The 143538-nt window shown below is 40.0% G+C and overlaps 9 protein-coding genes, 1 long non-coding RNA gene and 2 pseudogenes across 13 annotated transcripts; 9 read left to right on the top strand and 3 right to left on the bottom strand.

The window, feature by feature from the left end:
* The first annotated feature begins 927 nt into the window (after positions 1-927).
* LOC144635415 (phosphatidylinositol 3,4,5-trisphosphate 3-phosphatase and dual-specificity protein phosphatase PTEN-like) lies at positions 928-17859 on the top strand. Its single transcript, XM_078494526.1, has 6 exons — positions 928-955; positions 11645-11775; positions 12245-12494; positions 15976-16037; positions 17608-17712; positions 17794-17859. Exons 3-6 carry the CDS (start codon positions 12260-12262, stop codon positions 17857-17859), a joined length of 468 nt encoding a protein of 155 aa, XP_078350652.1. The 5' UTR covers positions 928-955; positions 11645-11775; positions 12245-12259.
* A 7149-nt stretch (positions 17860-25008) lies between these two features.
* LOC144634751 (uncharacterized) lies at positions 25009-32391 on the top strand. Of its 2 annotated transcripts, none has more exons than XM_078493770.1 (5): positions 25009-27396; positions 27537-27573; positions 27837-28079; positions 28730-28807; positions 29518-32391. In XM_078493770.1, exons 1-5 carry the CDS (start codon positions 25105-25107, stop codon positions 29709-29711), a joined length of 2844 nt encoding a protein of 947 aa, XP_078349896.1. In that variant the 5' UTR covers positions 25009-25104; the 3' UTR covers positions 29712-32391. The 2 variants fall into 2 exon arrangements, with proteins under 2 accessions (XP_078349896.1, XP_078349895.1); XM_078493769.1 differs by having other exon boundaries at positions 27834-28079.
* A 1632-nt stretch (positions 32392-34023) lies between these two features.
* On the top strand, positions 34024-40995 carry LOC144636733 (uncharacterized). The gene is made up of 5 exons (XR_013567596.1): positions 34024-34564; positions 38661-38763; positions 39561-39614; positions 40101-40135; positions 40838-40995. It is a non-coding gene; the product is annotated as an uncharacterized LOC144636733 (long non-coding RNA).
* Positions 40996-47665: 6670 nt separating this feature from the next.
* LOC144635279 (uncharacterized) lies at positions 47666-49391 on the top strand. Its single transcript, XM_078494380.1, has 2 exons — positions 47666-47778; positions 48205-49391. The coding sequence occupies exons 1-2, from the start codon at positions 47738-47740 to the stop codon at positions 48938-48940; spliced, it is 777 nt and encodes a 258-aa protein (XP_078350506.1). The 5' UTR covers positions 47666-47737; the 3' UTR covers positions 48941-49391.
* Positions 49392-49957: 566 nt separating this feature from the next.
* LOC144637233 (trace amine-associated receptor 8a-like) lies at positions 49958-51558 on the top strand (annotated as a pseudogene).
* Positions 51559-52780: 1222 nt separating this feature from the next.
* Positions 52781-68006, bottom strand: LOC144636710 (tyrosinase-like). 2 transcript variants are annotated; one of them, XM_078495901.1, is made up of 3 exons: positions 67921-68006; positions 55187-56606; positions 52781-54888 (listed from the first exon to the last, which is right to left on the bottom strand). In XM_078495901.1, exons 2-3 carry the CDS (start codon positions 56595-56597, stop codon positions 54731-54733), a joined length of 1569 nt encoding a protein of 522 aa, XP_078352027.1. In that variant the 5' UTR covers positions 56598-56606; positions 67921-68006; the 3' UTR covers positions 52781-54730. The 2 variants fall into 2 exon arrangements, with proteins under 2 accessions (XP_078352027.1, XP_078352026.1); XM_078495900.1 differs by lacking the exon at positions 67921-68006 and adding an exon at positions 64374-64469.
* Positions 68007-79755: 11749 nt separating this feature from the next.
* On the bottom strand, positions 79756-123382 carry LOC144636708 (tyrosinase-like; annotated as a pseudogene). Its single transcript, XR_013567593.1, has 3 exons — positions 123232-123382; positions 82910-84332; positions 79756-82211 (listed from the first exon to the last, which is right to left on the bottom strand). The product of XR_013567593.1 is annotated as a tyrosinase-like (transcript).
* On the top strand, positions 114681-115942 carry LOC144635728 (uncharacterized). Its single transcript, XM_078494809.1, has 2 exons — positions 114681-114783; positions 115126-115942. Exons 1-2 carry the CDS (start codon positions 114743-114745, stop codon positions 115859-115861), a joined length of 777 nt encoding a protein of 258 aa, XP_078350935.1. The 5' UTR covers positions 114681-114742; the 3' UTR covers positions 115862-115942.
* LOC144635413 (uncharacterized) lies at positions 116043-116733 on the top strand. The gene is made up of 2 exons (XM_078494523.1): positions 116043-116096; positions 116140-116733. The coding sequence occupies exons 1-2, from the start codon at positions 116043-116045 to the stop codon at positions 116731-116733; spliced, it is 648 nt and encodes a 215-aa protein (XP_078350649.1).
* LOC144636709 (tyrosinase-like) lies at positions 116995-127846 on the bottom strand. The gene is made up of 3 exons (XM_078495899.1): positions 127742-127846; positions 119347-120766; positions 116995-118664 (listed from the first exon to the last, which is right to left on the bottom strand). The coding sequence occupies exons 2-3, from the start codon at positions 120758-120760 to the stop codon at positions 118507-118509; spliced, it is 1572 nt and encodes a 523-aa protein (XP_078352025.1). The 5' UTR covers positions 120761-120766; positions 127742-127846; the 3' UTR covers positions 116995-118506.
* A 3949-nt stretch (positions 127847-131795) lies between these two features.
* On the top strand, positions 131796-135952 carry LOC144635412 (tyrosinase-like). The gene is given in 3 exon segments (XM_078494522.1): positions 131796-131872; positions 134943-135536; positions 135539-135952. Coding segments are annotated over 2 exon segments (1008 nt in total). The 5' UTR covers positions 131796-131872.
* A 263-nt stretch (positions 135953-136215) lies between these two features.
* LOC144636730 (tyrosinase-like) lies at positions 136216-139891 on the top strand. Its single transcript, XM_078495930.1, has 2 exons — positions 136216-136639; positions 139660-139891. Exons 1-2 carry the CDS (start codon positions 136393-136395, stop codon positions 139884-139886), a joined length of 474 nt encoding a protein of 157 aa, XP_078352056.1. The 5' UTR covers positions 136216-136392; the 3' UTR covers positions 139887-139891.
* The last annotated feature ends 3647 nt before the right edge of the window (positions 139892-143538 follow it).

Genomic DNA, 143538 nt, shown 5'->3' with positions numbered 1-143538 from the left:
AATTTCCTATAATAAGGTAGTAGCCGTTAACAATAGTAACCTAAAGGTAGCTTCCCCCTGGTTTGCCCCCGGTTAACTTATACAATTTTCCAACGATTTTGCTCTCAAAATGCAGGAAATGACATCTTAGAGGCCTATATTTTGCAATTTTTTCCATTGGGCATGTCCCCAGACCCCCCCTAGAGGCTCGCGTCTTTAACACTCGTGAATCTTTGACTAATTACCAGTTAAAGGTTAGTCCTTCTTTACAATTATAAGGGATTGTACTTAACCTGTTACCAGATCATCAAATGACTAGCAGTCTCACTACACCCTCAGATGGATGCTTGTCCATGCATCACTCTGGGTAAAACCACAGCATTTGCTGGTACCTGTTTCTGGGTTAAGGGAGACTGTGCAAGTGTCTTGTTCAAGAACACAACACAGTGACTCCAACCCACACTCAAGCACAGACTGACCAATTCAACACACTAATGGCTTATGGTTGGCCAGGGTTGTTGCCATTTTCAATAATTATATATAGACTGAAAGTAATTTCTGTTTGCAGTTTTGTAGAGCTACGGCATGCAGGTCATTATAAAGTATACAACTTGTGAGTACTGTTAGTCAGATTGTTAGTTATGATCAAATAAACTGACAGTAATAATAATTTAACTTATAACAATAATTAGCTTAGAAGGGTCTGGCAGATAAAACCATTGCTTTTTCAATATGTGCTCCTTCTTTAAACACGCAAAAAATTAAAGTTTCAATAACTTGTAAAATGAAAATGGATCCTCACAAACTTCCAAATTTCAAACTGGGACAGGTAGAAGGTCGCCAGTTATACTTCAGTATGAGTGCCTGTCTGCACACCCAAATACAGGTAATTAAAAAGTTTATTATCTGTTTGTTTTGTGTACTTTCAAATGTAGGTGCAGTGACATTTATGATCCTGCAATATTTAACAACAGAGGTGAGTGCATGGGAACTTGATTTTTAAAGTATTTTAACAGGCTTACCATCCTATGTTTTTCAGGTCACAGCATGCCCATATGAATATTCAAATTTATTCACTTATTGCTATTCAATACAAATATTTACACAAGGCATGCAACTTTGACATCGAAAAATCGGGTACTGCCTCTGCATTGTAGAGGAAAAACATTTTTTTCTCAACTCGCTTTCTTCGGAGTTCTGGGTCCTCGAAAGAACAGTCTTTGAATTATATTCTGGTCTTATTTGAGTGCAATCAGTTGGTACCGTTGTTCTTTTAAACTAGGTTGAATATCAAATTAGGTTGTAAATTTGCCGATTTACGATGATCTGTACCACCTACTTGGACAAAAATTCCATTTTAACCAACCATGTAGTGGATGTGCGGATTTAACCGTGGATGATCCGGATTTAACCAACAGTAAAAGAGAACGACGCCATTACACTCGTGTACATTTAATCATCACATCTCCAGTGTCATGCTGGGTAATATATACATGGGGGGTGGGGAGGGTAAGGCTTAAGTAACAAACACTACATTCCTCCCTTCTTCGAATAACTCGTTGTGTTGGAAGGCAACAAAAACAGAATAAAACCTAACCAACTTTATAGGCATGCAAATGTCTCTGAATGTCTTTTCCTGAACTAACAAAGGCTCAACATTTTAAAACTGGCATAAGTACAAATGTAACACAACAACTAATAGTTCCAGTTCAGTTCAAAGTTCCAGTTCACATCTGGATCTAAAAGTTCTACCCTGGGACCAACTGAACGCAGCCTAGAACATAATCTTGAAATTTAGAGGGTACTCTCTTGACTCTTGACCGGCGTAGGGTAGTAGCATCACTTTGTTCCATGACATGTTTGTATTCCACTGGTTTGTCTTCGCTTGTTGTTCCAGAAGGAACAGGTTCACTAAACTCTCGGCTTGGTGAAGTTTGTGTTGCTCTCTGAGCCTCCGAAACATCCGATGACTTACTGGTGGCTGGTAATACATCATCATCACGCCTGAGATACTTTTTCACATGGGTCACATTCCGACGGTCCTGTACACCATCAGCCTCGACAAGAACACTATTGCCATTCTTCTGAACAACTCTAAAGGGAGACTGTTTGAATGGTGTTGACAGTTTGTTTTCTTTCTCCTGTCTCAGTAACACCTTATCACCTTCTTGAATCTCGCTTTCACATGCATTTCTTCTGCTGTCTGCATACAACTTCCCTTTCTCTTTCCGCTCACTGTCACGATCTCTGACTTCATCTTCAATACTGAACTCTTGGAGTTGGGGTAGTTTGGTTCTGAAGCGTCTTCCAAACAACAATTCTGCTGGGCTAACCCCCGTTGTAGAATGTGGTGTACTACGATACATCACTAAGAAGTTGTCCATCTCTGATTTCCAGTTGCGACCCTCTGCTTGAGCAATACGCAGGCGCTTCAGGATACTGCGGTTTTGTCTTTCGATTTCACCGTTGGCCTGTGGCCATAAGGGCGTGGTTTTCCTGTGTTCAATTCCGTTCTCCTCCAAGTATTTCTCGAAATAGTCACTGACAAACTGCGGTCCATTGTCAGTCCTTAGGGACAAAGGAAGACCGTGAGTGACGAAAATCTTGGACAGCATTGATACAATCTTCTCAGAGGTAGTCGATTTGGTAAATTCCATCTCAAAGAATCGGCTGTAGTAATCCACCACGACAAAGACATAATCACCGGAAGGCAGTGGACCCAACAAGTCAGCCGCTAGGTGTTGCCACGGTGCAGAAGGCAACTCTGTACGTGACATCGGCTCAGGTTTAGATGGTTGTGAAACTAACTGACAGCCATGACAGGTCTTACAAGCTTTCTCCGCTTCTTTGTCGATGCCTGGCCACCAGACTTTGGTTCGCAAACGTTGCTTCATTGATACAATTCCAGGATGACCTTCATGTGCCAACTTTAGTACTTGACTACGAAGTTGCTTTGGTACCACAATTCGAGTTCCACGAAGAACTAGCTTTCCAATTGCACTTAATTCGCCTCGCACAGGTAGGTACTCTTTGAATTCTATGACATGCCACTTTCCATTCAAGAGACATTCTCGTACACTTTTCAGCTCTGGGTCATGTTCTGATGCTCTCTCAATTTCACGAGTTGTCAAGGCAACAGGCGTTGATTCTTGAGCTACCCACTTCACATACTCCTCTGTTTGGTCTTCGTCTCTTGGCGGCGTCACTGGATGTAGGAGGCGTGACAAAGAATCTGCAATATTCTGGGGACCTGGGACGTATTTCACGGTAAATCTGTAAGGTTGCATTCTGAGAAGCCATCGCTCGATCCTAGCACAGGTCTTGGATTTAGGGGAGAAAATACATTCCAGAGGTTTGTGGTCAGTCATTAGTTCAAATTCAGCACCATACAAATAGGCATGAAATCTTTCGCAGGACCACACTATTGCCAAAGCCTCTTTCTCCGTTTGAGAATACCGGCGTTCTGTATCGGACAAGCTTCGGCTTGCATAGCTAATAACTCGTTGCTCTTCCCCTTGCTGTTGGACTAGTACAGCTCCTAATCCTACAGGGCTTGCGTCAGCAATCACCTTAGTCGGGGCATTCTTATCAAAGTATCCAAGTGTCTCTGCACTGGACAGTCGCTTCTTTAACTCTTCAAATGATTTCTGTTGCTCCAGTCCCCACACGAAGGGTTCACCATTCTTTGTAAGCTGGCGGAGAGGTGCAGATACCGTTGCCAGGTCAGGAATAAAACGTGCAGTAAAATTGACCAGTCCCAGGAAGCTCCTCACTTCCGCAGCACTCGTTGGTTCCCGGGCGTCAACAACTGCCTTTACTTTAACATCCGCTGGACCAATTCCACGTGCTGACAACACATGGCCCATGAATTCCAAATGCGACATCTTAAATTGACACTTGTCGCGGTTCAATGTCAACCCCTTGCTGCTCAATACTCGGACCACATTCTCAAATCTTCTGTCATGCTCCTCCTCAGTGGCTGCATGCACTATCACATCATCAAGGATGTTATGGGCGCCATCACAATCTTGCAGAACTTGCTGGAGAACCTTCTGGTACATCTCAGGCGCACAACTTATACCGAACATGAGACGCTTGTATCGGTACAGTCCCTTATGTGTGCAAAATGTAGTGATATCTCTTGATTCAGGTGACAGCTCTATCTGATGGTAGGCAGAGTTGAGATCCAATTTGCTGAAAAACTTGCTCTGATTCAAATCTTGTAAAACTTCATCGATGGTGGGTATTGGGTAACGTTCCCGCTTTACTGCCATGTTGGCTTGACGCATATCGACACACAAACGGATGTCACCTGAGGGCTTGGGTACGACTACCACTGGTGATACCCACGAACTTGGACCACTCACTTTCTCAATTATGTCTAGCTTAACAAGTTCATCCAGTTTGTCACTCAGCTTATCGCGAAGGTGGTATGGAACTCGTCTAATTGGTTGTGCAATGGGTTGTACCTCTGAATCAATTGGGACTTTTAGCTGAAAATCCTTCAATTTGCCAATACCTTCACAACATCCGGGAAATTTTTCAAAAATGCTTGGTACCCCTTCTGCTCCATCTGTAGATACCTTTAGTGAGTTAACTTGAGGACCCAGCTTCAAAACTTCTAAGGCAATGGCAGTTTCTCGCCCAAGGAGGGCGTGTCCCTCATTTTCAATAACAACAAATTCAACCCCACTCAACACTCTCTCTCCAACAGACACTTCTGCAGTAAATGTGCCTGCAACTTGTAATGGCTGATTACTACCATATGCAAATAACTTCTTGGACACCTTGCTCGACACACATTCAACCTTATTTGCTTTCAGATACTCCCACACATTACGACCTATGACATTGCAACTAGCACCCGAATCAATAATCATTGTTACTGGCAAACCTCCTATTTTCACAGAAATTTTGCCATCACTTGAAACATTACAATCGTCTGAAATGCCAAAGGCATATTCACAGTCATCACTCTGCTTATCTTCAGCTTCTACTTGCCTTACATGGTGAGGCGGACCATCCTTTCTTCTGGCATCTGGTCTTCGTGGTCCTCTAGCTCCTCCACTTCCACGACCAGTGTTTTGCTTCTTCTTAGTTTTACACACAGCTTCAAAATGTCCAGTTCCCTTACACCATCTGCACTGTTTCCCTCTCGCTGGGCATCGGTGATCATTAGCTTTATGTCCCACATTTCCACAACAAAAACATTTCACATTCCTTGTGCTCGCATCCCCTTTGTAATCAGACTTTCCACTCACACTATTCACCTCACTACTGACCTCGCCACTTGCTCCTTCGATTGAACGTGCCTGTTTCTCAGATTCTTCCATGGACCGGGCAATTTCTCTTAATTGTGGCAGTGTCAAGGCTCGACCTTTCTGAAGTAATTTTCGACGGAGTTCGTGTGACAAACACTTGCTAATCACTTGATCACGAATTTGTTCATCCACAGCAGCGCCGTCTCCAAATTCACAGGTTTGGGCTTTCTGTCTCAATCTGGTCACAAACTGTTCGATGGTTTCGTTGGCCAGTTGACTCGTCTCACGAAAACAAAGCCTTTCATACGGAACATTCGCTTGCGGTTTGAAATATTTATTCAAGGTCGCCTTTACTTTCTGATAACTATCTGTTCCTCCTTCTTCGTTCAACGTGAAATAAATATCTTGAACACTTAAACCAGCAGTATGCAGCAATAAAGCCTTCTTCTGATCGACATTCTTGACTCCTTTTCCCGCAGCATACAATTCAAAAGCTCGCAGCCATCTTTCCCAGCGTGCAGAAATACCAGCAGTTTCGGTACAGTCAAATGGCTTTAAACCTTGTGTATCGCTCAAATATACACTTGCCATCGCAGAGGAACTTTACCAACGACCGTCCTCGTCGCCAAAATGTAGTGGATGTGCGGATTTAACCGTGGATGATCCGGATTTAACCAACAGTAAAAGAGAACGACGCCATTACACTCGTGTACATTTAATCATCACATCTCCAGTGTCATGCTGGGTAATATATACATGGGGGGTGGGGAGGGTAAGGCTTAAGTAACAAACACTACAAACCAAACGCTAAAACCATCACTTATTGAGTAAAATTAAGAAAAATTTTTGCTTTCCGAGCCTTAAAGCGTGAATTACAGCAAAAAATACGAAGATTTTCGAAGGCTTCACGAAAACGTTTTTGAATGACTGCGCACTGAAATGGAAGGAATGGAACGAGTTTGTGACGTCATCATTGGTGTTTTTCAAGACGACCGCAGACCGTTTCCGCAGACCGCACCGACGCCAACGTCAACGACTACGACTGGTGCAAAATGATTTATATTTTACTTGAGAATCTCGCAGCTTTCGGGACGCATTCTGCTTATTTATCGCTTTAAGAACTAGCTCCTGTTGAATATTCAAAGAATGCGTTCAATCCCAAATAGAAAAACCAAAAATTAGCCGTCGTGGCTGACGTTGTCGAAAATACGCAGGATTTCGTCATTTCACGTTGTTGTTCGGCAGGGAACGGCTTTGAAGTGTACCAAAATTCAAAACGCACGTGCATAGTTAACGCGCATGCAGAACGGCTTTGAAGTGTACCAGAATTCAAAACGCACGTGCATAGTTAACGTGCGTGCAGATAATTCTGCTCATTAACGTTAAATGCTAATGAGAAAGAACAATAGAGATTCCTGATTTGTTTTCATACCAGCGTGCATTCTACCTATGTCTCACATGACATGCAAAACGACAGCAAACAAAACTTAAAGTTATTTCTGTGCTTTAGCTATTCTATTTAATAAAAATGAGCCTCTCTAAACAACAACCAACAATCAATCCACTGAAAATCGGCCGAACAGAACGAAATAACTGCTTGAAATGTCAGTAAACACATTTATTTAGATTTTAAGGTGCCGTCTGCGGAATCTGTCTGCGGTCGTCTTCAAAAACACCAATTATGACGTCATAACTTTTCATTTCTGACAATTTTCCGACAATTTTTCCGAGCACTCTACGATTATGACAGCCTAAAAAAAAAAAAAGCATTTTTCAACTTGCAATATCTCTGCGAGGTAATGACCGATTGCTTTGAAACTTTGGGAAATGTTTATTTGGCCCTTAATAAACACATGGGCAAAAAATAACAAAAATCGAAATTTCTGTTCATTTGACCTTTAAGGTGGCTCCGTAGTTATTCCAGGCGCACTCGTCCACTTTTTCGGCTTTGACGCGATGGCTATAAAACTTTAGAAAAACTGTCGCCTATCATTTAGTATTAATATGATTTAATTTGATTTCACTGGTAAAAAATATTTTTTAATGTTATTGGCGTTTAAATGGACCCCACTTTTTCGACAAAATCGCGCCCAGTAAAAATTTTTTTCTGACATTCTCATTTCGTATTCATAATTATATAAACAAAACTGCTCGCCTGCTATCAGTCATAGAGTAGCTTACAATCCCAACAACAATTCTCGAACTCACAGCACGGCACAGCAACAGCCCCCTTTGTCGATTTCCAGGGTATTTACATGTTTCCAAACAGGCCCCCTTTGTCAATTTCCATGTTTTTTACATGTTTCCAAACAGGCCCCTTTGTCGATTTCCAGGGTATTTACATGTTTCCAAACAGGCCCCCTTTGTCAATTTCCATGGTTTTTACATGTTTCCAAACAGGCCCCTTTTGTCAATTTCCATGTTCTTTACATGATTTAGTAAAGAAATTTACATGTTTTTTACAAAGAAAGAAACTGTAAAAATGGTTAATACATTTGACATGTTTTTTACATGTTCTTACAATTAGTGTTGTAATAAAGTACCATGTAAATCACTTTTTACAATACATTTACATGATCCGTTGAAGACTGTAAATTTCATGTAAATTTTGTTTTACAAAACTCCAACATGTAAATTTTAATTTACAAAGAATGTAAATGAGATTTACATTTTGTAAATTGTAATTTACATGTGCATGTAAATTTTCAACTTTTCCAGTGAAAAAGCAATCTACGGGTGTGGGGAGTATGAGTTAGCAGAAAACTTCAAGCATCTGCAAGTAGAGCCAAACAAGTGGAAGCGAATGTCACCGCAGAGTCGTCAAAGACATATCACCAAATTCTGGTCGGCTGAAATTGAAGATGCGCAGAACTTTGAAGTTCTTGTAGACAAGATTCTTGGCGAAACTCCCCCAGAAAGCACAAGTCACGTAATGGAGGCCTTTGAATGCTCGTCTTCTCCACCATAATCAGAAGGTCCTCGTGCACCTCTTTGCGAACAAGTTATTGTAGACAAGATTCTTGGCGAAACTCCGGCCTCAGAAAGCACATGTCACGTAATGGAGGCCTTTGAATGCTCGTCGTCTCCACCATCATTAGAAGGTCCTCATCCATCTCTTTCCCATGACGAGAATCCAACCCAAGAAAATGGAGAAGCGGAAATGCAAGATACCTCAGCAATTTCTATATCCATTACCAGCCTTAATCTGCCTACAGTACCTTCAGTGGTATTGAAAGCAATATGGCAGAAAGCTTCCGAGCTGATATCAACCGATGAAATGATCGCAAATTGTCCAGGGAACCCAAAGGCAAGAATGGTTGCCAGTAGGAGAGGAGACAGACCTCATTATGTGAAGGAATTGGCTGGAGGGAAGGTCACCTGCGACTGCTACAACTATTCTTCGATTCAAATTTGTGCCCACTCTGTAGCGGCTGCAGAGAACTTAGGCTGCCTTAAGAAGTTTCTTGAGTGGAGGGAACAATGCAGCACAAAGATCCCAAACTTTACGAAATTGGTTTTGTCAGATGCCCCGAAAGGAGCTGGTGAGAAGAACAACGCAAAACGAAGAGGGAGAGGAGTGCGCAGAACAGCTGTCTATGACCGTGAGGAAGAAAGGTCTGCCTGTCTTTCTACAGCCACCGCCTCTAGCTCTGTACCTCTTGCCCAAACCAGAATGTTCACAGATATACACCAGAACGACAACCCATTTGTCCTAACATTCTTTCTTGAAGATAAAGAGTACAAGAAGAAGAAAAAGGTGGCAGATGAGAAGGGGCGTCGAATGCAGTGTGAAACGTGCCACAATGAATTCCCATCAACGTGTATTCCACCGTACGATTTGGCCTTACGTCATTACGAACGATGGCGTTACCCAGACCCGGAGAACAAACAAGGGCCATGGAAAGTAACCCATAAGGAAAGAGCAAAGTTCTACCACGTCGATCCGGAAAATTGCATTAAACCACGACATCCACATTTCTCGGATGATGCAGTTGTCATTCCGGAGAACATTAAAGCCAAGTTACGACCCGTGCATCAAACCTTCCTGAGAATGCACCTCAAAATCTCCACATTGGACTGACTACATGTGAAACCTGTTTTGAAAAGTATAAAATAATTTTAGGATGCACATGTTAAAACGTTATTTCTTCAATGCTGCCAATAACAATGCTAAAAGAACTTTTGACTGTTGTTTATATTCGTTTGTTCAGCACAGGTTTACCAACATCTGGCGAATCCTAACTCTTATTCTTAATAATGTTTCAAAGTTTAAGAAACTTTAAGCATCGTTGACATTGAGAAGTTACTGTTACTGTTACTTTCTGGTCATTTTACGTGATAATGTCTGTTAGTGCTGGAGAAGTATAGTCCTTGTCTCCATGCTTCTTGTATCAAACTGTCGCAACTGACCGTTGTAATGAATAAGAAACACTGAGTAACGTAAATAAGATAAGATAAATACACGAAAATAATACAGTTTGGTTTCCCCTTGAACTTCAAGGCAGTTCTGTTTACATGTCTAGACTGAATTATTTCATGGTTGAAATGAAGGGAAGTGATGACTTTTGCATACTGCGTTGAAATTGCAAGGGAACATATCATTTCAATGTTTTGGCCCAGGAATATAGTGAATACTTATCACAACGCCAAATTGAACGTATTACTGAAATGTCTCAGCAACCAGGATATCTTTTTTATCTAGTACTTGCCAACTTTGTCTATCAGTATCTGCACTGGACGGCACTTGTTTATACAAAGCTTACCTTGTATCTAAGGACTTATCTAGACATCGAACGTCACTCCGTTTCTGTTCAAAGCACGTTTAAACTTTTACCGCGAAGTAGGTTCGGTTTTGATAATCCATTTCATGTGAATGTTGGAGCTCAAAGCATAACTTCATAGCCGCTGCTCGGTAGTAAATATCAGATAAACAAATCATTTTTTCCGATGTCGAAACAAAACGCCGACATTACGATGAAGAATGTTCTAGGCGTATCAGACAGCGCCCTTTTAACAGAGAGAGATTGGAATCGAAATTACCAGGTCCGTGACGGATCTCCGTGACGGAGAATTTTTGATTGCGGATTGGGATTTATCTACAAGAATAAAATTGGCAACATATAAAGATTCCATTAGAACGGTAACTGGATCGTTTAACTTTGGCTTTTATCTTCAATATCATTTCGCCATTTCGCCATTTCGCCATTTCGTCATTTCGCCATTTCGCCATTTCGTGTTTTAAACACGCCCCACTGACATTGAGCATATAAACTATCGCCTTAATCACGACCTGAGAAATGTGTACGAATGGCTGTCTGCTAACAAGCTTAGTCTAAATATGACGAAAACTGAGTTTATGCTTATTGCATCAAGGCGAAAGTTATCACAAATTAGGGGAAGTCCCTCTCTTACTATAAATGAGAACGCAATAGAACAAGTAACCTCCGCTAAATCCCTCGGAGTTTATGTTGATCAAAATATAAACTGGGAGTGTCATATTGAAAACATTTCTAAGAAGATAGCTTGTGCCATTGGTGCAATTAAACGAATTCGGCATCTCACGCCATTTAATATTCTGATCAAAGTTTATAACAGCCTTATTCAACCACAATTTGATTATTGCAACGTAGTGTGGGGAAGCTGTAACAAGGGCCTTTCTGAAAGACTGCAAAGGCTTCAAAACCGCGCAGCTCGTACCCTAATGTCTGCGAGCTATGATAGTAATTTAGATGATTTGTTCCGGACACTGGGGTGGCAAAGCCTCTATTGTCAAAGATTGGAACAGAAGTCTATCCTAATGTATAAAAAATAACATGGTATGACTCCTGATTATCTGAGATCAAGATTCGTATATCGTGACGATGTTAGTGCTTATCGTTTAAGGAATACCGAAAACAAATAAGTTCTTCCACAACCTCGAACTGATTATCTCAAGAAAAGTTTTTCGTACAGCGGAGCTCAGTTGTGGAACAACATACCTATAGACCTAAGACAAGCATCTTCACTGGCCGATTTCAAATCTAAATTAAGTCTGCACAGTTTAAAGTAATATCTAAATTTTAAGTAAAGGTTAGACACGGCCTCCATGAAAAGCAGACTTTTCTTTTTTTTTGTTATTTGAATTTGTTGTTATTAAATTTTTGTAGTTAGTTAGATAGGTAGATAGTCCAGTAACTTAATTGACTGATGGAAAAACCGTGTATAAATAAAGTTATCTTATCTTATCTTATCTTATCTTATCTTATCTTATCTTATCTTATCTTATCTTATCTTATCTTATCTTATAATCCTATATGATTAAGACTAAATGAGGTCATGGTTTTGGTTTAATTAATACATGTAACTCCTGTTTTAACCCTTGGCTTGTTTATCATTTTAAGCTTAATAATTTTCATTTTATTTAGTGGCAGTTTACCCATTAAGTAACAAGAATGTACCGCCATTTGAACTTATTAAGCCATTTTGTGATGATGTGCAGAGCTTTCTGGGGGAAGATGAGACAAATGTTGCTTTTATTCACAGCAACAGTGGCAGGGTAAGGGCCATTCTGCAGTATTTTTATTTTAATATACAAAGCGATGGTCACAAATTCTTCAGATAAGTTCATTTGTTTTCAGTTAAGCTGGTGTCAGGGGGTATAGACATTTTGTGCAAAAGTAAAAGAGGATGAACATGCATAAGCATTAGCTGGCAGTTTAATTAACATGGTAATGTTGTGATCTTGAAACAATGAGTAGTGTGTAGGTGATTCGTACAGAGTGGGCAATTTAAAAACCTTTTCCAATGGACACCCTACAACACCTCAAGTGATTCGGCCTATAAACAGACAAATACATGAAAGCAAGGCCTAGGGGCCACCTTTAGCACAAATCTTGAAACTTTCATGCAAGTCAAGTATCATGGCTAACATATTCCTTGTAAGTTTCTTAATAATTGAAACATTTATTGCGTATATTTTTAGTAACATGTTTAACCTAGTAATTTTTTATTGTATTTATTTAAAGTCAAGGGCAGGTCTGATGATTTGCTGCTATTTACTTCATATCTCCCACTTCTTGGAAAGTAAAGATGCCTTAAAATATTTTGATGAGGCAAGAATAAAAGATGGTCAAGGTTTCATACTTCCTAGTCAACAGCGTTATGTTCATTACTACAGCTATCTACTGAGAAATGGATTGGCATATGAACCAACTTTCATTCTGCTAAAGGGCTTTGAGATGTCTCCTGTTCCCACTTTCTTAAGCTCTACCTGCAGTAAGTGGCTAACTTTGTTTTAGTACTTGTAGTTAAGTTTTGATTGGTATTTCTTTAACAAGGATTGCATAATCTTGGGGTGCTGCCTTCCAGAAGAAAACTTTGATCAGATTTTTGACATACTAAACCAACTGGGACATGTGTGCATAGTTTTTCCAAAACCCATTTTCAGCGATATATACTAGTTATGCAACGCTTTCGAGTGGTATACTATGGAATATCCCACAAGTCACTTGTATTTTCTCGGTATACACCCGAGCCTTTAGGTGAGTGTTTATAAGAAGAAAATACAAGTGACAAGTGGGATACTCCATAGTATACCACGAGAAAGTGTTGTGTAACTATTTTATACCATGCCATAGAAAATACGCTTACTAAATTTCATCGAGAATAAGATCGCAGCGCACGATGAGAAGGTTCGGTTGAATACTATCGAATATACAACGGCTTTCCTGTATTCTGATTGGCTGTATTTTCTATGGCATGGTATAAAAACATTTACGCAATTGTAAGCTTTTTAAGCATATTCAAGACCTGTGCAAATTTCCCAGATTGTTTATTTAATCAAATACTCCACCTTCCAATTCCACGATCAAAGAATTTTTTTTGCAAGCAGTTCGCCAAAACACCTCCATATTGGACTGTGACAGTAACTAGAATTTCATCTGGTTACAAAGAAGCTATTAAGATCAAGCGTCTCGCAGCACCGCTGAACAATGGCATAAAAGCCAGCAGAGAATTGCGCCTTTTCTCAGGTCGATCATGTGCATTGTATAGAATATTACCGAAATTTATAATAAAGTTTTCATATAACGCGCGCTCTGATTGGCTGAAACAGTGTTCTTTATCAGAGTCCAGATGTACGGAGGAAATGTCACGCCATCGACCCAATATGGCCGACCAATTCCCGCACGGCGATAGAAAGTGAAATTTCGATACAAGTTACGGAAAAAACACCGAGCCGGAAAGTAAGCTTAACAACAAAACAACCAACCAAAGTTTTGTAAACAACTCAAGGCCGAAATTCTAGACATTATAACGAAAGTAGAAACGGAAATCACGAAAGATAGTTTTTGAATATGAGTTTCACATTATTTAAGTACGGAATTTTAGATAAAACACGCACGGCTACATTTTCGTGTAAAAACTAAACAAACAGCTAGCGAATACACACACAATTCAGACTTATCACATACTGAATATTTTTTTCTGGCGTTTTCAAAACAACTTGGTGCCGTGAAAGAAAAATTGCCTTCACAAAATGACCAACAAAGAAGCTAGACAACAACCTCGGTAAATTCTACGCCGAAGCTCGAACAAAAGACGGTGAACTTTACTCGAGGTCATCGCTTCTTGGATTTCGCAACGCTATCGAGAGACACTTAAACAATTCACCCCTAAACCGAGGAATTTCTATTGCAAAAGGGGTTGAATTTCAAGCTTCAAACAAGCTGCTGCAAAGTTAGAAAAAATTGAACAGGCGCGAAAACAAAGAAAACATCGAACACAAGTTTACCTGTCATTCCAGCCGAGAAGCAGACCTCCTGAAATTAAAAACCTCCAATACAATTCAGGAAGACAATCCTGTTCCTATATCCTTTCCAGTGCGATGAATGGAGGGCCACAGCAACCACAGCAGCCGATCGACTCTAATTTTTCCCTTCAATCCGATGGTTGTAAATGATTTGCAAATGACGCCGCACGTCATTTGCAAGCTTTGAGCAGTTTTTCTAGTTGTCAAGTTAACAACGTGCAACAACAGTCTACTTTTCTATCCTGTGTTGTACTAAAAGTACTAAAAACTTCAAGGACTCGTGTTAAATTCGGATTTCACTTGACATTTTCAGCTTGTTGATTTCTGAACTTTGATGGTTTCAAACTTGATGGTTTGACAGCTGTAGACAGCTGATGTCTTATTGAACCAATCAAATTCTTTTAACCATTCTAACAAGTTCTGTGATTGGCTAATTGTTGCGTGCTTTATCAGAGTACAGATATACGCTGACGCCACTTCTATTCGCTTGAAAAAAGTTTGTTTTGAAAATTGCGCGAATTCGTGGGGAAATTAATGAATTTCTTAATTATAAAACAAATAAAGAAGCCTCGACTGTGCTCTGTTCTGTTGTAAAGCACTTAGGAAGCGACTAGAGCACTCAAGAAGTAGGGAGAAACACTCGCCTATCGGCTCGCGTTTCACCCTACACTTCTTTCGTGCTCTAGTCTCTTCCTGTGTGCTCTACAACAGAACAGAGCACAGTCGAGGCTTCTTTATTTGTTAAATAACTTCCCAACTTCATCCCCTTGTATTTGTCGTCTGTATACTCTAGGCACGATGCAGTTACTTGCAGTGTCGTCATTTGTCCTTTATGTCCAAAGTTTCCCAGCAAACAAAATTACCATTAAAAGCATAACAGTAATTAGTTAAAAAATGGTAATTTTCTCCTCAAAATCTTTTTTAAAACTCTGTAGCTACTTCAAAGTGTATATATACAACCAAAATGATGTAACACTGGGAGCCAGCTATTACTGTAATGAATTCTACCATATTGGATTTAAAAACTATCTTAGCAGCGTTCACAGTATTTTTAATTTTTAATTAGGGCTGGTCTATGAAAATCAAGTGGCTACTGACAGTAGTTTTAGAATTTTTCTTAGGTAAAATAAAATGCACTGAGAAGTTTCCAGATGAACTTTGGCAAGCATTTGCCAGACGGTGTTTGTGTTTGCGGTTTTACTAGTCAGTTAATTTCGGCATTTCACTCAAATTTGTGTTTGTTTAAATGAAAGGTTCTTGAATAATGCATTAAAAGTAAAGAAGCTTGTTGCCACTGATGTTTTAGGTGTTTTGTTAGTTTTATATTTATTTCATAGTGGTAAGGAGAGAAGCGGTCTACATATTTTAACGTCATAATGAGAATACAGCGAGGATATGGAACAATCATCATGGCAATTTAAATTATGCATGCGATTATACATACGGTGCAGGACATCTGTCTCTATACAATTAAGATTTTTTTTATCATACTTACAAATAAAGGGAAACAACTGCAGTTTTTAAACAAATCAAGGAGGCTTGAATTTCTTAAAATTCTGTTTTTGTCATAAAAAATCGAGTTTTTAGGTCAGCATTATATTAGCATCCTTACTATAGACGAGGCAAATACATAAGAATGCTATTTTGAAGCTAAAATTCAGCAGTCAACTGTCAATTTCTGTGCCATCTTGAAGTCATGGAACTTATTCAGCTTAATTATGAAAAAAACTATCTTCATCTGATGAAGATGATCATCTTATGGCAGGGTTTCCTATCATAACTTGTATCTCTTTATTGTTTATTTTGTCTTCATCTCAATTTAAAGTTTCTTTACTTAAGCACTACAAATTACGAAAAGATTAATGCTTACATGCTGAAAATTCATTTTAATAAAAGAAAACAGTAGATTTCTCTGTGAATTTTCACAATGTTTATCATGCCTTTCAGTTCCATCATTTACAGTTTGGGAACAAAGAATACCGTTTATGTATCAACCTAAATTTCACGAGGTAAGGCTTTTAATTTCAGGTATTATTCACAGGTGACCTTTAGAGAAAAACAAAAGGACAAGACAAAAAAGTTGAGTTTCAATCATGTCAATCATCTCCACCTCTTTGCCGAAAATGCGAAAATTTACATAGTCGTCTCCAAACTCAAGATCATGAATATTGAACATTAATTCAGAAGAAAAAAAATATTGAACATTCTTTGATTGTGGCCAGATGCACAAATTCTGGATGATTTAGAGTTAAGAATTCTTTAAAATCCTGTTTTGTTTGTAAAGGCATTTATTTGACAGGTAAATATTCTAAAATTTTATTTTAAATGGTCATTAGCACGCATGAGAGAAATACATCACTCTTATACAGAAGACCTAGGTGAAGTGTAGGGACCTGTAAAGTCATCCTCAACGGAGTTATTTCAGAACTGTTTGAGATGCACACTATAGCGCGCAAGGGCTGCTTGTTGTCGTCCTTCTTGTTCCTGCTTATTAATAACTGGATAATGCGGAAAATGAGTGACAGAGAAACATCAGGATGGCACACAGTGGACCCTCACGACCCGGTGACTTAGCGAATTAGGACTCCCTGGAATCGGTAGATCTAGAATTATAACAAAGTATGCATTTGTTTTCATCTTTAGTAATAAATGTTGTGTTTTGAATCGAGGGAAAGCGGTAGGAAAAGAAGCTTCCAAATGGTAAAATTAACGTGATGGGGGGTCCAGATCCGTGAAGGAGGGTCCAGATCCGCTAGCGGATTTGGACAGGGGTCCAAATCTGTAGGGGGGGGGGAGGTGGGCTATAACATCTGGACTTTGCCAACGACATCGCTCTTCTCCTGAATAACCACAGGAGCATGTAATCCAAGCTAACAAGACTGGCAATAATCTCAATGAAAGAAATTAAGAAGAAGAAGCTTATAAATGATGATGATGATGATGATGATAATGATGATGACGATGATGATGATGATGATGATGATGATGATAATGATGATGATGATGATGATAATGATTATTATTATTATTATTATAATTATTATTATTATTATTATTATGCATGAATCACCACAAAAATATCTAGCGAATCAATATGAAACAAAGTTATTTTAACCAAAAAGGACGTTGAGTGCACAGATAGTTAGATATTCTTCATTGAAAACAAGGGAATGGCACCAGAATTAAGGAGATGATTGACATCCACAAAAACTCATATTTCCATCTGCCGGAGTTTTTGAACTGAATGACATGTGTGATTGATAGTGGCATTATAGTCACATAATGTATATAGTGTACTGTCTTTAAAACTTGAGAGTACTTCACTTTTTGGTTTAATAACAACTTTAAATTTGACTGTGATATTTGACATGCCTTTTCATAAAAAAACAGACACAATAGAATTCGGGAAGACATTCAAGAAGTACTTTTTACACCTGTATATTGTGATTATGCTGTAATGACTAGTCCATTGCATGTTTTTAAATGGAATCGTATGGTTTACATTTCGTTATTTGCTTTATGAGAATCCACAATGATGATAAACTCGTTTTTAGTAAATTCATAACTGTTTTTTAATAGCTGAAAGTACAAGTTGGTACAAGTTACAAAATTGAACTGAAGCAGCCAATTCCAATTGGTGGTGATATCAAGGTAGAATTCTTCCAAAACGAGACCTTCAGAAAGGTGAGGTTAACCATGTATGCTCACTTCATAGCACATTACAGATTATCATACTTATTATGTTAGTTTGGTTGCGTACAACAGTTTTTTGTTGCACTAAACGTCTTGACATACAGATATTTTTTCAAAGAAGAGAGAGTTGATAAATGAGCTACATGTACATTTAACAAGTAAAACTCAGAGCTCAAAGTGTTTAGATTTATTAAATCCGTGCAGAATGGACTGCACTAGCTTCCATTACTGTCAGTACAGTTGTCAAGCTTCGTCCTCGGCATATGCTTGATGCACGATGTTACAATTTGAAATGTGTGCAGCAATCAATGAACAAAAATTAAAATGAGCGTCAACATTATTTTATCATTATCTCTTGTTGTGAAAATCGAATTATTTAATAAGTACATGATGATAAAACATCACATTTCTTTTGAAAAAAGCAATAGTTAATGCTTGGAATTGTGACAGTTTCTAACGTAAACATGAAATTGCAAGGCTTTGCAAACATGAAGTCACATTTCTTTCCATGTCTTATTTTGGTAACGGATATTTCAATGCCACTTAAAATGTCACCTGATTTTGTTGTGAAAGTAATATGACATGTCCACTTTGATTCAGAATCAGACGTTAATAAGTCAAACTGAAAACCCATTTATATTCAGTATCCTTTTTAATTATAATATCTTTTTTAATTAGGAGGAAATGTTCCAGTTTTGGTTTAACACATTCTTTGTTTATCATGCTGCCACCAACATCTGTGAAAATGAGCAAACACTTCAAGTTTTTGAGCTTGATCAGATACATTATTTTGATATTGGAAAGGAAAACCTTGACAAGGCATACAAAGATACAAAGGGAAATGTTTACCCTTCAAATTTTAAGGTGAGATTTTGGACGCATTTACGCAGATGGAGATATTCTACTTTTTAAAATAACAGAAGGACTATAATGATAGCAGTAAGATTGGCTTACCGCAGTGTAATCATAAACGTTTTCAAAATTGCGATTCTCTTGGTGTTCTCAAACAAGGAAACTTTTCCCATTTGGGGAATTGCATTTTGTACTCAAGCAAACATTTCTTTGGCTCGGAATATCAATATTGCTATCGTGGAGGTGGGAGGGGGGGGGGGGATACGCCATTCTGCCAAGCTATTGTGTTTATGTCTCTAGGGTTTTGACCAGGATTGCAGTGCAGCTAAATATTGTAAGATATAGAAGGATTTAAAACTAATGTTATTTAAAGTGGTTCAACCCTCGAGAAAGGTAATTGCAATGATTGAAAAAATATACCCGATGACACTTAGTTTTGCATTCACCTCATTAAAAAAAAGTCAACGAGTGTGCTTTGAGTACCTCCACTTCGAGGGTTCTCGAGACACTCTCAAAAATTGCATTTTTCTTCAAAAAACATATCCTCAGTCCATTGGAAAAATAAACCTTTTTTTCCTAACATCGCCTCCTTCTTTCCCCCTTACATGCAGTTTGGTTCTTTTATTCATCATTGTTCACTATTTACATAATAATTAGGTGTAACTAGAAATCAATGTTGTGTTTTCCCTTTAAGTCTTTGTAGACTTTAATTATAATAGAAGTAGGGATTATGTTCTTTGTACACTGGGACAGACCTTTCAAGTACACCAAGTTTTCTGTATTATGCCGTAGAATTTTATTGTTACTTTTTGGTTGAAACCATTTCTTGATAAACTTGATCACAGATTAGTGTCCTAGTAAGTCTGGCGACAGCAGAAGGGCACCGCCAACATCGTCACAACAGGTTTGAGAAAAATACACGTTTAGCAAAAATAGTTGCCCGAAAAAAGAAACATCAGTTCGTCCTGTCTTCTTTTTGTTCTTGTTCTTCTTGTTCTTGTACTTGTTGTTGCTGTTGTTGTTGTTGTTGTTGTTGTTCTTCTTCTTCTTCTTCTCCTCCTCCTCCAATCAGGCCACAGGATTACATGTAATTAGGTCCATGAATGCCAGAGTATACGTACTATGAATATGCACTCTAGAAGGCATTCACTCCAATGCTGTACATGGTTTTGGACTCTACATGGATGAAATGTTTGTAGGTTTGGAACATTTTGTACAGTCTTTGAGAGTTGATTGTGAATACATGTACACCACTACACCTTTTTGCTTCTGTATCCCTAGTTTTAGAGTACCCTACTAGAATATTGATACTTCAGCTAATATGCAAATAATTGCTTTTTTGTACAGAAATAAGCTGACTAATGAGGTAGAGGAGAGAGGTAAGATAAAGCCTTTCTGTGGATTTATATTAAAGGGATTTTTATCAAGTACTGTTCTAACAAACCATGTTGTTACCAGGGTAATAGCATAAAGCTACAGCATTGTAGATAGCGTAATGAAAGTAGTTCTTGTATTATAATTAGTGTAAGTAGTTGTATTGTAAGCTTTTGTATTCTTGCTCAAATAAAAAAAAGCAAAAGTAATCCTTATCAGTGAGGGGTTTTTAAAACATTTCACAATAAATCCTAACGGTAAAAACTACCGACGTTTCCATCACGCTTCGGTCATTGTCAAGCTAAATGTTGAGAAATATTTTGCAAAGATAAAGATAGTGAAAATATATATGTAAAAAAAATTTGTTCAGAACAATGGAAAGCATGCAAAACTATAACTATATAAAAAAACTAATCATTAAAAATTATATTAAAACTTCCGCATGAATATTAATTACGTCGGACTGTACATTGAGACTTGGTCTCAGTTTGTGAATAAAAAAAAATTTCATGCATAAGACAGTCAAACTTGTTTTCGCTTTTCTATAAAATTGAAATCAGTTTGTTGAGATTCTTTGGGGCCAGAGAATGTTCTGCGCGAAAATGCTTTCTAATAGATGACGATGTGTTCTCGTGTTCAATGACACGTTTGTGCAAGTGCCGGTGTTTAAATTCAACATAACCTGCATCACACAGGTCACATTTGAAATGATACACAAGGGACTGTTGGTTTACTCCTGGCGGCTTGACTTCACGTAATTTAAGGTCTCCCTCAATCTTGTGGCTGACGAAAACAGGTTGGATGGTGGTGTTTATTTTCTGACTGAGGTCTTTCAGTTGTTAAGTGTCGTATTTAAGAAGTGTTTTTTGTCATGGATGTGAATATTGTTCATCTTGGTGTAAGATAGGAATGAACGTTTGTTCGTTTATCTCATGATAGAAACGCTTTGAGATGTTGATCTTCATCAGGCGATGAGGTCGATTGTTTGCGCGTCGCTATTTATGCACGTTGGTTCGCTGCTATTGGTGCATTTCGATCCTCATTATTATTCCGACTTACAAATGATAATCCCTCAGAGGTCCGCTTTGTAGTCGAACGGCTGTAATGTTTTCCGATCGTAGGTATCCATGCATCAGGAATTTCAATTCCGCTGTCTCTGTTGATGTTATTAGGATGAAGTCTTATTTGAATAGCCTCTTTCACCCTGCGTGTGTATCGGTGAGGGTCACGATCTGTTTCCCTATACTGTATATACTTTCCGCATTCACATGAAATTTTGTGAACAACACCCTCTTGTTTGTCTAGTTCTAAGGCGTCTTTTGGTCGCACTAAGTGAGATCAAAGAGTCAAATATAAAAACGGTGCGAACGCCTTGTTGTTGTAGGCAGCGGCGAAGAACCTCTGATACACGTTTAATGCAGGGTAAAACCGCAGTAGATTTAAATATCCTGCGTGGGTTCATTGTTGGCTGTTGGTCTTGTTTTCCTAGTGAGTTTTCGTATGAACGAAGAAAGATATCCGTTAGAAACAAGTACTGACAATATATGTTTCTTTTCTTTAGAGATAACTGATGGTTTTGTTATGAGGTGTTTGGCTCGGTCATATAGACACTTAACAATACGACACTTCACTGCCTGAGGATGGTGTGAGTCACAGGCTAAGTATTGATCAGTGGAGTGTGGGCTCTCCGTACAAACTGGTAGTAAGAAGCTTAAGGCCGTTTGAGTCTCTTAATACTGATGTGTCGAGAAAGGAAATGCCGTTATCTTTGTCGGTTTTCAAGGTAAAATGAACAGTGGGCTGTTGGTTATTGAGATGTTGCAAAAAGCCGTCGTCGTTTATAGATCGCAGTCTTGCTATCGCACGCTCCAAAAAGGCTTCCATGAAGATGTTGGCTTAATCCGTGGAGACAGGGCTCCCCATAGAGGCTCCGTCCTTTTTTTTTCGACTTTTTTGCTTGTTTACAAGCAAAATGAAGGAGAATAGCAGTTATGTGGGGGAAAATGTGGAACCACATTCTTGTTAACTCTCAAGGGACTGTTTTAATTTCTCAAGGGAATATTTTAATTTCTCAAGGGATTACTTTCCGCTGTGGCCTGTGGGTGATCACTTGCGATCTCGTGGAAAAAAACGTGACTTGTCACATTTACAAACGTTATATAACAATTTTAAAAGTGACATGTCAGCTTTCTTATCCCAACGCACGTGTGTCTAAAAGGCGATCTATAAAAAGCGTCGCACAAACAATGGATTGCGTAACTAACGCTAAAACACGAATAAATAATCACTAGCACTTACATCGTTTAAAAATTACGAACGTCAAAAATAAACCATACCAAAAAACTCGCTCTTTTCAAAGATATTATTGAAGTTAAAACAAATGCAAGAGATGGGGGCTTCTTTTAGCTTAGGAGCGGTTAAAAATCAGGCCAAATTTGGTCGCTACAAGCGCCATTCTATTTCGTCATCAGCCTAGGTCGTTAGGGACGTGACCTCGCGTTGACAGCAATGTTGCATGAATCGGCTTTACAACATGCGATCGTATCTACGTAGTTCGAGTGGAATTTCAGTCAAAGACAGCAAAATTATTTCGTATTTCATCTTCAAATATAATTCGAAAGCATTCACTGTATATATGGCTTTTGTTTAATCCTTCTTAAGCCCACGAAGAAGCTGTCTTGATATCCGACCCTCGCAGAGCCCAGACAAAACGCAGCTTGAGTGTATCGATTTGTTTACGCCGCAATTATATGCGCAATGTTTTCTCCGACAGTAGTCGGAAATAGCCGTATTTTTTTCGTGCTTTTTCGTGGAGCAATCGCAACGATACGGCCTTGAACACATTGAACAGCGGTCTGCCTATAAAAATTCAAATATGGCGTCGCAAAAACAAAGCGTCGAACGCATATTTTGCTGTTTCATTTGCTAATTTCGCTGCCGTAATCGACTGCCTCGAAAGGTCGTTGCAATTTTAAAGTATAGATTTGTCAGATCTCGGTGAAATTTGCACTGTTTATTTGTGTAATGTTGAGGAATATGTGTATAAATACCCGGCGCTGACAAGCCATTTTTGACAAAATTATATGGCTGCATTTCCTCCGCGAAGATAGGAAATTGTTAAACTAAACTACAAAGCAACTGTAATGATAAGTTCGAAGAACAATGCACAGGATAAACCTTCGACTCATACTTCATGCAAAAAAGTCGGTATCTCGAAGAGACTTTGATTCGTAAATTGATCCATTAATCAGTACTGGAAATACGTGGATCGTAGAACCAAGTTTAAAAGGTCGGCAATTTGTGTAGGTATTAGGTTTGTGCGGTCGGCAAGACAATGATCGTTTTCTAGTTTGCGAAGTGCGGCCTTTACGGCATCTTTGATTGGCACGTTCGTAAATAAAGATTCTACTTCAAAAGATACATGATACCTTTTTTATACCTTCATGGTTGATGGTATTCATGAAATGATCATGAGTAGAGTTGGCAACTGTGTACTCTAATTTGCCTGTCAATGGGGACAGGATGTCAGCTAAATGAGCCGACAAGTCATAAGCAAAGGTGTTTATATATGATACAATAGGTCTCAATGGTACATTTGGTTTTTGTATCTTAGGCTGACCGTAGATCCTAGGTGGCTGCTTGTGCTTGGGCCTGATCTTGTTGTACACAGTTTCTGATAGATGCCCACTTCGTATTAAGCTAAGAAGCTTCGCAGTGAGTTAACTGCTGAGTCGATCCATGGGGTCTTGTTATGAGGTGTTTGGCTCGGTCATATAGACACTTACCAATAATACACTTAAATGCCTGAGGATTGTGAGAGTCACAGGCTAAGTATTGATCAGTGTGTGTTGGCTTTCTGTACACACTGGTAGTAAGAAGGCCGTTTGAGTCCCTTATAACGGATGTATCGAGAAAGGAAATGTTGTAATCTTTCTCGGTTTCCACGGTAAAATGAATAGTGGGCTGTTGAATATTGAGATGTTGCAAAAAGCCGTCGTCGTTTATAGATCGCAGTCTTGCTATCGCACGCTCCAAAACGTCTTCCGTGAAGATGTTGGCTATAACCGTGGAGTAAAGGCTCCCCATAGAGGCTCCGTCCTTTTTTTTCGTAAATTGATCCATTAGTAAGTACTGGAATAGACTGACTGAATGAATGAATGAATGAATGAATAACTTTATTACCGTGTCTAAAATGTTTAGCTGAGGGGAAAAGTCCCCTCTGTCCACATCTCTCTATTTTTCAACGCAAAAAAGCGAGAGAATCGGCAAGCGAAGTGAGCGTGAGAGCGATCGAAAAAATAGAAGGCTGTGAACAGTCTAGTACTGGAAATACGTGGATCGTAGAACAAAGTTTAAAAGGTCGGCGATTTATGTAGGTGTTATAAGGTTCGTGCGGTCGGCAAGACAATGATCGTTTTCTAGTTTGCAAAGTGCAGCCTTTACGGCATCTTCGATTGGCACGTTCGTAAATAAAGATTCTACTTCAAAAGATACCATGATACCTTTTCTTTTATACTTTCATGGTTGATGGAATTCACAAAATGAGAAGAGTTGGTAACTGTGTACTCTGATTTGCTTGTCAATGGGGACAGGATGTCAGGATGAGCCGACAAGTCATAAGCAAAGGTGTTTATATATGATACAATAGGTCTCAATGGTACATTTGGTTTGTGTATCTTAGGCTGACCGTAGATCCTAGGTGGCTGCTTGTGCTTGGGCCTGATCTTGTTGTAGACAGTTTCTGATAGATGCCCACTTCGTTTTAAGCTAAGAAGTTTCTCAGTGAGTTTACTGCTGAGTCGATCTGTGGGGTCTTTATTAAGGAGTTGATATGGACCCGTTACAATTAGTGTTTTTTATTCAAAAACTGAGACCAAGTCATAATGTACAGACCGACTCTGTTGGTTTTACGCGCCGGCACTTGCACCAACGCGTCGATAAACACAAGAACGTGTCATCATCTGTTGGAAAGCATTTTCGCGCGGATAATTCTCTGACCCACAAGGATATATCAACAACAACTTTTCAGAGTCACATACCTCATTTTATATTTGTACTGTAGTTCCTCCAGAGATTCTTGCACGAGGAGACTTGGCTTTGGAAGCCTACAACAAGGCCCTAAATGAAGGCAGGACTTTTGTCAAGAGGGTGCCGATCATGATAGTTGGACAGAATCATTCAGGAAAGACCAGCTTGAAAAAATCCCTCAAGGGGGAACGTTTCAATCCTAATGAAGATAGCACTGTAGGGATTGCTGTCGATCCATCGCATTTCAAAGTTTCAACTGAGATTTGGAAGGCAGGGGAGGAGAATCCAGCAACAGATTCTGATATAACCATGTCTTATGAGCACCATGCAGCGCGATTGGTCTTTGAGTCATTGAGAGAGGAAATAAGTGCTCCTAAGAAAAAGGAAGTGGAATCTGTCCAGTTAGAAGACAATCCTTCATCAAGTGTAAACAGTGGTTTTACTTTGGAACCTTCACCTGTTCCTGGTGCAAGCAGCCTTGATGCCGCTGAATTCTCTGGTGACTTGAAAGATTCAGATTCCAGTGAGATGTCAGCAGATTCAGAAACTATTCAGACGTCCAGTAGTCAAGAACCTAACGACAAACTCGTTGCTAAGGCATTAACTTGTGGGAAATCTGATCTCACAGAGTTTCAGAAAGACGACACTCCTCTTGCCGTACCTGAAATGCCGGAAGAGATAGCTACATTGATAGAAAGATTGCTCAAAGAAGTTGACATTGTGTCAGACGACAAGGAAGACATCTATTCAGTCTTGTGGGATTTTGCTGGACAATCAGTTTACTATGCAACCCACCCACTTTTTCTGACTTGCAGAGCGATTTACCTTTTGGTGTATGACCTCAGCCAGAACCCAAATGAAAGAGCCACACCTATTGTGAAGCAAGGAATGTTCAAAAAATTTGAAGACAGCTTTGGCCCGAAAACAAATTTGGATTACCTAGATTTTTGGATGACTTCCGTTGCTTCCCTGGCCAGTGAAGATGGAAACCGTCAAGTAACTTCTCATTCTGGGGCGTTGCCAGAGAAACTTCCCCCTGTGTTCTTGGTGTGCACTCATGCTGATAAACCTCATAATGGTGGTGAACCCAGTGCATTAGCCAAGGAGTTATTTGGCTCCCTACAGACCAAGCCATACAGAACCCACTTGTATGAAGATGTCTTTGCCGTGGATAACACTAAGTCAGGCCTTGAATCTGAGTGTCCAGAAGTCACACGTTTGCGAAAGGAAGTGCTTGCTGTTGCTAAGGAGCTACCACAGATGAAGGAACCCATTCCAGTCAAGTGGCTAAACTACGAGAAGGCACTTCAAATGATGAGGGAAGAAGGCCTCAAATGGATTACGCTTGAGAGTGCAAAACAAATTGCGTCTGAAGTATGCAGTGTTGTCGAGGAAAAACAGTTCCAGACGTTGCTGAACTTTTTACATGACCAAAGAATTTTGATTCATTTTGATGACACGCCAGAGTTGAGTAAAATGGTGGTCTTGGATCCCCAGTGGTTGATTGATGTATTCAAGAAGGTGATCACTGTTCAGCCCTATTGCCATGAAGAGAAGGAATTTAAAGAACTATGGTTTAAGCTTGAGACAACAGGAATCCTGGAAAAAAAACTATTGGAACATGTTTGGGGCCCTTTGTTTGACCACAAGGAAACCTCAGAGAGCCTTATTGCAATCATGGAGAAATTTAGCTTGCTTTGTCCATGGCCTACATCAGATGATCCATGTGGCAAACAGTACCTGGTGCCATCCATGTTGATATCGCACCCGCCAGAAGCGATCATCAAGCTGGTTGCATCTGCACAAATTCCCTCTCTCTTTGTCAAATTTAAATCTGGTCAAGTTCCTCCTGGCTTGTTTCCCCGACTGGTACTGCAGTTTTTTCAGTGGGGTAAAGAAGAAGTGTGGAGCCCAGTGAACCCTCAGCTGTACCTCAATTTTGCTAGATTCTTCACCACTGGAGATGGTAATTGCTCTGTAATTCTTCTGTGCCATTTCTCGTCCATTGAAGTAGTTTTCCACAGAGGAAACGTGCGTCTTGAGTTAGCAGACAACTTCCAGTCAAAGATGAACGTATCTGTAGATGCGTCGAGCCATGACACCTTTGATGTGACATGTGCTCGTGCTGTTTGCAGGCAGATGGGATTGATGCTTGAGTGTATGCGCAAGGAGTTCTGTTGGCTAAAGAATATGAGTTATGACCTGAGTGTCATCTGCCCGGTCTGTTGCCAAGGATGTTCAGTTAACTACTGTCGCACCCATCACACACAGGGTTGCAAGCAAGAGGAATGCCTGCACTTCTGGTCAGAGTCCATGTTACGTGGTGGCGAGGATGTCATGTGTACCAAGTCTGCTGCTGCCCAGAACAACAAAGTTCAAGTGAAGAAGTTTGTACCATGGTTTGCATCCCTTGGTGAACAGGTATGTAAAGCAAAACTAATAAACCCAAAATTGCAAGCTTCTGAACATGAGCTTAGCTGGTGATTGTTACTGTTTTATGAACCAGTGCTGCAAAAAATTACACTTAAAAGTAACTCTTCTTTTCTGTTTGTATACCACAGCTAGCAATTGATGGACGGCATTTGTCTTCTGAGCAAGGTACGTTGTTATATTGTGCCAAGCTGTACCATGGTAACAATTACTATGCAGAAATGTGCTATTTTTTGTATCACTTGTATCTAAAATTAATAACACTCTGTGGTGCAGTGTAAGCTGAAAATTAACATAAAAGTGTGACAATTCAGTTAGAGGACTTAGACTGTTAATAGTCACCCCTTGCTCCTGAAAACCTCACCAGCAATACCATAACTGTTTTTAACTAAGTGAGTTGTAAAAATAAAAAGTATTATTCTTTCAAGTAGGAAGTGAAGAAAAACTGCTAGCTCTTCCCGGCAAGGTTTCGGAATCACTATTGACACAGTCATGTGATCCCGGTGAAGTTGTACATCATCTCAAAGAGTGTCTGCAGCTGGACCAAGACTCCCTGAACCATCCAGAGCCTGGAACCAAAAGATGGATCCGTTGCCTGACAAGAAAAGCTAAATATTCAAACAGACTTGACGTGGTTCAACACTTGAGGGAAATTACACCTGCTGGAACTACTGGTGAGTCTCACGTTGTCAGAGCAGAATATTTCGAATGGTTTGTACCCTTGTAGCTTACCTTACACGTAACAGCAACTTGTTTAGAAATTGGCATTGACGCGTCGCACTGTAGCACAATAGGATGTGAAGCTGCAAAATGTCCCTGTTGAATTTTGTTATGCTTATACACGTTATAAGTTTGTCCATTTATATGCCCAATCGTGTTTCAACACTTTAAGGAAAGAACTATGTAACATGCATGCCTGTCGACCTTGTCCACATTTTTAAAAAAGCCATAGTTACTGGAACCAACCATTTTAGTAATGTGATAGCTACCTGTTAAAATTAAAGTTCAAGAAGGGAATTTGTGAAAGGATGTGGCCTCAGGTAGTGACAGGATGTTGTTCATCTGTTTACAGTTGTTCTTTACTTCCTATAGTCTTGCCCTCCGTAATTGTTTCATGTATCGCCATTCTCTTATGTTCAATACGTTGCATAATGAAATTATGTCTTGAGTGACGCTTTCATGAAATGTCTGCCAAATGTATCAAAACTTAATTGTAACTGATGTCAGGCCGTCTTGTTTTTGTTCACTGTTAGCCTGTCTCTATCTTTTGTGCTAGACCAACTTATTTAGTTCCTCTCTAACTACACCTTTAATTTTACTCTAGGGCCCCTGTTGCATGAACACCTTGATGTTCGAAATATCCCAGTGTCCCAGAGAAGAGAACTTACAATTGACTTGAGTAGTAAGTACATGTAATGTTCATAGTTTACAACTTTTCTTAATAACGATCCACCTACATCTTTATATTTTTATATTAACACTGGTTAGAGAAAATAGCCATAGTTGAGAAAAAGGTAAAAATATGTTTGGAATTTCACGTGCCAGAAAGTCACACGCGGTTATTACTCGTACCGGCTATGGCAACGACTCAAGGTTTGATCGCTGTTTTTCTCCGTGTTTTCGCGTACCTTTTGTGTATGAACGCGTTAGATCTGGGCACGACGTGATGCACGTATGCACTGCGAGAAAACAGAGAAAATAACAAATACCTCAAATCGTCTGATATTTTGACAAAAAAGACTTCATACATACTGCTCCAGGGTTTCATTATCATTTCTGTAGGATCTTGTGACCCTTGTGGATCTCGTGAATCATGAACACCAAAATATATGCACAAAATTACGATTTCTGCACTTTTGTAGCGAGCGTTGTGACGTTCACTACTCAAATTTGGGGTGATGAATAGATTTGAAAATGAATTGAATATTAACATGAAAGTGAATACTACTCATTTTACTCATTTTATCAGACCTTTTAATAAGAATCCCTGATTAAACTTCAACTGTAGAAAAGATCACTCACAAGAGAATATAAAACTACCTCTCGTCTCTCAAAAAGCTTCACGATATTTTCTTGGAAAGCTTACCACAAGATTTTCTGTTGTTCCCATAGGCGGACACGAATGGAAGGTGGTTGCTGAGAAACTGGGCTTGACTCAGCGAGAGATCCGTTTCCTTGACAACAGAACTCTTAACCCATGTGACGCTGCCCTGGCTTTCATTGCTAATCAAAGGCCCACAAGTGTTGGTGGTCTATATGATGTGTTAAACGAATGTGGCATGCCCATGATAGCTGACCTTTTGTAAAAAGGTCTTTACAAGCGCGTATCATTAAATTGAGGACATAGATTTTTTTAAAGGAGTTGTGTCACCGTACAATTATTTTTGATGTACAAAGATACCATTAAAATTAAAAGGACAAACCTCTAAATAAAAGTTGACTAAAGAAAGAAAAAACACCAAAAAAGTGATGATAAGACAAAAACGAACAAGGGCTGTCATGACTGATTACAGATAAAACATTTCGGCTAAGTTTTTCGAGGTGCGCCAACCGCGACATTGCTCCTTTAACTAAAGTAGAAAATTATATGGTTTTGTATGTAACTTAATATCAACAACTAACCGATTTGAGAATGCTCACAACGGTTTCAGCACTTTCCAGCTCTTATACTTTGTTGGCTTAGTACTAAAAATCTTACCGGTTGCTGCTTCAATGATGATATAAAAGAAATGTCCAATCATTGCTGAACAAGTTGTGGTTATTTTCGTAACACACAGTTCTCAACAATTTAAGGTGGCACTGAAACCGCGCCAAATAATTTGCAAAAAGTTGTATATGCTGATCTTTACTCAAATAAAATGGGGATCACCGAGCTCGGTTTTGAGTTATAAGCACTTAAAGCTAAAATTTAGAGTGTTTTAACAGGTTATACTGTTGCTATGGTAGCCAGTGATGTCATGAAAATAACCACAACTCGTTCAGCAATGATTGAACATTTGTTTCATATTATTATTGTATTAGCAATTGATAAAAGTTTGCAGTAGAGATGGACTGGAGATCAACCATGAAGCTATTTACTCTTTTAGCTAATACTACAAGATATGCATGGAGATCAGTAAGACGAATTTTTATATAAATTTATCCTGATTGCTCAAAGACATTCTATTCGCCAGATACATTGCTATCTAGTGAACAGGCAAAGGTAATGGTGAAGTCTTTGTTTTCGGCGCAAGATAGTCCATTACAGGGTTACTCCATGCATTGCATTTGCTGGTACCCATTTATACACCTGGCAGGAGAGAGCTACCATGACAATAAAGTGTCTCTTCCAAAAAACCAATGCAATGACCCGAACCAGGAGTTCTAATCTATAACCAATATATCTATAAACAAAACAAACTGCAACTGTCCACTGGATGGTGATTAGTTTTTATGGTGAATAGGGCTTTAGTAGTACCGTACAAATGTATTAGAGCAATGGTCAAAACTATTGTACTCAGACAGGACCCACCACTGTGCAAAATGACAGGTGGTTGATCTCTTCATGTACCCCCCCCCCCCTTTCCCCACCTTAAAAGATGGTGTGTTGTTTGTATAGCCTCCACTCTATCAGGAGAAGAAAATAAGAAAAAGGTACAAACCTCCCAATTCCAATTCTCCAGCAATGCAAGCTTTATGCACACCTAATATAAAGTCTCAACTTGAATTTTGAGGCCAAAAAATTTGTCCATTTGGCTAATCAGACTGGCGGTATCTTGCATAGCTCCCCGACCCCTACACAAGGTGGGTCCTCGTCGAGTACACTTGTTATGACCACTTCCCTAAATTGTTGATATTAATGATTTCGAGTCAGTTTAATTTTCAAACTCTTTACGGTTAATTAGTTATAGGGATATTCAAGTCAATATAAAATACAATTCAAAGAGTACAAACGGAAAACGAACAAATTTGAAAGTATTAGCAGAACGACCAAAGTACCGTATTTTCTCAATTAAAGCCAGGTCCTGAATCAACGTCGGGTTTCCAAGGTGGAGTTATAAATAAGCCCCTCGAGCATTTATTCGAGGTGTAGTAAGTTGTAGGTACAATGGAAAGATATATGTCTGTTAAAGATAAAGACTAAAACCCATTGCTTAATTAATACCGGGCAAGAATTAACTGCAGAGTCAAATAAACGCCGGGTCCACCAGGTCAAGTTTTGAAATAAACGGCGGGGGCGTTTAATTGACAAAAAACGGTGAGTTCTGCTTTTAGAATTTGACGCTGCCTATAGGTGTATGCTTAAAGTTTTTAAAAGAAGTATCAATAAAGTGATATAAGATACATTTAGCTCGCACAGCGAAGTCGACTTCTTACAAAGATAGTTTCACATCTACAGTTATTCTTTATTGGTTTAATTTTCTCAAACCGCGTAGCCGGCTACGTAGAATATAGTCCGGCTCCCTACCTACTAGGCCAAGCTGCCCCCTAATGATATTCATTTATTCACTTTCATATCTTCGTCTGGGTATATTACAAACTCACATTACAGAAGGTTGGAAGACGTTGCTGGGTAGCCTTATACTTCACCAATAGGAGTGAAGATGATGAAACGAAACAAACATTATGAATCCAAAAAGTGGCCAGCTCCCAGTTGGCTTGATAGCTCAGCTGGTAGAGCACTGCACCGGTAGTGGGGAGGTTATGGGTTTGAATCCAACCGGGGTTGAGTTCTTCTTCAACTCAGGCTAAACCTGGGATGCCATCCTAACGAACCGCTGTTTGCGTTTTTTTGTGCTCGTGACGCAGCAATGTAACGTCCCCGAACATTCAGTTGTGCCAGCTCCCTCCTTGTAAGTGACGGGGATGATCGAAGGATTTTTTTGGGTTTGTAATTTTCGATTCGGGGATTTTTTTGGGTGACTTGATTAAAATAGGGGTTTTTTGGGGTATTAAAAACGAACTAAAGTGCCTTGACGGGGCCTTGGCGTATTTATGGTATGATGAATAAACACACAACAGCGTTCAATTTTTTTATGACTTTTTTGTGTTATATTATTGCCCCTCAGGTAAATTAAGGGGTAATTTGACAAGGGATTTTTTGGGGGGTTATTTTTGGTCCAGGAATTTTTTTGGGTAATGTCGGAAGACTAAGGGATTTTTTTGGGTCCTGAGTTTTGCCTCCATTCGATCATCCCCGTCATTTACAGGCCGGAGTACCCCCCCTGGGTGCCAGCTCGCAGGCTACTACTCATTCTGCGAGCGTAAGTCGAGTTACGATTGGTCATTAGGCCATCTTCAAAAATACCATAATACTCTGTTATCCCTCCAAATTTTTGCATAAGCATTGTTTTCAATTTCTCTTGGGACAGCAAGAGAAATTGAAAATAATGCTTATGTAAAATTTTGAAGGAACAACAAAGAGTATTATGGTATTTTTGAAAATGGCCTATTGCACAGGGCACAGAGGAGTCAAGTTTGTCCGCAATACAAAATCTCTACCGTGCAAAACGACCTTCAAAGCGATCGTGTATTAAAGCGTACGTGATACAGCCCCGTCATGCGATACTTAATTGCAGATCGTCTGGTGATATCGTATTCTGACAATGGTCGCCTGGGGTGAAAAAATCGTCGCCCGAAGGGCGACGATTGTTTTCGGAAAGCGAAGCTTTCCGACGAGGCTGGTCTCTCTAGAACGCCCACAAACATTGCTGTCTGCGGATGTCGCATGAGGGTACGAATACGATATCACCAGACCAGACGATCTGTAAACATTAAGTATCGCATGACGGCGTTGTAGCGCGTACGGCTTACAAGATCGCTTTGAAAAGCTTTTGAAGGTCGTTTTGCACGGTAGGGATTTTGAATTGCGGACAAACTTGACTCCTCTGTGCCCTGTGCCTATTGTGGATGGGCCATTAGGCTCATGTGCCTAATGGCTTGTGGTTGCCTTCGCTAATGCACCGGCAGCAATTAATGTCACGCTTCAGCGTTCAGCGAGATTGATTGGATCACGCGGTTCAATAAGCTGCGAAGATTTGATAGTCAAAAAATACTTCAGTTATTTGAAACTGCAAATTTGGTACTTTGAAATTTGCCTGTTTCTCAAACGGTGCACAACTTTAAAAATATTGTGATACATCGCAAGCCTTCAAAGGAACTAGTCTAAACTGGTGAATTGAGAAGGACGAATCGCCCGAGGAGTTCTTCAATTCAGCGAAAGTAAGCTAAAGTTTGGTATTTAAGTTTGATTTATTTTGAAAGGCTAGTCAAAGTAATTTAAAGTGTTTTCACACACAATGAGAGGTTTCTTTGTTTTTCAAAAGAAGACATTGTTTATTGGTGTACCAAGCCATTCCTCTATTTTTATGCAAAAGTAATCTTTTGTTTTAGAAGACCAATATTGCCGCTGGTCACGTTAGTGGAAACGTTTTATAAGCCACATTGCTTTAGACATTTCATTATTAACAAGTTATGAAAATTTCTTTGTGATTTACTTAAAATACGTTTTGGACTTTGATTTCTCCATAAACCGAGGTTGAATCACACGACTTGATAGGGGTCTCCAGAAAAAGCATATTTGACAGCTAGTAGCCGCGATCCGTTAATTTGAAACTGCCAGTGCAGAATTACTTAGCCCTTATAAAACGACCCAAAATTTGGTACGTATATACATGTGTCTTTTGGTATGTTTCTCACCGGGGAGGGTATAGGCAGTACGTATTGTTGGTAAAACGGCATAAATTTTGCGGCTGGTAGAGTACATATCATATAAAGAAAGAGAGTTTGCAATCTAATTTGATCAGTTTTAGCTGGTTATTCACCATCCAATAACTTTTGTCGGCAGAATTTCAGAGGCAGTACCAGATTCTTCGGTCTTCAAGTTGTATGCTTTGTGTTTTGAATTGTTCATGCATGTCTCGGGACTGGTTTCCATAATTATGTCGAAGAAACGCTCTCCGAAAGAAACATTAATGGTTTATCATGTATCAATCACAATACTTTTAGCCAATTAGATTTGCGTTTAAACAGTAACAGAGCGTACACGTCAATCACCCTCCTTTTCAACCAATTATATCACATTATGGGTATTAAATGAGTACGCAATCCGTGCTCCCTAACACTAGGTGTGTTGTGATTGCCCGAAGAAGAGGAAATCAGTTTTCACATCAACTACAAGGTAAGGAATATCTCTTTCATTCAAAAGAATGTACCGTGCTAGGTTTTGATTGAGCTATTGTAAAACGACTCCTCTTTAATTCTGACAAAAATACACTTTTCCATTAAGGTTTAGAAGTTTATTAACATTCAACTGTTTATGAACTGTTCAATGATGCATGACTCATCGCAGGAATTTTTTTCCTATTTATGAAATACATGGCTAGCTTTGTTCAGTTATTTGCATTTGATATTTACGCAGACAAGTAGACAACTTATAGAATTTAACCAACACCATGAAATAATTCGTTTGGTGCAGTCCGAAAAATAGTTTTTCGCTTCATTGTAATCTGTAAAAGAAATCGTTTCTCGCCCATTGTACATGGCTTAGTCCGGCAACAACATATAACATAGTTATGTGATATGAAAGTGAGATGCTGCTTGAGATGGACGAAGAAAATTCAAAAGTCTGTATTATACAATTTATGAGACATCCAAAATGAAAAAGTTTGGCTGGTTATCTTAAGACTCACAACGTTTTAAAGCTGATCTAGTCTGGGCTTGGAGGGCAATTTGCTTGTGCACAAAAGAATAACTAATAGGCTGAAAAAGGTCTATTGTCCCGGCCACATAAACAAAAAGTTCCAAAGCTAAGATTAGCATGCTTTCTAGACGGCAAGCGACCATCAATTTATTTTACTACGTTTTGCCAAATACTCACTGTGAAACTTAATCAGTTTGCAAAGAAATTTCTTCTATGGATCTAAATGACAAAACCATAGCTTCATCGCGACCAAATGTAGATTAAACGAGATTAACTTTGAAAACTGTTCGGTCCAACAACATTTCAAAAACCGCATATCGCAATCCGTTTCAATCTTCGTCGCTTTTTCTTAATTCAGTGGCCATCCGTACCTTCTTTTGTATTAATTTGGTGTTACTGATATTTTCCTTCACTGTTAAAGAGGTTATTCACATTTTTTGACGAATTTGATGGTCATTTGCCATGCCTAAATTTAGCTTAAATCCGTGACACATGCAGTCTCTTTATTTAAGTATCGCCATTTTTGGAAAGCTAAGATTTCGCGCGTTTCGACAGTTTGCCCTTCGTCGGCGCTAATTTACCTTTGCTAACTCACAGTTGATAATCAAATAGTGTTTCACTTGCTTACTGAAGCAGCACGATTGTTTCTTTAGAAATTAACAGCTTTGTCTGTCGCTATCCTTTGATCATCCTCCTCCTCAGTACCTATTGACCCGCAAAGGTTGAAAATCGCTGAACCCAACCTGCCCAACGAACCAACCAGTGGCCATTCATCCTGACACGTTATTAACTTTCAGCTGGCGACATATCCACCTTTTAAATGTCTCAGATCAAAATTCTTTTCTTTAAATAATGCTATTACATAAAGTGACGCAACGGTGATTTCTTTGAAAATCACTGAACCCAACGAACCGACTATCGGCTAGGCTTGCTCCAAGTCGACCTCGTATAAATGATAGCGAGCGATATGAAAGCAAAACCTCGTATAAGTGATAGCGAGCGAGCGAGCTACCACGAGGCCAGAAAAAAAATTAAAAGGACTTTAAGAAAGTCTAACTATCGGCCATCACACCCATTAACTTTTAGCTGAAGGCATATACATCTTTTAAGTGTCTCAAAATTATACATTTTTCTTTAAACAATGCTATTGCATAAAATTACCACAATGATAAGACCATGAAAACAGATGAACATTGCTTCCATGGCAGAGTAATTAGTATTTTCTCCGTTCTAAATCGAATAATACTTCGTTATATGTCAATTACTCCAAAACTCTGTGAGTTAAGATTTCATAATTCGGGTAGTAGTAATAGAGTCAGAATGTCTGAACTAAAAATAAGACAAGTTCTGCACTTTTAAAGGGCGTAAGTTAAATAGTGAATCAAATTTTAAAACTTAAGGGCGTAAGTTAATAGGTGACAGAATGTCTGAATCAGTGAATCCTGTAAACTATGCGTCTACGTATCCCTGCACCACCTGGCAAAGGCTTCCTATGCACTCTGTAGTAGTTGGAGCTGTGTAGCGAGTTTGTAGCAACGAATAGCAAGGGCGTCATGATACCCGCAGCCGAAGTATTACATTATCAGGGTCGGCCAGGGGGGTAAGTGGTATACCAGTATACCTAAAAAGCATGTACCCAGTATACCCAACATTTCCCCTCAAAATCATGCAAAATACCAAAATTTGAAACAACACTGTATACTTTATACCCATAAAAGGTCCAATTTTAGGTAAAAATACAGCATACTCACTTTAAAATGTCCCTGTATACCGCGGTATACCTAAAAACACTGACCGACCCTGAATTATAACGGTGTTCCGAGTGATATCTTATTAAATATCTCATCGCAGCAACGCGATTTCTCAGCAAGCAATCTTATCTGAAATCAAAAGCAGCTAAAAATAGTGGACTGGTAATTAAGTTTTAATTGGTTACGGCTTTCGCATTTCAGGTTAATAATGATTTCTTATCAGCGAAAAAGAAGTGACAAGTAAATCAAATCTCGAGACAGAAGTTCATTAGAGACAAATTGCTGGCGCCTGGCTTTCTATACAGTCTGTTGGTCGATTTAATTGTGATAACTTCGTTCACTCTATTTTTGTGACAGACATGCCCCCCACGTTCCAAAACGCTCCGCCACCTCTGCATGCAATGCGGTTTGTCTATTTCAACATTTCAATTTAAACATCCCCTTACAGTAGAATAATTGTAAACATCGTCCTAATACATGTACCACAAAACTTCTTTGATTTCACATTTAGGAACAATCATGGTAATTCTGTGTAAAGCGATTTAATATCTCAGCTTATATTGGTGGTAAAAGAGTTCCGGGGCACCCAACGGATAACTTTAGCTTTAATTAATGAATATTCGTTCGGAAGACCTGTTATTCCCACGGATTTTCTTTAATGTCGCCTCGATCCTTCGTTATTCGTGGGAAATGCTGTATGCAACTGTTTTTCATGGAAGAAATAAAAATGTTGCTTTAGGTATGGAAAAACGCCAGCTATGATTTTCGCAAAGGTAACAACAGCTCGCAAATTTGGGTAGTGAGATTTTGTTTCGTTAAAGTTTTTCTACCACTTAAATATTCAGCTAGAAAATCCGATAAGATTTTACAGTGCTAGTTCACACAGTTCACACAAATATCCCTTTAAAAGGTCCTAAAATAGCACAACGACATTCCAAGACGTTTGATTGAATTTCATAGTCGGGTGCTCTTGAAAGTTCAGTTGAACAATTTCTTGATGAAAAAGAAATGTATTAATTTGCCAGCAAATCCTGAATTTTTTTTCTCCTACTTAAACTATTTTGCAAGTTGTAATAAGCCTCAAGAAGGGATAAAGGACGTCGATTGCAAAGATAATTTTCCAACAAACTTTTAATTTTTTCTCGATCTTTGGAACTCTTTATTGTGTGCAAAAGGATTCTCTGAATAATCACGTGATGCTCAGCAAAGCTCTGCAGCATAACGAGCGAACATTTAGTAAAATTCAATAGCATGACCATACGTTTTATTCTGTTTTATCTTGCCTTTTTCTTGGCCCTCGCCTTTGCTGAGCTTAAAAAAAATAATTTCAGTTATTCACTTCATGGAATTTGTGTAAATAAATAATAATAGAAAAACATTTTGTATACCGACATGCTGTTGTTCAGTCTTTTCTATGCCTTCTAGCAAACAAAGCTTAGCCTACCTGTATAGCTTTTGAGCGCGCGTTTGGGAAACTGCGAAAGGCCCCAGACGGCCACGCGAGGGAAAAAGTGATGAGGCGCCCCCTGCTTTTTTCCCTCGCGTGGCCGTCTCGCGCTTTTCGCGTTTTCCAAATACGCGCGCAACAAAGCTTGGCTGGCTGTTCTTTAGCACTGCCACTTTGCGAGAAGATGCATAAAATCCGTTTGGACACAATTATCTTGGGAACCAGTAGTTTACATGGTGGCCCAAAATGACTAAAAAAAAAGATTAAATGAGAAATTTAATAAGAATACCTTGATGATTTTCTGTGTTACAGTCGACATTTTGTTACCCAGTTGTCTTTTATAGCTCTACTTTCTAACGTTTTGTATCAATTTCAGTTCAGACAAAATGAAAGCAGCATTGATCGCCATCCTGATGTTGGTTGCCATTACAACCATTTGTGCCCGACTAGAAAACCGCCTTTACGAGGATTTTGAAGAGGTAACACTTTTAGAAATGGTGAACTTGAATTTGTCATTTTGATTGTCTTCCTCATTTTCCTTCACCATTATGAACTGACTGTAGTGGATTGGTGTATTTAGCACTGGCCAAAATCTGGGCACATTTTATAACTGCCTGGATGACATAAAGCAATTTTCAATTGAGTGTCGTAAAACCAAAAGAAAAGTTATTACTCTGGCCAATAGGAAAGGACACAGACAAACCAGTAAACCAATCAAAACTCAAAGCAAATACATCGCAGGCACGAAGCACGCGGGAAAACGTGCGCGAGCGATACACGATATTTTGGTTTTATTTCTGATTGGCTGAGAAAGTGGCGCGAGATTTTTAAACCAATCACTATGCGTAGCAATACAAAACCAAAACAAACACGCATTACTTTCGACACTCAAGTGAAAACCGCTCTATTTAATTTCAATAGGTTTTGAATTTAAATTTGTGGAAGCAGAGATGGTGTAGTGGTGAGAACGATCGCCTTCGACCAATGTGGCCTGGGTTCGATTCCTGGACCCGGTGTATTTGTTTTTGTTGTTTCTCGTCCTTGATGTAAGGTTTTCTCCCCAGGTCCTCCGGTTTTCCTCATTCCACAAAAACAAGCACTTCTAAATCCCAATTCGATTTGGAAACAGTAGATAAAGAGCCACTTTGAATATGCTACAGAACTGTAAATCCTTATTTAAATTTATTCAATTTATTTTTATAAATAAAGAAAGTAGACTGACTTAGCGGGTTTCTTTTAATATGTATAAAGTAACATTTTTGTTTTCTCTACGCAGAGAGGGAATAATTACCAATACAGGCCTGCAAAATTGGCAGACTACATCATGAAGGTATTGTAGCGAGGCGTAGCAAAATGTTTGAAAACTATCCCAGATCTTTCTTTCCCTCTCCTCCCCCGGGGAACTTTTGAACAATTTCATTTAAGAAGGTTAAATACCCAAAGAAAAAACCCTTGTATCCCCTGGCATTCCATTTTCTAGCCCTACTTGCCCTACTTGGTGGGTGAGGTGGGGGGGAGGGGGAATTTCTCAGAGATCTAATCCTTTTTCCTTTTTCCTTGTGCAAGAACTTTTTTCACCCGTAGCCTGTGTAGCTTTGCTGTGCATAAAGTTTTTTCTCTACTTATGCTGTGCAAGAATAAGTTTGGGCTATTTTCCAACCTCCCAACCCCTCCCCCCTCCTCAAAATACAATGGTCAATCCCCAACTCCGCCTCTTTTCTCGCTCGCTTTAAATTTCGCTTTTGCGGGCCAACGAATTGAAGTCGGCCGCTACACAGGTTAACAAATTACTTAAATTTGTTTGTGTTTTTTGCAGAGGGCCTGCGGCTCAGGATGCGGTGCAGGGAAATGGTAAGACTTCACCAGATTATACAGGAATTATATTGACTGCACCTCATGATGTTAAACCAAAAAATAAACTTTTATTTCTAATTTTAATTGTCACAGCCTTGGCCGGGGTCATTGCGTTCTTGGGAAAGACACTTTACTCTCATATAGAGTGCCTCTATCCACCCAGGTGTCAGTATAAATGGGCACTGGTGAAATAATGCTGGAAATACTCCATGTGCGCGATTTCAGTCGGACAACAACGATGAGATTCTTTTGTATCAGTTGTTCTGCAGGGGCCGGACTCACGAAGCCCTCCAACCATAGACATATTTTGCTGGAAAACTTGTAAAACTCTGAAATTATTATCGTAAAAACTGTTCCATACGTGTCAGTATCCCCGTACCCTCTTTCAAAGTCGGAAAATGTTTAAACTTGTGTCAGATGAATGTTTTTTTTTTGTAAACAATGTATTAGGGTGAGGAGGGGCACAATGTGTGTTGATATTTTTGTTTGAACACTTGTGACCATGGTTATAGGCATTGTTTGGATACAAAAGCCTGATGTTAAGAAATAACTGATCGTGATACACATAACTGAACTTCGTGAATCCGCCCCAGAATTTTACCTCCAAAATAATAACCAGTTTTTCTGCCGAAAATGCTAGACGGCTTTTATTGACTAACAACTTAGTTTAACTAATGCTTTTAATGTTATTGTTTGCAGTGTGTGTCCTGTAGGAAAACAAGTTGGACATGCATGCTGGTGTGAATTTCCTAAGGCCCAGCCTTTCAACGAACCGGACACCCCTTGATTCTTTCAAACATTACTGTACTTGTTTGAACCAGCTGCACATTTTTTTTTATATCCTCCACGTGCACAGTACAGAAATACAGTTTGATAACAAACCCCAAGAAATGTTAATAAAGCTGGTCAAATCTTGATGAAAGTGCTGTGTTTATTCTTTTTATAAATTTATTTTACCTGTCGGGGTTTAAAAGGAAAGTATATCATTCGGATGCGGGTTCGTATTTGGATATTGAACATTTTAAACCCAGGAATAATCAACCGATCGTCGATCATTTGGGCTTGTGAATTTGCACAACCCCCCTCCTTCTCCCCCATCTCTATTTACATTTCTATAAAGTGACCCATACGAGAAAACTAATTTGAGTCGTTTTTTCGCCCCTTGTCCTGCGCAGCCGTTGTTTGGGCCGTCACGCAACGCTTCTTCCCGGGAGCGTTGCGTGACGGACTACAGATGAATAAACCAACTGCGAACAAAAATGTTCAAAAATCTTTCCACCAACGTAACCCTTGATAACCAAACAATCTGGCCAGTCGAAAACATACACAAAAATTAACAGTACGTGTCATTGGCCTGCTTTTGGACGAAGAGAAAAGGCAACAGAGTGAGCTAAAGTGATGATATGGAAGCCAAAAATCAACGGATAGCTATCGAGACGCTCTGGCAAAGAACTTGCTTGCGGCTATTTTTTGAAAATTCAAATTTGCTTGGCCGTTCACTGTCTTTCTTTTAATTATCTCTGCGTTTCAAAGCTGAAAAACATTCGCAAAATGCATTCTAGTGCCTACAAGAGGCCGCACTTTATAATTAGAAACTGACTTTCTTTTTCTGGCTTTTACCTGCATGAAATAATTAATAAAGAAGAATATTCCACAAATTGGCTGTTTCCCGCTATCAATTTACATGCTTTTATAATCATCTCCTTTTATAGTAGCTATTGACCTGCAACGGAGATTTCTTTGCAATCACTGAACCCTTAGCGCGGTTAATTATTGTGGTTTCTTTAATTTTAGAATGTAGCCGCTGTCGAGTGTCAGGGTAAGCTTTCTCTTGGTTTGGGGTAATATTAAAGCCCGTGGGTAGGGATGCGGGTTGTTTACAGTGTAGGGGCAGTTTTCGCTCACGTTCAGGAACCAAGATGGAGGCCCGTCGAACTCAACAATTAATCTATATGGCTTCACGGAAAAATAGGGGACTGTGAATCAGTCTATGATTAATTTTGTTGAATCTTGAGCAGTGTTGTTTTTGGATGAGCTTGCGGGTGGGCATTCACCTTCTTGTTTAGTCCCACCCAAGGGTATTTCATCGACTTATTTGGCCCCACCATAAGATTTTTTAATGCTAATGCCCGAGTGGGGAGGAGGAAGGGGATGGGCACTGCTAAAATTAATCCAATACATGACACTCTCTAAACATAGCAATATAAAACACAAAAACACAAAACAAGTTCTACAAAAATCAACTCTAATATACTGTAATGACATAAATTTTAAATAGAAAACAATCCCAAGAGTAGGGCATATATCGAACTCAACAATTAATCTATATGGCTTCACGGAAAAATAGGGGACTGTGAATCAGTCTATGATTAATTTTGTTGAATCTTGAGCAGTGTTGTTTTTGGATGAGCTTGCGGGTGGGCATTCACCTTCTTGTTTAGTCCCACCCAAGGGTATTTCATCGACTTATTTGGCCCCACCATAAGATTTTTTAATGCTAATGCCCGAGTGGGGAGGAGGAAGGGGATGGGCACTGCTAAAATTAATCCAATACATGACACTCTCTAAACATAGCAATATAAAACACAAAAACACAAAACAAGTTCTACAAAAATCAACTCTAATATACTGTAATGACATAAATTTTAAATAGAAAACAATCCCAAGAGTAGGGCATATATCGGAGGATTTCTTATTTTGGAAGGATTTTTGTGTCTACAATTGGGAGGGGGAGGGTTTTTCTGGGATAAACTTATCCTTGATGGTTGGGGGTTATTATTGGAAGTTTACATTGATCAGATTTAATGTGCTAGTTAATGAGACACAGTGGCCGAATGGTTAGCGTCCTCGACTCCGAGTCAAACAGCTCAGGTTCGATCCCTGGCCAGGGCACTGCGTTGTGTTCTTGGGCAAGACACTTAACTTTCACAGTGCCTCTCTCCATCCAGGTGTATAAATGGGTACCGGCGAATTTACTGCCAGGGGGTAAACCTGCAATGGACTAGAATCCCATCCAGGGGGGAGTGGCAATACTGTAGTCACTTGATGCTACAGAAACCGGGATAAGCTCTGGTTGCACATGGGCCACTTGGCTCAGACACAGACTTAACCTTTTTCTAATGAATATGATTGAATGCTCATGCTTGATTATGTTGTGATTTAATTTGTGCTTAAATTGCTTGTTATTTCCTCTAATAATAACATCAATGCCATAGCTACCCTTGATATTGCAGAAAAGAAAGACAGAAATAAAGAGAAAAATATAATTTTAAATAATCAATAACAATCAACCCAGATATTCTTTGGAATGTGAACTCAGCCCATCACTAATTTCTGTCGATGAACAGACGACCATAGGGCAAATTTTGGTGGTTTTATTTCAGCTTGTACACATAAAAAATGAAAACTACAACTTGTCTAAAATGAAACTACTGGAACTCAAAATGGAACTTGGCAACTTGCTCAAGGATATTTGCTTCAGCAAACTGCCAATTAATATTGGAATATTGGCACCCAACAACATTGCAAAGTTGTGAGGAAAACAAAATGCTGTTTGAATCAATAATAATTATAACACAATTTCAAATATTGTTAAGCAAAGCTTTATACTACTGATGAATATAACAATTTCCTGACATAAAGTACATTGCCTCTATCACACTGTAAAACAACTGGGGGATGAAATGAAAATCTGAAAAGAAAACAAAGCAGAAATTGAATTAATTAACACATGAAAACCATGCTTGCTAATAGGCCATTTCCAATATATTAATATTCTATCTTGGCTGCGAGGCTTGGGGGAATAAAACAAAAGAAATGATTTATTCATCCCTGAACCTCGACGTGATATCTTTTGTTTTATTCCCCCAAGCCTCGGATCCAAGTTAGAATTTTAATATATCGAAAATGGCCTATTTCTCTTCTGTTTTCATATTTCTCTTGTGTTTTATGACAGTAGTAATAACACATGGCTTTCATACAAATAGCAAATAATCCATATAAATATAATCCATCACATATCACTTCTTTGCTATCCAATCCATCAATTTGAGCAGTGCCTATTTCCCAGGGGAGGGGGGGACTCTGTATATTTTTGGGTGGGGGTGTGCTGCTGGGCCTCTGAAACCCTTACCCTACATGTATATTAGATCATGTTCAGCTGATTTTGCAACCCTAAACAAGACTAGCCACCCAAAATCCCTACCCTATCTCAGACTTGCTTTTTTTTAGAGCTGTATCACTATTAGGTCCAATTACTGTTTTTGATGGAAAACCATCTGTCAACAATGTTCCCGTGATGATTTTATTTACATTTAGGAAAGCCTCTTTCTCTTCTGAATTTCTATTCCTATTCTGGACTTAATTCTTCATACCACTGATCAGTTTCCTGGCAAATGATACCCTTTTCTAGAAAAAACTCTCTAAATTCTATACCCTATCCCAGACTGAACAGCTTGAAAACCATACTCTTCACAGTGGCACATATGGGAGTGCCCCCACACCCCTGTGGGGCTTATTTCCTCCAGATAATAATAGTAGCGTATCTGATCACAACTGTATTCCAGGGAGTCAGGCACTAGTCTACTTCAGTGTTAGAAATTAGCACTTGCCCGCTCATCTGTGTGAGTGTTAGGGGCACTGGGCGAGTACAAATCAACAATCACTCACCCGTTCAATGGTGAGTGTGATTTTCAGTTCTAGGTATGCTTAATTATTTAAAGTACGCTACTTTCTCACTGTCCATTTTGGCAAGAATCTCTAACTGTAAAACAAACTCTCCAGTTCTTGTTTAAATGTTTTTATCACAGTGGAGGTGTCCTACAAATTTTGAACTGAAACACAAGTTCCTTCTTTGAACTTCCTTTCAGTGATAATTTATATAACGCATACAGTTGTACAAAGTGATGCTGCAGGTCGCTAGCTGAGCCGGTGCCCGAGAAGAACAGAGATTTTTACTCATGTAATAAGGGACCTCACGAGATTCATTAATTAAAAATTGTCTAATTTAAAATTGAAAGGAGGTGCCTTTATTGTTTTTATTAAAAGATTAAAGGTCTTTTACTGTATTTAGCCATGTATAAGTGGACCTTTTTTACCTAAAAATCAGTCCAAAAAATCGCCCTCGACTTATACAGTCATGGATCAAAAATTTTGGCCCAAGTGCCAGTTAAATAAATCCTGCACAATTAGCGTAACAATTATTTTTATATGTTAACAAACATCTTATAAACAACAGTACAGGTTCCGATATGCTTTCGCTTTGCTATATGTGTCGTTAAATCAGCAGTTCAAGCTGAAATTCATAAAGATATTTCCGCTTAACCCTTTCACCGCACTAAACCGGAAAACCGGGATTCCGTTTTCCCACTGGAACGTACTAAACCGCTTTTCCGGGAATTTGACCGCTTAAGATTTGAGGTCAGAGACCTAGGAACTAGGCTCCTAGAGGGGGGTCTAATATATGGTGAATTGAAAGCACATGGTCAGACTTCAAAATGGCATCCTTGAATCGTGAAGTGAAGGAAAAGAACTCCATAAAAACATGAAGTGAAGACACGCGAATCAACATTTTCCGCCATATTTTGATTGACTAAGAAGACGCTCTTTCTAAGAGTTAGAATTTTGAGGCCAGTTTTAAAACTTGGAAGGAATTATTTTCACAATTTGTCAATCGTGAATGGCTCGAGTTATTGAAGACCTCTTCGAACCTCTGATGCCAAGATCAAAGCCGTATGGACTCAAACTGTCCTTCCGTTTTCTACAGTCACGTTTTCTGTGCGGTTGAACAATGCGGTAAGAGTTGTACAAACTTTCCATTAATTTTCCGCTCTTTTTTGAATGAAATAAATGTTCAAATTTATCACGATGTTTTTGTCTTGGATTTTCTTGCTTGTGTTGTAATTTTTGGAATACAAAAGCCTATTTGACGTCCACAAACCTTGTTTAAAAAATCGATTCATGCTATTTTAGACGGAAAGTTTGACATAGCTAGAAATTCGCCGTTCGGGGGGTTTTGTGTACTAGAAATAGAATGGTGAAAGGGTTAATATAAACCTAAAATATTATGTTGTAGAGACTCACTGGCACAGGATTTGAATAAAGAGCTGACATTTTCTACTAATACGCCCTGTAAAGCTGTAAACCCACTTGAGAAAAACACCTCCATGGATAAAGGTTCTTCTGACAGAAATCTTGGGTGCCCAGCTCTTAAAAGCTTACATGATGAAAAGTTGTACAGGTCACCCAAAGACAAAAGTGGCACCGGGGCTCTGCTAGAGCACAGCCCTGACCTTGTTTTGCCCTATGTTAACATTTGAATAATTTTAAAAGTAAGGTGGGGCATTGGCCCATTTCTTCCTACAATTGCAAATTGCAATTGCCTGGGGGGAGGGGGGGGGGGGAGGTGCCCAGCTGGGAGACAGGCACAGGTGTGCGACAAATGCAGACTGCCGACCTGCAGACTCACCTTGCGGTTAGCCTGAGTAGTGCTCCGGTTGGCCTGTTTGCTGTTAGCTCTCAATAGTGGTAATCGTACCAAAATATGTACTTTAAAAAGTCTGCAGTTCTGCAGTCTACATTTGTCGCACAGGGGGATAAAAAAAACATGCTTTTGACATACAATGAATGCCAAAAGTCTTGAGACATAATTTCGGCAATTTTTGAGTACCTTGGACAAATTTTACCTTTCACCCCTTTGATATAACCCCTTCCCCCCCGAAGCAATGTTGGATTTACTATCTGCAAGATTTGCCTCGTTTGTGTACAACGTTGAAAAGGGGGAGGGGGAGTTGTTCACTAGCAGCAACAAATTTAAAGTAGAAAATGGGAATGTAAAATTTAGTATTCATTTCAACCAACTGTCTCAAGGACTTTTGTCGCTCATTGCATATTTCTTTAAGTAGCTTTAAGTGATGCAAAGAGCATGCAGAAGAGCACAAAGCTATCTCTTTGGTCCCGTTTTTCTATGCTAATTGTCGCTACTTACTTACACATTAACAGGCACTTTGTCCTGCACTCTTCGGGTTGTTCCATCATAGACTGCTGCAATTTTCTCGCAGAAAATGGCCAACATAATATTATAATAGACATCTTCAGGCTCATTTCTTTATGGATTTCGACCAAGTGAAGATCTACGACATTTCAAGTATTAATTCCGTTGTATGTAATTCATTGGAAATGGGATTTTTCGACCTTGCTACAGAAACCCTTCGCATCGAGTAGCATGTCCGCCATTTTGTTGGTGAGGAAATGGCGTCAGATTCTCCCATGAGCCCTTTTGCGCGGTTAAAAAAATGCTGATTTCGAGAAATTTCTCGATTTTGCCAGAAAACACGAGAAAAGTCGAAAGAGACAATAATTTTATCGAGAAATTTCTCGCTTTTGCCAGAAGAAAATAGAAAACAATCACTTGTGTCCAGTCATTCTTACACAGCACTGACCTAATAGTTTAATTTTAGTAACTTTCGATCTTTCTAGAATATAATCGTGGGGTATATAAGGAGACCTTCAGTTGACTACTGCAGTTCACTAAGTTGACCAAGAAGTTACAAGCAAGATACAAGAAGTGGAAAATATCAAAAAGAGGAAGTTCAAGACAGCATGGCTCTTGTTTTCAGAATTCCAAGCTATCATCCATCCAGGTATTTTTAAACCGTTTTATCTTTATCAAATGTGTTTTGTAAAGCTATCGCGTTTTTTTAAGTGACGGCGAAAAGGGGGACCGAAAACGGAGGCCTGCAAACACTGTAATTTCTTCCCGCTTTGCCTACTCGTCAAGATAGGGTCAAAAACCGTGATAAGACCTATTAGTGTGCACGGGGACTCTAGAGTTAGAAAAAAGGAGATGTTTTTTCTCTGTGTGCGATTATAATGCTGTACCACGGCGAATTTCAATTAATACTGAGATTGGGCTATCTAATAATAAATTATGTGCTATTGTTGAGTGTCAGACTGAGTGAAGCTCATACATTTACATTGAAAAAACCCCAAAGATTTCCTGACTTCTCAGTGTTCCGTTTCGGCATTTATGTATCTGATTTAAAACAATTTTTCTTGTTCTGTTACAGTTATTACAATCGAGCTCCAAGAGGCTATGACTTTTTCCGCGATCTATGGAAAGAGATCGCTGTCGCTTACGAAGAGGACGCAGGAAATTATTGCTGCCAACAAGTCAAGGAAAAGTCTCCTCAGGGATCAATTAAGATCGCCTCTGTGCCGCTGGGTCACTACAAACCAGAAGAAATCTCGGTCGAGGTTGATAGTGAAAAGGTAACCTTGCATGGCCTACATCGATTTGAAAGAGAAGATGGATTTGAGAAAAGCGAGTTCAAGAGAGTCTTCAAAATTCCTGAGGGTGTTGATCCGAAAACAGTTAAGTCACGCACTAGCCAAGATAGCGGAGCTCTCGTAATCGAGGGAATTAAACGCGTGGAGGAGAAAGCAAACGACGACAAATTTGAGGCCAAGTTGGATTTCAGAGGTTTCAAACCAGAAGAGATCAAGATCCAACTCAGTGGAAAAGAGTTGACCATCACTGGAAAACACGTTTCAGAACGAGACGATTTTTACCTGTCACGCGATTACAGTCGTCGTATTTTGCTGCCCGATGACGCAGATGTCAGTTCAGTGACGTCACGTTTGACAAAGGGAGGCCTGCTGACGATAGAAGCGTCACGTGATCCAGCTTTGTTGCCGCCTGAGAGAACCGTTGACGTCACCATGGAAACAGATGAAGGAGACGAGAAAGTCGACGAGGAACCCAAACAGACAACGAGTAGTGAAGAGGAAGAAACTGCAAACTAGTTAAATAGACTACTAAAAGAACGAATTAGTTATAATTTAAGCTTTAATTCAACGTTATTTAAATGCAGCTGAGTTATTTGTGTTAATTGTTTATTTTAAATGGTTAATTGCATTCAATGTCAAAGTTCACCTTTATTTCAGTAAGACGGTTTTAAATGTATGATGACTTCATACAACTCAGTTCTCTCTTATTGGAAAATGGAACGACTGAAAGCCATTTAATCATGATGTTTATATACTTTTGTTATCATATACCTTTTATTGCAGTATACACCTTTAATTATTTAGTACAAGAAATGCAAAGCTTAACTTATTACTTTTTGTAGCATTTTAAATCTTTCAGACTTTGTTTATTTTATACTGCTTAAAATGCTTGTTGCTATAAAACATGATTGATGTTAACAATTTAATCATAAAAGTGACTTGAAGAAATAAATTTTTTAAGTTAGAACTGTGCTTTTCTTGTTGTTTCTTCTTGTGTTAGCCATGTACATATTGTTTGTTTTCTGGGATTGAGAATGTAATGCAGGCGGGACAATTAAAAGGCGAAAACCTACCTTCAAACACAAAGTTTTGTTCAAACACAAATCTTAACAAACACGGATTGTTTCTTACAAGATTAAATTCATAATTAAAAGAGATTTATCCGTAAACTCAGCGAATATGGAACTTGGCAAAGTTAGCTTAAGTTGCATTTCATTTTCTCGACCCCAAACGGTTAGACCTGTTTTTCTATAAGGAAAGTATCAAATACGTTAATTTTGGCATGCATTTACTGAGCCCCAAACCCTTCCAACAGCTGTCAGATGCAATTAAAACTGACATGTACAGTTCCATAAAAAAATTGAAAGGTTGAAGAAGTTAAACAGGTGACTCTAAACAATGTTCTAAATATAACAAAGTGAAACAACAATAATTGCATGCATCGGTTCAGTTGATGTTAAGCTGCGTACGTCATTTCGTCTTTTCGAAGACAAGATTATTTCCGATCGATCGATTCTATACAAATTCGCTGCTATGGAAAAGACTGACTGATACTTTTGGTATCTTGGCTGGCTTGTTACTGTTCTGGCAGTTGCTGGAAATGCCATGGTTATCTATTTAATAACCACCAAACACCATCTTCACAAGAAACCCAATTGGTTTATTTTGTCGCTGGCGGTCGCCGACTTTTTTTTGTTGGGTTCACCTACATTCCTCCTTTTCACATATGCAAGAAAGTTTCTTGTAGACAAGAGATTTGGTTCGTGCGACAAAATACCAAGTGGTTATTTCTCTATGCATCTGTATGCAACCTTTTTATTTTAACTGTGGATCGTTATATCGCCTTCACTTCACCGTTAAAACATAAGAGGTTAATGACACCGACTTTTATCGCCCTCTCGGTCATCATCGCCTGGTGTATACCGATGATAACTCGAGTATGCATCTTCACTCCGGTGTACCTACGCAGCAAAGCGACGGCCTTGAAATATCTTGTCCCAGTGTTTTTGGTGGTGTTCGAGTTTGGTGTGCTTCCCTACTTGACATTTCGCATAGTTTATATTGTGAGAAAAAGGCGAAGCCCTAGAATAATTGAAGATTCGTCAAGAAAACTGAGATCTCCAATGATGCGAGTGCATTTCCGGGAGGAAAGATCTCAGAGAAATCACAACATTAGCGTTGTATTGTTTGTGGTTGGTTTGTTCGTTCTTTGTTATTCAGTGGATGTTTATACCTGTTTTTGTGACGTTTTTAATTTGTTCTCGATATCGTGGCAGTTATGGTACGCTCGACATCTTTTATTGGTCACAAATTCTGCCCTTAACCCGTTAGCTTATGCTTTATTTAAGCGAGATATTAAGCAAGCGATTTTAGCATTAGGGAGGGTCCGAACAAACAATCAAGTCAGACCTTCTACTGCAATCTGAAAGTTACTATATTAAGGCTGCTCTATTAAGATTTTTTCCAAAGTCACACTTCATAGACTGCTTTTACAATCATTTGATTTCTTTCAAAAAAAGCTAAAGGGGGAAACAGTCGCCTTCAAGAATAATCTTTGGCTAATTACAGCAACACCAAGTGTGCAGTGATCGATGGAGAGGCAAATTGGAGTGGTTTACCGTGAAAGCAGGTGTGAAACAAGGTTGTGTAATGTCAGGGTCTCTCTTCCTGTTGGTGATAGATGGATTATGTGTAGGACTACAGAGAAAGGTAATACAGGGATTCGATGGAAGATGATGAGACAGCTTGAAGACCTAGACTATGCCGATGACATTGCGCTCATTTCCAGTACATGGACGCAAGCACAACTTAAACGAAGTTAGAAAGACTGGGAAGCAACAGTGAAGGTACGGGTTTGAAGATAAACATCGACAAAACGAAGGTGCTTAGACTCAATGCTAGAAGACAAGATCCTATAAAGATCAACGGCACTGACGTAGAGGACACAGACAGCTTTGTCTATCTAGTGACCATTGTTAACAACTTGGGTGGTGCCGAACAGGACATTCGGAGTAGGTTAGGTAAAGCTAGAAGTGTTTTTCATCGACTTTCAAAGGTGTGGAGAACAGGTGAACTCTGCCAAGAAACTAAAATGAGGATCTTCAAGTCAAACATCATTGCTGTTCTGTTTATAGATGCGAGACTTGGAGAATGACAAAAGCTTTTGACACCTTTCTTCACAAATGCCTAAGGAGAATCTTGAAAGTCCATTGGCCCATGCGTGTGTCCAATGATGAAATTCGGAAAAGAGCGGGAATCGAAAAGATCAGAACACAAGTACGACGCAGTCGATGGAAGTGGATCGGATAGGTCATATTCTGCGTATGGAACCAAACCGAAACCCACACGTGGCATTAACCTGGGCAGCAAGCGGGAAAAGAAGTGGAGGACGATCAAGGGAAACATGGCGGAGAACAGTGGAGAAGGAACGCACTGAGCTGGGACTAACATCGTGGGCTGCAGCAGCAGCTGTGGCCAAGAATAGGGATCGCTGGAGATCATTTATGTCCGGCACTATCCCCCACCCGGGAGCAAGGAACTAAGCTAAGCTAATCAACAATCGTCAGAAGACAAATAACACGGGAACCATCACGGAGCGGAGAGCAAATGGCTAATTAATGATGGCAAGGAATGAATGGAACTAGGATATATGTGAAACTGTAGTTTGTAGCAAGCAACGTTTAACTGACAACAAGGTCTGTATGAAAGAGAGCGGCAATGGCTGTTTAAGGAGCGAAATATTTTCCAAATGGACTTAAAAGACATTTACTAGCTTGGTGCCAGAGCCTGAGGCGAGTGCTGTCGGTGACGTCATCATATCGGTCGTGGTTGAGTTTTGGGCCCGGTTGCATAAAACGACTTAAGATTATTTTCTGTAACTGTTCTCTGTGTTTCAAAGGATTATGGCTATTGAGCGCTTATTTTCCCATTCTCTTAACTCCAGCGTCGGCTGATTCATCCATACTGGCGTGCAAGATCTTCCGGAACACAGGAAAAGGCAGCAGAAAATCCCACAAGTAGTTGTTTTATGCAACCGGGCCCAGGCACCTAGCGCCCAGAGAACGCCTATGAATAAATTGTCAAGTCACCAGTTAGGTTGGAGGGGCAAAGGTTAACCTGTCTTTCACCAACTTGGTCAGCTGGTTGCCCCGTCTTGGTAAAAGCTCTGCTGATCGAAGTTGTTGCTCGGTTGATAGTTGTACTTCCTTTTTTTAGGTTCGAATTGAATGACATGACTATCCGTGATATGATGTGAGAGAAGGGGGGGGGGGGGGGGGTCTCCAAGCCCGGGGTTGGGGAGGAGGAGGAGGAGTATAAGTTCAGATTACAGTTAGGTAAAAAGGAGGCCATTCACAATTATTAAACAAATAAAATCTCATTTTATTTTGCTGGTAACAGTATGAGCTGTAGGTTATGAATGTCCCTGTCGCCAAAACTATCAGAAACTGATTAACACAGAGGCTTCTTCAGAAAACTGACACCACAACCTAAATCGCTGAGGAATTATTTGCAATGTTAAATTCTCGTTTTTAGTCAACAAAATTTCAGTTAGTGTTAACAACATCTTTTGGTCAATATCAATGGAAAGATCACTCTGAAAGCCATCTATCATATTTTTCGAATAATTACATTTAAGCTCTTTTAATACAACAAGAGAAAATTGGCTTACGCAATCATTTGTTATTTAGATTTCCTCTTACTTACATGATACGAAATTAACTAGTATTAACAAGCTGTAAAATAAGCTTAAGTTATTGCGTATACCTATAGTTAAACCCGCATGTCTTTATAGATAGCAATAATTTCCTACCCCTTTTTATGTGATTTATGAAATGCAGTCGGACCCGTCATCAAGTTTGCCGGACATCAAAACAACAAACAGTGATAACGGTGTCCAGTCTGGCAAAAGTAAAGCTTGCGAATTATACTAATTAAAATAACTTCAATGATTCAGAAATGAATTTCTTCAACCGTGACAAATTTTCGCTTGTTATTTCACGCCGCCAAAACATCAGGCGAGAAATCTGGCTGAAAATGCAAAAAACATCTCAGCGGCGTGAAACATCAAACGCAAAAACCGCCACTATTCGCATTTCACAAGCATGCAGTCATTGATATTTAAACCTTTAAACCTAACCGTAGTTATTTCACGCCGCCAAAACATCAGGCGGAAAATCTGGCTGAAAATGCAAAAAACATCTCAGCGGCGTGAAACATCAAACGCTAAAACCGCCACTATTCGCATTTCACAAGCATGCAGTCATTGATATTTAAACCTTTCTGAGAAAAACAAACTTTGGGTGACGTCTTTTTTAGCAACGGCTTGATTGACTTGCACCGTCTCCCGGCACCACTATGTCGTCAAAGAAAAGTGCCGACTTTCATCCCCTTGAGTCGGACCTCTCCTTACGGACACCTCTAAAATACGGACACCTCCCTATTACGGACAGTTCCACGGTTCGAAATAGACAAAAAATCATAAAAACTCTACCTCTGTGATACAGTCACCTCCATAATACCGACACTCTTTTCTGTCCCTTTGGTGTCCGTATTAAAGAGGTTCGACTGTACACTAATCATCACTACCTTTCAAATGGTATATCATGAACGGATATTGAATTATTATTTATTGATTGCTTGTAAAAGGGGGGCCATTAGGGCTCAAGGGTTAAGTAGTGGTCGCCTACAAGAGGCTGTATCGTTTGGTTAACTTGGAGAGTTTGACGTCTTCAATTACGTCACTACTTCACAAACAACATCCAGGGACCGTGGAGCATTTTTCCTATTGGGGTGGGGGGTTGGGGGGTTGGGGGATGATTAGTGACTTGTAGTGGGGGGCTTTAGAGACTCTTTTCTCTGAAAGACTTAATTTGTTCGGTAATATTGAGGGCTAAGCCTCCACCCCTCCCCCCGGCTCTGCGGTCCCTGCCGTCTCTAATGATTATAAAGTTTGGAGTCCTGTTTCACGTTATAATGGCTCTTTATATACTATGCTCTGCTTCTGCTTCTGCTTCTGCTTCTGCTTCTGCTTCTGCTGTGCTGTGCTGTACTGTGCTTTACTCTTCTACCCTACTTCTCTCTTTTTTCCTCTGCTATGCTCGGCCCGGCCCGACTCTTCTCTGCACTGCTACACTTGGCTCTGCTCCGCCCTACTCTCAATCTTCTCTGCTGTAATTTTCTGCTTTACTCTGATCTACTTTACTGTAGATCTACTATAAGTTCTATTCTCTTCTCATCTTCTCTACTCTAGCCCTACTACTCTACTATTCTGCACTGCTCTACTCTACTGTATTCCACTCGCCATCTCTAATCCGCCAATAGTAACTTCCATATTAGCATGGACATCATCAACCATGAACATATTTGCAACCCTGGTACAGCAGAAACTTCGTGCTTAGGGCAAGGCACCGGGCATTCTCCCGAGGAAATGGGCTCCACTGGCTCCTCGTCATCCGGGGACTTGCCTAAAGATAAGATAAATAACGGAATTAATTTATTGGATTTGTTACCTGTCTGGTACCAATTTATCGATAATTTTTGTCGGTTACCCTTCCAAATGGGTTATCAGTATTTTTTTTATTTACAAGAGAGTAAGTCTAATAAAGAGAACTAAAACCAAAAGAGCTTATCAATATTAATATTATGGCAAACAAACTTAGCTAGTTATTAGACTTATTCAAGAGCGAATCGACTTATTATGTCATTGTTAAATATAGACAAATACACAAAAAACGTTCACAAACGTTAAATGAAAGTACTTACCATTTTCGTCAACATCGTCATAATCATAACCAAACTCAAAAGACTTCTTGAAAATCTGCTGGTGAGTGTACACAGGGAACAGTGGTACAATAACGTCATCCTTGTTGTGGCCAATGGGTGCATCGTAGTCAGAAAGAACAGAGGCGTCTTTGTTGTACTTGCGAAGCCACTTTTCATAGATACGATCCACGAAGGAGTGGTGAAGAGGGAAGATTGGATCGTTGGACGCGGAAGGAACATCTCCCATGGCTCCACCTACGACTATATGAACTCGGTTATGCAAGGTATGGGTGTTGGGCAAACGACATCCAGTCTTGGTGCTGGCGTAGCCTTCAAGGACGTTTTTGAAATTGCAGCTGGACTCTTTGCTGTAGGGAGGGAGGTCGAATGCTTCAAACCGGAGCGCAAAATTGACTTCTTCTTTGGTTGGAAAAGTCATTATGTATCCCTGGTTCTTTACTTTTTCGTCTCGTTCCTTTTTTGTCGCACGCTCCAATCTACGTTTTTGAAATGTAGGATCACACATTGCAGTGAGATCTTTGGTTTGTTCTGCGGTGCAAATGACGTACCAATCTGTAAAGTATTTGCCTTTTACCACACCGTCTTCTTGTGTCACGCCAAGCAGTTCTTCAAAGCAAATGGTAGGGTCACACTCGTTCAGATTTGCTGTCCAGTCCCAGTATGGAAGGGCAAAGTTTTCATCGCCGGCAGCTTCCTGCAAGGCTCTCTCCCAGGCGAGCATGTACAGTCGATGCCAGGTAGGAAACCCCTGTCCGTCATGTGCAAAGTCGATGGCCGCGTCCGTTTTGTGATTTGGATGAATTGTGTTACGTGCAGCGTAGTAGTGCATCCACACGAACAAGTCATAGTTGGTAATACTGTGAAACAAGGGCGTGGGATCGCCGCCAGCCATAACGGTCCTGTTGATCTCTTCGTAGGGAGTCGAAGTCACCACATAATCGCTTACGTGATACTTGGACATCTTGATGTATCTCATGTAGCGATTTTTCTCCTCGGCTGATAACTTGGCAAAGTTTTTACGTTTCAGGGTCTTCTTCTGTGTGCATTTGTTACCATAGTAACCAAACTCGCACTTGCTGCAGTCGTAACCAGCAAAATTTGAATGGCATTTGCAGGCTTTGTGGTAAAGGGCATGGGGCCAATCGTGGCGCTCGTCGTCCTCCTGAAACGGTTTGTAATGGCTGTACATAGAATTCCATTCTCGAATGATCAATTCCTGGCACGTGCCTCTGTTGCCATCGCTACCGCATGGTGCACTGAAGCCTTTTGGGACTGGACAGCACTCTTTGCTCCGCAGGCTGTTAAGGGTCACACAGACTCTAGGAAACTGACCTTCTGTCCAGGGCAAAGCGACAAGCACAAGGCAAGCGATAGCAAGGCTCAGGCTCATCGTGACTTCCTAAAATGAATAAAAGCGAAGATTGTTTATTTCCAAGCCAATTGTAAATGTCCAGTAAACACACTATTCGAGAGACAATGAAATCACAGCGCACACACTCGAGTGAAAGTATATGGATCGTCGTACGATCGAAACGAATCTTTCGCATAACAACCCCCCCCCCCCCCCTCGCAATGTTTAACCACGCAAAGATCCATTTCCATTCCGTTCCCCGACCTTTCGTACCTACCGATCAAGTGAATTCTTAGTTTTCAGCATTCAATTAAAAATTCTCTGCCAATCAATTTCTTTGAAAGTAGGGCAATTCAAGACTTTCCGAATTCACCATCAAATTAGATATTCGGTTTTAATTGAAAAGCCGTTACGCTACAGCGGTGTTCAGGTTTCATGATCGCTTATACAGTTCAGTGACGAATCCAGAGACACTGATGTCTAAATGATGACCAAGCATTTTGTTTGTGAATTGAAGTGAAAGCATAAAATGGTACCTCACACCAATATGTGATTTGATTTACCACCCCAACAATCCTAAACCACGGGAGCTTATCCCGATTTAAGCGTCAAGCCAGGAGTATTTCCACCCATCCCCACCATCCTCCCTATGAGATGCTAGTTCCATCGCAGGGATAACTCCCAGCATTACGCTCAACGGTACCCACTTATACATCTGGGTGGATGGAGGCACTGTGAGTGTAAAGTGTCTTGCCCAAGAACACAATATAATGTCCGCAGCCAGGGCTTGGACCCCAACTGCTTGATCCGGAGTCCATCGTACTAATCATCAGGAATACAAATGAAAAAAGCAAGGCTGATACTACGTAGAACCCTAACGACAGCGGCATGATCGAGCACAAACAGGTCAACACAGCCGTCCACGGTGGCGTTTGGCTTTCAGTTTGTGCTCTATCATTCCGCTGTCGCTAAGGGTTCTACGTAGTATCAGCCTTGCTTATTTCACTTCTCTTGTTGGGTGGTTAGATCTTTCACAGATTCTACGTAATCCAACAGTGCATTTTCGTTCACAGTCCCATGCTTCATTACTTCACTAACCATTAGGCACCTAGTCGCTTGTACCTTTCTTTTTCACGCTTGAAACTAATTTGTATCAAACCTATGGAGCGGTTTTCACTTGAGAGTTGAAAGTAATTTGCCTTTGCTTTGGTTTTGCACTACAACGCTTAGACGCTAAGTGATTGGTTTAAAAATGCCTGGCCAATTTCTCAAGTAAAAACAAAACCAATCCTGACTCGCTCGCGCACGTTTTCCCGCCCTTTGTGTTTTGTAAGCGAGTTTTTTTTTCTTAATTCCTTGAGCCCTAAGGCGAATGGTCTTATTTTCTTAATTTAAATAAATTGATATTAAGCTTCGCTTATAAAACAAATTATTCTTTGAAGAGTCAACGTATACACAAACTAACTTTATATTAGATCCCAGATTTTATCTCGGATTCTGAACGTGGGAAGACAGCTAGTCCAGGTCACTGGGACTCCCTGATTTGTCACGAATCCGAATTCCGGAAATTTCCCTCGAGCGCAAACAGAGTACAGTCAACTCTCTCTAAGACGGACACCTTTGGGACCGGTCACAACTGTCCGTCTTAGAGAGGTGTCCGCCTTATAGAGAGTCGATGTAACATGACACCAGTAATTCTCAGATAATAAAGCTAAACCTATGCACAATTCAACACAAATCTTTGACTAAATTTACTAAAAGGACCGTATTCGCTTGTTAAAGCAAAAGTTGAGAGCTTCTACAAATGTAATACTGTACGGAGAAAACGACCTCTTTAGTGCCCATACACGTAAGTAGAGAAGTAATACGTTAAAGCGACGTTGTTTTGGGTTAATAAGCTTGGTATACACGTTTCGTTAGGGCGCTGACTAATAAAACATGATAAAAAGACTCTTCAAGTGTCCGTTAATGATTTCAAAGTGTCCGTTGTCCGTCTTAGAGAGGTGTCCGTCTTATAGGGAGTTTGGTTACAGTGAAATGACTGAAAAACGGCAGGGACCGTCACCAGGTGTCCGTCTTATAGAGGTGTCCGTTAAGAGAGAGTTGACTGTAGACCTAAACAACCAATTCTCGGAAAACCGGACACGATTTGTAAATAATACTTTATAGCCTAAATAATGCATGACATATTTTGTGGATAATAAAAATGCTACGACCAATGCTACAATTCTGACTTGTCTAAATTATCGTGTTTCAAAAACAGCAAAATCGAAAATAAAACCCGTTTTCAGCGTTCGGTTGATTTTTGAGACAGAGTAACTCAACCCCTAAGAGTCCTGACCACAAATTGTTAGGACCGTTTACAAGTTCAGCACTTCGTCCCTTCACTGAAGAATTCAAAGCAAATAGACGAGGTAACTTATTAAAGCTAGCCATAAAAACGGACTCTATAATTACTTTCTGATCACTGTTAAGACTTGCGATCGCAAAATTGTCCGCACAAAAACTCTAGAAGTGAACTTTGCTACATGTATGCAATTTTTTTTCTGTCACGGCTGAAGAAATGCAAACAAGAAGCTCTTAGAGCTTTAAACCGCGCGTGATCAAGTGATCACTCGAGTTCTGGGTGGTAAAAACTGTTAAATAGGAGGGGCAAGGCATCAGAATGTTTTAATCCCTCAGGGACGGACAATTGTTTTTTGACTGGGAAGGTGGGCCGGGAGGTGGAGTTTTGGCAATTTCCAAAAAAAAAATAATTGCTTCACAGAGAAACGGCTGAAAAGATATCGTTCAAGGGGAGCCATGGGGAAATTTTGCCCAAATTTCCAAAGTACTGTTGCGTGAAGCCAGAAAGTCCTTTAAATCAGCATCCAGTGTTGTATAGAATTCCCGTTTATAAAACACTGAATAGAGAGATTAAGCATGACGTTAACGGCAGACGGCAAACGGCAAAGATAACTTCTGATTTTGAGTTCTGTTCTTCTAATCCGTAAATAAAGCATACAAAAATGGAATAACGTCTCCTATACTATTCATTGCAAATACAAATAATTTCACTCTACTGTACATACAACTGAAGAGAGACGGCAAAAGTTTCATTTTTGCCGTTTGCAGTTTGCCGTAAATGTCATGCTTAACCTCTCTAATAACTCTTTCCAAGAATGGAATATTGAAGCAAAGTATTAAATCAAATTATAGAGGAACGCTGAGCTAGTTGCTGCCGCAGCGAAGTGAGCCTGAAGCGAACGAGCGAGGCAGCTCTCTAATCGGCAAAAGGATTACTTTATGTGGGGCTTGCAATAGCTTTTTTCTTCAAAACGCAAGGAATTGTGGTCGGCGGAAAGATCAAAGGCGCAAGGAATTGTGGTTATGCGCGAACGTAAGATTTAGGATGCGCATCAAAGGCGCAAGGAATTGTGGTTATGCGCGAATGGAAGATTCAGGATGCGCAGTGGAGTTCAATGTGATCTTTGTGCTAATGCTTTGTGAATAATGGCGGAAGATGCAGACAAAGCTCGGATGTGCGTCCTTCTTCTTTTCATAACTGCGTTTATGCGTTAAGTCCTGGTTGTGCTGATTGTAGAAGCCACAGTTCATTCTGCAATACAGGAAACTAAACGGTCCACGTGCCGCGCGTGCGACATCGGCAAAATGAACCTTCGTCACTAGAGGAATAACGAATGGAGACCAAAGGAAATTATTTCTAACGTTAGCTGAATGCTTTGCATTTCAATGTTGAAAAGAAGGAAATTCGCCTTCCAGGGCTTGTTCTTGGGTCATTGCAGATGTAAGCGAGTGAGAATAGCAACTGTTTTCACGAGAGAAACAACCACCTGAAACGTCTGCTTTCACTCACTGTAATGAATCCATTTTAACAATGAGTAACGCAATGACTTCATAATCGTTATCTTTCTCATCTGAACATTGCCCTTTGGAACATGTGACGATATTCCCACTCATAGGCGTACGGGCCGGGAGGGCAGGGGGGGCTGCAGCCCCCCCAAATTTTGGGCAGCAAGAGAAAATTTGGGCAAAGCCAGTTTTTAAGAAGTTTTTTTTCGAAGAGATAAATATTTTCTATTTTAACCTAAAGACGGCGTGTTTAAGCCAGTTAACTAAATTCACATGAGACAGTGGTTGCTTAGTACCTGATGAGCTCCTGATTAATAGTGAAAGGAACCATTTGTTGATATACATATTTGTATTTTTTTCGACGGTGAGATTCTGGACGCCGAGCAGAAAATGTGCGTGAGTTTTCGTCGTATGCGCGGATTAGGCTACATAACTGTCTCAGAAATGCTGTAGACAATGCAAGGGAATGATCTATTTGATAAGTTTTTAGAGTTTCCTTACGTGGTTCATATCCATGCAATGATACCTGCTACATCGTGTTCTGCAGAACGATCCGCATTCAGTGCGTTGCGCAGATTGAAAACAGCACCTGATGGGGCGACAACGTTTCAGTATGGCCAAGTAAAAAAACAAAACAAATGTTTTTGTCCCCGCCCGCTTCATTATTTGGGGCCGTCTCTCTTTTTTATTATTTGTTTTGGAAAAGTTAGAAAGAACAAAAAAACTTTAAACGGTGTTACGCTAGTTCCGTACTGGATAGGTCAATTACCTTGCAGGATTTATTTTCTGGCCTAGAGAATTTGACGATGGAGGATAAAACATCGATATTCGAACAACACAGGTATGGAATGCAACTAAATAATAATAATAATAAAAAAATAAGCCCGCCCGCTCTCTCTTTTATAAAAATCCGTAAGAGAAACATTTGTTTTTTACTTGGCCTAAATTATTACTTGTCATCGCACTTATTAGCATTAAATGGGCATATTCCAACTCTGTAGTCAACAGTGACATGGATCGTATTGCTGACATCTTCGGCCGTCGAAATGGTAGAGACAGCTATTTCTTTTAACATGTTTTATGAGCTGATATGATAGATTCTTATGTAAGAATTTTTCACTTCATTTGTAAGGTCTGTAAGCCTATGTTAGTAAATCGTATGACCCTTATTTCTTCTTGACTGTTTCGCGAAAATTTGGGCAACTTGCGAAAATTTTTTGGGCAAATGTCTCACCGCCCCCCCTGGCAAAAAATTGCCCGTACGCCTATGTTCCCACTACTTGTTTCTACGGAACTTTTTAAAGGCACAATATATAGCATTAAACTTAGAAATACAGTTAACTAAAAACGGAACAACTTTTCGGTGTCATCTTGGCACCATTACTCTCATTATCATTTTTGACACCTCACTGGAATGACATGAACACCGAACAGTTACAATTTAATTTATTCCATTTCGCACCTTTACTTTTAGTAAAAATTAGTTTTTTTTTCTCGTCACATACTTGATAATGTGCCACTCACCAAAATGTCGTTCCGTTTGTTCTCTAATCTTTATAATTTAAAATATATAGCAATGAAAATTTCCATGATGCGCAAGTATTTCTCGTTATTTTTTAGTGCAAGCAAATTTTTATTGTACCCAAAGGCCAAACCAGAAACGAGCGCCAATTTGTCGGCCTCGTTGATTGCGTTTTGATATGTGACCAAGTGATGCAGGTTTTCAAACAAGTGACATCTTGGATTTTCAGCGCGCACAAAGTAAACTGAAACATGTTAAATACTCTGCTTTTCAAGGCAAATTTTGTAAAAAAAAGTTCACTCGAATCGACAGGAAGCTCTCTTCAGTCTAATTTTACTGCAGTGACTTGTTATGTCACGCAACAGGGGAAGTAGCCTGGTGTAAAACTTTTTGCATAAACCAGGCAGTGCTAATGCTGTGCGTCACCATACATGACCCGGCAAAAGTATACACGAAAGTGGATCCTGCCTGAGCTCTTGTGCAGACTAAAAAATCATAAATCGCTTCCTGAGGAATTATGTCATAGTACACGTCTGTTAAACTTTTATTAATCCTACGACACCTTGCATCGATCTCGCCCGCACTTCCTAACCTTTGACTAGTACTAGTATATTTTTATTAAAGAGTATCAGTTTCCATAATTCTACTTTACCGTTAGTTTAAATTTATACTTCCTTGATATAAGTTATTCCAAAAGTCAACACCACTACATATGGACTAATATGTGTAATGTATACTGCTGCCAAGGCGTGGAACTTGATCCCCGACACAATGCGAATGCTAAAGGCTTTGCGTTTAAGTCCGCTAGCGTTATTTGATGTAAAATTGTAAATAGTTTCTAAACCTTTTGTATTTTCTTTTTGTTTGTTCTTGTTTTTGTCTCTTTTGTTTTTTTCTCGGCATAATACCATATTTTTGCTAGGGGCATTAACTAAATCAGTTACTGCAAGCATACTACTAAATCGTTCTTCCCCTTTGGCAGCACTTCTACCATTTAGGTATACTAGTTTTAATTTAAATAGCGTTGACGTAAACCTTACAAGTCGGGCATGTTTGTCACATTAAATTCCCTTCAGATTTCTGAAATCCTCTCAGTGACACAGCGATAAAAATAGATAACGCAAAAAAAAAAATAGAACATTTGACACTAAACATGCTAAGTTAACACCAAAGATTCGTAAAGTTTACATATGTAACAGAAAAATAGCTTTTAAACATTACGTGTCTCGAACTCTGGCCGATCGTTATTCAATGCCTTGCGAAAGTGAAACTTGTCATGTCAGCACATTCTTTAGCGCGAACGTAATCATGTAGATAAGCCGCACTCCCAACTTTCAAGGTTGATTTTGAAAAAAAAAAAACTTACAAAAACCGCTCAGGGGAAGTAGTTGGTTGCTATTCGTGATAAGCTTCGAATCGAATTCCCAATTTCTTCCAATAAAGATGCTCTTTTGACAAGATGTTGTCTTTATTACAAAAGCCCATTGTGGAAAACAGCGTAATTTCAATGGGAATATTATAAGCACAACAAATGCGAAAGATCACAAAGGGCACGAAGCAATTGCTTAATAACCATGCGGTCCTGTAAAGAGAGAAGTCGGGACACCAGTCACGTTCGGTAAACAACATGGAGGTTCGATTTCGCATCAGCTGTGCGTGAATACTAATGCTTATAAAGATGTAAAGAAGCCATCAATTGGAGAAAAACATGTCGCTATATGAGAGTTTAACAATCATATGGATGAACACACCGTACAAGAAGTGAAGAGCAACGAAACGACCGGTCATTTGCCCTGTGAGTTCTCCCGAATGCTGCTCAAGGGAATGCTTGTTTACAAGATCATTTCACCTCTTGAAAGCAATGGTCTCGTAGATAAGCCGCACCCAGAATTTTGAGCCCAAAATTTTAGCAAAAATGTGCGGCTTATACACGAGTTTTTACGATAAGTGTTTTTAGGTGGCTATGCGGAACTGCGTGACAAGATTCGTTTTCGTCGAGAACTGATCACTAGTCGTGTATATTGAAACTGAAGGAACACACGAAAACGAAAAGGAAAAATACTGAAACAAGAAAGAATGATTACGGCGGATTTGTCAGTTTTTCTCTTCCATACTTCATTCTGGTTTTCCGAGAAGAGAGCTGCACTGCATGTCTAGTTCTGATCTAGTAAAAATTCAATGCCCAAGGCTACAGTCAGTAACTGCTTCTAGAAACAAGCCTAAGATTCTGATATAAGACTTATTTGCTTGTTTTAATTCTTTTAAACTCTCCTGACACTCGGCAGCCCGCCTTTTAAGGAAAATCATAGCCAATCTTTGACGTCCATTTACATGCTTATGTAATTCCGAAAGTGAAACAACATGTAGGTCGCCCACAAGAGATTTCAATTGAACTAAAAGGAGTTCATTTAAAGAAAGAACGTATTAAAATTTTTCTTTACCTTTTAAATCTGCCGGCCTGTTCACGGTGGTCCCCAAGTGACAATAGTTTTCAGTTGTGAATTCTAGCCTTCGAGTGCAGTTCCACCTAAACTGAGTGCAAAACTGTCTAATGTTACAAGCCTCTTTAATAAGGCGTTGAGCATTCGTGACGTCAGTTAATTCACATCCTCTTTTTCCGAGAAAATACGACTAGGCGTGGTATAAAAACATTTCATTATTGGAAGGGATTTTGCTGAAGTCGATATCTACATTTAATTAAAATGTCTGAAAGAGTTTTTGAACAATATATTTGTACTCAGCGGATGGAAGTGGCATTCGAAGTGGTATTCAATGAATACTTTAAAGATTGTTTGGCACTGAAAAACCGAACGAAAAAGCGTTAGCGTAATAATGATTTGTCTGTCTGAATCACTTGCTAATTTTACCCATACATACTTGTTTTTAAAAAAATAGTTAACTGGTATGGATTAAATGATTATTGCTGCTTTAGCATACATGAATAAGACCGCTAATGAAATTAGATATTTCAAGAAGTATAACAAGCTTTTCCAAGAAATTGTCGATGATATATAATATCCAGAAAAAAACTGATTTTTGTCATTTTGTCAGGTCAGTCAGTTAAAACCGGATTCTATGCTTATCATCAATGACTGATCATGCAGAGCTTATGATATTATTAACAACTCTCAACCTTGGGGATTTTAACAACAATAACAAGCATTCGGAATGATTTCTCGGAAAAAAGAATGTTCTGCGGTATCTTGTACTTTGTATTTTTTAAAAGGAAAAATACTGAAACAAGAAAGAATGAATATGGCGGATTTGTCAGTTTTTCTCTTCCATAGTTCATCCCGTTTTTCCGAGAAAAAAGATGAACTGCATGTCTAGTTCTGATCTAGTAAACATTCAATGCCCAAGGCTACAGTCAGCAACCGCTTGTGGTATATAACCAGCCTAAGATTCTGATATAAGACTTATTTGCTTGTTTTAGTTATTATAAACTCTGCTGAGACTCGGCAGCCCGCCTTTTAAGGAAAATCATAGCCAATCTTTGACGTCCATTTAAATGCGTATGTAATTCCGAAAGTGAAATAACTGTGGGTCACTTGCAAGAGATTTCAATTGAACTAAAATGAGTTTATTTAAAGAAAGAACGTATTAAAATTTTTCTTTACCTCTTACCTCAGACACGATTTGCAAATAATACTTCATAGCCCAAATAATGCATGACATATTTTGTGGATAATAAAAATTCTACGATCGATGCTACAATTCTGAGTTGTCTCAATTATCGTGTTTCAAAAACAGCAAAATCGAGTAACTCTATACCTAGGAGTCCTGACCACAAATTGTTAGGACCGTTTACAAGTTCAGCATTTCGTCCCTTCACTGAAGAATTCAAAGCAAATAGACGAGGTAACTTATTAAAGCTAGCCATAAAACGGACTCTATAATAACTTTCTGATCACTGTCAAGACTTGCGATCGCAAAATTGTCCGCACAAAAACTGTAGAAGTGAACTTTACTACATGTATCCAAACATTTTTTTCTGTCACGGCTGAAGAAATGCAAAGAAGAAGCTCTTACCCCCTTAAAACTGCGCGTGATCACGTGATCACTCAAGTTCTGGGTAGTAAAAACTGTTAAATAGGAGGGGCAGGGCATCAGAATGATTTTATCCCTCAGGGACGGACTATTTTTTTTTTGACTGGGAAGGTGGGCTAGGAGGTGCTGTTTTGGCAATTCCCAAAAAAAAACATTCCTTCACAGAGAAACGGCTGAAAAAATATCGTTCAAGGGTAGTCATGGGGAAATTTTGCCCAATTTCCCAAAGTCCTGTTGCGTGAAGCCAGAAAGTCCTTTAAATCAGCATACAGTGTTGTATCGAATTACCATTTATAAAACACTGAATAACGCTTTCCAAGAATGGAATATTGAAGCAAAGTATTAAATCAAATTTGAGAGGAACGCTGAGCTAGTTTTAATTTAAATAGCGTTGGCCTCTCGATGACACAGCGATTAAAATAGATAACGCTAAAAAATAGAACTCTTGACACTAAACATGCTAAGTTAACACCAAAGATTCGTAAAGTTTACATATGTAACAGATAAATAGCTTTTAAACATTACGTGTCTGGAACTCTGGCCGATCGTTATTCAATGCCTTGCGAAAGTGAAACTTGTCATGACGGCACATTCTTTAGCGCGAACGTAACCAAATAGATAAGCCGCACCCCCAACTTTCAAGGTCGATTTTGAAAAAAAAAACTTTCAGAAATTCGCTGAGGTAAAGTAGTTGGTTGCTGTTCGTGATAAGCTTTAATCTTATGCTGTGCATTTGCTGCGTAAATCAACTCTCAAAGTACCTTTTACAAGCTTCTCTTCAATCGAATTCCCAATTTCTTTCAATAAAGATGCTCTTTTGACAAGATGTTGTCTTTATTACAAAAGTCCATTGTGGAAAACAGCGGAATTTCAACGGAAATATTATGAGCACAACAAATGCGAAAGATCACAACGGGCACGAAGCAATTGCTTAGTAACCATGCGGTCCTGTAAAGAGAGAAGTCTGGACACCAGTCACGTTCGGTAAACAACATGGAGGTTTGATTTCGCATCAGCTGTGCGTGAATAAAATGCTTATAAAGATGTATAGAAGCCATCAATTAGAGAAAAACATGTCGCTATATGAGAGTTTAACAATCATATGGATCAACACACCATACAAGAAGTGAAGAGCAACGAAACGGTCGGTCATTTGCTCTGTGAGTTCTCCCGAATGCTGCTCAAGGGAATACTGGTTTACAAGATCATTTCAGCTCTTGAAAGCAATGGTCTCGTAGATAAGCCGCAAAATTTTAGCAAAAAGGTGCGGCTTATACACGAGTTTTTACGATAAGTGATTTGTAGCTTTTAAACATTGCGTGTCTAGATCCTGGCCGAGCGTGCCTGATGGGGGCATCAGTCTAGTCACCGACAAAAACAAAACTAAGGGTAGAACATGAACTGCTGCTGCGCGCAGTTAATTAGTAAACAATTGCTTTCTGAATTGTGAAACTTTAGGTGGCTATGCGGAACTGCGTGACAAGATTCGTTTTCGTCGTGAAATGATCACTAGTCGTGCATATTGAAACTGAAAGAACACACGAAAAAGAAAAGGAAAAAAACTGAAACAAGAAAGAATGAATATGGCGGATTTATCAGTTTTTCTCTTCCATAGTTCATCCCGTTTTTCCGAGAAAAGAGATGCACTGCATGTCTAGTTCTTATCTAGTAAACATTCAATGCCCAAGGCTACAGTCAGTAACCGCTTGTAGAATCCAGCCTAAGATTCTGATATAAGACTTATTTGCTTGTTTTAGTTCTTTTAAACTCTCCTGACACTCGGCAGCCCGCCTTTTAAGGAAAATCAAAGCCAATCTTTGACCTCCATTTACATGCTTATGTAATTCCGAAAGTGAAACAACTGTGGGTTGCCCGCAAGAGATTTCAATTGAACTAAAAGGAGTTTATCTAAAGAAAGAACGTATTAAAATTTTTCTTTACCTCTTAAATCTGCCGGCCTGTTCACGGTGGTCGCCAAGTGACAATTATTTTCAGTTGTGAATTCTAGCCTTCGAGTGCAGTTCCACCTAAACTGAGTGCAAAACTGTCTAATGTTACAAGCATCTTTAATAAGGCGTTGAGCATTCGTGACGTCAGTTTATTCACATATCATCCTCTTCCGAGAATATACAACTAGGCGTGGTATAAACACATTTCATTATTGGAAGGGATTTTGATAGAACAAACTGAATTTGTTCGCAGTTAACTTGTTAATACTTTTGACCTTGAATTCTTGGATTGCTAGACTCAGTCGAAATGACAAATTAAGTGCAATTTAAGTAAAAGACAAAATAACAAGCTTTTCCGAGAAATTGTCGATAATATATAATATCCAGAAAAACTGTTTTTTGTCATTTTGTCAGGTCAGTCAGTTAAAACCGGATTTCTATGCTTATCATCGATGACAGATCATGCAGAGCTTATGATATTATTAACAACTCTCAGCCTTGGGGATTTTAACAACAACAACAATCTTCGGAATGATTTCCCGAAAAAAAAAGGATGTTCTGCGGTATCTTGTACTTTGTATTTTTAAAAAGGAAAAATACTGAAATACTTCCTGACTTGGCAGCCCGCCTTTTAAGGAAAATTGTAGCCAATCTTTGACGTCCATTTACATGCTTATGTAATTCCGAAAGTAAAACAACTGTGGGTCGCCCGCAAGAGATTTCAATTGAACTAAAAGGTATTAAAATTTTTCTCTACCTCTTAAATCTGCCGGCCAGTTCACGGTGGTCGCTGTAGCGCCTAGAAATTTATATTACGTAATTCCATTGGGGATTAGGTAACCTTGTGGTGATATATAAATATTTTTGTAGGGATTTTACATGTATTAGTTTTTCCGCGTGCATGTCCAGATTAGTTGGATTATTACAGCTAATTCTGGGAATCCGCGCAACCCCACGCAACCTACAGATTAGTGAATAATCTGCTAGCAGATTATTCACTAATCTGTAGGTTGCGCGCGCAATGCATGATTTCCAAGAGCAATGTGTCAGGCATCTGGCGGCGAAGGAAATTCATAGTTCGTCGATTCACTTCTTCAAACGAGAAATAGTTTGACCAAAATTCAAAAATTGCTGGACAATAAAGTCTCGGAAAATACAAAATGACTAACAAAAACTGGGAAGGAACTATTCCACGATTTAGTAGGACGACCAGCCGGAATTTGCACAAGTTTTGAAACAGGTTGAAATCGTTTTTCATTACTTCGTTTTCCAGAAAAACAATGTATAATAAAACAATTATCAGATTTGGTTTATGTGATATTCGGAATAATCAAGGTCTCGGTAAGTGCTATCAGCCTCAGCCTTCGGCTTCGGCTGATAACACTTACCTCGACCTTGATTATTCCGGATATCACAAAAACCTCATCCAATAATTGTTTATCATGTGTTTCGTTCGGAATCGATATTTCTTATTGCCACACAGATAGTAAGTATTTACTTATACCTCTTTTTCGGATTTATTGTTCATTGTATTTTTGTGGTAATATCTTTCCTAGGACTTAGGTATTTTGTTGTTATTTTTCAGTTGAATCATCAGTTGTTTGGATCTTGTGTGTTTACACAATTGTTCTTACGTATTATTATATGGAAAAATAAATATGGTGCATTCAATATCGTGGTTCGCTCCTGGAGATGTTACTTAGTCTTTGCTACATTTCATTCAATATCTGTCTTGCGTTTTCCTGGTTTATTATGGCGGAATCTGGTGATTTCTTTCCCGATATCGGCGATCGCGCCGAAATTGATAGCGTTGATGCGGCAATGCCTATCGATGGTTCCGACTATGGCGCTCGTGGTGGCAGCGTTAATGCCCTTCCAACCAGGAAAGGTTTAAAACGATCTCGTGCTGGATATCAGGGATATCTAACTAAACTTTACGATGAAACAGAAGTCTTGATGTTGGACAAGGCGAACATGGAACTTTTTAACAATAAACTCAAGGTTGTTCATTACGAACGCGCGCATAATGCGTATATGCAAGCCCTCGAAGATCATCGAGAAATTGAGAAGGCGACTTTGGAATACGAAAATCGATTTCGTGAGAAGTTCGAATTCCAGCGGCGAGTTAAAGCATGGATGGAAGGCGATCAGCTCAATGCACAAGTTGTGGCTTACGATGTCCATCCAAACGATTCATTTAGTCAGCAGGGTCATCTTCGTCTTCGAAAAGCAGTCGTCGTTCTGGCTCAAGAACAAGTTCCCGCATAAGTGTAAAAACTAAAGAAGCTAAAGCCGAGAAAGCGGTTTCCGAGTTAAGGTTAAGGCAGCTCAAGAAGCGAGTCGAATTGCAGGAAAAATGCGATGCTCTACTTCGACAACAAGAGCTATTGGACGCGGAGAATGACATCGAACGAGCTTCACTGAAGGCGCAAATTTTAGAAGCTGATGATGACGGAAAAGGCGTTCGAATTCAGGAAGAACATCTCCGAGTGCCGCGTCTTCGAAGACCAAGAACTTTGAAGAACATTCATTTGTTGCTGAAAAGAAAACAATGAAGCCTCCTGCTGCTAATCATTCCTCAGAAGACTTAGCTACTTCAGTCCAGCGAGAAAAGAAGCCTACCCCTGTGTCTGTTCCTTTGAATCCTGCTGCTCCAGAATGGGTCAAAAAATCTTCTGAGAGCAAAATTACTGATCCGGACAGAGACATTCCTTCATCTGAAGGTAGTTTTAAACAATTATTTCAACAGCAGCAGCAACTGATACAACTTCAGCAGCACACGTTTCAATCCACGGCCTCAACGATTAGACAAGGATTTGCTCTACCCAAGCCTGAACTCAATAAATTAAATGGAAATCCACTTGAATTTTTTAGCTTCATTCGATCGTTTGATAACAACATCGAGAAAAATTCTACCGATGAAGGTGAAAAGATGACATTTCTTCTTCAATACTGCACTGGAGCTGCTAGAGACGCTATTAAAAGTTGTGTAACTATGGATCCTGCGCTTGGATACCAGGAAGCTCGAAAACTGTTAAAGGACCGTTTTGACCATCCATTTAAGATCGCCACAGCTCACTTGAACCAAGTAACCCGAGGTCCACCTGTCAAACCCAATGATCAGAAAGGTTTGCTGGCCTTTGCAGATCAGTTAAAGGACTGCCAAAATGTGTTAGATTCTATCGGATACTTGGATGAAATAAACAGTGCCGATAATCTGAGAAGCATAATTGATCGTCTCCCCTTTCATCTGAAAACTAAGTGGTTAGAAGTTGCCGACAGCATTCGAGAGTCTGGACAGCGTCCGAGGATTCATCATATTTCAAGGTTCGTCACTGATAAGGCTTGAGCTGCTAACAATTCGGTCTTTGGTGGTGCGCTCAATAGTGACAAGGACACAAGCAAGAAGGATAGGCCCAATAAGAAGACGGTTCCTCCTAGTACAATTGGCACAACTCATGCAGGTCATGGAGACTTTGGAAGGTCTAGTTCCCCTGTACCAAATGGAGTGAGTGAGAATCGCCAACCTACTTCGAGAAGCAGAAATGTGTGCGTTAAATGCCTGGTGTGTGATGGAATACATCAACTCTGGAACTGTGAACAATTCAAAAAGAAGTCTCATGAGAATCGAATGTAGATTATTCGAGCTGCTAAACTCTGTGACAACTGCTTCAAAGTAGGACACTTGGCTAAAGGATGTATGCAGAAGAGTAGCTGTTACATTCAGGGCTGTAATGGAAAACACATGACTATTATCCACCCACCGGAACAAACGTCGCCTGCAAGTCTGGAAACTCATGAAACACACGAAGATAACGAAGCGAGCTCCAGCAGCCATCCTCTGGGAAGTGGCAATGCAGATCACGTCAGTCAGAATCACTCAATTGGGGCCGGTTTTCGTAGACCAGACAGTCATGCTATGAGAACGGGAGGCAAAGTACGCTTGTGAATTGTTCCTGTAAGAGTGCGTGGAAACCAGCCGGGAGGAGTGGTGGAAACGTATGCGCTTCTGGACAGTGGTTCCGATGTGTCACTTTGTGATAAGAAGTTAATTCATGAGTTAGGAATTAGTGACGTCCCGAGAAATTTCTTCCTAACGACTCAAGAGAAAATGGAAAGTTCCAAATCTGGCCTGGAAGTTAAGCTGACTATCGACTCGATTAACAGCCAATCGAGTTTGGAAATACCGAAGGTTTGGACTGTCGACCGACTCAATATTTCTGAGCAAAGTATTCCAAGAGGACAGGATGCTGACCAATGGCCACATCTCAGTGACATTTATTTGCCAGAGATTGACAGTAACGAAGTCAGGTTGATCATTGGATGTAACGTACCAGACGCCTTTTGGGTTCTAGAGGAGAGACGAGGTGGTAAAGGAGATCCCGTAGCCATTCGATCGATATTAGGCTGGACAATTATAGTAACATAGAAATCTCTAAAGAAATTTCGTGCGACTGTGTAGCGCATATAACTAGTGAATTGAAACGATAATTAAAATGAAAATGAAAATGAAAAATGCGCCTGATGGTAGTATAATGTTTCCATACGTTTCGGGGCTACTGCCCCTTCTTCAGTGGAAAATGTGAAATGCCATCTAACGGAAATCAGTACGTGCGCGTGATCAAAGTATTTGAAAGTTTACAAATCAAAACGTACGCCACAAGCGCGCGCGCTTGTTAGAGTGAACATTAGAGAACATCAAATAAAGCTTAAGTCCACATTCAGTCCACGAGGTCGCAGGGTCTGGTGCCGGAAAATCAGCTTTGCCTCAAAACGCTTCCTTTCCATGGTGTCAGTTAGTCCGGCACGGAGCACTGACACAAGCATGTCGTTTGTGCTATGTCCTGGCAGATTAAAATGTTCAGCCACTGGAGCATCGCTTTGTATGGCGATAGATCGTAAATGCTCTTTGAATCTATCAGCCAGGCGTCGGCCAGTTTCCCCGATGTAACACTTGGCGCACGCGCGGCATTGAATCATATATACCGCATGCGTTGTGGTGCAGGTGTATCTTTGGCGAACATGGATTGATCCAACAGGCGTGTTAATAACAGGATTCGCATTGGTGTAATCGCATGTCTTACAACGGGGTCTCGCACAAGGGGATGTTCCAAAATCCGCGCGGTCGGCAACAGTTCTTTCGTCTCCTAATGTGCTCCGAACCAAGGCATCGCGTAAGTTCGAGTCGCGGCGATATGCACACAGAATTCGGACAGGCTGGAATATTTCACCTGTTTGAGGGTCGTCTTTCAGCAAGCCCAGATTCTTTGTCATGATGTTTTTGACTTGTGCATTTGAGGGGTGGTAAGTAAGCACAAGCGGGATTGTTGGTTGCCGAGATGCTCTTTGTGTTGGTGTCTCTTGTAGCAAATCGTCCCGAGAGATGGATGCGATTTGATTCAAGGCATGGTTGACAACATGTGGTGGATACTTGCGATCCAAGAAATAACTGACCATCTCCTTGCTTCTCTCATTGAAGTCGTCGGATTCACTGCAAATGCGCTTCAACCTGAGCAGCTGGCTGAAAGGGATCGATTGTTTGCAGCGGACCGGGTGAGAGGAGAAATAATTCAAGTATGAGTGAGTGTCAGTTTCCTTGTAATGGATGGTTGTTGTCAGCCGATGCCCGGAAGGTTTGATACAAAGGTCTAAGAACGACACCGCCTCTTCGGAAATGGACCACGTGAATTTCAAATTCGGATGAAAATTGTTCACAAATGATGCAAAATCTTCAATCTCTCTCTTGCTGCATGAGGCTGCTCCCATGATGTCGTCGATGTACCTTTTGAATAGGTCTGGCGTCCTGCCCGGATACTGTTCGAAGATCTGTTCCTCTATACGACCCATAAACAAACAGGCGAAGTTTGGACCAAATCTACTGCCCATAGCTACCCCTCCAACCTGTTCGTAATAATTGCTATTGAACGCAAATGTATTTAAAGTCAATACAAGTTCAACTAGGCGCAGCAGAGTATGCGTGGGAGGTTGAAGTACAGAACGCTTGTTCAGGAAGTGTTCAAGAGCAAGGAGACCATCCTGGTTGGGTATCACGGTATAGAGAGATTTTACAACCATCGTAAACACGTAGTTGGTGAGTTCCGGGAAGCGAAATGACTCGGCAATTTGAAGCATGCGATTTGTGTCCTTTACAAAGCTGGGGAGATTGTGAACCAAAGGTGTAGTAATTTGGTCCAAATAAGTTGCAATCAGCTCCGTTGGACAATTACAGACGGATACGATCGGCCTTCCAGGATTACCAGGCTTATGGATCTTGGGTAGCAGGTAAAACTTGGATGTACGTGGCTGGTCTACAATAAGGTTAGATGCTGATGCTGGGAGTTCACCAGATTGGATCGCTTCCTTAACCACCGCCTGAACTCTTTCGTTGTATTCGTTGGTATGGTCATGGCTAAGTTGTCTGTAGAAATTTGCATCGGAGAGATGTCTTTCTGCCTCCTGTACATATAGCTGGCGTGCCCACACAACAACTGCACCACCCTTGTCCGCCGGTTTGATAACAATGTCATCACGACGCCGTAGGGATGCGAGGGCGGCAAATTCTTCTTTTGTTAGGTTTGTCCTGTTGAGTCTCTCTTTAAAATTGATGCTGTTTACTTCACGACGACATTTGCTTATGTAGTAATCCAAAGCAGCAAACCTGCCAGGTGGTGGAGTCCAGTTTGAGGCTTTGTGCTTAAGAGACTCAAAGGATTTATTTTCAGACTCGTCAACTGAAGCCGGCTGGGAATTACCGCTACTAGGCTCCGAGGGATTGGCATCGAAATGTGCCGCCTTAGTGTCGTATTCATCCGTCCGAGGTTTCACTGGGACGTATGAAAGTCCTTTGCTGAGAACGGATCGTTCTGGGTCTGTAAGTTGCAGGTCGTCTGGAATAGTAACGACCAATTTGGATCTTGTCGCTTCAGGTACAGAGTCAATGTCATTCTCGGAGCTCAGTGATGTCGAATTTATTAAAGCGTTAAGCTTTTCACTTTTCCCTGCTTTGAGGAAGTCGTACAGGTCCGAATTCAGATTGTGAATGATTGAACTGATCTGTTGATATTCCTCGACGCTGCATTCATTTTTTAGCTCATCACGAAAATGGTTGATTCCTGTCGTTAATGTTTGGGACCACCTATGCACGTTTCCCTCTCCAGATAGACATGCTTTTGACATCCGGGTGATAATCTCCTGGCAAAGGACGTAATCCCACACGTTCAGACTACTAAGGAATCCCTGACAATTATAGGTCCAACTGAGAAGATTGAAGATGAACACAGCTTCCATGTGAATTTCGTACGCTTGGCAAAGCAAAGAGATGAAGATGAAATCCTCTTGCAACAAGTGGAGAACTTATGGAAAACTGAGTTCACAGATCAGTGAAAAAGGTTTCTGACCATTATCAGATAGCGCTTCCTTGGAGGCAGCATCCCCCTTACTTGCCCGATAATCGTGTTCTTGCCGAGCAGAGGTTGTATTTGTTAAAGAAGAAATTTCTTCGTGACCAAGAGTTCTTTGGAAGGTACAAAGGCACTATTAACGACTACATTACAAAGGGATATGCTCAACGAGTACCTAAAGAGGAACTTAGTGCAGATGGCAAACCTCTTTGGTATCTACCTCACCATGCCGTCTTTCATCCTCAAAAGCCAGAGAAGTTGAGAGTGGTATTTGACTGTGCAGCACGATATCAAGGAACGTCGCTTAACGACCAGCTATTGCATGGCCCAGACTTGACCAACTGTTTATTTGGTGTCCTGGTCAGATTCCTTCAAGAGACAATTGCCCTGTCCTCAGACATCGAAGCTATGTTCCATCAAGTAAACGTTGATCCGAATGATTTCGATGCCTTGAGGTTCTTATGGTGGCCAGAAGATGACTCGTCTAAGCAACCTGCCGAATACAGAATGGTAATACATTTATTTGGAAGCACTTCCTTGCCGAGTTGTGCAAGTTTTGGTCTACGTAGGACTGCTCAAGACAATACAAGGGAATTTCCCCCTGAAGTAATCGATACAGTGTTTAGGAACTTTTACGTGGACGATTGTCTGAAATCGGTGCCATCAACGGAAGAAGCCATTAGATTAAGAGAAGATTTGAGCGAATTGCTGGAGAGAGGTGGCTTTCGCCTAACCAAATGGTCGTGCAATAAGAAGGAGGTGCTAGAAACTATTCCCACTTCGGACATAGCTCGTTCACTTGTGGACTTGGATTTGAATGCTGATGCACTTCCGATTGAAAGAACCCTTGGTATTCACTGGAATATGGAATCAGATATGCTCACCTTCAAGGTAGTTCCAAAGACCAAACCTTTCATACGTAGAGGAATTCTTTCTGTGACCAGCTCCATTTACGACCCACTTGGGATGGTATCTCCAATCGTCTTACCAGCGAAGAAGCTACTACAAGATCTTTGTAAGCAAAAGCTCGGTTGGGATGAAAAATTAGCAACGAAGAATCTCAGCGCTGGCAAACGTGGGTATCAGATTTAGCTTTACTCTCAAGAGTTGCCTTACCAATATGTTTACTGACTTTGGAAGGATAAACACTGCCGAACTCCATCACTTCGCAGACGCCTCTCAGACTGCTTTTACAATCAGTTGATTTCTTTCAAAAACAGCTTAAACGGGAAACAGTCGCCTTAAAGAATAATCTTTGGTTAATTACAGCAACACCAAGTGTGCATGCGCAGTGATCGATGGAACAGGCAAATCGGAGTGGTTTACCGTGAAAGCAGGTGTGAAACAAGGTTGTGTAATGTCAGGGTTTCTCTTTCTGTTGATAATAGATTGGATTATGTGTAGGACCACAGAGAAAGGTAATACATGCAGGGATTCGATGGAAGATGATGAGACAACTTGAAGACCTAGACCATGCTGATGACATTGCGCTCATTTCCAGTACATGGACGCAAGCACAAACGAAGTTAGAAAGACTAGGAAGCATTAGTGAAGGCACGGGTTTGAAGATAAACATCGACAAAACGAATGTCCTCAGACTCGATGCTAGGAAACAAGATCCTATCAAGATAAACGGCACTGATGTTATAACAATGGCCCCTAGATAGACAAAGCTGTCTCTATCCTCTACATAATTAACAACTTGGGTGGCGCCGAACAGGACGTACGGAGTAGGTTAGGTAAAGTTACAAGTGTTTTTCATCGACTTTCAAAGGCGTGGAGAGAAAGTGTACTCCGCCGAGAAACTAAGAGGAAGATCTTCAAGTCAAACATCATTGCTTTCCTGTTGTATGGATGCGAGACTTGGAGAATGACAAAAGCGGAAGAAAAAAGGCTTGACACCTTTCTTCACAAATGCCAAAGCAGAATCTTGAAAGTCCATTGGCCCAAGCGTGTGTCCATTAATGAAATTCAGAGAAGAGCGGGAATCGAAAAGATCAGTGGATAGGTCATGTTCTGTGTATGGCACCAAACCGAAAGCAAGCTGAAAGTTACCAGGAGTGAAGCAAGATTGTGTTATGTCTGGGTTTCTCTTCCTGTTGGTAATAGATTGGATTATATATAGGACCACAGAGAAAGGTAATAAAGGGATTCGATGGAAGATGATGAGATAGCTCGAAGACCAAGACTATGCCGATGACATTGCGCTCATTTCAAGTACATGAGAGCACCAAGCGGGAAAAAAAAGTAGAGGACGGCCAAGAGAAACATGGCGGAGAACAGTAGAGAAGGTACGCGCTGAGCTGGGGCTAACATCGTGGGCCGCAGCAGCAGCTGTGGCCAAGAATAGGGATCAATGGAGAACATTAATGTCCAGCAGTATCCCCCACCAGGGGGCAAGGAACTAAGCTAAGCTTATAGGTGGTTTTCACTGTCACGCCGCGAAAAAATAAATCCAAAACTATTGAGTCAAAAATCAAGAATATTACAGGTTGAAGAAAACTACTATATAAACAACTTGTCCAAGTCTCAGGTCTGTATGGTATTCCGTACTCGAGTTATCCATCAAAATGTTTCACGCAAATTTAGAGAGCACAGTATGGAGACGCCATGTTGGAGCCCAACTGCTTGGGCTCCAACATGGCGGCCGGAAAACAACAAAAACATCCGGCATTCGCTCCTGCTACAAAAAGCGGTCAGATCACCATCATGAACAAGTAAACATTCAGATGAACACTTCTCGCAAAACCTCAACTATTCAGATTGTTAAAAATATCAGGATTAGGCATTTTTTTCAAGCATACGTGACATCCTTCTGGCGGCCATCTTGATGTCGTGTGGCGTGAAACTCCGAAATTCAAAATGCTCTATCTTAAAGACGGCGGATGCTATCAAGCTAAAAACCGTCAACAGGATATGTATTAAGGACTTCTAATAGCCAGTGAAGGATAAAAACTCAGGGGACTTGCGATTCTGGATTTTAGAATTTTGATGACGTCACGTGAAAACCAAGAATTAACAATCAACAGAAGACAAATAACACGGGAACCACCACGCAGAGCAAATGGCTAATAAGTGATGGCAAGGAATGAATGGAACTAGGATATATGTGAAACTGTAGTTTGTAGCAAGAAACGTATTATTGATAACAAGGTCTATACGAAAGAGAGAGGCACAGGTTGTTTAATGAGCGAAGTCCTTTTCCAATGGACTCATAAGACGTTCACTACTAGGCGCCAGAGCCTGAGGCGAGTGCTGACGGTGACGTCATCATTACGTTTTGGGCCCGGTTGCATAAAACGACTTTTAAAAGATTATTTTCTGTAACTGTTCTCTGTGTTTAAAAGGATTTTTTAGCGTCGACATTGTGTGTAGCGGTAAGGATCATGGCTACTGAGCGCTTATTTTCCCATTCTCTTAAATCCAGTTTCAGCTGATTCATCTATACTGGCGTGCAAGATTTTCCGAAACACAGGGAATGGCCGCAGAAAATCCCGCAAGAAGTTGTTTTATTCAACCGGGCCCAGGCTAGCAGTAGTTTCGAGCGCGCGTATGGGTAACGCGAAAGGCGCGAGGGGACCACGCGAGGAAAAAAATCGATTTTTTCTTCGTATGGCCTTCTCGCGATCGCGCTCTCTTTTAAACGCGCTAAAAAAACACACACGACGGGCGCCTGCTACGCAGGCTAAGCTCAGGCACCTAGCGCCCCGAGAACACCTATGAATGAACGGTCAAGTCACCATTTAGTTTGGATGGGCAAAAGTTAACCTGTCCTTCCAGAGCTGGGGCCAGCTGGATGCCACTGGTGCAAGCTCTTCTGATCAAAGTTGTTGCTCGTTTGATAGTTGTACTTTCTTTTTTTTAGGTTCGAATTGAATGACATGGCTATGCTTGATATGAGGTGGGAGGAAGAGGGGATGGTTTCTCCAAGCCCGGGGATGGGGAGGAGGAGAAGTATAAGTTCAAATTACAGCTAGGTAAAAAGGAAGCCATTCACAATTATAGAACAATTAAAATCTCATTTTTTTTGCTGGTAACAGTATGAGCTGTAGGTTGCTATTCCCCCTTTCACCAAAACTATCAGAAATTGATTAACAGCTGGGAGGCTTCTTCAGAAAACTGTCACCACAACCTTAATCGCTGAGGAATATTCTGCAATGTTAAAATTCTCGTTTTCATTCAACAAAATGTCAGCTGTGTTTTGAACTTCTTTTGGTCAATATCAATAGAAAGATCACTCTGAAAGCCATCGATCATATATTTCGAATAATTGCATGTTAACTCTTTCAGTATAACAAGAGTAAATTGTCCCGGGGAGGGGGGGGGGAATCGCTTATGGAAGGGGTGGGGATGCTTGTCGTCTCGCTTAGGGGTGCAAATATCGGAATTTTGGTCTCGCTTAGAGTGTTCTGAGCAAAACGCCAATATTTTTTCATTCAACTTTTCATCTTAACTTTTATTGAATCATTTAAAGTAAATTTTATACTTTGTTGTAAATCGAAGCCGACGTAATGTTTCTCTAGATATCTTCTATATATGCCCGGCCTGACCAATCGATGAAACCGATAATCGATGATAATCGTTACCAATCGATAATAATCGATGCCAATTAATCGATTGATATTGGAAATCGATGACGGAAAATTTTGTGACTTTTAATTTCATCGATTTTCATCGACTGTCATTGATTTTCATTGATTTTCATCGATTATCATCGATAACCATCGATTTTCATCGATCTTTTTTTATTTGGTTTGATTTAATATGGGTGTTATTACTTCAACTCAGTGGCCTTAAAAGCGATCAATACCTCATTTATTCATTTTCGTGATATACTGTTATGTCAGTTATGCAGCAAAAACAACGTTATTAAGAAAAGGGGCAAGGTTTACACTAGCGTATAGGTTACTTGAGAAGATGGTAGCCTTTGACTACGCACTTAATAACAAGTGTAACGTCCGTTGCTTTATCCCCGGCTTTATCCGCATCTTCAGACGTCGTGCGCTCAGCTCACGATCAGTCGTTTTAGGATTGCAAAAATCTATTTCCGGATATCCTGTAGAATTATCCTGGGGATGCCCAAGTACGCCGCAAGATATCGATAACAATCGATGATAATCGATGACAATCGATAGCTATCGATAAAAATCGATGACAATCGGTGACAATCGATGTAATTAAGGAAATTTTTATTTGTGACTATCGATTGGTCATCGATTGGCCGATGCCAATCGATATCAATTAACTAACCATCATCGATTAGTATCTATTGATTGATTAATTTCCGATCATCGATTGGTCAGGCCGAGATATATGCCATTGATTTCAACATAACCTTGTGTTAACAATTATTAACCACGAACACATAGGGTGGTCTGCCTGTGTACTGACAGGTTGAAAATTAACTAGTACACTTTAAGCTGTAAAATAGGTCCGCAAGTCTTGATTTATAAAATACAGTCGGACCTCTCCTTACGGACACCTCTATAATACGGACACCTCCCTATTTCGGACAGCTCAACTGATTCACAAGAGACAAAAAATCATACAAACTCTACCTACGCAATTATTTGTTATTTAGATTTCCTCTTACTTACAGGATACAAAATTAACTAGTACACTCAAAGATGTAAAAAAGGCCCGCATGTCTTGACTTATGAAATACAGTCGGACCTCTCCTTATGGACACCTCTATAATACGGACCCCTCCCTATTACGGACAGTTCACTTAGTTCGAAAGAGTCTAAAATTCATGTAAACTCTACCTCTGTAGTACGGACACCTCCATAATACGATACTCCCTTTGGTGTCCGCATCTAAGAGGTTCGACTGTACACTGATCATTACTACCATCCAAATGGTAAAATATGAACGACCATTGAATTTTCATTTATTGTTTGCTTGTAAAAAGGAGCCATTAGGGCGTAAGGGTTAGTGGTGGTCGCCTACAAGAGGCTGTATAGTTTGGTTGACTTGGAGTTTGGCCTCTTCAATTTCGTCACTACTTCATAAACAACGTCCAGGGACCGTGGAACATTTTTCAACCGGGGGGGGGGGGGGGCTGATTAGTGACTTGTAGTATGGGGCTTTAGAGACTCTTCTCTTAGAAAGCCCGGGGGGATACTTGGGTCAGTCTTTGTTTGGTATGTGCCGCTGGCCCCTCAGAACCCCTACCACATTATAGTCATATTATATGGCCAATTATAGACCCCATCTTAGTCACTTTTGGGTAAATGTAATTTTCACGAGCCGTTTGTCAAATATTAAACAAGAACAATAATTACGGTAACATTTTTTGTCGGCGAATCTTTCCGTTTACAAATCACAACTTGCCAGAATTTTCTTACTCTCAAAATCCCGGAAAAGTGTGACCCCATTCTAGTCACCCTATAAAAAAAGTAATGCTTGAAAAGGCGACCCCATGCATTATAGTCAGTCCAGACGTGAAAATGCAACCCCATCCAGCGGCACATCCCCATTAGCCCATTTATAGGAAGTGCCCCCCCCCGGGGGGTTGCTCTTCTCTTCTACCCTACTTCTGCTTTACTCTTCTACCGTACTTCTACCCTACCCTACTTCTCGGCCCGGCTAGGCCCTTGTCCACCCAACTCTAAATCTACTCTGCTCTACTATTCAGCTCTACTCTGCGTTTCTCTACTCTTCTCTACTCTATACTACTCTACTATTCTGCACTGCTCTACTCTACTGTATTCCACTCGCCATCTTTAATCAGCCAATAGTAACTCCCATATTAGCATGGACATCATCAACCACGAACATATTTGCAACCCTGGTACAGCAGAAACTTCGTGCTTTGGGCAAGGCACCGGGCATTCTCCCAAGGAAATGGGCTCCACTGGCTCCTCATCATCAGGGGACTTGCCTAAAGATAAAATAAATAATGGAATTAATTTATTGGATTTGTTACAATTTTTTTGGTACCTATCTTTTGATAATTTTTGTCGGTTACCCTTCCAAATGGGTCAGTATCAGAATTTTTTTTTATTTACAAGAGAGTAAGTTTAATAAAGAGAACTAAAACCGAAGAAGCTATGAAATATTAAAGGGACTGTGTCACGGCTTAGTTAAGTTTATTTTATTAAGTTTTGCCAAATACTTGCTTTGAAACTTAACGTTTGCAAAGAAATTGCTTCTATGGATCTAAATGACAAAACCATAGCTTCATTGCAACCAAATGTGCCGGGCATTATAATTTAAAGACACAAGCAAACGAGATTAACTTTGAAAACTGTTCAGCCCAACAATATTTCAAAAAACCCATCTTGCAATCCGTTTCAATCTTCGCCACTTTTTGCCATCCGTATCTTCTTTTGTATTTGGTGTGTTATTGAAATGTCCCTTCATTGTTTTAAGAGGTTATTTTTATATTTTACCGAATTTGATGGTCTTTTTCCATGCCTAAATTTGGCTTAAATGCACGACACAGTCCCTTTCTATTATGGCAAAAAAACTTAGCTAGTTATTAGACTTATTCAAGAACGAATCGACTTCTTATGCCACTGTCGAATATAAAAAAATACACACAAAATACGTTCACAAACGTTAAATGAATGTACTAACCATTTTCGTCAACATCGTCATATTCATAACCAAACTCAAAAGACTTCTTGAACATCTGTTGGTGAGTGTACACAGGGAATAGTGGTACAAGAACGTCATCTTTGTTGTGGCCAATGGATGCATCGTAGACAGAAAGAACAGAGGCGTCTTTGTTGTACTTGCGAAGCCACTTTTCATAGATGCGATCCACGAAGGAGTGGTGAAGAGGGAAGATTGGATCGTTGGACGCAGAAGGAACATCTCCCATGGCTCCACCTACGACTATATGAACTTGGTTATGCAAGGTATGGGCGTTGGGCAAACGATATCCAGTCTTGGTGTTGACGTAGCCTTCAAGGATGTTTTTGAAATTGCAGCTGGACTCTTTGTTGTAGGGAGGGAGGTCGAATGTTTCAAACCGGAGCGCAAAATTGACTTCTTCTTTGGTTGGAAAAGTCTTAATGTATCCCTAGTTCTTTACCTTTTCGTCTCGTTCCTTCTTTGTCGCACGCTCCAATCCACGTTTTTGAACTGTAGGATCACACATTACAGTGAGATCTTTGGTTTGTTCTGCGGTGCAAATGACGTACCAGTCTGTAAAGTATTTGCCTTTCACCACACCGTCTTCTTGTTGAGTCACCCCAAGCAGTTCTTCAGAGCAAATGGTAGGGTCACACTCGTCCGGATTTGCTGTCCAGTCCCAGTATGAAAGGGCAAAGTTTTCATCGCCGGCAGTTTCCTGCAAGGCTCTCTCCCAGGCGAGCATGTACAGTCGATGCCAGGAAGGAAACCCCTGTCCGTCATGTGCAAAGTCGATGGCCGCGTCCGTTTTGTTATTTGGATGAATTGTGTCACGTGCAGCGTAGTAATGCATCCACTCGAACAAGTCATAGTTGGTGATATTGTGAAACAAGGGCGTGGGGTCGCCGCCAGCCATGACGGTCCTGTTGATCTCTTCGTAGGGAGTTGTAGTCACTACATAATCGCTTTCGTGGTACTTAGACTTGTTGATGTATCTCATGTAACGATCTTGCTCCTTGGCTGATATCTTGGCAAAGTTCCTGCGTATCAGGGTCTTCTTCTCGGTGCAGTTGTTACCATAGTAACCATACTCGCACTTGCTGCAGTCGTAACCAGCAAAATTTGAATGGCATTTGCAGGTTTTGTGGTAAAGCGCATGGGGCCAGTTACGACGGTCGTTCTCCTCCTGAAACGGTTTGTAATGGCTGTAGATAAAAGACCATTCTCGAATGATCAATTCCTGGCACGTGCCTCTGTTACCATCGCTACCGCATGGTGCACTGAAGCCCTTTGGGACTGGACAGCATTCTTTGCTCCGCAGGCTGTCAAGGGTCACACAGACTCTAGGAAACTGACCTTCTGTCCAGGGTAAAGCGACAAGCACAAGGAAAGCGATAGCAAGGCTGAGGCTCATCATGACTTCCTAAAATGAATAAAAGCGAGGATTGTTTTTTCCAAGCAAATTGTAAATGCCCAGTAAACCCACTACTCGAGAGACAATGAAATCACAGCGCACACACTCGAGTAAAAGTATGGATCGACGTACGATCGAAACGAAACTTTTGCATACCACCCCCCCGCAATTTTTAACCACGAAAAGATCCATTTCCATTCCTTTCCCCGACCTTTCGTACCTACCGATCAAGTGAATTCTTAGTTTTCAGCATTCAATTAAAAATTCTCTGCCAACCAATTTCTTTGAAAATAGGGCAATTCAAGACTTTCCGCGTTCACCATCAAATTAGATATTCGGTTTGAATTGAAAGGCCGTCACGCTACAGCGGTATTCAGGTTTTATGATCGTTTGTTGTAAGGATTCTTAGAAGGACAAGTCTCTGAAAGACAGAGCAAACATTCCTTCACGCATTTAGCAACATCATTTGGGAGTTATATACGGTAAGGGTCGAGTGACAATATTATAAACTTTGACTTCAAAAGCTACACTGCCACCGTACGAACTAGACTCCACGAACCCGGCTTCATTGAACTTTTTGTTCTTCTTTAGCCATTATCTTGTTGACATTTAAGTTTACTGACTTTTCAGTATCCTTACAATTGGAAAACAAACTCGTAAAATCTTTCTTGAAGTCATTCTGTTTTCAAGCAGAAATTTGCATCCGACCAGTTGGCGTCTATTGGTTATTGATAACAATAGCACTGATGCAAACCGACGACTTCTCATTGGTCAGTTTTTTATTGCGAGTTCTTTTTGGGCTATAAAAGAGGGCGCTACCTCTGCGAGCTTCAGGTCATAGCCGCTCACATCTACATGAGCACAGAACTAAAAGCAACTGACGAAGGAAACGACTTAATTCGTTTTCGAAACCGGTCTTGCTAATTTGAAAAACACAGTTCTTTTAAGAACTCCATGGCCAAATTTAACGACGACAATGTCGCCGCCATACTCGCAGACATGAGCAAACTGAATATTCTACTCCGAATCTTAAAAAGATTCTTATGAGACACTGTAATCTCATAACTTAGAACCATTAACCCGCTCAAACATTTACTATACCACCAATTGTCGCTTATTAGAAGGACAACTCTCTGAAAGACAGAGCAAAAATTCCTTCACGCATTTAACATCATTTGGGAGTTATATACGGTAAGGGTCGAGTGACAATATTATACACCATGGCCATCATTTACGACGATAAATCGTCGCCATACTCGCATACACGAGAAATTACAAAGCTCAAACATTTAATTAAACCTCCAATTGTTACCTATCGAAGGATAAGTCTCTTACTCAGAGCGAAAATTCCTTCACGCATTTAACAACAACATTTAGGAGTTATATACGGTAAGGTTCGAGTGACAATATTATAACACATAGTAAACATTCAATGACCAAGGCTACAATCAGTAACCGCTTGTAGAAACCAGCCTAAGCTAGATTCTGATATAAGACTAATTTGCTTGTTTTAGTTCTTTTAAACTCTCCTGACAGTCGGCAGCCCGCCTTTTAAGGAAAATCATAGCCAATCTTTGACGTCCATTTACATGCTTATGTAATTCCGAAAGTGAAACAACTGTGGGTCGCCCCCAAGAGATTTCAATTGAACTAAAAGGAGTTCATTTAAAGAAAGAACGTATTAAAATTTTTCTTTACCTTTTAAATCTGCTGGCCTGTTCACGGTGGTCGCCAAGTGACAATAATTTTCAGTTGTGAATTCTAGCCTTTGACTACAGTTCCACCTAAACTGAGTGCAAAACTGTCTAATGTTACAAGCATCTTTAATAAGGCGTTGAGCATTCGTGACGTCAGCTTATTCACATCCTCTTTTTCCGAGAAAATACGACTAGGCGTGGTATAAACACATTTTATTATTGGAAGGGATTTTGCTGAAGTCGATCTATATTTAATTAAAATGTCTGAAAGAGTTTATGAACAATATTCGTACTCAGCTGATGGAAGTGGCATTCGAAGTGGTATTCAATGGATACTTTAAAGATTGTTGGGCACTGAAAAACCGAACGAAAAAGCGTTAGCATAATAATGATTTGTCTGTCTAAATCACTTGCTAATTTTAACCATACATACTTGTTTTTATAAAAAAAAAAGCTAACTGGCATGGTTTTAATTAAAAGTCTGAAAGATGAAGACGAAGTGTTCAACATGACACGAGAGAGTTTTTAAACAATATTTGTACTCAGCTGATGGAAGTGGCATTCGAAGTGGTATTCAATGAGTACTTTAAAGATTGTTGGGCACTGAAAAACCGAACGAAAAAGCGTTAGCATAATAATGATTTGTCTGTCTGAATCACTTGCCATTTTTAACCATAAATACTTGTTTTTATAGCCCAGCTCACAACGAGTCTCTCGTAGCTCAGTTGGTTAGAGCGCCCAACCGGTATCTGGGAGGCCATGGGTTCGATTCCCGTCGGGGACTCAGAATTTTTCTTTGTCCCGTGCTCGAGTCATGTTGAACATCTCATCTTTATTATTTATTACCGAGCTTGAAATTTTCCATCTTTATTATTTACTACTTAAAGATTGTTTGGCACTGAAAAACCGAACGAAAAAGCGTTAGCATAATAATTATTTGTCTGTCTGAATCACTTGTTAATTTTACCATACATACTTGTTTTTATAAAAAAAGTTAACTGGCATGGATTGAATGACTGTTGCTGCTTTAGCATACATGAATAAGACCGCTAATGAAATTAGATATTTCACTGAAGAAGTCGAACTAGAACAAACTGAATTTGTTCGCAGTTAACTTGTTAATACTTATGACTTTGAATTCTTGGATTGCTAGACTCAGTCGAAATGACAAATTAGGTGCAATTTAAGTAAGAGACAAAATAACAAGCTATTCCAAGAAATTGTCGATAATATATAATATCCAGAAAAACTGTTTTTTGTCATTTTGTCAGGTCAATCAGTTAAAACCGGATTTCTATGCTTATCATCAATGACTTATCATGCAGAGCTTATGATATTATTAACAACTCTCAGCCTTGGGGATTTTAACAACAATTACAATCATTGGGAATGATTTCTTGGAAAAAGGATGTTCTGCGGTATCTTGTACTTTGTATTTTTAAAAAGGAAAAATACTGAAATAAGAAAAAATGAATATGGCGGATTTGTCAGTTTTTTTCTTCCATTGTTCATCCCGTTTTTCCGAGAAAAGGTGGGCTGGGAGGTGGGGTTTTGCCAATTTCCAAAACAAAAATTCCTTCACAGAGAAACGGCTGAAAAAATATCGTTCAAGGGGAGACACGGGCAAAAATAAGAGACAAAAAACTTCAAAAGAATTTCACAACCTAACGGTGAAAAATTTTTTGGCCAAACTCCTGTTGCGTGAAGCCAGAAAGTCCTTTAAATCAGCATCCAGTGTTGTATCGAATTCCCTTTTATAAAACACTGAATAACTCTTTCCAAGAATGGAATATTGAAGCAAAGTATTAAATCAAATTTGAGAGGAACGCTGAGTTACTTTTAATTTAAATAGCATTGACGTAAACCTTACAAGTCGGGGCATGTTTGTAACATTAAATTTCCTTCAGATTTCTGAAATCCTCTCGATGACACAGCGATAAAAATAGATAACGTTAAAAAATAGAACACTTGACACTAAGCACGCTAAGTTAACACCAAAGATTCGTAAAGTTTACATATAATACGGATAAATAGCTTTTAAACATTACGTGTCTCGAACTCATGCCGATCGTTATTCAATGCCTTGCGAAAGTGAAACTTGTCATGTCGGTACATTCTTTTGCGCGAACGTAATCATGTAGATAAGCTGCAGCCCCAACTTTCAAGGTTGATTTAAAAAAAAACCTTCAAAAAAAACGCTGAGGTAAAGTAGTCGGTTGCTATTCGTGATAAGATTTAATCTTATGCTGTGCATTTGCTGCGTTAATCAACTCTCCAAGTACCTTTTACAAGCTTCTCTTCAATCGAATTCCCAATTTCTTCCAATCACGCTTATTATCAGTGTGACAAGCGCTATAGTTTATATTCACTGTACTTCTTGATGAGATGAAATAAAGCTCTCTTCCCTAATTTTTATTTTATTTTTTCTGAATTTCACTAAAACATATTAAAAATGTGTAAGAAGCTTCTTTAGATTAGATTTTGAACAATTGTTGCGTAAATTTTACGTGCTGTCCGGACCAAGGGCAGTCAAACCGAACCACCGTTTTCGGTATTACAGAGTAATCGAGTAAGCACAGAATTAAAAAAGCTGTTGTCTTTCACGCGTTAGCTGGATGGCACGGTAACTTACAGGACAAATCTCAGCTCTCTGCTCTTCTTCTAAGCTGAGAAATACACGTTCTCGTCTTTTTCGTCCGGACCAAGGGCCACATACTGTACCTTTTACAAGCTTCTCTTCAACGAATTCCCAATTTCTTTCAATAAAGATGCTCTTTTGACAAGATGTTGTCTTTATTACAAAAGCCCATTGTGGAAAACAGTGGAATTTCAACGGCAATATTATTAGCACAACAAATGCAAAAGATCACGAAGGGCACGAAGCAATTGCTTAGTAACCATGCGGTCTTGTAAAGAGAGAAGTCTGGACACCAGTCACGTTCGGTAAACAACATGGAGGTTTGATTTCGCATCAGCTGTGCGTGAATACAATGCCTATAAAGATGTATAGAAGCCATCAATTGGAGAAAAACATGTCGCTATATGAGAGTTTAACAATCATATGGATCAACACACCATACAAGAAGTGAAGAGCAACGAAACGGTCGGTCATTTGCCCTGTGAGTTCACCCGAATGCTGCTCAAGGGAATACTGGTTTACAAGATCATTTCAGCTCTTGAAAGCAATGGTCTCGTAGATAAGCCACACCCACAATTTTGAGCCCAAAATTTTAGGTAAAAGGTGCGGCTTATACACGAGCTTTTACGATAAGTGATTTGTAGCTTTGCGTGTCTAGATCCTGGCCGAGCGGGCCTGATGGGGGCATCAGTCTAGTCACCGACAAAAACAAAACCAAGGGTAGAACATGAACTGCTGCTGCGCGCAGTTAATGAGGAAACAATTACTTGCTGAATTGTGAAACTTTAGGTGGCTATGCGGAACTGCGTGACAAGATTCGTTTTCGTCGAGAACTGATCACTAGTCGTGTATATTGAGACTGAAAGAACACATGAAAAAGAAAAGGAAAAATACTAAAACAAGAAAGAATGAATATGGCGGATTTGTCAATTTTTCTCTTCCATAGTTCAATCTGTTTTTCCGCGAAAAGAGCTGCACTGCATGTCTACTTCTGATCTAGTAAACATTCAATGCCCAAGGCTACAGCTGCAGTCAGTAACCGCTTGTAGAAACCAGCCTAAGATTCTGATATAAGACTTATTTGCTTGTTTTAGTTCTTTTAAACTCTCCTAACACTCGGCAGCCCGCCTTTTAGGGAAAATCATAGCCAATCTTTGACGTCCATTTACATGCTTATGTAATTCCGAAAGTGAAACAACTGTGGGTCGCCCGCAAGAGATTTCAATTGAACTAGAAGGAGTTCATTTATAGAAAGAACGTATTAAAATTCTTCTTTACCTCTTAAATCTGCCGGCCTGTTCACGATGGTCGCCAAGTGACAATAATTTTCAGTTGTGAATTCTAGCCTTCGCCTGCAGTTCCACCTGAACTGAGTGCAAAACTGTCTAATGTTACAATCATCTTTAATAAGGCGTTGAGCATACGTGACGTCAGTTTATTCACATCCTCTTTTTCCGAGAAAACACGACTAGGCGTGGTATAAACACATTTCATTATTGGAAGGGATTTCAGTGCTGAAGTCGATCCACATTTAATTAAAATGTCTGCATGAAAGAGTTTTTGAACAATATTTGTACTCAGCTGAGGGAAGTGGCATTTGAAGTGGTATTCAATGAATACTTTAAAGATTGTTGGGCACTGAAAAACCGAACGAAAAAGGGTAAGCATAATAATGTTTTGTCTGTCCGAATCACTTGCTAATTTTACCCATACATACTTGTTTTTATAAGAAAACTTTAACTGGTATGGATTGAATGACTGTTGCTGCTTTAGCATACGTGAATAAGACCACTAATGAAATTAGATATTTCACTGAAGAAGTCGAACTAGAACAAACTGAATTTGTTCGCAGTTAACTTGTTAATACTTATGACTTTAAATTCTTGGATTGCTAGACTCAGTCGAAATGACAAATTAAGTGCAATTTAAGTAAAAGACAAAATAACAAGCTATTCCAAGAAATTGTCGATAATATATAATATCCAGAAAAACTGTTTTTTGTTATTTTGTCAGGTCAGTCAGTTAAAACCGGATTTCTATGCATATCATCAATGACTTATCATGCAGAACTTATGATATTATTAACAACTCTCAGCCTTGGGGATTTTAACAACAATTACAATCATTGGGAATGATTTCTTGGAAAAAGGATGTTCTGCGGTACCTTGTACTTTGCATTTTTAAAAAGGAAAAATAATGAAATAAGAAAGAATGAATATGGCGGATTTGTCAGTTTTTTTCTTCCATTGTTCATCCCGTTTTTCCGAGAAGAGGTGGGCTGGGAGGTGGGGTTTTGCCAATTTCCAAAACAAAAATTCCTTCACAGAGAAACGGCTGAAAAAATATCGTTCAAGGGGAGACACGGGGAAAAATAAGAGACAAAAAACTTCAAAAGAATTTCACAACCTGACGGTGAAAAATTTTTTGGCCAAACTCCTGTTGCGTGAAGCCAGAAAGTCCTTTAAATCAGCATCCAGTGTTGTATCGAATTCCCTTTTATAAAACACTGAATAACTCTTTCCAAGAATGGAATATTGAAGCAAATAATTAAATCAAATCTGAGAGGAACGCTGAGCTAGTTTTAATTTAAATAGCGTTGACGTAAACCTTACAAGTCGGGGCATGTTTGTCAGATTAAATTTCCCTTAGATTTCTGAAATCCTCTCGATCGACTCTCGATGACACAGCGATAAAAATAGATAACGCTGAACAATAGAAAACTTGACACTAAACATGCTAAGTTAACACTAAAGATTCGTAGATTACGTGTCTCGAACTCTGGCCGATCGTTATTCAATGCCTTGCGAAAGTGAAACTTGTCATGTCAGCACATTCTTTAGCGCGAACATAATCATGTAGATAAGCCGCACTCCCAACTTTCAAGGTTGATTTTGAAAAAAAAAAACTTTCAAAAAGTGCTGAGGTAAAGTTGTTGGTTGCTATTCGTGATAAGCTTTAATCTTATGCTGTGCATTTGCTGCGTTAATCAACTCTCAAAGTACCTTTTACAAGCTTCTCTTCAATCGAATTCCCAATTTCTTCCAATAAAGATGCTCTTTTGACAAGATGTTGTCTGTATTACAAAAGTCCATTGTGGAAAACAGCGGAATTTCAACGGAAATATTATGAGCACAACAAATGCAAAAGATCACGAAGGGCACGAAGCAATTGCTTAGTAACCATGCGGTCCTGTAAAGAGACAAGTCTGGACACCAGTCACGTTCGGTAAACAACATGGAGGTTTGATTTCGCATCAGCTGTGCGTGAATACAATGCTTATAAAGATGTATAGAAGCCATCAATTGCAGAAAAACATGTCGCATATGAGAGTTCCACAATCATATGGATCAACACACCATACAAGAAGTGAAGAGCAACGAAACGATCGGTCATTTGCTCTGTGAATTCTCCCGAATGCTGCTCAAGGGAATACTGGTTTACAAGATCATTTCAGCTCTTGAAAGCAATGGTCTCGTAGATAAGCCGCACCCACAATTTTGAGCCCAAAATTTTAGCAAAATGGTGCGGCTTATACACGAGCTTTTACGATAAGTGATTTCTAGCTTTTAAACAATGCGTGTCTAGATCCTGGCCGAGCGGGCCTGATGGGGGCATCAGTCTAGTCACCGACAAAAACAAAACTAAGGCTAGAACATGAACTGCTGCTGCGCGCAGTTAATTAGTAAACAATCACTTTCTGAATTGTGAAACTTTAGGTGGCTATGCGGAACTGCGTGACAAGATTCGTTTTCGTCAAAAGCTGATCACTAGTCGTGTATATTGAAACTGAAAGAACACACGAAAAAGGAAAAGAAAAATTCTAAAACAAGAAAGAATGAATATGGCGGATTTGTCAATTTTTCTCTTCCATAGTTCATTCTGTTTTTCCGAGAAAAGAGCTGCACTGCATGTCTAGTTCTGATCTAGTAAACATTTAATGCCCAAGGCTACAGCTGCAGTCAGTAACCGCATGTAGAAACCAGCCTAAGATTCTGATATAAGACTTATTTGCTTGTTTTAGTTCCTTTAAACTCTCTTGACACTCGACAGGCCGCCTTTTAAGGAAAATCATAGCCAATCTTTGACGTCCATTTACATGCTTATGTAATTCCGAAAGTGAGCAGTTCCACGTAAACTGAGTGCAAAACTGTCTAATGTTACAAGCATCTTTGATAAGGCGTTGAGCATTCGTGACGTCAGTTTATTAACATCCTCTTCTTCCGAGAAAATACGACTAGGCGTGGTATAAACACATTTCATTATTGGAAGGGATTTTGCTGAAGTCGATCTACATTTCATTAAAATGTCTGAAAGAGTTTTTGAATAATATTTGTACTCAGCTGATGGAAGTGGCATTCGAAGTGGTATTCAATGAATACTTTAAAGATTGTTGGGCACTGAAAAACCGAACAAAAAAACCTTAGCATAATAATGATTTGTCTGTCTGAATCACTTGCTAAATTTACCCATACATACTTGTTTTTATAAAAAATAGTTAACTGGCATGGATTGAATGACTGTTGCTGCTTTAGCATACATGAATAAGACCGCTAATGAAATTAGATATTTCTAGAAGTCGAACTAGAACAAACTGAATTTGTTCGCAGTTAACTTGTTAATACTTATGACTTTGAATTCTTGGATTGCTAGACTCAGTCGAATTGACAAATCAAGTTCAATTTAAGTAAGAGACAAAAGAACAAGCTTTTCCAAGAAATTGTCGATAATATAAAATATCCAGAGAAACTGTTTTTTGTCATTTTGTCAGGTCAGTCAGTTTAAACCGGATTTCTATGCTTATCATCAATGACTGATCATGCAGAGCTTATGATATTATTAACAACTCTCAGCCTTGGGGATTTTAAGCACAACAACGGTATTTTGTTCTTTGTATTTTTGGACCAAGATAAAGTTTAAAATTGTCGGTGACATCTTAACTCGGTAGGCCCTTGCCTTAACGTTTATAGAGAAACAAACAAACAAAAAAACCTTTATGTCAGTCCTGATAAAAACGACTGAATCCTGTCGTGTGAAACAGGACACAATTATTATTTCCAAGGTCATAGTTGGCAGGTCCTGTTTACAGGCGAAGCAGCATTGATCATCCGTTATGAAATGAAGATTTGATTCCAAATTGCATTATTGGGTCGCTTTCTTAGTCTGTTGTTAGCTTGACCCGTTCTAAGTGGTATTATCAAGTTGTCTCATAAGAGATGAGAACGAATAGAATGCACAACTGACTCGTTCCAAGTCGTCTTATTAGAGCCAAGAAGAGAACAAATAAAATAGACAAGTAAAACTTGTAATAATTAGGGAAAGCTGGAGGCAAGGGGTGGGAAGTATGATATTATGTTTTCATATTCTCGTGATATTTGAGGTCTGTTTGTGATGCGCAAACTACAATGAAAAGTCCATGCAGAAATTGTATGGCATTGCTCAAGCTGATGAAACCTGATCTGCTTGTAACAACCCATCTTTCTAAAGCATAAGAGAAGAATAAAGCCTCTTGATTGTGCCAAGCGAAGTGGCTAAAGGTCTTTAATGAATCCAAATATAGTACAATGTATATCTAGTAGATACTCTGGAAAATGTTTGTATAGTTATTTGTAACATTTACTAACAGTAACAAACGACGTTTAAACTGAAATGTAGCCATTCCAAATATTTGGATACCAGTCCATTAGGAACAGCTTTTTGTTTCCTTACAATCATAAAATAAATAGATGTGTTGAAAGAAATTTTTGGGGTTGTAAAGTAACTCAACAGTAATTTAAAATGACTTAACAACTTATAATAGTCTGCATTCATCTTGTCAATGCTTATTGGCCGAAGGGAATTTGGTATATTATAGAGTCTCAAAAGTCTGATGCATTGAGTAGTTGAATCTGTAAGAAAAGCAGCTGAGTTGACAGATCACAACTCGGTGTCGTCACCGGGGCGAATTGCAGCGTCTGTTTCCTAGAAAACAAACCACTACACAGCTTTATAATTTTCTGATAAGTAGCTTTAGTCATAAGATTTTGCTACTGATACTTCGAATAAGTAGATACAACTTCACTTACCTTGGAGAAAACTGCGAAAAATATTCGAAATAAGCGAAGGCAAAGGAACAAAGAAAGCACACACGAAAGCACAGTCGTAAGTACATGGATTACCAGCTCTGAGCCTGTTATCTTTTCACCGCTGTTGTTTTGTTTATAGCGAGAAGCAAAAATACTAATCATACAACTTTCGGGAACTTTCCACGAACGGCCACTATTTTATCGATGTTCGGTGGCGGAATAATCTACTGCCCTGGATAAAACCCTGTTATGCTTTCCATGTCATTTTCGGTATTATTTTAACTTCGGGTACACGTTTCGGCCATTTCTTCAAGCAAAACACGTTTGTACGATTCCAAAATCGACGCCATATTGTTCTGCATGGGCTCGAGGCTACGGTCGGCCAGCCAGCCAGCCAGCCCGAGTCCGACCCAAGATGGCGTCCAAAGCTCAAAACCACCCAGCTTACCCACGTGACTGAGTTCTTAAAAAACGTCGCAATTAGTATGCGTTCTCCTTCGTCGAACGCAATAATATTAAAAGATTTCGGGCGCGAATTTCTGCATGGCGCTCGCGCTCGAATCTTCTCAGTTCCGAATTGGAGCTGGAGGTTAGATACACAAATCGGAATATCAACTGCTCGATAGAGTGATTAATACCCTGGGCTCCAGAGGGTTTTTCTTTTTTGCAGGAAAGACGCTATTTGTATAGCGTCTTTCCTGCAAAAAAGAAAAAACCCAGTTGTAGAGACCCTGTGGCTCAGAGTGCATTTGATGGTAAGCAATAAATAATAATATAGAAATGATTAACAATTAAGAAACAAATACCCATGAAGCTGGCTGTACGACATGGCGATTACTTAAAATATTACCAGTAATTTTGGTTGAAAATAAAATAATTTGAAATATTTTGGGAAATATTTGGAAATTCCATGTACTTCCAGCTTACGGCCTGTGAATTTTCTTTTAATTTTTTACCTTCCCCCCGAGGGGGGGGGGGTTGGGCTTAATAGGGCTTTAATAGAGCTTAATAGATGGCGATCCCCTGTAAAAGCTCTATAAAGCCCCCCACTCTAATAAGCTTCCTTCCCGGGGGGGGGGGGTGTTAATAGAGCTTCAATAGAGCTTAATAGATGGCGATCCCCTGTGAGCAGGTATATATTGAAGCAGTATACATTTGAGTGCTTTAAGCCAAAACCAAAGAAATCACAATGGCCAATCAGAAACGTGAAAAACAAAATGAACCAATGTGAGAACACGAAGCGAATGTATGTAACCGGCACTAAGCGCGGGAAAACGAGCTAGACCAAGTCGGGATTGGTTTCGGTTTGATCTGATTTACTATAAAACATTCACTAAAACATTAAAAAGTCCACTTTACTTCCTTTATATATAAAACCCAACTGATACGCGATTTGAGATAAGCCCCGTCTGTAATGGGCCCCCTCTCTATACATTCTTTATTTGTATCTTACACGAGCACGTGAACGCAATTTGACAATAAACACCATAAAATGCTAAAAAAAATGCACTCCTATGTTTATTCTTTGTATAAATTTCTTTCTTTTCCGGGGATTGAAGCGTGAACGCGAAACGATCAGTAAATATTGAATAAGGGTTTAAAACTGCCAAGAAGGGTTGAAAATGATAAAGTCTGAATACCTGTGGATAACCCAGGGGGGAGGGTACACTGAAAAATTAGGGGTGGGGTGCTTTGCTGGGTCTAAATACCCCTCTGACCAAGAGGAGCTCAAATTTGCTGCCCCATCTCAGAGTAAAGAGTTAAATAGTGTTTTTACTTTCAAATTTCCCCCCATTACCACATCATCTGCTATTTACTTTTGCACATTTCAAAACGAGCTGATTATGGTTAAAGTGTATATGACATGAAAAATATTTTCTGCTTATTTGAAATGCCTTTCGAAATACAGAAGAATGGCGCTTTTCTTTTCGCAATATCTTTTTTCGTTTCAGAGATATTGACGTTTTTGTATTATGCAAATTAGATCAGTGATGACGTCATAAGATTTGACTCTAAAAAATGGTAAAATACTGAATAAACAATATCTCTAAAACTATTGAAGCAGTGTTCTTGAAACTTGGCACCACAAATGTGCATCACAAAAGGAACAAAATGACACCCTTAGTATTGTTGCCATAGCAACTCTTTCAGCTCCAGTCTCTCTCTGTCAAAAAGACAAATATCCCCATATCTGACCTCTAAAGTGAGACAAAGGGTCCTGCTTAGAACAGACATAGTTCCCATATTGTCTTAATTCCCACCATCGGTTTGGCTGCACTAGATGTTCTTGGTTTCAGACAAAAACTGGGAATTTCAGTTTTTATTGAGACAGCACCAGCGGCAAAACTGTTGTCATGGCAACAGCCCTAAGAGTAACATTTTGTTTCTTTTGTGATGCACATTTGTGGTGCCAAGTTCCAAGAACACTGCTTTAATAGTTTTAGAGATATTGTTTATTCAGTATTTTACCATTTTTTAGAGTCAAATCTTATGACGTCATCACTGATCTAATTTGCATAATACAAAAACGTCAATATCTCTGAAACGAAAAAGATATTCCGAAAAGAAAAACGCCGTTCTTCTGTATTTCGAAAGGCCTTTCAAATAAGCAGAAAATATTTTTCATGTCATATACACTTTAAGCAAAAAATATAAATTTGACATGATTTCTCCCCATCACAAAAAACGAAACAAAATTGGAACCCAATTACAGACTGGGAAGGTAAAAAATGGGACCCCATCTAGCAACACATAACCGTATAGCCTATATTTAACAATTATTCCATGAGCGCGCGTTGGATATGAGATGGTAGATAGCCAACGAGGCGTGTAGCGGCGTGTTGGCTATAACTGTCTCATATCCAACAAGCTAGAGTGGAATAATTGTTTTATTCAAAACACCCAAAGAATTGCAATATTTGAGCTCCTTGGCTGTTTTCACTGATGCGCACACTTACCATATTTGTGGTCCATGGTATATGACATCATATACCATGGCGGGTAAACCAATCAAAACTCAATTGCAATATACCACGAGTAGTTTTTAATAAAAGGTAGTACCCCCTCCCTACACCATCCCACTCCCCCTTAACGACAAAGCTCGCTTACAATTTATCCTTTCTATGACAAAATCCGCTAGGAAAAAAGCAATTTCTGGAAGGTTTTAGTCACAAGAGGAAACCAAATAAAGCATGTGCCTGGCGTGCAGTTTGTTATTGGACGCCTTGTTATATTTGGAAGGGAGTTACATGCATATTTGGAAGGGGCTTACATTCATTAAATCTGAAACATGGTAATGCATCCGGTTCATTCTTTAATATTAAACATGAATAATGAGAGCTCATTAAATGTACACTGATGAATTGTGAGTATCAAAATAAAATAAATGAATGAATAAAAATTATTGAACAAAATAATAAAACAAAAACAACTGTCATTTGGTGTTGTATGAGAAACTGTTACACAAACGAACAATGGGTAGTCAGATGCACATTTAAACAAATTAGAGGCATACAAGTCATACAAAATATGATCGCTTTGATTCGTTGAATCATGAGCAGTGTTGTTTTCTGGATGAGCCCCAAGGTGGGGCATTCATCTTCTTTACTGGTCTGCACCCCAAGGCATTTGACTAACTTATTTGTCCCCACCCCAGGGGGTCCCCAGGGAACTTGCCATAATATTTTTTTAACATACAAGCAGGGTTCTCCCTAGTTTTCAGCACAGCAGGTAAGAAAACTTTTTAAACCGGTAAACTCACTAAAGAAATTCCCGTAGATTCCAGCCGTTTTCTAGTTTACCTACATGGAACAGAATGTTGTCCAAATGCTGGTCGAATTTTATTTCATGATAACTTTATTCTGGCCTTACAGACCTCTTTCGCCTGCTATACAGCCTAAGAAAAATTGCATAAAATTATCTTCCGTTGTTTTAAGGGGATACATTTGCTGCCGCTTACATGACGTACCTCTTGAAGAATCGGCGGCCCTGTTTCGTCTTTGCTACGAATCGCTGCAGCACTTTTTAGTGTAGTGTTTGAACTACACTAATGCAGTAGATTGTTTGGGAGGTGAAAAGTGCTAAGGAGATAACGCTAGCTGTAAACAATTCCAAGCATGCCATTCATTTCAAAAGATCGGCTTTCAAATAGCCTGCGTTGTTGCAGCCAGACGTGTCACCAAATCCTTACTGCCAGGCTACTTTCAAGAGATCGTGTATGATTATATGCAAGATTTAAATCCTCGCGTTTCCAGGTATGAATTGCAAGAATTACTTGTCTTTTGCCGAAAAACTGAGAAAAAAAAAACTGAGAAACAGCAAATACACGTCAAAAAGCAAGTTTCTTTGATTTGTCAAACATGCATGAAAGCGAATGTTTCCAAATTTATATTTAAGCGACATGACCTTTTCCCAACATCAACAATCCGTCACGCAAATTGAACATTTCTCAAGTATTTCCTTCCATGAATGAAACTTTTGTTTGAGAGCGGAATATTTTCTCAGAAGAAAGTTTTCAGACCGTCGGACATTATAACAAGTGTGCCGTGTGAAATCTTCGTAGTGCAAAAACCAATACTTTCACTGCTGATTCCATCTGTTAAAAAAAAAGAATTTACCGCAGTTTTCTGTTTTTTAACGTGGGAACTGTGGCTTCATTGTGAACTAAGGAACGGTTATATAGGTTTGGCTTCGTCAGTTGGAAGAGCTAAATCAAGCTTGAGGGCCGAAAATTTCGAAGTCCACTTTGACTGGTTTGTCAACTATTGTTATTCAACTGAAGAGAAATAGTTATTGATTTATTGTATTGCCCATCTTTTCGATTTTAATTGTGATTTTCTTGTCCGTGACATTGTTTTGCTTTTGGATTTTCGGACGGTCTGTAGTCAACATAAGTTTGTAAGCGGAGGAGGGAAATAAGCGAAAATTTCGCATATTGTGATTATGACGAAAATTAAACTGACATCACTTCATTTCGAAATAAAACACGATGTAAATTTTATTGTCATCAACAGTAAGTAAATTCAACTTATCGTCGTGTCCAAGGGAGGACAATGTTGTGTTTCATTTTTTTATGGTCTAAACGGTAACCTCTTCGGCTTGATAGAGGTGTCAATCTTAGTTGCTACATGTATTTCAAACACTACACTCTCCGATTGGAGCACTCGTTTTCTTTGCTTTGAATACTCAGCATTCACAACGACGTTGTTGAAAAGTTGTATTCTGAATGCTTCTTTTAACCTGTCGTCTGGATTTTGTTTTAAATACTTACGTACTTAATGAGAAGAATTTGACAACGAAAGCTGCCTTTGTCTTCACCACGTGTCAGCCTCGGTTAACTAAGCAATCAACTATTTTCTGCATTTTGCATGTTTTTGAAAACTGAACTATTATATGTAAGTAATATTTCTCACTTCTGAAATTATTTTTACCTCTTTGCCTTTGTGGTTGTTTTCATTTTCAACGGACAAAGTGAAAGGACAGCAAGGAAAGCTGCCGCTTCATTGTGGAATCTATCGTGGAAACTGTGCAACAACAGATGTGCACTTGCCGATAAGTGAGAAAGACCAGCAAAACTTGCTCTTTCTTCGATAGGTATCAGCCCTCAGAGATTCGGAAAGCGAAGGGAAATAAAGAATATTGAATACTAGCACAAATTCGTAAATGAATATTGCATTTGTCGCTGTTTATTTTCAATCTGTTACTTTCGGTCATGACTACGAAGGTGAAACGAGTGGGGTTACTTTGTTATTTACCTGTTGAATTTTCAAGATTTCTAAGCGGTTCTAGGCGGTAAAGAGTCGTGTTACAAGCGGTAAAATTTACCGGTTACCGCCTGATAAGGAGAACACTGACAAGTCATACAAAATAATGATCTCTATGATTTGTTTAATCACGAGCAGTGTTGTTTTCTGGATGAGCCCCGAGGTGGGGCATTCATCTTCCTTTCTGGTCCCACCCCGAGGCATTTGACCAACTTATTTGTCCCCACCCCAGGCAATTTGCCCTAATATTTTTTAAATGCTAATGCCCATGGGTTGGCGGGGGGGGGGGGGGGGGGGGGGGTTGGGAATGGGCACTGTTGGAATTGACTGATACATAACACTCTCTATAAAAAACAATATGAAGCACAACACAGGTTTTACAACCATCAGACAAAAATCATCTCTTAAATACTGTAATGACATAAGATAGAAAACAATCCCTACAGTACGAGGCTTTATAATTGAAAATATACAAGCATGGGCATATATTTGGGAGGGCTTCTTATTTGAAAGGATTTTTGTGTCTACAATTGGGAGGGGGAGGGCTTTTCTTGACTTGACTTACTTGACTTATTGCCATAACCCTATGTGGGTATAGGGCCGGTATATATTTCTGACGTTCCACGTTCCTATCTTCATAATAGACTTGGGTGAAGCCAATGGCCCCCTCAGTGAACAGGCTTCCTTTCGGCTTATACCTGTTCCTGTCATTAGCCCATCCTCCCATGTGATAAAATCATCATTTGGAGTCAGGCAAGTGGTTGTGCTGCTCCCCATGTAACATTGCTTATTAGAATTTCCGGTTTCCGTAATCTATAATTTTTACGGGATGGGGGGATTGACCCCATGCCCAACCCCCAACCTGGAGGGCCAGGGTTTTCTGTCAGGGTGTCCTTCCCTTCGCCACAATATCCCGTTATTTGAAAGGCGCCAGATACTCGCCTTTTGCTGTTGTCGCTCAGCTGCAGTAAAACTGCATTACCAGGGTTATGACGAGGACATGTGACAGCCGACTTGGTGGCAGAGCCTATGACATGGTGGGCCTTTCTGGGATAGATTTATCCTTGATGTTGGGGGTTATTACTGGAAGTTTACAGTGATAAGACTTCAATGTGCTAATTAATGAATATGATTGAATGCTCGTGCTTGATTACATGTATGTTGTGATTTAATTTGTGCTTAAACTGATTGTTATTTCCTCTAATAATACCATCAATGTCATAAATTAGGGCTGCCATTAGTTACCTTGATATTACAGAAATGAAAGACAGAAATAAAGACAAAAATTTAATTCAAGGTAATCAATAACAGTCACACCAGACATTCTTTTTTGAAATTTTTTTAATATCATTATAATAACCATTTTTGCAGTGTGAACTTAACCCATTACTAACTTCTCACAGTCTGTCGATGAACAGACGACCATAGGGCAAATTTTGGTGGTTTTACATGTATTTCAGTATGTACACATAAAAAAGAAACCCAGAACGTGTCTAAAATGAAACTACTGGAACGTGTCAAAACTCAAAAATGGAACTTGGCAGCTTGCTCAAGCAAATTTGCTTCAGCAAACTGCCAATTAATATTGGAATGTTGGCACACAACAACATTGAAAAGATGTGAGGAAAACAAAAAGCTATTTGAACCCATAATGATAACAATTTCAATAATTTTGAAGCAAAACATTGTACTACATTATTTTCCTGACATAAAGTACATTGCCTGTATCACACTGACTGTAAATATTAAAATAACTGGGTGATGGAATGAAAATCTGAAAAAAAAATTAGAAATTGTATTAATTAACACATGAAAACCATACTTCAAGTTAAAAGTTAAAAGTAACTTGGGAAAGGTAGAATACGGTAAACGTCCCACATATAAGAACCTGTGATTTCGGGGCTCAGGCTGATCAAGTTCTTGTTTACTGGGTGCTTAATGAGAAATCAGCCCGAAAATATTCTTAAAATGTTGTTAAAATTTGTTTCAGAAATACTATACATTATACATTACTAGAGGTTGCTTTCTTATTCTGGCATCCTATTTCTTTTTATATAAGAACATGTTTTATTTATCAGCTGAATTATTGATTTTTTATTTTATTTTATTATTATATTTTTTATTATATTTTATTATTGATTTTTATTATATTTTAATATTGATTTTTTATTATATTTTATTATTATATTTTTTATTATATTTTATTGTTCTTATATTATGGTGCTTTATTGGCCAACTTTCAGCCTGATGTTCTTAATCCACTTGTTCTTATATGCACATGTTTACTGTACACTTGCCTGAAGCTCTGCGCCTTCTCTCTGTTCTCACATTTCTCTCGTGTTTTATAGCAGTGTAACACATGGCTTTCATACGAATAGCAAATTAATCCATCACATATCACTTCTTTGCTATCCAATCCATCAATTCAAGCAGTGCCCATTTCCCCCAGATAATATTAGTGGGGTATTTGATCACAACTGTAATTCAGGGGGGGTCAGGCATTAGTCTTCACCCGTGTTGGAAATAAGCACTCGCCTGCTCATCCATGTGAGTGTCAGGGGCACTGAGCAATTACAAATCAACGATCACTCACCCGTTCAATGGCGAGTGCGATTTTCAGTTCTCGGTAAGCTTAATTATTCAAAGTACCAGTACACTGCTTTTTCACTATTCTCTCTAGGGGCTCCGCACAAAAAAGCCTTAGAACGCTGATTACGTAACCCTAGCATACTGCGTTCAGTCCGTGGCAATCCATCACGTGTCTCATTAGTATGGGGCTCTTATATAAGGCCACTCCCTAGTCGCGATAGCTCATTCAGTCTTTTCGGTGTTTCGAATGCTTCTTTTCGCGTTTCTTTGCTTTCGCTTCATCGCTGCGCCACACTTTAATCCTTATGGCTGACCAAGTTCCTGTTGTTCCGGTTGATGCCCAACAGTTACAAGACGCTTTAGCAGTTCTGCCAGCACAAGCCGGAGCTGCTCAGGACGCTCAAAATATTGATGGCGGCGATCCACCAGCTGCAGTAGCTCAAGTTGCGGTCCCTGCAGCTCAACCTGCTCATCAACCTCATGCTGATGTGGTAAGTCTTGCCTTTCGTTCGCCTGCTTTGCTTTCTTTCTGCTATTGGTGGCTAGCGTGAACGTTTGCGGATCGTCGCAGCTTTAGTTTCCCGTTTGGTTAGCTTTATACGCTAGTTTGTCTTTATTATAGCGTTGTTGTTATAGGTTTCAAGTGAGTTTGTTTCGCCCCTCCTGCCTATCGTATTTAATTTTGTTCCGCTCTTTGTTGTCGTCACCCAAACTGTCCTAGCGAGTTAGTTTCGCTTGGGTTGGTGTATAGCTAGTTTTTTACTGCAGTGTTGCGGTGAGTTTGTTTTATTTCGCTTAGAAGCGTTTTGTTTTCTAAGTTTATCTCGCTTACGGATTGGTGTTATGAGTTCGTCTTACCGTAAGTTATAGTGTTTACAGTGAGTTTGTCTCACCGAAGTGTTAGTGAGTTCGTCTCACCGAAGTATTAGTGAGTTTGTTTCACCGAAGTGTTAGTGAGTTTGTCTCACCGAAGTGTCAGTGAGTTTGTCTCACCGAAGTGTTAGTGAGTTTGTCTCACCGAAGTGTTAGTGAGTTTGTCTCACCGAAGTGTTAGTGAGTTTGTCTCACCGAAGTGTTTTAGTGAGTTTGTCTCGCCAAAGTGTTAGTGAGTTTGTCTCACCGAAGTGTTTTTGTGAGTTTGTCTCACCGTGTTAGTGAGTTTGTCTCACCGGAGTGTTAGTGAGTTTGTCTCACCGAAGTGTTAGTGAGTTTGCCTCACCGAAGTGTTTTAGTGAGTTTGTCTCACCGAAGTGTTTAGTGAGTTTGTCTCACCGAAGTGTTTTTAATGAGTTTGTCTCAACAAAATGTTGAAGCGAGTTTGTCTCGCCGTAGTTCTATTATGAGTTTCCCTCACTGAAGTGTTTAAGTGAGTTTGTCTCATTGACGTGTTGTAGTGAGTTTGTCTCACCGAGATATTCTAGTGAGTTTGTCTCACCTAGATGTTCTAGTGCGTTTGTCTCGCTGTAGTTCTATTGTTAGTTTCCTCTCTAAGTGTTATAGTGAGTCTACCTCGTTGATGTGTCGTAGTGAGTTAATTTGTCTCGCCGAGATGTTCTAGTGAGTTTGTCTCTCTGAAGCGTTTTATCAGTTTGTCTCGCCCAAATGTCATTGTGAGTTTGTCTTTCTAGGATATTTATATTGTGCGTTTGTCTTGTTGCCAGAGCTTTTTTGCTCCGCTTGCGGCGATGTTAAGAGTTTATCTCGTTGAAGAACTGTTATTGTGTTTTGTCTCGCTTTAGAGTGCTAGAGTGAATTTGTCTCGCTTCATGTGTTTTAGCGATTTTGTCCGGCCGTGTGCTAATTTTTTACCTTCTTTGGTTTAAGAATGTTAATGCATTGAAAGACAAGGTAGAGCGGTTGGAATCAACCCTGACACGTACTAGCTAGCGTTACGTCGGCCCTCGATACTGTGCGTCAGCTGGCCAGCCGTCCTACTCCCCTGGTTGACCGGTACGCCCTTATTGCTGCTCTTGAACAGTTGGCAGATGTTTCAAGGGAGACTGTCCACCCCGATCGCAAGAGATTCGATGCGACCTTTAAACAGTGCAGACCACTTGTCGATGAACCCCGCCTTGCCGCCATTATCATCAATTTGTTGGGTGACAAGGAAGAGAAACTGGTAGCGGGCCAGATTCATAAGCTTTTGAAATCAAGCAATCCGTCTCCGTCGCCACGTGGTCCTGTCCTTCAATTTGGCCAAGGTTCTCAGCCGGGTCCCAGTTCTTGGGGTCCTATGTTCTCAACCGGCTTCAGAGGCCGTAGAGGCGGGCGCTCAGGTCCCTTACGGGGCAAATGCTTCAATTGTAAGAGTGTAGGGCACTTTATTGCCGATTGCCCGTTGAATAAGAGGAAATAATAAAGATGTACTGTTGTGTGTCAGTTCCTTCTGAATTTCGTTTTTTCTCTTGTGTGTCTAGTTGTATTCTCGTTTCCCCGCACGAGCTAGGCTTCCCCGAAGGGGTTATCTTATACCCTTCATTGCTCTGTCCCTGGACGGGGTATTTCGGGGTTGCTTCGCTTTGGGGTTTTCCCCACTCATAGTTCGCTTCATTTCCTTTCAGGGGAATTGTAAACGTTTTAAGACATTTCATTTCAACCCAGAAGAAGCTGCGCTCCAGCGTGTTTCCGTTAGCTGGTGTGATTGGAAGGGTAAACCCCAAGGCGTCGTAACCCCGGTACCCTCGGTTCAGTTGGTTTCCTCGCTCATGGCTAAAGCTTCACCTAGTCTTCTTTCATTCCGAAACCCGGACGCTTTTGTAGCTGGGGAGTTGAACAGGCATGTTGACAAGTGGGAGGAAATCCTCGCCCAGCATCCAAAACAAGATGAGATTTTGTCATACATCAAATATAAGGTTAACATTAAGGACTTTTTCACCCGCTTTCGAGGGGATTTTCAAGGAACATTTTACGATTCTCCTTGCCCGCCAAGAGCAGAGTTCAGCAATAACAAATCGTCTCTTGGCTTTGAGGATTTCATTTCTTCTACAATCTTGGAACGTGTTAAAAAGAGATCTCTCTCAGTCTGGGGAAGGGTTGGTGAAGACGATCCCCCTCATCTTGTTATGCCATTGACTATAGAACCCTCTAAGCCAAGGTTATGTCACGATGAACGCTTTCTCAATTTGTGGATAAGAGATTTGCCCCTCAAGTTGGATTACATATCTGATTTACCTCGTTATGTCGGAAAATACCATTTCCAAACAACTATGGATGATAAAAGTGGTTATGACCACGTTGAAATTTCCGAAGAGAGTAGAAAATATTTTGGCCTACAATGGCAAGGCTGGTATTTTGTTTATAATACTATCCCTTTTGGCTGGAAGGGCAGTGCATACGTCTACCACTCTATTGGTATGGCTGCTACCAGCTACATTAGATCCCTGGGAGTGCCATGTAGCCAGTATATTGATGACAGACATATTGGACAGCTTTCTCCTCCCCCTGAATCTCGTACGTCTGCGGAGGATTGGTCGGATTTAGAGTTTGCCAATGCTACCATTTTCATAGCTGCTTTTGTTCTTATTTCTTTGGGATATTTTATTGGCCTATCCAAGTCTTCGCTTATCCCTGCTCGAGTAGTCAAATTCCTTGGATTCTTGGTTGACTCTCAACTTTGCGCCTTCCTTTTACCGGAGGATAAGAAGATTAAGTTTGCAACTTTACGTGAGCACATCTTAGCCAACCGGGAGGTTTCAGTTAAGACCCTCCAGCGTCTGGCGGGTAAAATATCTTCTTTTTGTATCGCGGTCCCTGCGGCCTTGCTCTATGCTAGGGACATTTTCCGGTCCACTGCTGGCTTCACTAGGTCTTCGCGTTTAGTTCGGGTGTCGGGAGCCCTCAGGAAGGAAATAGAACATTGGCGCTTCCTTGACTCTTGGGAAGGTTGTCTGCCGTGGCTTAATGAAAAACACGTTGTGGTCAAGATTTCCTCTGATGCTTCGAATTCTGGTTGGGGAGGTTCTATCGTGTCACCGGGCTTGCCGCCTTTTGAAGTTCGCGATTACTGGACCAGCGATACTAGATCTCACCCGATTGTCGTTAAAGAAGCCCTCGCCTTTGTTAATACCTTGCAAGCTGGTAAATCCCTCGTTACCAATGCGCGTGTGGATGCTCACACTGACAGTTTGGCCTTTTTACAGTCTTGGGAGAAACAAGGTGGTAGAAATGTGCAGCTTAATGACGTTCTCAAAAAGTTGCACGAAACAGCCTTCGCGCTTAACGCAGTAATTTCGCTCAAGTATGTCCCATCTTCTGCCAATCCAGCCGATCCACCATCCCATGTCTTGTCGGATCTGGATTGCACGCTTTCTAGGAAAGCTTGGCGAGAACTAGAACAGAAGTTTGGTCCTCATACAATTGACCTCATGTCTCTGGATTCGAACGCCCAGATTGATAGCAAGGGCAAAACGTTAAGGCACTTCACCCCCTTTTTTACGCCGCACTCTTCAGGGGTGAACGTTTTTGCTCAAACTATTTCGCCAGCCGAGAATGCTTACGTGTTTCCTCCATTTGTGCTCGTTGGTCCACTTTTGAGATTTCTGCTGGAATCCGAGCTGTGCTTCTCTATCGTCGCTCCCAAGCTCTACCCTCTCCCGTTTTGGTGGCCTATCCTGGTTTCTCGCAGCCACGCCCGTTTACAATTGGGAAGTAAAGGGGATTTGGGGATTCTTCTTTTTCCTTCACGTAATACAAGTTTTGAAACTCGCCCACTTCCATGGGACCTTTTTGCCTTCAGAGTTGCGAGTGGAAAGTAGACATTTTCCTCTTTTTCTCTCTCAGTCCAGGCGACCCAGAATTTGGAGACCAGCTGTCCCATGTCCGCAATGTGCCTATCTCAACGATGATTCGTTTAACTTTTGTCAGAGGTGTGGATTTAGAAGAGATCTAGTTGTTGTGGATAACGCTCGAGACCTGGTAAAAATCGATCTTAAAGATATTGAAGACCGTATTTCGGAACTCAAGGAGATCAGGTCCAACAAACCTTATGAGAAACAAAAGTCCTCTACTCACCGGGAGCTGGTTAGATTTCTGGCATCTTTACCCACTCCCAAGTCTCTCTCCTCTGCCTCCCCTGGGGACATTCAGAAATTTCTCGTTTGGAAGGACAAGTCAGGCCGAACAAAAGTCCATCAGATGTCATGTCCACAAGTGGGCCAAACTCGACCTTCCTCTTGTAGTTGCCCTACGAGGTTAGCTGCCGGTACGGTCGACAGCCTGTTGGGAAAGCTCAGGGCCATCTTTGCTGAAGCTGGACTCTGGGGAGAATGGGATGACAGGTTGGGAATTGAAAATCCTGTTTCCCATCCATCTATTAAGAACTATTTGAAATTAATTAAGGAAGAACAGGCTAAAGCCAGAGTTTGCCCAAAGAAGGCTGTACCTTTGTTTCTTGAAAAACTTCAAATTATAGCTCAGTTTATTCTCGCTCAACTTCAAAGCCCACGGATCTCTCCTATTTCCCTGTATATTTTTAGTCGAGATCTTTGTTTTTTCACTACCGACTTTTTCTCGGGAGACCGCTCTTCCGATTTGGGTAGGGTCCTTTCCAGAGAGGTTTTATATTTTCCCGATTCCTCTGGGATATTATTTAACCATACGTTTGGGAAAACTTTGAGAGGGGATTCGGTTAACACCTTTGCAGTGCGTCGCTGCGACAATCTAGTTGTGTGCCCAGTCAAGAATTTTGAGCGTTATATTGCAGTCGCTAAGTTAATTAAAATCAACCTAGGTCAGGGTTTTTTATTTCGTGTTACTAAAGGTAATAATGTTACCCAGGAACCTTTTATTGGTTCTGCAGTGCATGGTCGTCTAAAGTTCTATCTAGATCAAATTCAAGCCAATGATGGAGAAACTCCTCACAGCTCTCGTAGTGGCTGCTCCATAACGCTTTCTCTGCTCGGAGCCTCCAAGGAAGCAGTTGCTAACCATGTCGGTTGGGCTAGTACGAAGATGGTTGACCACTATAATGACCTCCGGAGCATATTACGCCCTGATGCTCCAGCTGCGTTACTCTCTGCGGAAGCTTCTGGCTCTTCGTGCAATATTGCTTTGGCTTACGAGTCCTTTGCGGATGTTTCTTCTTTTAAGCCAGTTTTTCCATAGAGCTTTTTTTTTCTCTGTAAATGCTTAAACTTTGTTCCAGATTAAAGACTTGTTAGCTTCTGTAAGTTTCTGGCCTATTTTTTAGTTTAGTTTGAGTTTTGGGAGGAATGTACGTTCAGAGTTTGTGGGATCATAGATTTTATATTCATATGGAGTTTCCAGGAGACTCTCCGCCGTAGGGCTGAGTCTCCCATATCTTATCTAGTCTAAGGCATTGTTTGCGGACAGCCCTGGAGAGAATATATTACTATTCTCTCTAGGGGCTCCGCACAAAAAAGCCTTAGAACGCTGATTACGTAACCCTAGCATACTGCGTTCAGTCCGTGGCAATCCATCACGTGTCTCATTAGTATGGGGCTCTTATATAAGGCCACTCCCTTGTCGCGATAGCTCATTCAGTCTTTTCGGTGTTTCGAATGCTTCTTTTCGCGTCCCGCCCACCTCCCCGCAGCGATGAACCGGCACTCCACCAGGAGCTCCCCGCTCCTGACCGCCTTAGGCTGAGTCTCCCATATCTTATCTAGTCTAAGGCATTGTTTGCGGACAGCCCCGGAGAGAATATATTACTGTCCATTTTGGCAAGAAAATCTCTTACTGTAAAACAAACTCTCCAGTTTTTGTTTAATTGTTTTTATCATAGGAGGTGTCCTACAAATTTTGCACTGAAACACAAGTTCGTTCTTTGTAACTTCCTTCCAGTGATAATTTACATAACGCATACAGTTGTACAAAGTGATACTGCTGGTCGCTAGCTATAGCTGAGCCGGCAGTGATCACTGAGCATTGAAGGCGGTGCCCAAGAAGAACAGAGATTTTTACTCATGTAATTAAGGACCTCACGAGATTCGTTAATTAAAAATTGTCTAATTAAAAATTGAAAGGAGGTGCCTTTATTGTTTTTATCAAAAGATTTAAGGTCTTTTAAATGAGTAGAAGTTTTCATTGAAGCAATAATCATCACTGTATTGCAACACACAATCAGTCCTAATCATGAGTGCTGTTCTCGAGTGTTTTCATCCTCGGAGACCCAGGGGCAGTTAGTGGGGGCGGGGGAAAGTCTATACGGTCGAAAAAAAAATCGGTGAAGAAAAGTCAAGAACGAAAAAAATAGCTCCTGGGGACAAACTCTTACCGGACCAGTTCCAAAAGGACGCCGTCGTTCTGGCTTCCGATTGGTGCCACAAAACTTTTGTTTTTTTGTGCCCAATCAGAGAGCAGCAAGACCAGGAGTCGTTTCGTGTGTTCTTACACGGATAGATACACGAAGCCTAGTTGGTCGCCATGTTTTCTGTTCGTTGAAGCTACAGTTGGAGGAGAAAAGTTGCAGTCACAGATGTAGGGGAAATCGTTCGGCATATCTGCAAGAAACTTATGCGAAATACGCTGGATCTTCGTAGGTATCGTACACACCGATTAACTGATGTCGATATAACTTGGACGTGTTTCGAAATGCGCTTTCTTTGGCTGGACGAACAGTTTCTGGTTTCTTTCTCCTGCTTTCTCGCATCACTTGCTGTGACTGAAACTGTGCCAATGCAGAGTATTTTTTTTATCGCACGGGCCAGGCAGGTATGTCAAGCAACGGACCTCTTCGTGTACGAGTGCACCAATGCTATTGAGCTCCATGTGAGTACTTGTTCACAATGAGTAATATTCATTTGGAAGAAAATTGCCATGACGGTCGAGTCAATTCTTTTGTTTTTGTTAATAAAAAGAGAAAGAGAAACCTTGTGGTCGAGTTTCTGAAATTATTTAAATTTGTCAAAACTTATTTCACCCCTTCAGGTTCCTCAGTATGTATATAGAGGTACATACATGTACTATCTTAGAGAGTATGGTGCATATTTACATAGTGAAGTTTTGCCTGTAAGAGCCTAGAAGATTAACAACCCACAGCCTGAAATTTACCATTTAGACACCCATTTTTATAAGAACCAATTCCATCTAAAATTTGGAAAATATTCTTATTTGGTAGGCAAGTATTATTTTCATTATTCCCATTGGAAATATTACCTCTTTGTGGTTCACTGCACCAAAGTGGCTCATTAAATATCTACCACTAGTCACCTAAACTTTGGGAATAACTCCTATTACTTATATTTGGCTATCAACCTGTGTTCGCATGTAGAAAAAGTGAAATTGTACAAATAACTACTTTACTTCCTTACCTCAAATGCTGCATTCAAAGTGTAAATATGGCAGCCCTGTTTTATACTTTACAAAAATGCTTTGTTGCATGCCCCTGTAACTTGTATACCTTATCTTTCAAATATGAATATTGTCAATTACCCCAGTAAAAGCATCATGCATGATGAATGAATTACCAGTAAATTTGTATGGCCTGATAGACAACAAGGATTTGAATCCAAAGGACTGTGTCAAGCACAGATCAGTCACTCTTGCTTGGAAATAGACAAGGAATGTAGGAAAATTGTTTGGCAAAAGTCTTTATTAAAACGCATTTCCCTGCAAGATCTCAAAAAAATTAAATCGTCAAAGCTGATGAAAGAATGGGAATGCAATGCCATCACATTGCATTCTAAGAGGTAAATGTAGACTCTAGGACTGTTACTTGTTCCACCTAGTACTATCTTCCTCTGTTTTGCTTTGAGGTTGTGTTATTGTTTTGAAGTGACAATACTGTTTCAAAACAAAAAATGGCTGCAAAACCAAATGGGTGGCCTTTTTAAGGCAAGAAATTACACAAATGCCTGCTGTTCTACACCTTGTTGGTCTTTCTCCTTTTCTTGTTTGAACACAAAAAAGGTTTGTTTTAAGATCTTTATGTTTTGTTTACATGTTTCATGATTGCAGTTGCTAAAAACATCACATCCTGGCAGTAAACAGGATATTTCTCATAGGGAACTACAGTGTAGGGTTAACTTCCACAAGCCTTGCAGGTCAAAAGCAGAGTATCTGGAATTTACTTACTGGGATGTCATAGGTTCATTGCATGTTGGGAGATTTGAAATAACAAGTTTGCCTGTGTCACTGACTGAAAAATCATCATGATCATTGAACTGCCAGGCATGTTTCTATCACTGTGCAGCACAGCTTGAGTTAAAAATACAACAGTGGCACCTGATCCTGGTATGAACAACATATGTAAATACATCAGTGATCATTTTCAGTAACACCTGAACTCTGAAGTTCAAAACCCAAAGATTGCTTTTTTGCTGCCGTCAATCATAATAATGGCAATAACCCACAAACCTTAAAAAACAAAAACAAGCCAATAGGTTTGACCTGGTTTAAATGTCTCCCGTGACTGGTCTGCTTAGATGATTGACAGTAGCAAAAACTGTAAACCGGTTTAGCGGTTGATTGAGCTGAGTTCATGTTACTGAAAAGCACAATAGATATACAGTATCTCAATCTGTATTATGAAAATGAAGACGTCATTGTTTTTCAAAGGCATTTTGAAAACCACTTGTCAATCAATCAATTTACTTCATCCCATTTATCATCACACATACACTGTAGACTGAGCTAGACTGGGCAGAGGCACACAGGCTATAAATTGTTTTTAGTTATACGGTTAAAAAAACTTCATCTCAAAAAACAGTCAGGTCCATTGATGAGGAGTCTATTAAAACGACAGACATTGGTATATACAGTGGCTTGGAAGAATTCTCTGACTCAATATCATTAATTATAATAATATTGATTTTAATTGTGCAATTTTCATAAATGATACACATTTGCACTTTACAAAGTTAAAATGACATTTCACGAATAAAAATCAGTGAAAACATCAGATTAGAATTAAAAGCTAAGATTTAATAAACAAGTTAAGCTTATAAATAAGTGCATTTACATTTAGCTTCATTTGCACGTTTATGTCAGGGAAAAAAACGAATATTACATCATGAAATTCACTGTTCTCAAAGAAAGCTGAAGAAAGTTGTGCTCCTCTCGTACACGAAGAGGTCCGTTGCTTGACATACCTGCCTGGCCCGTGCGATAAAAAAAATACTCTGCATTGGCACAGTTTCCGTCACAGCAAGTGATGCGAGAAAGCAGGAGAAAGAAACCAGAAACTGTTCGTCCAGCCAAAGAAAGCGAATTTCGAAACACGTCCAAGTTATATCGACATCAGTTAATCGGTGTGTACGATACCTACGAAGATCCAGCGTATTTCGCATAAGTTTCTTGCAGATATGCCGAACGATTTCCCCTACATCTGTGACTGCAACTTTTCTCTTCCAACTGTAGCTTCAACGAACAGAAAACATGGCGACCAACTAGGCTTCGTGTATCTATCCGTGTAAGAACACACGAAACGACTCCTGGTCTTGCTGCTCTCTGATTGGGCACAAAAAAACAAAAGTTTTGTGGCACCAATCGGAAGCCAGAACGACGGCGTCCTTTTGGAACTGGTCCGGTAAGAGTTTGTCCCCAGGGGCTATTTTTTTTCGTTCTTGACTTTTCTTCGCCGAATTTTTTTTCGACCGTATAGACTTTTCCCCGCCCCCACTAACTGCCCCTGGGTCTCCGAGGATGGAGTGTTTTCTGCCAAAATGTGGAAATATCTCACCAGAGTTTGGAAAGTGTCAAATGAGAAAAGGGAAGAATAAACACCAAAAATGGACCATGATTGTTGGGAGAGTGCATTCTGAGAGTCACTCACCCAAATGGCCAGTGCTCTTAAGATTAAGCTTACAGCACTGCTACTCCCAGGCATTTAACAGGCTTAAGTGTTTTTGACCTCAAAGAATCCTGGCTTTAGTTCTAGTGATGAATTTATCAGCACAAAATAAGAAATTTATGATCAACTAGTTCTAAGGACATCTATAATAAGATAATTGTAAATCCACAGAAACATTGGTTACTAGAAGAGGACTTCTAGTAACAGTAATATAAGAGAACAAGGACTTTTGTCGCTCATTGCATATTACTTTAAGTTAAAGTAGCTTTAAGTGACGCAAAGAGCATGCATAAGAGCACAAAGCTATCTCTTTGGTCACCGTTTTTCTATGCGAATTGTCGCTACTTACTTACACATAAAGAGGCACTCTGTCCTGCACTCTTCGGGTTGTTCCATCATAGACTGCTTCAATTCATCCCGCAGAAAATAGCCAAGATAATATTATAAAAGACATCTTCAGGCTCATTTCTTTATGGATTTCGACCAAGTGAGGAACTACGGCATTTCAAGTATAAATTCCGTGGTATGCAATTCATCGCATGTCCGCCATTTTGTTGTTGAGGAAATGACGTCAGATTCTCCCATGATCCCTTTCGCGCGTGTTCATAAATGCTGGTTCCGGTTTCGAGAAATTTCTCGATTTTGCCAGAAAACACGAGAAAAGTCGAAAGAGACAACAATTTTATCGAGAAATTTCTCGCTTTTGCCAGAAGAAAATAGAAAACAATCACTTGTGTCCAGTCATTCTTACAAAGCACTGACCTAATAGTTTAATTTTAGTAACTTTCGATCTTTCTAGAATTAAATCGTGGGGTATAAAAGGAGGCCTTCAGTTGACTACTGCAGTTCATCAAGTTGACCGAGAAGTTACAAGCAAGATACAAGAAGTGCAAAATATCAAAAGAAGAAGTTCACGACAACATGGCTCTCGTTTTCAGAATTCCAAGCTATCATCCATGCAGGTATTTTTTTAAAACTGTTTTATCAAATGTGTTTTGTAAAGCTATCGCGGTTAAGTGTGGACGGAGAAAAGGGGGACCAAAAACGGAGCCTTTCTGAAACGCTGCGTTTGTGTGGACGATAGGAAAAACGCATAGATAAAAACACATCAACGAGAGTAAAAAAAAAAGGAAAAAGTTTTTGTCTGTGTGCGTTCATAATGCTGTACCACAGCGAAAAGCGTAATTAAAATTGAAGCTCATACATTTACGTCGAATAAATACCCAAAGATTTCCTGACTTCTCAGTGTTCCGTTTCGGCATTTATTTATCTGATTTAAAACAATTTTTCTTGTTCTGTTACAGTTATTACAACCGAGCTCCCAGAGGCTATGACTTTTTCCGCGATCTATGGAGAGAGATCGCTGTCGCTTACGAAGAGGACGCAGGAAACTATTGTTGCCAACAAGTCAAGGAAAAGTCTCATCAGGGAGAAGTAAAGATCGCCTCTGTGCCGTTGAGTGACTACAAACCAGAAGAAATCTCGGTCGAGGTTGATAACGAAAAGGTAACCCTACATGGCCAGCATCGATTTGAAAGAGAAGATGGATTCGAGAAAAGCGAGTTCAAGAGAGTCTTCAAAATTCCTGAGGATGTTGATCCGAAAACAGTTAAGTCTTGCACAAGCCAAGATGGCGGCGCTCTCGTAATCGAGGGTACGAAACGCGTTGAGAAGAAAGCAAACGACGACAAATTTGAAGCAAAGTTGAATTTCAGAGGTTTCAAACCAGAAGAGATCAAGATCCAACTCAGCGGAAAAGAGTTGACCATCACTGGAAAACACGTTTCAGAACGCGACGATTTTTACCTTTCACGTGATTACAGTCGTCGTATTCTGCTGCCCGATGACGCAGATGTCAGTTCAGTGACGTCACGTTTGACAAAAGAAGGCCTGCTGACGATAGAAGCGTCACGTGATCCAGCTTTGTTGACGCCGATGAGAACCGTTGACATCACCATGGAAACAGATGGAGCAGACGAGAAAGTCGACGAGGAACCCAAACAGACAACAAGCGCTGATGAAGGAGAAACTACGAACTAGTTATAGAGACTGATAAAAGAACGAATTAGTTAAAATTTTAAGCTTTTATTCGACGTTATTTAAATGCAGCTGAGTTATTTGTGTTAACTAGCATCCAATGTCAAAGTTCGTCTTTATTTCAATAAGACTGTATTTAATGCATGATGACTAATCATACAACTCGGTTCTTTCGTATTGGAAAATGGAACGACTGAAAGCCATGTTATACTTTTGTAACCATAAATCTTTTATTACAGTATGCAACTTTTATAATGTAGTACAAGAAATGCAAAGTTTAGCTTATTACTTCACCGTTAAAACACAAGAGGTTAATGAAAACGACTTGTATCGCCCTCTCGGTCATTATCGCCTGGTGTATACCGATTCGAGTATGCATCTTCACTCCGGTGTACCTACGCAGCAAAGCGACGGCCTTGAAATATCTTGTCCCAATATTAATGTTTCTGGTGGTGTTCGAGTTTGTTCCATGTATTGTGCTTCCCTACTTGACATTTCGCATGGTTTATATTGTGAGAAAAAGACGGAGCCCTAGAATTAATGAAGATTCGTCAAGAGAACTAAGATCGCCAATAATGCGAGTTCATTTCAGGGAGGAAAGATCTCAGAGAAATCACAACATTAGCGTTGTATTGTTTGTGGCTGGTTTGTTCGTTCTTTGTTATTCAGTGGATGTTTATACCTGTTTTTGTGACGTTTTCAATTTGTCTTCGATATCCTGGCAGTTATGGTACGCTCGACATCTTTTATTGGTCACAAATTCTGCCCTTAACCCGTTAGCTTATGCTTTATTTAAGAGAGATATCAGGCAAGCGATTTTAGCATTAGGGAGAGTACGATCAAACAATCAAGTCAGACCTTCTACTGCAAACTGAAAGTGAGATACCTGATATTTAGTATATACCACACAAGTGAATATAGCTTTTCGCGCAGGCTGATTGGTTAACTCGGAGGTACTTTCCACTTCCGAGCAGCTAAAGAGAAACAAACTGCGCGTCGCTTTTCTTACCGAAAGTGATGTTTTTTTTTTCTTAATTGAGCAGCCTATATTTAACAATCATTCATGAAGTGAAGGTGGATAATTGTCTTAGTATATACCACACAAGTTGAATTACAAGCGGGAAGAAAAGAGGCCATTTAAATTTGTATAGCAAGTTGGATCTCATTTTATTTTGCTGGTAAAAGTATGAGCTGTAGGTTGTTAATGTCTCTCTCACTAAAACATTAGAAACTGATTAACAGCTGTGATGCTTCTTCAGAAAACTGCCCCGACTACAGCCTAAATCGCTGAGGAATTATTTGCAATGATAAAATTCTCGTTTTCATTCAACAAAATTTCAGTTTGTGTTTTAAACATCTTTGGTCAATATCAATAGAAAGCTCACTCTGAAAGCCATCGATCATGTATTTCGAATAATTGTATGTTAACTCTTTTAATACAACAAGAGAAAATTGATTTACGCGATCATGTGTTATTCAGATTTCCTCGCACTAACAAGTTGAAGATTAACTACAGCCAACTCTTTCTAAAACGCTAAAACGGACACCTTCGGGACCGGCTCCAACTGTCCGTCTTCAATTTCGTCACTACTTTATAAACAACGTCCAGGGACCGTGGAGCATTTTTCCAATGGGGGGGGGGGGGAGGGGGGGGGAAGGGCTGATTAGTTTCTTATAGAAGGGGGCTTTAGAGACTCTTTTCTTAGAAAGCCTTTTCTTTTTCGGTAATATTGGAGGGCTAAGCCCCCACCCCTCCTCCCTGGCTCCGCGGTCCCTGATGTCTCTAATGATTATAATGTTCGGAGTCCAGTTCCACTTTATTTATACCGACTCTTCGTATACTCTTTTCTGCTCTGCACTGTTCTACTCCGCTTCTGCTTCTGCTGTGCTGTGCTGTGCTGTGCTTTGCTCTGCTGTTGCTTTCCCGGGGGGATACTTGGGTCAATCTTTGCTTGGTATGTGCCGCTGGCCCCTCAGAACCCCTACCACATTATAGTCATATTCTATGGCCAATTATAGACCCCATCTTAGTCACTTTTGGGTAAATGTAATTTTCACGACCCCAACTTAGTCACTTTTTGTTTCTGCGTCTACCGTATAAATTCTTTTAACTAATTTAATGGGAGTCGTTTGTCAAATATTAAACAACAGCAATAATTACGGTAATAGTTTTTGTCGGCGAATCTTTCCGTTTACAAATCATAACTTGCCAGAATTTTCTTACTCTCAAAATCCCGGAAAAGTGTGACCCCATTATAGTCACTCTAGCTATAAAAAAATAATGCTTGAAAAGGCGACCCCATGCATTATAGTCAGTCCAGACGTGAAAATGCAACCCTATCCAGCGGCACATCCCCATTAGCCCATTTATAGGAAGTGCCCCCCGGGGGGGTTGCTCTACTCTTCTACCCTACTTCTGCTCTACTCTTCTACCCTACTCTACCTTACTCTACTTCTTGGCCCGGCCAGGCCCCTCTCTGCTCTGCTACACTTGGCTCTGCTCCGCCCAAGTCTAATTCTACTCTGCTCTACTATTCGGCTCTACTCTGCGTTACTCTACGTTCTATCCTCTTCTCATCTTCTCTACTCTAGCCCTACTACTCTACTATTCTGCACAGCTCTACTCTTCTGTATTCCACTTGCCATCTTTAATCAGCCAATAGTAACTCCCATATTAGCATGGACATCATCAACCACCAACATATTTGCAACCCTGGTACAGCAGAATCTTCGTGCTTAGGGCAAGGCACCGGACATTCTCCCAAGGAAATGGGCTCCACTGGCTCCTCGTCATCAGGGGACTTGCCTAAAGATAAAATAAATAATGGAATTAATTTATTGGATTTGTTTACAGTTTCTCTGGTACCTTTCTTTTGATGATTTTTGTCGGTTACCCTTCCAAATGGGTCAGTATCAGAATTTTTTTTTTATTTACAAGAGAGTAAGTTTAAATATTAAAGGGACTGTGTCACGGCTGAGTTAAGTTTTAATATTTTATTAAGTTTTGCCAAAAACTTGCTTTGAAACTTAACGTTTGCAAAGAAAAATTGCTTCTATGGATCTAAATGATAAAACCATAGCTTCATTGCAACCAAATGTGCCGGGCATTATAATTTAAAGATACAAGCAAACCAGATTAACTTTGAAAACAGTTCAGTCCAACAATATTTCAAAACCCAACTTGCATTTCCGTTTCAATCTTCGCCACTTTTTGCCATCCGTATCTTAAGCTTCTTTTGTATTTGGTGTGTTATTGAAATGTCCCTTCATTGTTTTAAGAGGTTATTTTTATATTTTACCGAATTTGATGGTCTTTTTCCATGCCTAAATTTGGCTAAAATCCACGACACAGTCCCTTTTCTATTATGGCAAAAAAACTTAGATAGTTATATAACTTATTCAAGAACGAATCGACTTCTTATGCCATTGTCGAATATAAAAAAATACACACAAAAAAAGGTTCATAAACGTTAAATAAATGTACTAACCATTTTCGTCAACATCGTCATATTCATAACCAAACTCAAAAGACTTCTTGAACATCTGCTGGTGAGTGTACACAGGGAACAATGGTACAAGAACGTCATCCTTGTTGTGGCCAATGGGTGCATTGTAGTCAGAAAGAACAGAGGCGTCTTTGCTGTACTTGCGAAGCCACTTTTCATAGATGCGATCCACGAAGGAGTGGTGAAGAGGGAAGATTGGATCGTTGGACGCGGAGGGCACATCTCCCATGGTTCCACCTACGACTATGTGAACTTGGTTATGCAAGGTATGAGCGTTGGGCAAACGATATCCAGTCTTGGTGTTGACGTAGCCTTCAAGGATGTTTTTGAAATTACAGCTGGACTCTTTGCTGTAGGGAGGGAGGTCGAATGTCTCAAACCGGAGTGCAAAATTGACTTCTTCTTTGGTTGGAAAAGTCATAATGTATCCTTGGTTCTTTACCTTTTCGTCTCGTTCCTTTTTTGTCGCACGCTCCAATCCACGTTTCGAATCTCTAGGATCACACATTACAGTGAGACCTTTGGTTTGTTTTGCGGTGCAAATGATGTGCCAGTCTGTAAGGTATTTGCCTTTCACCACACCGTCTTCTTGTGTCACGCCAAGCAGGTCTTCAGAGCAAATGGTAGGGTCACACTCTTCCGCATTTGTTGTCCAGTCCCAATAAGAAAGGGTAAAGTTTTCATCACCGGCTATTTCCTGCAAGGTTCTCTCCCAGGCGAGCATGTACAGTCGATGCCAGGTAGGAAACCCCTGTCCGTCATGTGCAAAGTCGATGGCCGCGTCCGTTTTGTTATCTGGATGAATTGTGTCACGTGCAGCGTAATAATGCATCCATGCAAACAGGTCATAGTTGGTGATATTGTAAAACAAGGGCGTAGGGTCGCCGCCAGCCATGACCGTCCTGTTGATCTCTTCGTAGGGAGTTAAAGTCACCACATAATCGCTTTCGTGAGACTTGGACATTTTGATGTATCTCATGTAGCGATCTTGCTCCTCGGCTGGTAACTTGGCAAAGTTTCTGCGTATCAGGGTCTTCTTTTGGGTGCAATTGTAACCATAGTAACCAAACTCGCACTTGCTGCAGTCGTAACCGGCAAAATTTGAATTGCATTTGCAGGCTTTGTGGTAAAGGGCATGGGGCCAATCGCGCCGCTCGTCGTCTTCCTGAAACGGTTTGTAATGGCTGTAGGTATAATTCCATTCTCGAATGATCAATTCCTGGCACGTGCCTCTGTTGCCATCGCTACCGCATGGCGCACTGAAGCCCTTTGGCACTGGACAGCACTCTTTGCTCTGCAGGCTGTTAAGGGTCACGCAAACTTTTGGAAACTGGCCTTCTGTCCATGGCAAAGCGACAAGCACAAGGCAAGCGATAGCAAGGTTCAGGCTCATCATGACTTCCTAAAATGAATAAAAGCGAGGATTGTTTATTTCCAAGCACATTGTAAATATCTAGTAAAGACATAATTTCTATTAAGTTTTTCTACTACCGTATTTTCTCGTTTAAACGCCCCTGGCGTTTATTTCAAACTGGGCCCAACAGAGTGGCGTTTATTTAATTCCAGGAGTTTGTTCAAGCCCTATGTTTCTCAGAAATGATTTTTATTAATTATTTTTGACAGCAATATATTTAGACATTATTTTTAAAGCATGTTAAACCTTTATACGGTAATTGTTTTATTCCGGTATTTCTGCCATTTTTCTTTTTTTTTTTTACTATTCTATTTTTTTGTGCATATATGTTTAAGAATTATTTGTTCTGTAATCTACCGCCTTAATTAAGTGTGTAAAATGTAAAATGCCCCTTTTCTGACCTGATATTTACTTTAAATTAATAAATGATGGTCACCCAACTAGTTTAGCTTTTTAGTTATTTTGGGTGACCAGCAACTGTATGTATTTTTAATTAATATATTTATTATAGAACGCCTGATCGCAGGTTAAAGTGTGACAAACGGTCGAAACGAATCTCTACCCCCCTCCCCCATCCCCGCCTTCGTCTGCAATTTCTGAGAAAAGATCCATTTTGTAACCGTGAACGGTTAGAATGCAGAAGGATTCGAAAATGTGTCGTTCAAACAGAAAGTTGAGAATTCTTTCTCTACAAAGAACGATTAGAATGTGGGGAAAGTGTCAATCACAAAAGTTTGTCATCTGAGATCGAGGCTTCTGTTACATGGAAGGTGACGGTAAAGGCTCTGGGCTCGCACTTTCTAACCTGTGGTTACCACCAGTTGTTAAGCCTTTAGTAGTTCTCGGCTTCATGATCGCTGGTGGTAGGTTTACATAAAAAGACAAGCTCAGCTTTCAGAAACACTAAGCTGTATGCTTTATATCCGAAAATGTATAATAAGATCAGTGATTTGAGTTATTATTATATTTCCAACAGAAGAGGACGGCAGCTTGCGTGAATATTGCATAATCCAGTACCGGTGAAGAACATCCAATTGCTCCGAAGCCTCACAAGAATGCGAATAGAATAGTGAATGATCTTATTTTCTTAATTTAAATAAATAGATATTAAGCCTCGCTTACCTAACAAATTCTTTTAAGATTCAACGTAAAAACAAACTAACTTTATATTAGATCCCAGGTTTGATCTCGGATTTATTCACTTGAGTGCGGCAAGACAAAGTGAGTCCAAATCACTGGGGCTCACCGGTTTGTGACGAATCCGAATTCCGGAAATTTTTCTCGAGCGAAAACAATTATTTCTCGGAAAACCAGACATCATTTTAAACACTCATAACCTAAATAATGCATGGCATATTTTTGTCGATGATAAAAATGCTACAGTCGATGCTACAATTAGTTGATTTAAAACACGTCCACATTATCGTGTTTTAAAAACAGCAAAATCGAAAATGGGAAATAAAATCCGATTTTAGCGATCGGTTGATTGTTGAAACTTGAGTAACCGCAACCGCAACTGAGCAACCATACCGCAAATTGTTGGGATCGTTTACAAGTTCAGCAAGTTCAATTCTGTCTGCACTGAGGATTTCAAAGGAAATTAGCGAGTGTCTTCAGGCTAAAGAATAGACATGAAACTGGCTCTAAATTCACTCTTTACGCAGACTCTCAAGACCCACGATCGCAAAATCGTCCGCACAAAAACCCTAGCTGCCCTAGCAGTGAACTTCAATATGCAAATATTTTGTGTCTAGCTTGGCTCAAGAAATGCAAATCAGTAAGCGATTACTTTTTGAATTGTGAAGCTTTGAGTGGCTAAGCGGAACAGCGTGACAACCCGGGGTTTTGTCGAGCTAGAACTGATCGCTAGTCGTGTATGTTTACAAAGAACACACGGATAGGAAAAGGAAAATTATTGAAACAATTAAGAATGAACATGGGGGTTTGTCAGTTTTTCTCTTCCTTAGTTAATCCGTAAACGTTTTTCCGAGAAAAGCGTTTATCTCATGCACTGCAGATGTAGTTCAGAATTAGTAAACATTCAATGCCCAAGGCTATAGTGTTACCGCTTTTAGAAAACCAGGCTAGGATAATTTCTGATATACAGTGAAATCCCGAATTCTCCAACACTCGATGTCTCAAGCCTCCCCCGATAAGTCGAACCAAACGGTCTTACCCTCTTTTAATAAGTCTAACGCTGTAATTTAACCCCCTTAACTCCCCGATTTTGCAAACCAATTTTCGTTTCCCTTGGGGTAGACAAATCAGACTTCCAAAACTTATTTGCCTGTTTAACTTCTACAAACTTTCCTGACTATCGGAAGCCCCAAGGAAGCCATCGTCAATCTTTGACGTTCCACTACATGCATGTCTGCGAGGTCGCCCGTAAGAGATTTCAATCGAACTAGAAGGAGTTAATTTAAAGAAGCACCATGTCAAAATTTTCCTTTTACCTCCTAAAACTGCCGGCCAGAGTATTCACGGTGATCTCTCAGTGATTAGAGTTATAAAAGCTGTGAATTTCAACCTTCCAGTGCAGTCCCACCCAAACTGAATGCAAAACGGTCTCGTGTTAATGTAACAAGCGTCTTTTATATTATATGGCGTTGATTATTTGTGACGTCAGTCGATTTACATCCTCTTCTTCCGAGAAAGACTAACCGTGACATAAACACATTTTATTATTGGAAGGGATTTTGCCGAAGTCGATCTACATTAAATTAAATGTCTGAAAAAGTTTGCAAACAATATCTGCGGTATTCAATGAGTACTTTAAACATTGATCGGCAAAAACCCGTGAACGAAAATGCATTAGCATAACTGAATGTCTTGTCTGTTTGAATCACTTGCTACTTTTACCCATACATACTTGTTTTAAATAACAAATTAACTGGAGGGGTTTGAATGATTGTTGCTGCTTTAGCATACATTAATAAGACCGCAAATTAACTTAGAAATTTCAAAAGCTCGCCTTGGAACAAACTGAATTTGTTCGCAGTATAATTTGTTAGCACTCATATGGCTTTGAATTCTTGGATTGCTAGACTGCGTCGAAATGACAAGTTTAGCACGAAGTGATGGCAAAATAACAAGCTTTTCCAAGAAATTGTAGATAATATGTAATATCCAGAAAAACTGTTTTTCATCATTTTGTCAGGTCAGTCAGTCAAAACCAGATTTCTATGCAAATGATCAATGACTAATCATGCAGAGCTTATAATATTGCCTTAGGGTTTTTAACAATAACAATCTTTCGGAATGCATGATTTCTCGGAAAACAGGATCAGTTCTGCGGTATTTTGTACTTTGTATTTTTGGACCAAAACAATAAAAATAATAAATAATAAATTGTCGGTGACATCTAAACTTTGTAGGCCCTTGCCTAAACGTTTTTAGAAAAACAAACAAAAACAAACTTCATGTCAATCCTGCAAGAACGACTGAACTGTCGCGTCACACAGGAAACAGTTATAATTTCCTAGGTCATAGTTGGCCGGTTCCTGTTTACAGCGATGCAGCATTGATCACGCAACAGTCTATTCGTTGTAAAATGGAGATTCGATTCCAAATTGCATTATTCGGTCGCATTCTAAGTTTGTAGTTAGCTTGACCCGTTCGAAGTCATCTTATCAAGTTGTTTCATAAGAGATGAGAACAAATAGAATATAATGTGCAACTGACTCGTTCCAAGTCGTCTTATAAGAGCCAAGAAAAGAACACATAGTAAAATTATAGAAGACGACTTCGAATTCCGGCGCGAATTCCTGCCTCGCGCTGTCGCTCGAATTTTCCATCTCATGAAGGCGCGTTTACACGACAGAGAAAAGGCGCGTTTACACGACAGAAAATTTTGGGTACGGACCAGTCAAAAAATATATCCGGACCTAACCACTTTTGTAGAGAAACAGTCAAATCAAAACTGTTTCTCTACAAAAGTGGACAGGTCCGGACCTATTTTTTGACTGGTCCGTACCCAAAATTTTCTGTCGTTTAACGCGCCTAAAGTTAGGTACGGACCCGTCAAAAACTTCGTCCGGACTACACCACTATTGTAGAGAAACAGTCCAATCAAAACGGGGCCATAGGCCCTGTAGATGGCCCCGTTTTGATTTGACTGTTTCTCTGCAAAAGTGGTGAAGTCCGGACTACATGTAATTTTTTTAACGCCGGGTCCGTACCTAATTCATTCTCTGTCGTGAAGACGCGCCAGTTCCTAACCTCGTCCCCAGGGCGCTTTTCCCAGTTCCCCATATTCCAAATTGGAGCTGGATACACAAATCGGAATATGACTCAAATATGAACCGCTCGATAGAGTGATTAGCGAATAAGCAAAATAATTAATCCGGTTAGTTCACAGAAAAATATACATGCAGCCAAAAATTTTCACAATTTTGTTCTTGAATCCCATTTTTGTTTCGTTTCCTCAGAAACGATACGGTATTATTTTGGCTTCGATGTGAACTATTTACACAGTGAGGGCTACTATCCAATCAGAAGAACGGTCGTAACCACAAAGTAAATACGTTTGACTGAAGGCAATTAATTTCGTAAAAACATGTTCTTCAAATATCGGAAAGATATTCTCAGCATGATAAAAAAATATTGAGAATCGTTGCAAACAGAAATATCTGACGACTGCAATGGTTTTAAGTTTGATTAAAGCGATGTATTGTAAGAAAACTAGAGAAAGCTCTCGTAGCGTTTAATTGTTAAGTAAACATTCTAGCGATTTTCTGAAACGGAAGTAAATTTTCACCAATCAGTGTTTGCAAGCGCAAACAAAAAAGGGATGACTTGTCGTGTTTGCTCGCACGGGGGGCTGCTATCCAATCACAAGAACGGTCGTAACCACAAAGTAAATACGTATGACCGATGGCAATTAATTTCGTAAAAACAGTCATGTTCTTCAAATAATATCGGAAATATATTCCTCAGCATGACAGAAAAAAATTTAGATTCGTTGCAAACAGAAATATCTAACGACTGCAATGGTTTTAAGTTTGACTAAAGCGATGTATTGTAAGAAAACTAGAGAAAGCTCTCGTAGCGTTTAATATTATTCTGAAACGGAAGTAAATTTCCACCAACCAGTGTTTACAAGCGCAAAGAAAAACGGGATGACTTGGCGTATCTCGTGTTTGCTCGCACGGTAGAGCTTAAGTGCGCTACAAAGAGAAGTGCATATTTGCAGGTGACTTACAAAGTTAATTTCACTTCATGTAACAGAGGAATGTATAAATGTGGGAGATTGCCCTATTCTATTTGTACAGGAAAATTTCACGGCATCTTCGACGTCACAAACAGCGCGAATACACGCAAAATTGCGTGGGTTCTCGCGTGGATGTACCCGGACTTGCGTGATCAGTGTCACGTCGGTGTCGCAAAAACATTCGAGTCTGCACGGAAAGTTGATAAGTTCTGCTCAAAGTTTAAATTTTGTATGGACAGTATCGTATAGCAAGGTGTGCAACTGCCGTGTCGAACTAAATTCGTCTCCTTAGTTGATGTAACGCTCAATATTAACTACCGTTGCAACTGCTGGTGCAGATTTTTGAGATTAAATTAATGATATAAACATTATTTGGATTATTCAAAGCCATCGCGGTCTGATCGAAACTCCACAGTATCGCCAAAAATGCAAATCGTTATTATCAGTGTTACCAATGCAAGGCTGTTACACTGACAACAGAAGCAACTTGGCTGTGTCTTATTCTGTGGAGATAATTTTATATTTGCCGGGAGAGCGTGCAGCGCGGATCGAGCAAAATACAATCCTGGTACGACTATATATAACATATAACTTTCTTTTAACTTGAATTTTGCTTAATTAAAAATCCTTGTTAAAAATCTGTGTATGGTAGCTTTTTACATTAATTTGCTTTGGTTGTTTACGTGTCTTTGTAAAGTGACAACAGGCATTTCATTTTGAAGAAATGGCTTCGAAACAGTGTGCTTATCTCTGTTCTTGTCGACCAGGGTTTTGGTTTGTATGAATTTGGCATTTATTTGATTTGAGCATGTGATCAACTCAGAGAAGTATATACCTCAAGCTTTTTGTCAAAAGGTAATAATTCCATCTTCGATTAAAGTGTTGTTTTGCATTTTATCAGAGATCAGTAGTCACAAAACACTTTATTTATAGAACTGACTTATTTTAGGATTGTTTGTTTCAAAAAATAAACCATTTAAATTAATTGCATTACTCTGATCTTGCATTTTACTCTTGTGGTTTCATGTTTCCCCACATTGATAGGAATATATTTATTCTTTCTTTCTTGGGAAGAATGTATTTTGAAGAGCGCTCAATATTTTCTGTAAGTTATTTTCCATTCATGTAACATCCAAAGTTATGCTATCGGGTGCCATTTTTAAGCAAAAAAGTGTTCTGCAGAAATAAAAAAATCATTTTAATTTCCACTGGATGAGTAATAACGATAAAGGCAAGCTCCCTTCACTTAACTTAATTTGGAGATAAAGACATATGTTATTTCGACAAAGAGGAATATTTATGTGTTACTTGAACTCTTGAAAGCCAAACTGCAGCAGGACGTAGTTTATGTCTCCTTTACATAAAATCGACAGTAGGTGTAAAATGAGAATTTAAGTTACTACTGAATATGAAGTTCTTCTTTTCATTCTGCACTCGTGCATAAATTCGGCAAATTTAACATACACTAGGACCTTCTCCAAATTAAAGTAAACCCCAAACCCACCTCTCCTTAAGTGTTACACTATTCTTACCCTTCCGCAATCAGGAAACGAAACACTATTTCTTTTTGAAATAGCTGCTTGTTAACTATACTTTTACTGAACTGCATGCATTTAGGTCTGCATTTACAATTACTTTCAAGCATGCTTTCTGGTGTTAAAAATCCGACCTCAATCGCACTACCGCGTCAAAACAAACCAGTAACAAAACAGATTTGGAAGATCTTGACTACAGAACGGATTATACATAGTTACATTCCTTGGCTGTCAGTACCAAAGAGAAATATCTGTCTGTGTGACAGGATTACCTCGGCGTTCCTTTGTTAACTGAGAAACAGAGCGTTCGACGTTCTGTAACAGAATCAGCTACAATTAGAAGCTTAAAAATGCAAAGTTTGTTCTTATTGGCTAGAACCTAGCATGGTCTGATAAACCCCCGCTGGCAGGTTCAGGATGGCTCAGACATTTTCTAAGAAATTTCTGTTGCAGGTCAAAAGGCACCTGGATCTTCGTGTTCTCGTTTATGCTTGTTAAGCGTCAGGTGGAGATACTAAGCAGGGAATAAGTAAATGGGTAAGAGGGTAATAAAGCGTTCTCTGGTAAAACTGTTTAAAATTCCGAGCTTTCAACAGCCAGTCTGCTGTCTTCGACGGATAAAAACGGTCGAGGCCGACAACAATTCGTACCCTTTGCCGGGACTGCAAACACTAATTTTAACACTTTTAGCATTCTTTTAACATTCGTTTTACACATATTTTTAACTTTTTTATTTATGCGATTCGCTTGCTATATTCAAATTTTAGGTCTATTTTTTATCACTAGTTTTTATCCGTCGAAGACAGCAGACTGGCTGCTGAAAGCTCATGATTTTAACCCTTAAACTACCAACAACGCATATTTGCGTAGAAAATACCAGCAGGGATTAAAAAATCTGCAGCCTTCGCATATCTGGACACATGATAGTAATGATCCCTTGTTATGGCAAAGTGATAATTTTCATAGCTTTAAAAGCCAACTAACTGACTACAGTTCTAGATTTCCGTTGTATATGGCTGCTTTTTTCTGAAGCAAATCCGAAAATGCCCGTTTTTTACTCCATAGAACAACAACAAAAACATACATCTTCGCTTTCAGTTTTTTTAATGAAAAATTAATTCTGAATCCAAAAGTGTACATTTGCAGCAAACTTCGAGCCTATTCCTTTCCGCTCACCAAGAAAAATTCTCAAAAATCTTTCAGCAGACTGAGCAATCACCATTCGATTACAGCAATGCTTGCAAACCTGCAATTTCCTTATTGGTGACCGAAAGGAATGTCTGAGTAAAACTGCCTTGTCGGCGAAATGCAAGTCCACCTACCTCTATTTCATAGGTTTTTTATAAGTGTCGAGCCACCCAATCCTACCGGCAAAATACTGCACCGACTGCATTCTTCGGAAGTCAAAAGTTGTCCAAATTGCCTTGGCAGGTCTCGGAATCCATCCACAGAACGGCCAGAGAGACAATTTCATTCATAAATCGCCATGTTCCGATACAGATGTTTTTGGCGTTCTAATCATCGTCAAATCATCTCTCACCTCTGGTTTCTTTCAGAAGTTTGCCTCTACCCACCATTCTAGCTTAATGATGCCAGCCTGGGGGCTTCTGCAGTGGAAAATGACTCGGAAAAACACTTATAAACGAAAATTTTGCCAGATTCGAGCCCGTGTGCTCGCTTATCAAAGACGCAACGGCTGAATACTGACGTCACAATGAAAGTTTGAGCCCTCAGTGTTTTGAAACAGCACATATTAATTACTTAAGTTTCTTATATGCCATCATGAAATTCAAAAGATTGCCTAAGCCCAGAAAACGGCTGAAAAAATCACAGAAGCGTGGTATTTTAAGGGTTAAAGAGAACAATAGGGGTCACGTGACCAAGACTTACCACACTACGGAGTGAGAGCTAGGGTTATGCTTAACCCATAATAGTGCCTGGATTTGGGTTGCAGGTTTGGGGTTTATGGTTTAGGGTTAGGGTTGAGTTGTTGGGGTTAGGGTTAGATTTAGGCTTAGGGTTGCATTTTGGGCCTGGGCTAGTCACGTGACAGGCACTCCTACCACACTGAATCACCTTAGTTGAAGTAAGTGTAGCCTTGTGACTGTATTGGGCCTAACTAAAGTTTGTGGTCAAGCTACAATTTCAAATTATTTACTCCCCTTGCTTCGATTTTGTGCTGCGGTCTGATTACAAAGGTTTGAGGGCTAGTGCCATGACCACCCTCCCCCCCTAACTTCTTGCCCTTTGCTCGAGTTGACACAAACATTTGCATAGGTACTAGTATTGATAAGCCTTGCATGTTTGAAGAGTCTCCGAGTTCGAAAGATGAATTGACTGACAAAGAGTATTTTTAGTTAAACAATTTTACCAGAGAACGCTTTATTACCCTTTTTTACAATGAATCTTGGTATCGGATCTTCGATATTTCTGAGATTCCATTTCCCCAGGGGTGCAGGAGGAGAGAAGCTTCGATATAAAGAAAAGAAAATCGTGAAAGAGTTTCTGTTTTCCTTCCGAGGGGGAAAGGGGGGGATACAAATGCCACCAAATGTTTGGACTTGAACTGAAGTTTATCTGAGAGCAATTTGGTACGATACATCATTGTTTACGAAACTTAATGTTGTTTTGGGCAGCTCAGCGAGGAGAATGGGGACGGGTACTAAAAGGCTCATTGGCGCGACATTAGCGCTTGCCCCCAGTCTTCTCGCGGCTCCAGTATTAACATACGTAATTAAACTTACATCAAATTAGACTATGGTTGATTATTGCATGACTAGTCGTGCTACCAAAAGGCTCAAGCTTTAGAAGCTCAATGTAACTGAATGTTGTAGATAACTGAAAAGTGTTCTCATGGTTCTCTTGGTTTGAAGCGGAAATGAAAATGTTCTCTTGGTTTTAAGGGAGGCATTTTAACTACAGCTTGGGGTTGCCTGGAGACCCTCCAAAACGATGAATGGAAACTACAGTCAAATCTCAACCAACGGCCACCTTGAGCCAAGTCCCTAGGCATTTTCTCTTGTTTCGGTGACCATGCAAAGCCTGGGACTGGAGTGGCTCTTCGGGCAATTCGGTGACACATTTGACGATAGCTAGAGCCCAGACTCCTTTGAGCTGCTCTACTCTCCACAGTCGGCAGGATTTCTCTTCCCAATCGTACGCTATTTTGTACGGCAACCTTTCTAGGACTCATTGTTACCGCCAGTTAATTTTGTCCTAGGGTGGCCGTTGCTCATGACGACAAATAACAGCAATAATATCAACCCCACAGCAACAGAACACCTAAAAAAACTATATTTTTAGTATACTGTGCCCGCAAAATAGTGCTACCAATGGAGAGAGATTGTTGTTGCCTGATGTCCCACAGGGGACAAAAAGGATTAAGTAATAAAGTAAATTTCCCAATATTTTGGTTTAGAATTCACCTGGAAATAAATTCAAACCTTCTATCCGGTTAGTTGACAAATATAAAACACTACCTGGTTATATGTGGAACGTTTAAATGCCACACTAGGTAAGGAAGACCAGGTACAATTCTTGGCCGGATCTCACGAAGCTTGGAGGTGCACGTACTAGAACTCACTCGAGGTGTATAAGACAGCAACTTAAAAATGCACGGCTAGTGCGACGGCACTTGACGTTTGGCAAGTTTACACGCTTTTTCTTTTATAGGAATTTTTTTTTTTTAAAAATATCGAGGCTGAAATTTGCGAAATTTTAAGAATATTTTAAGTATAAACCAAGGCTGAGAGTTTGAAAAGAATACAATATTCTGGGTTGAAAATTTGTAAATACACTACAATTATAAGTTTATAACCGTATAAAATCCTTCCTTTCTCTAAACAGCAAAACTAGCCAAAAAACAATAAAAACCTGCACTAGCCAAATGTTCGATCGATGCTAATGACAGTTCGATGTACATGTCAAAACGGAAATGTCATACCCTAAAATTTAAGAGTATTCACAAGAATTTTTTCAACCTAACATCGGCAGAAAAATAAGGAATTGCCCTGTTAAAGACTGGTTGACTAATCGAAATATCGGCTAAAATTAATTAAACTTGCCCAAAGCCAAATGCCGTCGTACTAGCCGTGCATTTTTATTATGTCTTATTGTTAGCGTGACAACTATGTGAGTGACGTAACTGACGTCACGTTGATTGTTGTTCTAGACCCATCGGCATGCCTTGTGTTTATAAAACCTTCAGTATCAAACGTGACTTTATGACTAAACTGGTGCGTGAAGATACCGGAACCTATTGTTTTGTTCCTAAGTGAAAGCGCGTCAAAGAGACACCCATAAGAAAGGCTGGCCAAAACACTGACGTTTTTGAGAAGCTATACTTTCAAGGTGAGCTTAATTAGCTTTAATTTCTTCATAACATGTTCAGACCCTGAAAGCAGCGAAGAGAAGGTGGAAGGCAAAACGCTACAAAGGGAAATCGGGAAAGAGTCCCCATTATCTCAGAAATACATATGGGAAGATAGCAATGCCGGGGCATGATGCGATGCTAATCTCACTAGTCATGCTAGGCAATGTTTTAGTCAGTAGGCTTGGATAAGCCGAAGGGTAGGGCCAGCGAAGCTTTGGTTTAAATGAAGGCTTCACGATTTTTTTAAGAAAAATGTTGTCAAGGTCATTTGTTGGTGGAGCAAAAATAATAAAACATGTCGAAAGGCTTTGCTAGCTTTGTTAGGCATGTGTCACTTTATTTGAACAGGGACGCTTTATGGAATAAGGAACTTTTTTGAAGATGACAGATTCAAAAGGGGGCTGTTATTGGAAAGAGAGGAGTGTGCGCGTCATAAGCAAACGTTCCTTGGCTCGATCGTCGCGTGACGAGCCAAACTCGACTGCGTAGGGCAAACAGGCGAGCTATTCTTGTCAGCCTGAGTCAGACATTGTTGACAGCTGAGCTAAGAAAACGTGTTTCGTGACCGAGGCGTTACAGAAGGTACATGTACAGCGGCCACTATTTTGGCTTATCGGGAAATCAATTTAAATACAGTTTTTCCTCAAATGTTAATTTTTGCACCAAAAGTGGGCGATGACTCTAGGATAGGCGTTTCTTCAAGAAGTAGGCGTACGATTATTTCAAATATTGCGCACTAAAAGCCTTAGTTGTGCCGTAAATACGTATACAGTAGAACCCCGGTAACTCGAACTCTGAAGGGAAACGAGAAACAGTTCGAGTTAGCGGGGTTTCGAGTTATCGGGGTAGATTGAATATTTAATCCGCCAAGTAAATAATTGATAGTTTGCTGATTTTTCAGCACTTCAGTATACAGTACAGTGCAAATTGAACTTATCTTGCCAGAAACTCTAACACCATGATACATTCTTATGATAAGAGTGGAAAATGGCTGTCAACTACGTGATCTGTTCGTTGCAAGAACCGGAATTCGAGTAATCGGAGTAAATTTTGATCAAGGGAAACGAAATTTAGTTCGAGTTAGCGGGGTTTTCAAGTTATCCGAGTTCGAGTTAGCCGAGTAAAAATGACTAAAAAGTGGGGTCAGATCCAAGGGAAATAGAAGTTAGTTCGAGTTATCGGGGTTGTTCGAGTTATCCGAGTTCGAGTTACTGGGGTTCTACTGTATTTCTTAGTTCCATTTAATCACAAGTAATAGTTCTCACTGAAGCTGCCCCCGCCTTTGTATGATTTTTTTTTGCAGCAATAATCTAAGATTATTAAATTGAGTCCATTTGAAGCATTTAATTATTGAAGTCTATGGACTACACTATTGGGCTTCTTTTATTACTGTGTTAAGCACGTCACGACATTGTTTGCTGCGGAATTTCCTTGTTACGTGACACTGCTCTTTCTTAAAAACATTCACAAGTACAAGTCAAATATGTAAACAAGTGGTAATAATACATTGACGAGTGCGTCTGGGTTTTGTTTTTGTTGTTAAGATCAGATTTTTACAAGTGTATTGAAACCTTAATTTCGGGAATTGTTAACATTGTCAGTCGGAGTAATAGTTATGTAATATTTTGTGAAACCCAAATATTGGTTGAAAATGGAAACTCGCGTTTCCTAGTTCCGTTAATTTTCTCATTTCGAGATAAAACGGTGAATCCATAGTTGTTTAATTTTTTTCTCGGAGCAATTCTTGGTGCCTCTTCTTCGTGCCTCTTCTTCGCCGATTCTTCGTAAACAATGCTCTTGAATGGACAATAACAGTGGTTTTTCGTTGACGCAAGCACTTTCGCCGAGTCGTGTTATTTTAAAATTGTATCAAGTTGGACACAATTTTTGGAAAGTCCCACTTTTTGGGAATAAATCATGCCGTTTAAAATGCATAAAAATAACAACATTAGTAACATTTACAGTTCTATAGATACAAATTTCACGCAAGAAGTTTACGAAGACTATAAACAAGTTTAGTAAGCTCACTAAGAAAATAAAATAATAAGAAAATAATTCTCGGCACAGATCGATAAGAAAAATATGCTAGTCTGCACTCAGAAAGCCTGTCATTCTCGTCAGGGGCACAGTGACAGACCCGTTGGTTTCCATTTTCAACCAATATTTGGGTTTCACAAAATATTACATAACTATTACTCCGACACTTTTTATAATTCCCAAAATTAAGGTTTCAATACACTTGTAAAGGTATGATCTTTACAACAAAAACAAAACACATAAGCTTGATAGTTATATTACCAGAAATTAGCTCAAAAATACAGGCAGAACACGTGAACTTTTAATTCGTGGTGACTACACACAGGTTTATTACATTCAAAATGAACTTACAATAATTTCCTCGCCAAGACACCAAAAAGCCTAAAAATCATGTTCACGAATAACAAAATATGGCACAATCAAAGAACCGAAAAACAATATTTGATCCTCCACTCTTTGGATCAAATACTGACATTTTGTGAGCGAAATGAATATCCTTGTACTTGCATGACAATGTTGACGTTTGATGGTATCTGTTTACCTACATCTTAAGATGCAAACAATTTCCACTTGTTTTCACGACTTTCAGTCACTGAATAAAACTCTACTTCCCTCGATGATATGCATGATAATGATTTCCATGTCATTCTTGGTATCAATTAAATTTCAGATACACCGTTCAGCCATTTCTTCGAGCAAAAGATGTTTCCTACAATCACATGCCTTGCGATGGCCATTTTTCCCTTTGTTCGTTGACCCTTTGCGAGCGTTTCGGCAATCCTTTGCGAGTATTTGGGCAATCCTTTGCGAGCCGCTTTGACCAAAATCGAGATTTTTTCCCGTACCGTTCGCTGAATTCACACATTTTACCTACCTACCCAGGGATTTCTAGGTGCCTCCTCGGGTTCCGGCCTTTATCATTAATCATAACAGTAAAGATGTATAAAATATACGTATATTTTGCAATAATTACACAGGGTTACTATCAATTTGCTCTTATTTTTATTTCAGATGGGAAACATGAGCTATGCTCTTGTCAAATACTTGCTATTGGCCACAACTGCTATCGTTCTCATAGAAGGTCAGTTTCCCAAGGCTTGCGTGAATATTGACAGCCTCAAAAAGAGAGAATGTTGTCCAGTTCCCCGCGGATTCAAACAACCGTGTGGTAAGGATGGAGAAAGAGGAGACTGTGGTGAGTTAACTGTTCGCACATGGAGCGCTACCTACGATCACTTCAACACGAAACACAAGCTAGACGATCGCCATGACTGGCCGAGAGGGGTCTTTAGGAGAAGCTGTAAATGCAGGGGTAACTTCGCTGGCTACGACTGCAGTAAATGTGAGTATGGTTACTATGGCAACGAATGCAATCAGAGGAAAGTCCTGATACGTAAAAACTTTGTCAAGCTATCATCTGAAGAGCAAGATAAGTTCATGATGTACATGAACATGACCAGATATGTGGAAAGTGATTATTTAGTGTCAACGGCCTTTTACCAGGAAATAAATGACACCATAAACAATGGAAGTGACCCAATACGCCTGTTCACAAATGTTTCCATACAGGAACTATTCGTTTGGCTGCATTACTACGCTACTAACCTACTAACAGAAACACTGTCTTGCCTGATAACACGGTGATGCCATATATGGAATTCGCTCACAATGGACAGGGCTTCCCTACCTGGCATCGCCTGTACTTGCTCGCTTGGGAAAGAGCCTTGCAAGAAATGTCGGGCGAAGAAGATTATACTATCCCATTTTGGGATTGGACGGAGAGTGAGAAATGTGAAATATGTTCCGAGGAGTTGCTTGGCAATACTTCTTCCAACGGTGATGTTGAAGGCAAATATTTTGAGGACTGGCTGACGATATGTTACTCGTTGGGAACATATGCCACAAATAATACAAATCTCTGCGATCCAAACGTCAAAACTGGCAAGCTGAAACGGTCTCCTGATGAATCGAAACAAATGAATGGAATGAAAATTGCCTTTCCTCTGCCGCAGATAAAGTGACCAGCCAAATTTCAAGACTCTCTGTTTATTCATCAGTGTCGGTACACAAAGTCTTTCGCCTGACGTAACGATAGTTAGATGGTTAATGATTGCTTACAAGTATTCAATACATTCACATTACCCGATGGCTTCACTACGAGCTTCGGCAGGGAAGCGTCTGGCCGGCGTTTGATCTTTCCGTTTGGATCTTATTACGACTATGACGTAAGCGAGTTAATTAGTGATTATGATGTTAATAAATGCACTTAATTTCGTTCACCGACAAAGAAGTTGCATTTGCTCTCCGCTTTGAAACGTACGACCTTCCTCCCTTTAACGAAGAGTCCAGCTGCAGTTTCAGAAACCTTCTTGAAGGCTACGCCAACACTACTAGTTGATATCGTGTGGCTCCCGGTTTTTTCACTCTGCACAACGTAGTTCATCTCGTGTTGGGAGGTACAATGACGTTAGTCCCTGCATCAGCTAACGACCCAATCGTCCCCCTTCACCACTGCTTCGTCGATCGAATTCTTGAGAAGTGGCTTCGAAAGTACAAGAAAGACGCCTCTGCTCTTTCCGCTACGAAAGCTCCGATTGGACACAACAGGGGTGACGTCATGGTGCCTTTTTTCCCCGTGTATACCCATGAAGAGTTTTTCTCAGAGTCTTTCTCATTTGGATATGACTTCGAGGGAGTCGACAAAAATGGTAGGTTAATTATGAGTATGTACGTTCATCTAGACCTTGGATGTTAATAAAAGAAAAATAATTCTTGTCACAAGGTCTGAAAAATTTTGTAAGCGAAGCTTTCGACTGTATTGCACAGTCTTCATCCACGATTTAAGGTGGCTCCGTAGTTATTCCGGGCGTATTCATCAGTGACATACTTTGCGTCATAACTTTTTCGGCTTTTACGCGATGGCTTTCAAACTTTGGGAAGACTTTCATGTATCATTTAGAAATAACATGATATAAAGTTTGATTGCAATGGAGAAATATATTTTAAATGCTATTGGCGTTTAACTGGACCCATGTTTTTTAACAAAATTGAATCCAAAAAAAATTCTGCTGATATATTTTTGCAAAATTTCAGGAATAAGCTAATATTGACTTAACACATAAGATAGCCAACTTTCAAGTAACTCGTTTGAGTAGAAATTAAGAACTATTGGGAAATATTAAACTCATCTAAATAAAACTCATAAAATTTACTGTAAATTTATACACTTGCCGCTTCTTCACGAAATAATCTACAAACCCTATTTTGCAAAAAGCCTCCCCAATACTTGCTTAATAAAAGTGCCTAACCGATTGTCGATCGAGCTAACCGTTAAAAAGTATTCGCTAGTTCTGTAAGTCTCTGTAAACATTATAAAATGATCAAAAATCCTCGCCGACCTCCAAGGTTGCGTTTGGCATTTATTTTCGAAAATTATACCACCGTTTTCTCTCAAACTCCACTCACGTAAACTACAGGGTACTACAAAAAATTTTGCATCGACTTTTTCTGCTGTGCCGTGCTGTTATTTGGAGAAATGGCGTAGGGATTGTAAGCTACCCTGCAACTGTTCTCTGGCGAAGCGAACGAGCAGTTTTGTTTATATCATTATGAATACGAAATGAGCACGTGTGACATTCATGACAAGAATTCGCACCTTTAAAATGGGGTGGCATTTATATGCACGCCGAGCATCCCAGGAGGGGAGGGAAGATATTTGTCGCATTGGAGTAACATGAGGTGCGTTAGCGGGAGTTCGAAGTAGCCGATAGTAAATGACTGAAGGGCAAATCCAAGGGAAATAGGTTTAAGTTTGAAATAACGGAGAATTCGAAATAACTGAGTTCAAATTAGTGTCGTTCACTGACACAATGGAAACTCGCTGCTCCTTTCCTCTCCTCCCGGGCCGTTGCGTGCTCTACTCTTCCCATTTTGGGTGCAATTTTTGTCATTGTCCACGTGCTCTTTCGTTTCATATGATATACACTGCTTCCTTCCCGGCAGTTGCGTAGTGCTCTCCCCGATTTCTCCCCGGCACAGCAACATTGGTGCAGTTTTCGTCCCGAGTACTGACAGGTTGGAACTGCGAATTTGTTCGTGTTGCAAACACAACTTTACTGCTTCGAGAAGATTTTGAAGCATTTTCCAATGCTTAGAGAACACGCGAATATTCTTTAACGGTTAGGTCAATCGACAATCGGTTAGGCACTTTGCTTTAGCAAGTATTGGGGAGTCTTCTCACAAAAAATTGGGTTCGTAGCTCGTTTCATGAAGGGGCATCAAGTATACAAAATTTCAGCAGATTGTAAGAGTCGTATTTAGAAGAGTTTAATATTTTCTCATTTCTGCTCCAACGATTTTCTTAAAACTTGGCTATCTTATGCATTAAAGTCAAAATAAGCTTATTCCAGAAATTTAGCAAAAATATATCAGCAAAATTTTTTTCTGGATGCAATTTTGTTCAAAAACATGGGTCTAGTTCAACGCCAATATCATTTAAAATATGTTTCTCCATTTCAATCAAACTTTATCATATTATTACTTAATGATACATGCAAGTCTTTCCAAAGTTTCCAAGCCATCGCGTAAAAGCCGAAAAAGTTATGACGCAAAGTATGTCACTGATGAATACGCCCGGAATAACTACGGAGCCATCTTAAGCGAGCTCACGTTGTCACGTGAATGCAAATTGTTTAATCAAGTGACAACAGGTGGTCAAAAATGGCAGAAAATTGAAACCATAGGCCCCGTCTCTGTTCAGCGCTGAGCGTTGACGTCTGATATGGATGGCCTCCTTGATTTTTCTTTTCATATCTACGGAATCTTTATCAAGAATCTTGACTCCTTCCCAGTCGATCTTGTGATTGGCCTAAGACTGGTGTTCCCGGATTGCAGATGTTGTTTGTTTCTGGTGTTCGCCCAGTCTCTTCTCCAGAGAATTCTTGCTGTCTCGCCAATGTAATGCTCTCCGCAGTCGTTACATGTGATATCGTATACCACGCCCGTCTTCTTTTCAGTTGATGTCCTGTCTTTTGGATGGACTAAGATGGACCTCAGCGTGTTGTAAGGCTTGTGGTATGTGCGGATGTGTTGTGCCCTAATGACTCTACTGAGATGTTCTGAAAGTCCAGACACATACGGCAGTCCTACGGAGATTGGTCTACTGAGTTGTCTCCGAGGTGCTGTTCTCCTGACTTGTGGGGCTGGGTCGAGAAGGGGCTTTAAACATCCAGCGTTTGTAACCATTTGCGAGTAGAGCATTCTGGATATACCGTACTTCCTTTGCCTTGTCTTTCTCTTCGCTAACAAGGTGTTCTGCTCTGTGTAAGAGGGTCCTTACAGCTGATCGTTTATAGTGTAGATAATGGTTGGAGGTGAAATTGTTGTATGTAGCTTTACATGAACACAAGTTTTCAAGGAAGGGTAGTTTACCGTCTTTCTTCCTGCTCGCTGGTAAACTTTATGTGAGGGTTATTACTGTTAATGAGTTAGGGGAAACTATCAATGTTGGCAGCGTACATTTTAATTAGTGAACATGTCATTCACATACCGATACCAGATGTCAGGTGGGTTGGGTGCTTGCCCGTGGTTCCGCTTGTCTTTTGAACATTTTATGACGTCATTTCCACGATCTGTAAGAATGTAGACCACAGGAAATTGTGGTCGAATTGTTAAATAACTTAGAAAGCCCAATTTAAATTAAAGAATGTTGTTACCTTTCAAATTTCAGGCAAATCTCTTGACGACAAAGACACAGAAGACTCCTCTTTAGGGCGATGTCCAGATTCAAGGATAGCTGAACGTGTGACGAACGACTGCATTGAGTGGAAAACTGCTGCTGGTATCTTTGCCGGATTTGTGTTTGGCCTTGTGATTATAATTGTAGTAATGACTGTTTTTCGTTGCAAACATAAAAATCGAATCAGCGCGGAGCGCAATCCGCTTTTATCAACTTAGGCAGGTTACCGTAAAATTCTGGTTATAATCCACCCCCCCCCCCCACCCCCCCCCCCCTCTCTCCCCCCCCCCCCCCCCCAATTCCACTTATAAGGGGGGGGGGGGAGAGGAAACCTTATTGCCAGGAAAAAAGTGACATGCGTTGAAAGCCGAATTAAGAGGCACACAAAATGGACAACAAAACGTGCATTGAAATAGTTGTGTACAAACCTTGCTTGAACAAAACGTTAGATCTTTAATTAATTTCGTGGCGCGCGTTGCCCGAAGATGTCAAAGCACTGTATCCTTCTTCTTCGGAGTATTTTATTTATATCCATCCTAGTTTAGCTTTTTCGCCGGCTTGAAAGTTATACTAAAGCACGTGAAAAACTCAGGGGTAAATTGGTTAAAACATTTTATTGAAAGTTTTAAGCGAACGCTCAGAAGTTAACATTTGCGTCAAAATCATTACCTTCATTGCATATGTAACAGCTTTGTTTCAAGGTCTTACACTGGATCCACCGCGCGCAAACGCTCAAGATATGCAAAAGCCTAACTTCCGGTCGCCTTCGCCAATTTCCCACTTACTTCGAAATCACTGTAAGTGAATCAAAGTTAGGTGTCACGCAGAATTTGCGAAATTCTGCGAAAGGTTAGGAAAGCAGATAAATGAGAAATTTCGAGGCTTTGAAATCACAAAGTTCAGTATCAGTATTTCCAATACTATTCTCTTGATGTAATTCTTTTTGGACGTAATGTTGAGATTTGTCGATCGGCTTATTTTCTATTTTTTTGTAGGCTTGTTGCCCGAATTACAAGCACTTTTCCTAAAAAGGGTTGAATTTTTGGACGGGGGGGGGGGGGGGGTGGTGGTTCTGCAACCCCTTCCTCACCCCCTCCCCCCGCCTCGTACGCCTATGACCTTACTAAAAGTTGGTTATGTGAAATTTACATTTTCTGTTGCCATGTTGCATGTAGCTTGGAAAATAGCATTTAATCCTACTTTAATTAAATTCAAATTAAAGAAAGGATAGAAAAGGAAATATATACTACTCCACACAAGCGCTCTGGGACCTAATGATATTTTTAGATTAGAGACAATGGAAGAATAATGTAACTTCTTTACAGAAGAAAGGAACTTTGTTAAAGAGAGCTATTTTTTATCTTTTTATTGGTGTTAGTACTTACAAGAAAACAATAAACTTTCAGGAAGAAAAAAAAAAGAAAAGAAAAAATACGTATTACATAACAGAAGCATTTTACAGGGTATATAGAGGTATTTATATGCGTTACAATTTCTTTTACGTACAATGCATACATTTATTGCTAAACTTAGGCACTGTTTACACGGACACGGTTTCTTTGTCCGCATCGGCGATGCGGTTCGCCTTTCGTTTCACGGCACCGATCGGACCACTGCTGTCCGGGTCGTTTGCGCGTCGTGCGTTCCGTCGGTTTTGTTGTCGTGTCGGTCACGGCGACCGCTCGATTGCGCCAGTTGGCCGCTGGCTGGCGCGAGGGTACATGGTGACAAGCATGGGCAGCGCTTGCTTTCATCATTTCGCCTCGGATCGTTAGGCTCCGTGTCACTTCGACCGTTCGTTTTCGATGCGATTTCGGGTCAGACCGCGTCGATTGATACCGTGTCCGTGTAAACGTAGCCTTAATTACAAGGAAAAAAAATAGTGTTAAAAAATGAAAGGAAAAGCGATATATACTTACTTACTCCTCTTCGTGCCTGGGTGCACATAAGGCCTCAACCAGATAGCGCCACTGGCTACGGTCGGCCGCTGCTCGTTCGAGGTGGCCCCATGTCCATTCGTTGTCCCTCATTTCTCTTTCCACAGTCCTTCTCCAAATTTCTTTTGGGCGACCTCTCTTTCTACGGCCATCGGTGGTCCATCTAAGGGCGACTCTTGGTAGGTCTGTAGGCATCACACGAAGGACATGACCAATCCATCTCCATCTCCACCTCCTTAGCTGCACTTGCTGTGTGATGGTTTCTGTTCTTGTAATTCTACGTAGCTCATAGTTTGAGATTGTGTTTGGCCAAAATATGCGGAGAATCCTTCGTAGACACCTGTTCTGGAAGACTTCTAGCTTTTGGCTAATGGTCTTGGTCATCTTCCACGATCCCGCACCGTACTAGAAAGCCTTTATTTAAATAGGGTGACACCATCGGCTTTTACGATAAAAACTGTTATCAATAGAGGCCCTAGAAAAAGTTAAAAATTAAAAAGTCGCTAAAAGCCTTACAGTGTACCTAAAATGGAAGTTAAAAAGATTAAAATATATAAGAGTACTAAGATATAAGCTAAAATTATGTTACATTTGTATAACATCGATACAAAAGAGTACTTAAGACATTGCTCTTGAAGAATCGGATCTTGGTTTTCTGGCTGATGTTCCTGGATTTTCAAGTGCTCCGAAGAGAGGCAAAAACCTGACTTGCCTTTGAAATCCGAGCTAGGAACTCTTCCTCTCCATCTCCGCTGGTTGACACCATTGAACCCAGGTAGGTAAAGTGCTCAACCTCTTTGACTGCTTCCCCATTCAGCATGATGGCTTCGCTGGTTTTGCTATTCATCCTTAAATGACTGGTCTTCTTGGTACTGATCTTTAGGCCCAAGCTCCCTGCTGTAGTTGCCAAGGTGTTGGTCTTTGCCTGCATGTCCTGGTATCGATGGGAGAGCAGCACAATATCATCCGCATAATAAAGGTCTTCCAAGATACTAGTTGTTAGTGTCCATCTGATCCCTCGTCTTCTGTTACTAGTCACTTGCTTCATGATCCAATCGATTTCCGGGACAAACAGAAATGGCGAAAGAATGCAGCCCTGTTTCACGCCGGTGGTCAAGTTGAAGGTGTCTGTCAGCACTGTGTTGCAGATCACCTGGGACTTGCAGTCATCGTACAGCATCTTGATAACATTCACCAGCTTCGAAGGGATTCCATAGTGCCTCAAGATCTTCCATAGGGAATCCCGGTGGATGCTGTCAAATGCCGTTTCCAGATCAATGAAATTGGCATACAGAGTGGTGTTCCATTCCTTACTTTGCTCTAGGATTTGCCTCAGGATGAAAATGTGTTCAGAGCATGAGCGTCCAGCGCGAAAACCTGCCTGTTCCTGTCTGATGTGCTCGTCTAGCGCAGTTGCTAGTCTTGTATGGATGATCTTGCTAAAGACCTTGCTGGTAATAGGGAGCAATGTAATGCCTCTCCAGTTGTTGCAAGTCACCCAAGTCACCTTTCTTAGGCAATTTGACAATGAGTCCCGTTTTCCACACCTCAGGAATCCGTTCACTTTCCCATATCTCTCTGAATATGTCCGTCAAGATGCGTGGTGTTACTGTTTCTTCCGCCTTTAGCATTTCTGCTGTCACCCCATCTGCTCCACCTGCTTTTCCGTTCTTCATTGCCTTGATGGCTACCTTCACCTCTTCTAAGGTAGGTGGATCTGTGCAGATGACCAAATATCCTCTGCTGCCGGTGGCATTTCTGCCACTTGTGCAGGTTCTGCTCTATTGAGAATACTCTCAAAGTGTTCTTTCCATCGTGCAAGTTTCTCTGCATCTTTCGAAAGGACATTGCCAGTTGCGTCTTTTACAGGGACATCGCTACTTCTGAAACCGTTATTCAGCATCTTGTTGATTCTATACAAGGACTTGAGATC

Source organism: Oculina patagonica, chromosome 13 (assembly GCF_052425735.1).
Source record: "Oculina patagonica isolate OP01 chromosome 13, crgOcupat, whole genome shotgun sequence".
In the NCBI taxonomy this organism is placed as follows: domain Eukaryota; kingdom Metazoa; phylum Cnidaria; class Anthozoa; order Scleractinia; family Oculinidae; genus Oculina; species Oculina patagonica.
The sequence above is the reverse complement of the archived record's forward strand: the minus strand, read 5'-3'. Positions and strand labels throughout refer to the sequence as shown.

Excerpts from the sequence above, each read along its gene's own strand:
- LOC144635415 (XM_078494526.1), top strand. The coding sequence starts at position 12,260 with ATGATTTGCTGCTATTTACTTCATATCTCCCACTTCTTGGAAAGTAAA. Across the intron at positions 12,495-15,975 it reads TTTCTTAAGCTCTACCTGCA|TTCCATCATTTACAGTTTGG; the intron begins GTAAGTGGCTAA and ends CATGCCTTTCAG. Across the intron at positions 16,038-17,607 it reads ATCAACCTAAATTTCACGAG|CTGAAAGTACAAGTTGGTAC; the intron begins GTAAGGCTTTTA and ends GTTTTTTAATAG.
- LOC144634751 (XM_078493769.1), top strand. The coding sequence starts at position 25,105 with ATGATAGTTGGACAGAATCATTCAGGAAAGACCAGCTTGAAAAAATCC. Across the intron at positions 27,574-27,833 it reads GCATTTGTCTTCTGAGCAAG|TAGGAAGTGAAGAAAAACTG; the intron begins GTACGTTGTTAT and ends TATTCTTTCAAG. Across the intron at positions 28,808-29,517 it reads ACTTACAATTGACTTGAGTA|GCGGACACGAATGGAAGGTG; the intron begins GTAAGTACATGT and ends TTGTTCCCATAG.
- LOC144635279 (XM_078494380.1), top strand. The coding sequence starts at position 47,738 with ATGGCTCTTGTTTTCAGAATTCCAAGCTATCATCCATCCAG. Across the intron at positions 47,779-48,204 it reads CCAAGCTATCATCCATCCAG|TTATTACAATCGAGCTCCAA; the intron begins GTATTTTTAAAC and ends GTTCTGTTACAG.
- LOC144636710 (XM_078495901.1), bottom strand. The coding sequence starts at position 56,597 with ATGAGCCTGAGCCTTGCTATCGCTTGCCTTGTGCTTGTCGCTTTGCCC. Across the intron at positions 54,889-55,186 it reads TGACGATGTTGACGAAAATG|GCAAGTCCCCGGATGACGAG; the intron begins GTAAGTACTTTC and ends TCTTATCTTTAG.
- LOC144635728 (XM_078494809.1), top strand. The coding sequence starts at position 114,743 with ATGGCTCTCGTTTTCAGAATTCCAAGCTATCATCCATGCAG. Across the intron at positions 114,784-115,125 it reads CCAAGCTATCATCCATGCAG|TTATTACAACCGAGCTCCCA; the intron begins GTATTTTTTTAA and ends GTTCTGTTACAG.
- LOC144635413 (XM_078494523.1), top strand. The coding sequence starts at position 116,043 with ATGGAACGACTGAAAGCCATGTTATACTTTTGTAACCATAAATCTTTT. Across the intron at positions 116,097-116,139 it reads ACCATAAATCTTTTATTACA|CTTATTACTTCACCGTTAAA; the intron begins GTATGCAACTTT and ends TGCAAAGTTTAG.
- LOC144636709 (XM_078495899.1), bottom strand. The coding sequence starts at position 120,760 with ATGATGAGCCTGAACCTTGCTATCGCTTGCCTTGTGCTTGTCGCTTTG. Across the intron at positions 118,665-119,346 it reads TGACGATGTTGACGAAAATG|GCAAGTCCCCTGATGACGAG; the intron begins GTTAGTACATTT and ends TTTTATCTTTAG.
- LOC144636730 (XM_078495930.1), top strand. The coding sequence starts at position 136,393 with ATGACGTTAGTCCCTGCATCAGCTAACGACCCAATCGTCCCCCTTCAC. Across the intron at positions 136,640-139,659 it reads CGAGGGAGTCGACAAAAATG|GCAAATCTCTTGACGACAAA; the intron begins GTAGGTTAATTA and ends TTCAAATTTCAG.